Source organism: Aquarana catesbeiana, linkage group LG08 (genome assembly GCF_042186555.1).
Source record: "Aquarana catesbeiana isolate 2022-GZ linkage group LG08, ASM4218655v1, whole genome shotgun sequence".
In the NCBI taxonomy this organism is placed as follows: domain Eukaryota; kingdom Metazoa; phylum Chordata; class Amphibia; order Anura; family Ranidae; genus Aquarana; species Aquarana catesbeiana.
The window spans coordinates 3,923,076-4,067,254 of NC_133331.1; the positions used below are offsets into that span (position 1 = coordinate 3,923,076).

At 48.1% G+C, this 144,179-nt stretch overlaps 1 protein-coding gene across 2 annotated transcripts; it reads right to left on the reverse strand.

The window, feature by feature from the left end:
- Window positions 1-34,436: 34,436 nt before the first annotated feature.
- Window positions 34,437-100,879, reverse strand: C1S (complement C1s). Of its 2 annotated transcripts, none has more exons than XM_073595440.1 (11): window positions 100,736-100,879; window positions 85,296-85,503; window positions 82,090-82,264; window positions 72,075-72,200; window positions 68,482-68,681; window positions 66,047-66,197; window positions 56,571-56,692; window positions 56,413-56,485; window positions 54,740-54,859; window positions 41,606-41,680; window positions 34,437-35,343 (listed from the first exon to the last, which is right to left on the reverse strand). In XM_073595440.1, exons 1-11 carry the CDS (start codon window positions 100,744-100,746, stop codon window positions 34,550-34,552), a joined length of 2,055 nt encoding a protein of 684 aa, XP_073451541.1. In that variant the 5' UTR covers window positions 100,747-100,879; the 3' UTR covers window positions 34,437-34,549. The 2 variants fall into 2 exon arrangements, with proteins under 2 accessions (XP_073451541.1, XP_073451540.1); XM_073595439.1 differs by having other exon boundaries at window positions 85,296-85,506.
- Window positions 100,880-144,179: the final 43,300 nt, after the last annotated feature.

Consider the following 144,179-nt stretch of genomic DNA (forward strand, 5'->3'; position numbering starts at 1 on the left):
TGGACTTGGGTCAAAGCCATAACTCCAAGGCCAATAATAAATAACACGTCATCTCCTCCAATTCCGTAGCATGTCTGGTTGACGAATGGCCGTTCAGAAACTAACTGAAAAGCTCGAAATGAAAAGCGCGAATCAACACTCACCAAACTTCTACTAACATGAAATTAGCAGAAGGAGCCCAAAGGGTAGTGCTAAAGAGCAGAAAAACCACGTAGTACGTCAGTATGTTTGTGTTTGTTGGCCAACAATTCCTTGCCATTTGTAATGAAGACAAAATCCAGGCACGCGCCTTCGGACAAAAGTCCGAGGTTTTGTCTGCAGAAAATCCGATCGTGTGAACGAAGCTTAGGAGTAACCGTGAAAACCAGGCTCCTGATTAAACTTTGCCTGTAGTTGATCAGACGGAGTTATGTTGACCTTTCCTAAGAGAAGCACAGATATTTTTTTCACCTATTGGAAATTCCCAGTGTAGGCAGGTACCGATAATACCTTCTACTGTGTCTAAAAAATAGAAGAAAGGTATGATCACTCTTGTACCCCTGTAGGTGGGGTGCAGCGTGGTGCAACGGAAATAATTTAGATGGGTACAATAAAGAGATTGTATGGGCTAATGGGGATGAGGTGATGCTCTGCCGAACTGACGGTGTCTGCAAAAGAGGGCAGAATGCGACCTGGCCGTCTCGTGCCCAATCAGTAAGAGGAATGCTTTCCCTCCTCCTCAGGAACCTTTCCCGACAACTAGTACTGTCCCTGACAGGCAGGTACCTCTCCCTACGCTACCCACTTGCATAAAGCGCGTTAAACCCTGGATCCTTAAATAGGCTCTGCTTGACCCAGGATGGCTGCTAGAGTCAGATGGGATGGCAACATCCAATAGGATAGCTTCCCCAGTGACCCAAGGAAACCATAGTGGAACCTTGTTGTTCCTGAGTTCCTCCTCCAACAACAGTGCCACTGCGGGAGAGCGCCACCTGTCGTGGACAGCGTAGACTGCACCTGCCTACATACCTATGTCGAAACATTACTTGTTCTTAGTGGGACATATACTTATATCTACATTGCCAACCTTAAAGGATTTTTTTTTTCAGGATAAATACATTTTCTGCACATATAGAAAAAAAATACTTGCAGGAATTCCAGTGCCTTGGTAGTTTCATTATGCACTGAAATCTCAAACAATATTTTCAGCTTTCCCAGTTAGCCTCTATGAGCTACACTACCCGTCCTCCCAATGTAATGGAGATAAAGAGAGGAGGAGGCATATGCAGTCCTAATCAGGAGAGCAGACTAAGTTGACATTGTTGCTTTTCCATTGATAGTGTGCGGCGGGTAAGCTGAATGGATCATCCAAGGAATGAAGGAAAGGTAAGCATGTCCTACTGGTGCACAGTAAATAGGTGTAGCTTTAGGCTGGCTATGGCATTTTCTGCTCAGTGCAACACAAACAGTTATTTGACTATTCGTAAAACTAAACGTAATCAGCGTTCAATGATGGCCATACACACATCCATTTTTCCGGCAAACAGTTAGATCTGATTATTTTAATTGGCTAGATGTCTGAAACAATCCTCAAATGCAACACGAACATCAAATGGACTTTTATAATCAAATATTTTTTGGAAAAAATAAATAAAAATCAAGCAATTAAAGGAAAATTTAGCATTCGCACTCATCCTATAGTCCCACATGCATGTCCAAAACTCCATTGTAGCTCCTGGATTTAGGCATCTGGTTGTTCTGTTCACTAAATACCTTTTTTTCGCTCAGCATCCAATTGACATGAATCCAAGCCTGACAAGCAGACCCCTGTTTATATGCCAGGGTTCCTCAACCAGGCCTCTATGGAACCCTAGAGTTCCTTTAGAGTAAGGTTTCTCAACTAGGGTTCCTCCCGAGGTTGTTAGGGGTTCCTTGAGCAATGAGCAGTTTCTGCTTCTCAGATAAGTTCCCACTGACACCATTGATCTTTAAAGCTATCTGTAAGGGGGTAATTCTATCCAAAGACCCAAAGTGTAAGGAGCATTCTTACCACTGACCATCACACTAATGGATCATGAGTTGTAAGTCTCCATCTACGCTACAGGTGCAGGGGTCCATTTCCAGCATCTAAGTTGTTTATTAACTGGGTTTAATATGTTGTAATTCCCACCTAATATGGCTATAGGTCCGTATATTTCAGGGTTTCTCAACTAGGGTTCTTCCAAAGGTTGCGAGGGATTCCTTGAGAAATTACCAATTTTTGCCTCTCAGATAAGTTCCCACTGACACCATTGATCTTTTTAGCTATCTGTAAGGGATTCATTCCTCCCAATAGCCACAAGTGTAAGGAACATTCTTCCCACTGACCATCACAATAATGGATCATGAGTTGTAAATATAGTCATTTTTAACAGAAGGTTCCCTGAGACCGGAAAGTTATTTCAAAGGTTCCTCTGTGTTGAAAAGGTTGAATAAGGCTGATCGCTTCACGCTTTCCTCTGAGCAGCGGGACCATGTCCTCAATTTTGCTCACTACTCTTCAGTGGCCAGCTAAACTCTATGCCGTGTACACACGGGCGGACTTTTCGACCGGACTGGTCCGATGGAACGAATCCGTCTGACAATTCGACCGTGTGTGGGCCCCATCAGCGGACTTTTTCTGTCGAAAATCTGACGGACATTAGATTTGAAACATGCTTCAAATCTTTCCGACGGACTCGAGTCCGGTCGAAAAATCTGCTCGTCTGTATGCTAGTCCAACGGACAAAAACCGACGCGAGGACAGCTATTGGCTATCAACTTTCTTATTTTAGTCCGGTTGTACGAATCCGTCGGACTTTGGTGTGATTGTGTGTAGGCAAGTCCGTTCCTTAGAAAGTCAGTCGAAAGTCCGTCGGACTTTTGTTGCCGAAAAGTCCGCCCGTGTGTACATGGCATTAGGTCCCATCTCTCTTGAAGCAAATCTACCCTAGAGCGGTGAACACCTGCTGGCTTTGCAGAGAGGCCAAGGGTACCATGTTGCATATCTTCTGGTCTTGCGGAAAACTAGAGGAGTTTTGGTCCCAGGTGCAAGGCACTATCAAACAGCTCACTGACTATGACTTGGTCTCTAACCCGGCCAGATATCTTCTCCATTACTCAGATCTCTCAAAACGTAAATAAAAAAATACAATGTTGGTCCACCTTCTAAATGCAGCAAAGGCCTGTATTCGAGCCTGTGGAAGCAGGAATCCCCCCTTCGATCTCGCTGTGGCTCACCGAAGTAGCTGATATTTACGCCATGGAGAGTATTACCGCAATCTTGCGAGGTGAAAAGTAGAGATTTAACAAAAAGTAATTCTACTGGTTCCTTTATACTTACTCTAGGGAATATGGCTCTATGCTAGTAGAGGAGGAGTAGGGATTTCAAACAGTCCCATCGCCTATCCATCCTTCCCCGCCCTCTCTTCTTTTTTTTTTTGCTTCTTCTTTTGTTCCCTTTCCTTTGTATCTGTTTTGTTACTTTGTTGTGTAAGAAAAGTGAAGTCCGGTCAGGATGGTAGACTCTTAAGTGTCTGTTATAACTGGTGTTTCTTGCCATGGAATATGCCTTGTGTGCCCACTAATGATGTGACTTATGTCGCAAGCTTTATCTTTTGGTATGCACTGACTAATGTTCCTCCCATGTCGGTCTGTATACGAAAATTGCTAAAAATCTAGAGTTTAAAAAAAAAAAAAAAAGAGAAAGGCTGATCTATGCAGTTAGCAGTTGCTGTATAAACACTGTTTCTTTCTTGTCTATTGAGGGACATAATAAGTCTTTTACCCTTGGGTTATGCTATTACCTACAGGAGGTTTGAACAATAGCAAACAAAAAAAATACTGTAGGAGTGCCCAGGGTAAACCCTCCTACTACCAGCCGTTGAACTCTTTTATGGAAATTGGAAACCCCCTGACAAGCTGGTTGCTCTTCCTCTCCCGCCCCTCCCTTCCTTCTACATAAGCCAGTTTCACTATCTATCCATAGCTTGATGAAGGAGCGCGGCTACCATAATATCGTAGCCCGTACGCTCAAGAAACGCGTCGCGGCCCTTTGACGTCACAGCCTGTGCGCTTGCCCTCCATCTGCGTTCCAAGCCTCACCTGGATTTCCATCCTCACCGCGGCCGGCATTAGCGGTATACCAGGAGCTACACGCAGACCTGCCAGCACCACTGTGACTCACTGGATGAACTGCCCCATGATGGATCATTCCTCTGGCTTCCTATATGCTTTGTTTACACTACTAAAATGTGAGTTGTTTGCATATTGCTTTTAAAATTAAAAACGGCCTTTTATACTACACCCAGAGGCACCTCCCTTCCTTGTGTTTTTTCTATAGATTCTGGAGCTTGGTTTCAGTTCCCTGGAAGGCAGCCCTGCTTGTGGACTATACATTTATCCCTTTTTTACATAGACTTGTTACATGGACCTTTAATGGACTATTCATGTTGATTTTCCCTTTTACATTGCACATGTATCTTTTAAAATTGTAGTTTCTAAAATCGTTTGCTGCTTATTGTGATGTTGCTTAAGATTTTCCAGTTTTTTTGCGCCTTTTCCTTGTACAGTTTGCTTCTCTGAAACCTATAGTGCTGCATACTGGTCTATAGTCTAACATCACGTACACGCACAGGTCGCAGATAACGTGCGATCTGTCCATACTGTTTACCCACCATGGATATAATTTCCAGTATAGCAAGTCATAAGTATGTAACCCTTGACTCACTATTTTCGAAATTAACGCCTGATGTCCTCTTTTTGGACACAGCTAAACTTCAAGGCAAAGTACGTCAAAACCTCTGTGGTAAATTTAAGCAGCTGGAGAGGTTAATCTGCACCACCAACTTCCAATGGTGGGACAGTTTTTTCCTACAGCAATATATTGATCTAAAAGTTTCCCCCAGAGGTTTAAGAGTGATGAAAGATTGTCCCCCTTTTTTAGGGGAAGAAGGCCCAAAAGAATGGGCTAGTATCGCAGAGTTTTGTACCACCAAGTGGATGGGAACACTTATTTCACACCGAACACACAGATTCCATAAACTAAGTGAGCAAGTTATTTCCAGTATAGAAGACATTTCCAAACTTGCAGCCCATATCCCTTCATCATGGTTAGACATACTGAAAGAAAACACTAAAAGAGATGAGGATAATCTTGTTAACAAAAAAATGAGCAAATTCAAGCGTGACCTAGATGACTATAATCTCAATAGAGTCTTCCTATGGAACAAAAAGAATATCCCACACAAATCTCTTTCTTCTCATGACTCTCATCCCCCTGACCCCGATTGGCATTATCCAGTATCCTCTAGTCACCCCCCTCTTCCCCTCATGAGTATCCGTTTGGATTAGAATAACATCTCTATCTGCCGTAAGCAAGATAATCCCAATTCCAATTCCAGTGCCCGCCAGCTAAGGTCTCCTTATCCACCCCCAAAAAACCCGACTACCCTTGGACCCCACACCAGAAATAATAAATATAATAAAAAGGAAGAGCTTATTGATGCTCTCCATCAGTTCTACAACAGGCTCTCTCATCCATCAACCATTACCCAATCCTCCTCCTCCATCTCAGCCCTTTCAGCTTCGGCTATAGATACTTCCAATGCCATTACTGTTCATTGCAACAACGTAGGTACAGCTGTTCAATCGAAGCCCAATCAACAGACAGCTCTACCAACTGGGATACCCCCATCCTTAAGAGAATCATCCTCTTGTGCTCCATTGTCGGCCACTCCACCCGTTATTATACCATCTAATGTAGATTGCCCTAAACCTTCTCCTTTTTTAGTGCTCAGTCCTCCTCTGGCTCCAGCCTCCCGAAAAAGAAAACTCACAGAAGAGGCTGCAGAGGAGGACGAGCCAAGAAACAACAAGAACACACCCAAATGCCCCAAACTATAAAAATATTTAATTTGTCCTCCTGTACCCTATCCCATGCAGACCTGTCCCTTTTGAGCCGTGGATTAAATTTTGCACCCACAAATAAACCCAATCCCTTTACTCTTTTCAAGGATCTTAATGGCTACATTCGAAACCTCACTTTGAAGAGGCATTTTCATATTCAATCTGAAAAAGAAAAAAAACACCATCAGCTATTGTAACTCTATTCTTCCTACCTCCACCATAACCTCATCCACATCATATTCAGAACTGTCTTTTGATATTGACGACCTTGATGTATCCAATAGTGATGACTTGGTGCTTCGATCACTCTCTCAGCACCTTATGTCATCTCCTCCTATTGTTCATACCACACTCAAGCCTAAATCCATATTTTTTCCTACCCAGTCAAAAGGCCCATATATAGAAGCTTTTTACAGAGTTGTTTTTGCAGATCTCAAGAAACTCTGCGAACCCACCTCTGCTCTAGGGATGAGCTTCGAGTTTGAGTCGAACTCATGTTCGACTCGAACATTGGCTGTTCGCAAGTTCACCGAACAGCGAACAATTTGGGGTGTTCGCGGCAAATTCGAATGCTGCGGAACACCCTTTAAAAGTCTATGGGAGAAATCAAAAGTGCTAATTTTAAAGGCTAATATGCAAGTTATTGTCATAAAAAGTGTTTGGGGACCTGGGTCCTGCCCCAGGGGACATGGATCAATGCAAAAAAAAGTTTTAAAAACGGCCGTTTTTTCAGGAGCAGTGATTTTAATAATGCTTAAAGTCAATCAATAAAAGTGTAATATCCCTTTAAATTTCGTACCTGGGGGGTGTCTATAGTGTGCCTGTAAAGGGGCGCATGTTTCCTGTGTTTAGAACAGTCTGACAGCAAAATGACATTTTGAAGGAAAAAACTCATTTAAAACTACTCGCGGCTATTGCATTGCCGACAATACACATAGAAGTTCATTGATAAAAACGGCATGGGAATTCCCCAAAGGGGAACCCCGAACCAAAATTTTAAAAAAAAAATGACGTGGGAGTCCCCCTAAATTCCATACCAGGCCCTTCAGGTCTGGTATGGATATTAAGGGGAACCCCGGCCAAAATTAAAAAAAAAAAATGACGTGGGGTTCCCCCTAAATTCCATACCAGACCCTTCAGGTCTGGTATGGATTTTAAGGGGAACCCCGCGCCAAAAAAAAAACGGCATGGGGTCCCCCCAAAAATCCATACCAGACCCTTATCCAAGCACGCAACCTGGCAGGCCGCAGGAAAAGAGGGGGGGGCGAGAGTGCGGCCCCCCCCTCCCTCCTGAACCGTACCAGGCCACATGCCCTCAACATTGGGAGGGTGCTTTGGGGTAGCCCCCCAAAACACCTTGTCCCCATGTTGATGAGGACAAGGGCCTCATCCCCACAACCCTGGCCGGTGGTTGTGGGGGTCTGCGGGCGGAGGGCTTATCGGAATCTGGAAGCCCCCTTTAACAAGGTGACCCCCAGATCCCGCCCCCCCCCCTGTGTGAAATGGTAAGGGGGTACATAAGTACCCCTACCATTTCACGAAAAAAGTGTCAAAAATGTTAAAAATGACAAGAGACAGTTTTTGACAATTCCTTTATTTAAATGCTTCTTCTTTCTTCTATCTTCCTTCATCTTCTGGTTCTTCTGGTTCTTCTGGCTCTTCTGGTTCTTCCTTCGGCGTTCTCGTCCAGCATCTCCTCCGCGGCGTCTTCTATCTTCTTCTCCTCGGGCCGCTCCGCACCCATGGCATGGGGGGGAGGCTCCCGCTCTTCTCTTCTTCTTTTCTTCTCTTCTTCTCTTCTTCTTTTCTTCTTTTCTTCTCCGGGCCGCTCCGCAATCCATGCTGGCATGGAGGGAGGCTCCCGCTGTGTGACGGCGCTCCTCGTCTGACAGTTCTTAAATAACGGGGGGGCGGGGCCACCCGGTGACCCCGCCCCCCTCTGACGCACGGTGACTTGACGGGACTTCCCTGTGACGTCACGGGGAATGCCACAGGGAAGTCCCGTCAAGTCACCGTGCGTCACCGTGCCCCGCCCCCCCCGTTATTTAAGAACTGTCAGACGAGGAGCGCCGTCACACAGCGGGAGCCTCCCTCCATGTCAGCATGGATTGCGGAGCGGCCCGGAGAAGAAAATGAAGAAGAGAAGAAGAGAAGAAAAGAAGAAGAGAAGAGCGGGAGCCTCCCCCCCCATGCCATGGGTGCGGAGCGGCCCGAGGAGAAGAAGACAGAAGACGCCGCGGAGGAGATGCTGGACGAGAACGCCGGAGGAAGAACCAGAAGAGCCAGAAGAACCAGAAGAACCAGAAGATGAAGGAAGAAAGAAGAAGCATTTAAATAAAGGAATTGTCAAAAACTGTCTCTTGTCATTTTTAACATTTTTGACACTTTCTTCGTGAAATGGTAGGGGTACTTATGTACCCCCTTACCATTTCACACAGGGGGGGGGCGGGATCTGGGGGTCACCTTGTTAAAGGGGGCTTCCAGATTCCGATAAGCCCCCCGCCCGCAGACCCCCACAACCACCGGCCAGGGTTGTAGGGATGAGGCCCTTGTCCTCATCAACATGGGGACAAGGTGTTTTGGGGGGCTACCCCAAAGCACCCTCCCAATGTTGAGGGCATGTGGCCTGGTACGGTTCAGGAGGGAGGGGGGGCCGCACTCTCGTCCCCCCCTCTTTTCCTGCGGCCTGCCAGGTTGCGTGCTCGGATAAGGGTCTGGTATGGATTTTTGGGGGGACCCCACGCCGTTTTTTTTTTTTTTTTTGGCGCGGGGTTCCCCTTAAAATCCATACCAGACCTGAAGGGTCTGGTATGGAATTTAGGGGGAACCCCACGTCATTTTTTTTTTTTTATTTTGGCCGGGGTTCCCCTTAATATCCATACCAGACCTGAAGGGCCTGGTATGGAATTTAGGAGGACTCCCACGTCATTTTTTTTTTTTAATCTTGGTTCGGGGTTCCTCTTTGGGGAATTCCCATGCCGTTTTTATCAATGAACTTCTATGTGTATTGTCGGCAATGCAATAGCCGCGAGTAGTTTTAAATGAGTTTTTTCCTTCAAAATGTAATTTTGCTGTCAGACTGTTCTAAACACAGGAAACATGCGCCCCTTTACAGGCATACTATAGACACCCCCCAGCTACGAAATTTAAAGGGATATTACACTTTTATTGTTTGACTTTAAGCATTATTAAAATCACTGCTCCTGAAAAAACGGCCGTTTTTAAAACTTTTTTTTGCATTGATCCATGTCCCCTGGGGCAGGACCCAGGTCCCCAAACACTTTTTATGACAATAACTTTAATATACCTGTAAGCCTTTAAAATTAGCACTTTTGATTATTCATGTTCGTGTCCCATAGACTTTAACGGTGTTCGCATGTTCGAACGAACTTTTTTCCTGTTCGCATGTTCTGGTGCGAACCGAACAGGGGGGTGTTCGGCTCATCCCTACTCTGCTCCTAAATCCAATAACTTATCATCCTCAGAGATAAAGGCACTTGACCAATTAATCCACAATGAAGATTTGATTATCAAATCAGCAGATAAAGGGGGCGGTATAGTACTCCAAAATGAATCCAACTATTTGAAGGAGTCATACAGACTATTGTCTGACACCACAACATACGTCAAATTCACCAAGGACCCCACAGCTGATTATGCTGCAGAGGCTGATCTATTGATTTCTGCTGCCCTCCTAGAAGGTATCATCACCAAAACAGAGAGTTCTTTTTTGCATAAGAACTTCTATCAGATACCTTACTTTTACCACCTGCCCAAGATCCATAAAAGCTTACAAGACCCTCCGGGCAGGCCTATCGTTGCAGCGATGGACAGCGTGACGACAGGCTTTAGCCTATATATAGACCAGTTCCTGCAACCTATAGTATCCCAATTGCAATCATACATTCGTGATGGCATCCACCTTTTGGAACTACTGTCACCGTACAAGTGGGAGCCTACTTATGTTTGGCTCTCACTCGACGTGTGTTCACTATATACCTCCATACCTCACCATTTTGGCCTTATGGCTTTAGAACAGTTTTTGTCTTCTGACCCTCTTATCCATATGCGCCAGGCAAAGTTCATCGTGGAAGCCACCAGATTTTGCCTGACGCACAATTACTTCTCGTTCAACAACGAGTATTACCAACAAATACAGGGAACAGCTATGGGGGCAAATTTTGCCCCCTCATATGCTAACTTGGCCATGGGTTTATGGGAAAACAACTTTATTCACCAAAACAATCCCTTTGCAGCCAATATAATATTCTTTGGGAGATACATTGATGACCTGATAATTATCTGGGATGGAGACACCAAGCTGATTACTAATTTTGTCCAACATTGTAATAACAACCCGTATGGGTTGTCTTTTACGTCAACCACAGATCCCACCACAATAGCCTTCTTGGATCTTGAATTAGGACATGAAGGTCCCAATATCATTACCAGAAATTACATCAAGCCTACAGCGGGGAATTCCTTTTTACACTTCGAGAGCCGCCACCTTCCAAAATGGATCACGAACATTCCAAAAGGACAGTTTTGCCGTCTTCGGCAGAATTGTAGCAAAGATTGTGATTATGCCGAACGCAGCAAAACTTTAAAAAGAAAATTCCTTGAAAAGAAGTATCCAGAAACCCTAGTTGAGGAGGCCTACAACCATTATTTGCATGGGAAGCCTCCTAAAACCAATCAACCTCCACATGACTGTTCAAGCAGGTTTATAACTACCTTTCATCATAAATATAAACACATGGAAAAAATTTTGGAAAAACACTGGGGGATCTTATGTCAAGATCCCCACCTAAAAACCTCTCTCCCTGTTCGCCCAAAAGTTATCTACCGTAGGGCTCCGAATCTAAAAACTAAGATTGCACCAAGCAAACTAAAATCCACCCTAGTCACAGAACCAGGACCCACCCTGATCCCCCTGGTGGGCATGTACCAATGCCGTAAGGCGTTATGTAAAACTTGCAGGTTTGTCCAACATGGACAGAAGTTCTTTACCACCAAGGGCAAGACCTATAGTCTTAAGGAATTCTTCAACTGCTCGTGGGACTTTGTCATCTATGGCCTAACTTGTCCTTGTGGCCTAATCTATGTAGGCCGAACAATTAGGACCCTTAGACAAAGATTCGGCGAGCACAGAAGACTAATCGAAGGGGGCACTGACCCCCATAGTGTCCCAAGGCATTTCGCTATGGCCCACCAGAGCTCCACGGTGGGCCTTAAAGTTTGGGTCATCGAACAGATTCCCAGATCCCTCTCGGCCGCAGAAAGATTCAAGAAACTCTGCGCCCGCGAGACCTATTGGATTTACACCTTAGATGTACTCTTGCCTCGGGGTATAAATGAGAGCATTGAGATTGCCACGATATTATAAATAAACTTATTCTTTAGCATATTTTTATATTGCACTATGATTCTGAGAATACCTCTAAATAATCGCCCTAATCCAATAAATATTCTCCAAATAAACATTTAAACAAATACTTGCTTTTCCAAATTAAGAATGCTCACTCCCCTTTTCTAAATAATGATTGTTCATTTTAATAGGTTTTTAAATAATGATTGTTTATTATCATCATTATTTATCTCATATTTTTATTTTTATTTTTTATTATTTATTTATTTATTTATTTATTTTTTATATTTTATTTATTATTATTATTTTCTATTTTCTATTATCATTATTATCACTATTATTTTTATTTTTATTTTTGCTGACCATATTTATATAGATATCCCAAACAATAGCCTTCTTCCCGTCATAATACCTTTTAAGAGATTTCTGTAAAATAACATTTCAGTCCTGATCTAGTGTCCATTGTTTTTAGATGTTTTTAGATGAAATCACATTTGTTCCTTAACATGTTAATTCCGGCCCCTCCTCCCCCCTCCTCTCTTCCTCCACCGCCCCTCCCTTCCTTCTACATAAGCCAGTTTCACTATCTATCCATAACTTGATGAAGGAGCGCGGCTACCATAATATCGTAGCCCGTACGCTCAAGAAACGCGTCGCGGCCCTTTGATATCACAGCCTGTGCGCTTGCCCTCCATCTGCGTTCCAAGCCTCACCTGGATTTCCATCATCACCGCGGCCGGCATTAGCGGTATACCAGGAGCTACACGCAGACCTGCCAGCACCACTGTGACTCACTGGATGAACTGCCCCATGATGGATCATTCCTCTGGCTTCCTATATGCTTTGTTTACACTACTAAAATGTGAGTTGTTTGCATATTGCTTTTAAAATTAAAAACGGCCTTTTATACTACACCCAGAGGCGCCTCCCTTCCTTGTGTTTTTTCTATAGATTCTGGAGCTTGGTTTCAGTTCCCTGGAAGGCAGCCCTGCTTGTGGACTATACATTTATCCCTTTTTTACATAGACTTGTTACATGGACCTTTAATGGACTATTCATGTTGATTTTCCCTTTTACATTGCACATGTATCTTTTAAAATTGTAGTCTCTAAAATCGTTTGCTGCTTATTGTGATGTTGCTAAATATTTTCCAGTTTTTTTGCGCCTTTTCCTTGTACACTACAAGCTGGTTGCTCCTCCTTATGCTTACAAGCCTTACAACGTTTTAGGGAGGTTTTAGCACAAACCTGGTCTACCCCCACTGTGAACCCGACAGTGTCCTATCTTAACAAAGCAACTACCATACTGGTGGAGGATGCACCTGTCTTTAAGAACACAACATATAAGAGGTTGGAAGCCCTCACCAGAGCTCTGTTGCTGATGGACCCTGTTCTTCAACATATCTTGGCTTTGACACGGTTTGGTACTTTACTGTGCCAAAACATGGCCGACCGGACAAAATGTCTTAAAGAATATCTCACCACTGCTACAGTTGAGCCCTTCATTAAAAAATGCATAGAGCAAATGGCTGTAGCTTTAAACTTCAGTTGTGATGGCCTGCTGGAGGCTTCCTGGCTTATTTTCTGTGTAGATCCCCTCTCAGTACTTATGTGTAGGATTCTTTAGGTAACATTCTGGACTGTGGAACCTACATCCAAGAAGCATCTGATAAGCATGATCTTTGAGGGACAAGGTCTCTTCAGATCTTATTATTATCAAGAATGCTACTGGTGGCAAGAGCACCCATCTTCCTCAACAACAGAAGCCTGAGGAACAGACTGTAAAGTCTTCTATCTCTTCATCTGTTAAGAAATGTCTCTCATGTTTCTCCACTACTGCACCCTTAACGTCAAGACTTTCAAATCTTTGCTCCCATCCCTTTCTTATGTTCTGGGGCTCAAAGTCCGCCAAATCCTCACACAAGTCTTCCTCTGCATATAGATGTACCCTCATTTTCCAAAGTGGGGGGAATAATTGTTATCCTTTGTAAACGCTTAGACAGCTTACATCCCAGACGCTTAGGTGCAGGAGGTGGTATCCCGAGGCTACAAACTAGAATTTCTCCCCTGTCCCCTCCTCAGTTTCTCACCTCCAAGCTTCCTGTGTCACTGCAGATTATCAGCTCTCCATGGAGTAGGTCTTCTGGACCAGGGTGTCATTTCCACAATTTCTGTGGCAGAACGGCTGCAAGGATTTTTCTCCAACCTGTTCACCCTTCCCAAACCCACAAGGGGCATCCACCTCATCTTGAATCTCAAACCTCTGAATGGCCTCATTTGAGCTCAAGAATTCTACATGGAATCCACAAAGTTTGTCATCGTCTCCATTCACCAGGAAGGCCTTCTGGCCTTTGTGGATATTAAGAGCACGTATCCACCTATCCGCATTTGCTCAACGCATCAGCATTTCCAATGGTTTGCTGTTTTGCATTACCAGTTTGTGGCCCTGCCTTTCGACCCGTCGTCTGCACCCCTAGTGTTCACCAAGGTGTTGGCCCCAGTATTAGCCCTACTATTCTTTTGTGACATCCCATTTGTGGGATACTTAGTTGACAAAGGCTCTGTCAGACAAAGTGGCTTTGACTGTAATCAGTACTGGAACAGACTCCTCATATGAAATATTTGGGTGTACTCCTGAACACTGCCTAGGCTAGAGTGTTTCTTCCACAGGAGAAACTTCAGCTTATATTCAAGCTTTCTATTCCAGGAGTTGTCAGACTCATCCCTTTTGCATGAATATCTTGGGCATGATTGTGGCCTCCTTCAAGGCATTCCCATTTGCTCATTTTCACTGCAGTCCTCTACAATGTAGCATTCTATTGCCGTGAGACAAGTCAATCAAGTCCCTGGATAGAATGATTTGTTTGGTACAGAGGACCAGGTTGTCCCTGGCTCGTGAATTCAGCTCTGAAATCAGGGAGGTCCTTCATTACTATCTTCTGTTCTCACTATATATGCCAGCCTGCTGGGCTCTATTCAGTTCAGGGACAACACCACAGTGGTGGCATTCCCCAACCATCAGGGAGCAATCAGAAGTCTCAATGGTAAAAGAGGTAGATTTGATCCTGTCCTGGGCAGAACTTTTTGTTCCTGTTTGTCATGTATATCCCAGGCATAGACACTTAGTAGGCAAAGTTTTTCAGTTGACAGAGCCTGGACCCAGGGGAGTGGTCCCCATGCCCATAGGTGTCCCATTGCCTGTGTTGCAGGTAGGGAAAATTGGATGTGGACCCCCTGGCCACCAGGTTTAAAAATAAACTGGACAGGTTTGTTTTCCAGGTACAATGATCATCCAGTAGATGCTTTGGTTGTTCCATGGGATCAGTGCACCCTGATCTATGCCTTTCCTCACCTGAAGCTTTTTTCTCATCTGTTTCACAGGATCAAGGTAAGGGCATTCCAGTGGTCCTCATTGCTCTGGACTGTCCAAGGTGCTATGCTGAACAGGTAAGACTCCTGGCAGATGCTTGTGGGCTCCACGAGATATCAGAATCTCGCGTCTTAAGGACCAGTTTACCAACCTGTCTCACGGTTGCTGGTCTTAATGGCTATTGATGCCCTAGGTTTGAAATACAAGAGCATCTCAGAATCTGTGATTTCTTTAATGCTAAAGGCTAGCAAGGATAATTCCCACAAGGCCTATTCTCTGACATCGAAGGTATAATTCACTTGGTGTAAGTCTCAGCGTTTCTACCCTAGACCAGAGTTTGTCTCTCAGCATTATCAAGGGCAAGTCTGCCTCTTCTATTTTATTTCATAGTTCTGTCCTGTTCAAGCACATTCTGCTAGATCCATGAGTGCTTCTTGAGCAGCTGTTTCCCAGATTTGAAAGGCTGCCATCTGGTCTTCTATTCACACATTTTTTAAAGAGGAGCTTCAGCCAGCAGCTATAAATACTGGACATATATAAGGACACTTACCTGCCCCTGAATCCAGTGATGTCCTCACTCAAGCCGATTCTTCAAACGGTTTGGGGTGCAGGTGCTGGCATCTTCACTAAGGGAAACCGGCAGTGAAGTCGTGCGGCTTCACAGCCGGCTTCCAATGCACATGCGTGAGCAGCACTGTTCTTTGTGATTGGTCCCACAATCTTCTGGGACCTGTGATGCATTTTAGAAGGCTGTGAGGGAAGGAGGGGGTCCAAACTTCCGCTCAGATCGTCACAAAAGCAGCAATCTGACTCTCAAAATCAGGTACCCACCACCCCCCCCCTCCAAGAAAAAATGATGTGCCAAATGTGAAGGAGAAGGGGAGGAGGAGTTGGAAGAGTGGAACTTCCCCTTTTTGGTGAAGTTCTGCTTTAGGTTCTACCAGGAGAACATTGTGGCCTCATCTACAGCCGGCCTTGAGTGTAAGGTTCTTCAAATGTTTTTTTGAGTTGCAGGCAGTCCCAAGTTTTGTTTTTTCTTGGGCCCTTTGCAGTGTTGCCAACCGCCCGTATTTTTACGGGCAGCCCGTAAAAACGAGCACTTTTTTCCCCGCCCGTAAATGTCCGTAGTAGCGGGAATGTGCCAGTAAAAAATAGCCGTGATCGGTCCGGCTTGGAACTGCGCATGCGCAGTTCCGGAGCTTGCCGAGCAGATCCTCTATTCGGCCGGCGGGGGGGCGGATCTCACGGAGGCTGAGCGGCGCTGGCGCGCTTTACTGGTGGCAAGGCGAGTGATGTATTAGCACATCCCGCCACCAGGCGCGCCAACATTTAAAATCTGTAACACTAATCTGGAGCACTGGACTGGAGCAGCAGGTCTCGGAGGCTGAGCAGCACGCGCCGGCGGAATGGAGGGGAGCCCTGTATCCAGGACCAGGCAATCCAGAGTCTACGGGAACCGGGGGGGAGTCTGGGACAGAGTGACAGCCCAGCCGACGGTGACAGAAGGTGATGGTGGCAGAGGGGGATGGACTGGAGCAGGTCGTGTTGGTGGCAGAGGGGGGTGGAGGCAGAGGGGGGTGGAGGCAGTCTGGCAGAGGGGGATGGTGGCAGAGGGGGGTGGAGGCAGGGTATGATGGTGGCAGAGGGGGATTGTGGCAGAGGGTGATGGTGGCAGAGGGGGATGATGGCAGAGGGGGATGGAAGCAGAGGGGGATGGAGGCAGGGTGTGATGGAGGCAGTCTGGCAGAGGGGGGATGGTGTCAGGGGGTGATGGTGGCAGAGGGGGATGGAGGCAGGGTGTGATGGTGGCAGAGGGGGGGGTGAGACATGGTATGATGGTGGCAGAGGGGGTCGGTGGCAGAAGGGGATGGTGGCAGAGGGGGATGGACTGGAGCAGGTGGTGTTGGTGGCAGAGGGGGATGGAGGCAGTCTGGCAGAGGGGGATTGTGGCAGGGAGTGATGGTGGCAGGGGGGGGGGTGGAGACATGGTATGATGGTGGCAGAGGGGGTCGGTGGCAGAAGGGGATGGTGGCAGAGGGGGATGGACTGGAGCAGGTGGTGTTGGTGGCAGAGGGGGATGGAGGCAGAGGGGGATGGAAGCAGAGGGGGATGGAGGCAGGGTGTGATGGAGGCAGTCTGTCAGAGGGGGGATGGTGTCAGGGGGTAATGGTGGCAGAGGGGGATGGAGGCAGGGTGTGATGGTGGCAGAGGGGGGGGGGTGGAGACATGGTATGATGGTGGCAGAAGGGGATGGTGGCAGAGGGGGATGGACTGGAGCAGGTGGTGTTGGTGGCAGAGGGGGATGGAGGCAGGGAGTGATGGTGGCAGAGGGGGGGGGTGGAGACATGGTATGATGGTGGCAGAGGGGAGCGGTGGCAGAGGGGGATGGACTGGAGCAGGTGGTGTTGGTGGTAGAGGGGGATGGACTGGAGCAGGTGGTGTTGGTGGCACAGGGGGGTGGAGGCAGTCTGGCAGGGGGTGATGGTGGCAGAGGGGGGTGGAGGCAGGATATGATGGTGGCAGAGGGGGATTGTGGCAGGGGGTGATGGTGGCAGGTGGTGATGGTGGCAGAGGGAGATAGTGGCAGAGGGGGATGGAGGCAGGGTGTGATGGAGGCAGAGGGGGGTGGAGACATGGTATGATGGTGGCAGAGGGGTCGGTGGCAGAAGGGGATGGTGGCAGAGGGGGGGTGGACTGGAGCAGGTGGTGTTGGTGGCAAAGGGGGATGGAGGCAGTCTGGCAGGGGGTGTTGGAGGCAGGGAGTAATGGTGACAGGTGATGGAGGCAGGAGGTGATTGGACTAGATAATTCCTTATGTCGAAAATAACAAAAATATGTTTTTTTACCTTAATATCTACCTTAAATCACATTGCTATTTGCCTAGCATACCTGTTTGTAGCCTAAATACTGAAATTTACACCTAAAAATGTAATTTTGGAAATTTTGTGAAATGCCAGTAAAAACTTGGTGGTGCCAGTAAATTTTGGGGGTTGTGCCAGTAAATTTCAATCTGGTAGGTTGGCGACACTGGCCCTTTGGCATTTGGTTGCTGTGTTTCCCACCTCTCAGTTTGACTGCCTTTGGATGGCCTGAAAGTGAAAGACTTCCTGGACTCCTTGACAGAAGAAAAAGAAAATACGATTTTTGTACTCACCGCAAAATTTATTATTTTTTTTAATCCATTGAGGGAAAGAGACCCCACCCTTCACTGCTTTGCTTCAAAAGTGAGGCTTGCTAGTAGTAGGAAGAGTTATCAAGGACTGGCCTACAGGTTTTCTCTCTCGTTTGCCAGTGTCCATTCCCCCCGAAGTCGGCAATATAACTCTAGGTTGAAAAATTTCCTGTGTCCCTCAATGGACCCCAAAAAAAGGATTTACAGTGAGTATAAAAATCCAATTGTTCTTGGAATTGTCTATTGTCAGTGTGGCTCCTCTATACCCCCCATTGATATTCCAACGTGCCAACCTCTCAAAGTTAGATATTACAGGTGAACTGCAGTCAGATACACTATATTACCATAAGTATTGGGACGCCTGCCTTCACACACACATGGACTTTAATGGGATCCCAGTCTTTGTCCAATATTAAGTTGGCCCACCCTTTGCAGCTATAACAGCTTCAACTCTTCTGGGAAGGCCGTCCACAAGGTTTGGGAGGGTGTCTATGGGAATGTTTGACCATTCTTCTAGAAGCCCATTTGTGAGATCAGGCACTGATGTTGGACGAGAAGGCCTGGCTCGCATCCCATTCATCCCAAAAGTGTTCTATCTGGGTTGAGGTTAGGACTCGGTGCAGGACAGTCAAGCTCCTCCACCCCAAACTCGCTCACCCATGGCTTTATGGACCTTGTTATGAGCACTGGTGCGCAGTCATTTTGGAACAGGAAGGGGCCGTCCCCAAACTGTTCCCACCAAGTTGGGAGCATGAAATTGTCCAAAATGTCTTGGTATGCTGATGACTTAAGAGTTCCCTTCACTGGAACTAAGAGGCCAAGCCCAACCCCTGAAAAACACCCCCCACACCATAATCCCCCCTCCACCAAATGACTTGGACCAGTGCACAAAGCAAGGTCCATAAAGACATGGATGAGCGAGTTTGGGGTGGAGGAACTTAATTGGCCTGCACAGAGTCCTGACGGAGTGCAATTAATTGGTATAAGCAATCATAATGTGTAAAAAAATATCTGTTTTAAAGCGGCGGGCCAGCTGAAAAAAAAAAAATTTTAAAGTCAGCAGCTACAAACACTGTAGCTGCTGACTTTTAATAAGCACACTTACCTGTCCAGGGTGCCCGCGATGTCAGCCGCCCCGTCCCTCGGCGCCGCCATTCGAACTAAGGGAAACAGGCAGTGGAGCCTTTCGGCTTTACTGCCCGTTTCCTACTGCGCATGCACGAGACGCGCGGCGCTTTGTGAATGGGGCACGCTGTGTTGTGGGACACACACAGTTCCCAGAACACACCGCGCCCCATTCTCCAGAAGAAAACGCGAGGAGGAGAAGACTGAAGATCACCGCGGTGTAGGAAGTGGCAGATTAGGACGATCTGCCTAGCAACAGCCATTTCTGGTAAGGTAAAACATTTTTTTCTTTTTTCATTTTTTTTCCTCCAGATTTTTAGGAACATTTTGATGTAATTTTTTTTTAGGGTGGCCCTCCACTTTACCAATGTATTGCTCTGATCACAGTGTGTTAAAAATATTTAAAAGAAATGTCGCCACACCAGTTTTATGAGGACGTTGTACTGCACTGGTGAGAGAATGTAAAAAAAAAAAAAAAAATTGTGAAATTGTTTCTTTTTTTTTTTTTCATTTCTTCATTTTCCTAAAATTGTGATAAAAAAATGACAACTTTTAGGCTGCTTTCACACTGGGGCGGTAGGGGGCGTCGGCGGTAAAACAGCGCTATTTTTAGCGCTGTTTTACCGCGGTATTTGGCCGCTAGCGGTGCGGTTTTAACCCCCCCCGCTGGCGACCGAAAAAGGGTTAAAATCACTCGTACAGCGCGGCTATGGCCGCGGTATTGCCGCGGTATAGCCGCGCTGTCCCATTGATTTCAATGGGCAGGAGCGGTTTAGGAGTGAATACACTGCTCCTTCACTGCTCCTTCACTGCTCCAAAGCCCTCGGGCTTTCACACTGAACAAACAGCGGAGGCTGTTTAGGGGCGATTTGCAGGCGCTATTTTTAGCGCAATAACGCATGCAAACCGCCCCAGTGTGAAAGGGGCCTAAAAAACTCGCCATCCCTCTTACTAAACACCTTGGACTGTCTACTTTCCAAAAAGGGGTGATTTGGGGGGGTATGTGTACTGGAGGAGGGGGGGGGTGATTTGGGTGGTATTTGTACTGGGGGGGGTGATTTGGGGGGTATTTGTACTGGGGGGGTGATTTGGGGGGTATTTGTACTGGGGGGGTGATTTGGGGGGTATTTGTACTAGGGGGTGATTTGGGGGTTATTTGTACTGGGGGGGGTGATTTGGGGGGTATTTGTACTGGGGGGGTGATTTGGGGGGTATGTGTACTGGGGAGTGATTTGGGGGGTATTTGTACTGGGGGGATGATTTGGGGGGTATTTGTACTGGGGGGTGATTTGGGGGGTATTTGTACTGGGGGGGTGATTTGGGGGGTATGTGTACTGGGGAGTGATTTGGGGGGTATTTGTACTGGGGGGGTGATTTGGGGGGTGTTTGTACTGGGGAGTGATTTGGGGGGTATTTGTACTGGGGGGATGATTTGAGGGGTATTTGTACTGGGGGGTGATTTGGGGGGTATTTGTACTGGGGGTGATTTGGGGGGTATTTGTACTGGGGGTGATTTGGGGGGTATTTGTACTGGGGGGTGATTTGGGGGGTATTTGTACTGGGGGGTGATTTGGGGGGTATTTGTACTGGGGGTGATTTGGGGGGTATTTGTACTGGGGGGTGATTTGGGGGGTATTTGTACTGGGGGTGATTTGGGGTGTATTTGTACTGGGGGGGTGATTTGGGGGGTATTTGTACTGGGGGGTGATTTGGGGGGTGTTTGTACTGGGGAGTGATTTGGGGGGTATTTGTACTGGGGGGTGATTTGGGGGGTATTTGTACTGGGGGGGTGATTTGGGGGGTATTTGTACTGGGGGGTGATTTGGGGGGTGTTTGTACTGGGGAGTGATTTGGGGGGTATTTGTACTGGGGGGTGATTTGGGGGGTATTTGTACTGGGGGGTGATTTGGGGGGTATTTGTACTGGGGGGGGGGTGATTTGGGGGGTTATTTGTACTGGTGGGGTGATTTGGGGGGTATTTGTACTGGTGGGGTGATTTGGGGGGTATTTGCACTGTCCTGACATTTTCAGGTCTCAAGAAATGAGATCGGCCGTCAGTACATCAGGATTGGTGGATTGATCAGATATATATCCCATAGTGTGTGGACTGTATATCTTTCCTACAGACGAAATAATATTCACTGATTTGGGTTATTTTCACCAAAGAAATGCAGCAGAATATATGTTGCCCTAAATTTATGATGAAAAATTCTTTATTTGCAAAATTTTTTAAAGGAAACAAAGAAAAACTAATTTTTTTCCCACATTTTCGGTCATTTTTTTGTTTATTTACCAAAAAAACAAACAAAAACCCAGTGGTGATTAACCACTTTTGCCGCCATATAACAAAATGACAGCCGCAAAGTGGTTGTTATCCTGTGGACGTCATATGACGTCCAGCAGGATAAGCTGCGATCGCGCACCCCCGGTCCTGGTAAACGGCCTCTGACGTAGGCTCTTTACCATGCGATCAGCTGTGTCCAATCACAGCTGATCACGGTGTAAACAGGAAGAGCCATTTATGTGCTTTTTCTCCACTCGCACTGACAGACGGGCGTAGAGGAGAGCCGATCGACTGCTCTCCTGACAGGGGGGGTCTGTGCTGATAATCAGCACATTGATTATCTGTGTAGACCCATCGAGGATGCCCACTGTAGACCACCAGGTATGCCAATCAGTGCCCATCAGTGATTACCTATCAGTGCCTCCTGATCAGTGCTTCTTATCAGTGCCCCCTTTAAGTGCCCACCAGTGACACCTATGAGTGCCCATCAGTGCTGCCTATGAGTGCCACCTATCAGTGAAGCCTGAGTGCCCATCAGTGAAGCCTATGAGTGCCCATCAGTGCCCCCTTTAAGTGCCCACCAGTGCCACCTATCAGTGCCCATCGGTGTCACCTATTGGTGCCACCTATGAGTGCTCATCAGTGCTCCCTTTAAGTGCCCACCAGTGCCACCTATGAGTGCCCATCAGTGCTGCTTATGAGTGCTCATCAGTGCCACCTATCAGTGCAGCCTCATCAGTGAAGAAGAAAACGTACTTATTTGGAAAGTTTTTTAACAGTAACAAAGAAAACCTTTTTATTTTTCAAAATTTTCGGTCTTTTTTTTATTTGGAGCGCAAAAAATTTAAACCCCAGCGGTGATTAAATACCACCAAAAGGAAACTCTAATTGAGGAAAAAAAATGATAAAAATGTCATATGTGTACAGTGTTGCATGACCGCGCAATTATCATTCGAAGTGTGACAGCGCTGAAAGATGAAAATTGGCCTGGGCAGGAAGGGGGGAAGTGACCGGTTTTGAAGGGGTTAAGCAACAGCACTAGTGTGACGAAACACTAAATGTCACCTGTCTTTTATGGTATATAACATGTCCAATAACCAATCAATGTCAAAACCTGTTAAGGTGACACCTCCATGTTCTCCCTGTGCCTGTGTGGGTTTCCTCTGAGGCCTCCGGTTTCCGCCCACATTTCCCTAGTGTGTGTATAAGATAGGGACCTTAGATTGTAAGCTCTTTGTGGGCAGTAATGTCACCAGCACACAAAATATAATTGGTCATCACCTCACAGTGTTAGGCAGGGCCACTGATAAGACAGTACAGCCAGCCCTCCTGTACTGGGCCCCATCAGTTCAAGGAGGGGCCCGGACACCTGCTGAGCAGGAGGTCTGGCTGTACTGTCTTATTGCAGACACTGATCCTCTTCTGCCTCCCCCTGCAGTGCTTCCAGCTTCTCCTCTCCCTCCTTCTAGCTGTATTGCAGGGGGATTGGTTCTACCACATGCGCCCCTTCCATCTGCCGTCCAGGCCCCCCTTTGGGCCAGTTTTCCCCGCATCGCTCCCGGCTTCCCCTCCTCTTCCTCCCTCTGGCTGCATTGCAGGGGGATTGGTTCTACCACATGCTCCCCTTCCATCTGCCCTCCGGGGCCCCCCTGTGTGACCCCCCCCAGTGATTCCCTCCTCACCCACTGGCAGCTTCTGAATGTTTCAGGATGGAGAGCGTGGGAAGGGGCTGGTAGATATGTCAATTACAGGCCCCTTTTTTTCCCTGAATGAACACAGTGAGTGAGTATTGTGTATGGTCTGCTGAAAAAGGGGATTGGACAGAGTATGGTCAGCTTCAGGAGAATACCAACAAATAAACTGCTTTCATATAGGAAAGAGGAGGGATGGCCAGGATATACACAACCAACAGAAAGGGGTGTGCAGGGATGGATATACAGGTAGGTGAGTAGGTGGATGGATAGATGGGTGGGTGGATAGATAGATAGATGGGTGGGTGGATGGATATATGGGTGGGTGGATGGATGGATTGATGGATGGATGGGTGGGTGGATGGATGGGTGGATGGATGGATGGGTGGATTGATTGATGGGTGGGTGGATGAGTGGGTGGATGGATGAGTGGGTGGGTAGATGGGTGGATGGATTGATGGGTGGATGGATTGATGGGTGGGTGGGTGGATGGATTGATGGGTGGATAGATGGATAGGTGGATGGATGGATGGGTCGGTGGATGGATGAGTGGGTGGGTGGATGGATGGATTGATGGGTGGGTGGATAGATGGATGGGTGGGTGGATGGATGAGTGGGTGGATAGATGGATGGATGGATGGGTGGATGGATGGGTGGGTGGATGGATTGATGGGTAGATGGATGGATAGATGGATGGATAGATGGGTAGATGGATGGATTGATGGGTAGATGGATGGATAGATGGATGGATTGATGGGTAGATGGATGGATAGATGGATGGATTGATGGGTAGATGGATGGATTGCTTGATGGGTAGATGGATGGATAGATGGGTAGATGGATGGATGGATTGATGGGTGGGTGGATGGATAGATTGATGGGTGGATGGATAGGTGGATGGATTGATGGATAGGTGGATGGATAGACGGTTGGATAGATGGATTGATGGGTGGATGGATGGATTGAAGGATGGATGGATTGATGGGTGGATGGATTGAAGGGTGGATGGATTGATGGGTGGGTGGATGGATGGGTAGATGGATGGATTCATGGGTGGATGGATGAATGGATTGATTGATGGGTAGATGGATGGATTGATGGGTAGATGGATGGATTGATGGGTGGGTGGATGGATTGATGGGTGGATGGATTGATGGGTAGATAGATAGATAGATAGATGGATGGATGGGTGGGGGGATGGATTGATGGGTGGATGGATGGGTGGATGGATGGATGGGTGGATGGATGGATGGATGGGTAGATGGGTGGGTGGATGGATTGATGGGTGGATAGATGGATGGGTGGATGGATGGATGCAGCGAGGAAGGAGATATTTAATGATCAGGAGATGGTAGATCTGCCTGTCAGTGTTCTGATCCAGCACAGATCTGTGTACAGTGAAGGAAGCTCATCTTCCCCTCCTGATGTCATCTCCTGTCCTCCCAGCACTATGTCACTATACCATCCTGTATGATCAGATCCCCCCTGCCAGGGAGAAGCTCTGATCTCTGCTCTCAGTAAACGCAGCTGGGTGAGAGGAGAGGAGAGGAGAAGGGAGGAGAGGAGAGGAGAGGGGAGGAGAGGAGAGGAGAGGAGAGGAGAGGAGAGGAGAAGGGAGGAGAGGAGAGGAGAAGGGAGAAGAGGAGAGGAGAGGAGAGGGGAGGGGAGGAGAGCCCAAACAACTAGCATAACATTACCCACTGCGTGCCTGGCTGCCCCTCCCCCTACCTGCCACACATTTAACACCAGCAGCCCCATCCAGATGTACTGTCCGTGGGATTGCGCTTAAAGCTTCTCAACCCTTCACTGTCTCTGCACTCCCCCCTCCTCCCCAGATCCACTACACAGGCAGCTGCTGCGATCACACTTCAGGTCTGAGAGCACAACACAAGTGTGCTCTGCTGTGAAGGAATGTGATGTAAATAATAATAATAATAATCTGAAAATGTCTATTTTCTTATGTGCATACATATTTTTCTCCTTACTCGTTATATAAGTATACAGATTAGCTCTGTTCCTATATTTTCTCAAGATGGCGGGTACCCCCTGCATCCCACACATCAGAAGAACGCGGAACTGAAGATAAAACCAAGGACAGCCAAACCTCGTTATGAAGATTCTCCATCTTCTTTTCTATCTTAACCAATGAGATGTACCTATTAGACTAACATAGCAATGACGTATTTTTGTGTATAAAACATTAGCACCGCCTTGAATAAATTAGAAGTGTAAGAAGTAACGGAGCTGAGCGTGTCTCAGAGTGTTTACTTTTATATGCATGCATATCCACACTTTCCAATTAGAGACAGCAGCAGATAACCTTGGGCTCGATTGGAGCTCTTAATCACTTCCTTAACAGATGGTGCCGAAACCCGGGACCTCAGGCTACAGTCGAAGTCGTACCGCGATAAGCATTTGGGCGTTAACTGATTGATGAGACGGGGGTTTGCGCAGCCCTAACAGTACCGGTAAGTCTTCTTTATATTCTTACCACTGTACGACTTTCTTATCTTTCGGTTGACGGCTGGATTCTGTCGGTATGCTGAGACTGTCTTAGAGGCAGGTATTTCCTCGCCTGAGGTTGTTTTAACGAACCTGCCAATGGGTTTCTGCTGTCTGTATTTGTTCACTGTCTGCCATTCTTTGGGCTACGAAACTCAGCAGTCTAAAAGTGCTACATGTGTGTTCTCATCTCCAGACGAGCTGTCGGCCTCTGGATTGAGATGGGTTATTGTGGCAGTCGGTTATAGGACGGGTTACTCTTTGGTTCGTCGAATCTTTGAGGGTTATCTCAGCTGCTGGCTTTGCAGTCTGAAAGCATTACAGATGTCTCACCCCCAGATGAGCTGTCGGCCTCTGGGAGTAACTGTAATGACGGCCTTTAACTGGGTTTAAGGGGAGTTGTCTGCCCCTGAGGTTATCTTAGCCTGCTGAAATTTTGCAGTTCGAAGAGTGGCAGGTGTAATGTCCTGTCGTGAGTGTATTTGTGGTTTACTGTTTGCTATACACGAGAGGGGTTGGGGACTGGTTAAGGTCGGAGGGGGGGCTACCCGGGTGATCTGTTGGGTCGCGGGCCGTAGCTCCCCATTACCCCTGATGTGTTTGTTCTTGTTCTGAGATTAACCGTACATTACAGGGTTATAGCAGACAGAAGCAGCTAGGAGCGCAGTCTTATGTGCCCACACCCAAGGAATTTGTTGATAAAGAACACTGAGAAAGAATATTAACCCCTTGGTTGTACGTATTCTCCTCTCAAGCCGTTAGCCGAGAAACAGAGAGAGAAAAGAATGTGATAGTGAAGAGGAGATAAGATGTTGAAATAGTTAACAAAGTTGAACGAAGTGGCAAAAGTTATGTTGCTAAAGAAACAGGGAGAAAAATCCTGTGTGATAAAGAAAATTGGATAAAGGAAGTTAAGAAAGATGGCGATTGTATTATGTATGTGTATCACAGAGCTGATGATATGTTGGAACTGGAAACAAAAGGAGGGGAGGGACAGCACTGCCCTCCATCTAACAACCACTCCTTTCTCACCACCCAAGCACAACCCACTGTGACAACTCAGCCCGGCGGCCATCTTAGTGCACCCATGCCTTCACTTTCTACCCAGCTCAGTGCACTTCCTGCCGGCGGCCATCTTGGTACACCCAGTAAGCTTAAACAGCCTGTACCTAGCCCTCCCTGTTTTAAACCAGGATGGTTCATACCACACACCTGTCTTCCCCAATACGGAAGCATCGCATTCCCAGGCCGGATATGTTAATGATGAAGAAGCGTCTGAGTGGGAAGCCCAACAGCAGGCAGCAAGGCCACCCACTGATTTAACCCCCAAGCCGGCTCCAGACTCACAGTTCCGAGAGGATCTCAAACACATGCTGGCAACCGTAAGGAGTAGTGCCCCTTGCCAGCCCCCGCCTCAACAACAGTCTCGGTTACCAGAAGGGGCACCAGTGATGTATGTCGCTTTTACTCCATCACAAGCAGCGGCCTTAGTGACAAGTCTGCCTGACCCAGAGAAGCAGCCAATTCCCTTCTACCACAGGATAGTGCAGATACAAGAAACTTACTCAGCTGCCTGGAGAGACTTGATCAGCCTATGCCAAATCAAAGCAGGACATGTCTTTTGGCCAGTTATGCAGACAGCCTTTCAATGATGCCAGCCTGACAAGTGCCACTTCCTACACCTCAGGCGTGGAGTTCTGTGCACAACTCCACGAGTGGGCAAAGGAGAAGTTGACGGATCAGAAGACCACAATCCAAGATATTACCCAAGATAAAGGGGAGTCTGTGAAGAAGTATCATGCTAAACTCGTACAGGCCTTTGATGATCTGAGTTTCTCCCACTATGAAAAGAGACACACACGTTTCCTGCGTGGGAATGGATGGGGTGCCCCGCTCCAGTCCACTTCCTGATTTGCTTGCCAGATTTGTGGTGTCCTCTACATGTCCCTTGAATCTACTAGGAGCTGATGTGTTGTCCAGACTACAGGCCTCAATCAGGACACGCCTGAAGGGGGGATGAAGTTACATACTCCCCTATCTTTAGAAGACTAATCTGCTTTGTGTTCTCTGCCTCTCCTGATGACACTTAATGAAGCAAAAACTTCAAGTTCAATACTGCAGGAAGTACTTGACAGAATCCCTGCGTGCCTATGGTCCACAGGACCGGAAGACAACGGTCACTTAAAGGTGCCACCAGTTTCAGTCAAGCTAAAAGAGGGCGCTTCATTGCCCCGGAAACCACAATAACCCCAAGAAGAGAACCCCTAAAGAAGAACCAGGTACCTGCTGTGGATGCCTTTGACTGCAAAATACCTCACAGAGGTGGACCTTACAAACGTTTTCTTCAGTGTCCACCCTCACCCCTCCTGCTGGTACCTTTTCGCATTCATCCACGGAAAGAAACGGCAACATACCTAAACAGTTGTGCCACAAGGGGCACAGAACTCTCCAAGCCAGTTTGCAAAAGCTATGGCTATCATCCTTGACACATGACAAGAGGAACAGCCGGAAGTGATTCTCTTCCAACATGTTGATGACCTTCTCCTTTGTGCAGCTAACTTACCCCCTGTTGAAGTCACCTCAAAAAGCCTGTTGTGCTATCTTGCCAACCAGGGGTGCAAAGCCTCAAAGCCCAAATTGCAGTGGTGCTCAACACCTGTCATTTTCCTTGGACACTGTTTGTCCCATGGGACAAGACACCCCACTGAAGACAGGGTGCAAGTAATCTCTGATATCCCACTGCCACAAGGTCAGAAATCCCTTCATGCCTTTCTTGGACTAATTTCCTAGTGCAGAACATGGATTCCAGAAGCCTTCCTACTGATGCTCTGCAATCAGACCCTTCCAGATGTCTCCTGAAGAAATATCTAAAGTTTGAAGCCTTTAAGTGCGCCACCCCCGGCGTTAGGGCTCCCAGACTACGACAAAACGCTCAAGCTCTTTGTATCCGAACGTCTGGGACATGCTGCAGGTGTACTCACCCAATCACACGGCATCAGCCTACGCCCCATAGGATATTATTCCTGTCGGCTGGATGCGGTAGCAAGAGGAGGCCTATTGTGTCTGCGAGCTGGCTTTGCTATACAAGCCTTGCTTGACAAAACTTTGAACTTGGTCCTCGGACACTGCCTCGTTCTGCTTGCTCCCCATGACGTTGTTGCCATATTCAACCAAGATCCAGCCGAAACACTTGTCCACTACCAGACACTTGAGACTCCTGTGTTCCATCCTACTGGACAGCATTACTCTATTAAGTTGTCAAACACTGAACCCTACCACCCTTCTTCCACTTCTCGAGGGGGGAAAGGAGGAGGAGGAGTAGAGTCTTGACTTGTCACCCCATGACCACACAGGACACGCGGTCACAACTGAAAACACTGTTCTACAAGCTGAAGCCTTACCACTGGTGATGTCTGCACAGGAGGCAGAGCTGTAAGCACTTACTACAGCACGTAAATGGGCAGAGGGAAAAAGAGCCAACTAGGGCTGAAACAACTAATCGATTAATCGACAACTAATCGATTATGAAATGAATCGATTACTATTTTCATAATCGATTAATCGGCCAGTAACATAATGGGGTTAAAAAAAAACTAAAACGAGCCCTTTATAGTACAAAAAGAGCAAATAATCGCTACTGTAGATGTTACTTTCACAGTTCTACAATAAAAAAAATGAACCCTTTACAGTAGTGATTATCTGCTTTTTTTTTTTTTTTTTTTTTTGTACTATAAAGGGCTAATTTTAGTTTTTTTTAACCCAATTGGCCAAAAAAATGCAAAAACGTAAATCGCCGCAAAATCACGTGCGCAAAAATCAAAACGCACAGCAAAAAGCACTGCAGAAACAGATTGAAAGCAAACTGCCTAGGTGTCTGGCCACAAGGATCAATTTTCAGACGAGAATATTCAGACGAAAAGTCTTTGTACATTCGCTGAATGAAAGAATGTTGTTTGAAATTTTTACTTGTTTTTAACATTCTGTTTTTAAAATGAATGTAATTTCTGAACGAAAACCACATACACTGTCTGAAAATTCCTTTGACCAAGAAGTTTTCAATTTCCAAATTTTCCCGTCACTGTGGTTGAAAATGAACGTCGACTTGACCCCACTAACGATTAGAAAATAGAACGAACATTCTTAAAATTAAATTTTTTTTGGAGGAAGACATTTGATCTGAGTCTGATAATATTTATCAGATTCACCGTTTAATAGTATGTACAGTATATCTCTTCTCTAACAGTTTATACAGTGTATCTCCTCTAATAGTATATACAGTATATCTCTTCTGTCTGTTATTCTCAGAGTGGATTAGATATTTTGCTCCCTAACCATATAGTTAGTTATTTATATTTACCACTGCATAGAGATATTTAAGAATAAATTGCCTTTTTTTTAAAACTTTACATATTAACTAAATTATACGCCACTTTTTTTTTTTTTAAGGTTATTAACCGATTAATCGATTAATCGAAACAATAATCGGCCAACTAATCGATTATGAAAATAATCGTTAGTTGCAGCCCTAGAGCCAACATTCATATGGACTCAAGATATGCTTTCAGCATTGCCCATGATCATGGTGTTATCTAGGACAGAGGATTCCTGACGGCTGCAGGAACACCTGTGAAAAATTGATGCCTTGCTTCTCCCAACCCAAGTGACTATTATGAGTAAAAGCACACGACAAACTGAACTCAAAGGAAGCTCGAGACAATCATCTAGCCAATTCAGCTGCCAAACAGACAGCTGATGGTCCACGGGAAGTGGACAGCAGGGTGGTAGAAGAAGACCACCCTGTGCTTACCTTACAGACTTTCCCAGTGGACAGAGTTTATCTAAAAGAACTACAGGAAACAACACATCCGGATAAGAAGGAAAGCTGGAAACGGAGAGGAGCAACCCTCGGAAATGGACTATTCGAGTGCAACAAGAAGCCTTGTCTACCCAGGAGTATGTACCCAGCCGTGGTGCAATGGGCACATGGAGCTGCCCACTTGACAAAGACTTTTATGAACTCTCTTATCAACAAGTGTTGCACCAAGAGTTACTCCACTGACCGACAACTTCTGCAGATCATGCATTATCTGCACCAAATGTAACCCAGGATGCACAGGAAAAACATAGAAGAAGCACCTGGCAAAAGCCCTATACCCCATTCCAGAGGATGCAAATTGATCATTCTCAAGTGCCAAGAAGTGGCAGATTCGAATACGCCCTAGTGGAAGTGGTCATGACTGCCAGGACCACAGCTAAGAAACTACTGAGTGAGATAGTATGTAGATTTGAGGTCCCAGAGGTAATATTGAGAGATCAGGGCCCAGCCTTAACACCAACCCTTACTAAAGAGATTTGGGCAGCACTGGGGGTTCAGTTGGCACTACACATCCCATACCACCCTCAAAGTAGCGGGAAGGTAGAAAGGATGAATGGGACACTAAAAACAGGATGTTAAAGATGGCCCAAGAGACTAACATGAGTTGGCCAGACAGTTAGCCCATAGCCCTGTTCAGTGTCAGACACACCCCCGGGGGAAACATGCCCTATCCCCTTATGAAATTTTGTTTGGTTCAGTTCCCAGACTTGGTTGTTACTTTCCACAACAGTTACAGTTGCAGTCTGATGTGTTGACTAATTATGTAACCACATTATCACGAGAATTAACCTGAATGCATGTCCAGGTGTTTTCTTCCATTCCAGATCCTGAATTAGATACAGGAACACACCAACTACTGTCTGGAGATCCTTGAGCCAAGTTATGATGGTCCATTTCAAGTTTTGCTGACCACAGCTACCTCAGTCAAGTTGGCCAGGAAGAACACCTGAATGCACGCTTATCACTGCAGGAGAGCGTGTTTTCGGGTGCTGCATATCCTTTTTCTGTTTGATCTAGGGGGGAGGGGCCCAGGAGGTGGCCATCACAAAAATGATAACATAATTACGTTTTAGTGTAACTCTTCAGGTACACCTGTGACCACCTTTACCTTAGATTACTGTGACATAGTACCTTGTCCGTTTGACCCTTCATGGTGATGCCATTGGTACAGTGATATCCCTGACGGTAAGGACATATATGTATGCCACACAGACAGTTACTGGGGACAGAGTTGTTGTTTCTGTGGGGGCCAGTGGGTTGGAACACAGGGCCAGACTGGGCGACCACAGAGTGTATTAGACAAAAAAGATGAAAATAGAAAGCCCCCATATCCTAACTGAAGATACCCCTGATACATACACTGACCCAGCACACAGTCAGAGGAGGAAGCGAGCAGCTCTCTCCGGAAGCTTTGATCCTCATGTATACATACATGTCATAAGGGTTACAAGGGGGGTCCCTGATGAATTTAAAGCCAGGGATCAGGTAAAAGCTGGTTTTGAGTCTTTGATCCCCATAACAACTGTCAGCAAGAATGTAGATTGGATTAGCTACATGTCATGGTTATGCAATAGAGTTTGTCGATCAGCATACCTGTCTCCATGTGTTCATCTCTAGAGACCAGCTGACCCTCAACTGACTGCTTTTGTAACCTCTCCTCTAAGCATGGCTCCACCCCAGGCCCTATCAGGGAACCCTATATTAACCTGTGCACCGCAAGCCAGCAGTGCTGATCAACCATTGTGTGTACTTGCTGTGTTTCATACATCTGATTCCTGTTACCGACTTTGGCGTGTTCCCGACCATCCCTGTTTGCCTGTGACCCTGAACCTTGGCTTGTCCCTTACTTTCCTTGTTGTTCCAGCCTGTTGCCTCCTTCAGTGATCCAGTAGACCTGCTTCCTGAACCTCCCAGGGTTCAATCCGCAGCAGTCAACCATAGGGTCCACCACCTTGCGGTGCACTCCTGATCCCAACGGTGTGCATCTGTCACCCAGCCTCTAGGTGACCTGACACTACACATATTATAACCAACAGAGATTTGTAAATTACTCTAAAGATGCCCTCCAGGGAATTGCTGACCAGTTAGCCCCCACTTCCTACATGACATTCCAGGACCGGATGGCCTTAGACATGGTGCTAGCTGGGAAAGGAGGTGTTTTGTAAAATCATAGGAAAAAAAACTGGAACCTGTTGTACATACATTCCTGATAATACTGGCCCAAATGGTAAGGTTACTTTAGCTATAAAGAAATTAGAAGATCTGTTATTGGAGTTGAAGAACTCGGGTATCACAGACCCATGGGATCAATACTTTAGCTGGATGAGTGGGTGGCAGAAGGTGCTCGCCCAGATACGGGTAAGGGTATTAATAATCCTGGTTCTTTTAGCCCTGATTGTATGCTGTATTCTACCTTTCGTAAAAAGTTAATGAGCAAGGCTGTAGACAATAGCACACCTACATTTCTCCACCAAGAAGAAGAGGACCCCCTTATGATGGAAGATGACAAACCCTTCACTCCTCTACAGTCACTCCCTGTCCATAATCTCACAATCCTATAGGGTTATAGGGATAAATAGCGCCTGACTGCACCTCTCCAGCTGTATCGAGGAGGGAAGTGAACAGTTGCTGCCCAATTCTATATACAGCCTAAAAGAGTTGCTGAGGAGAAGGGCCAGGCCAAAGTGGGACCTTTAGTATTAGGGACAGAAAAGAGAAAATAGTCATTTTAGGGGGGATTGTGAAGGAATGTGATGTAAATAATAATAATCTGAAAATGTCTATTTTCTTATGTGTATACATATTTTTCTCCTTACTCATTATATAAGTATACAGATTAGCTCTGTTCCTATATTTTTCTCAAAATGGCGGGTACCCCCTACATCCCACACATCAGAAGAACGCGGAACTGAAGATAAAACCAAGGACAGCCAAACCTCGTTATGAAGATTCTCCATCTTCTTTTCTATCTTAACCAATGAGATGTACCTATTAGACTAACATAGCAATGACGTATTTTTGTGTATAAAACATTAGCACCGCCTTGAATAAATTAGAAGTGTAAGAAGTAACGGTGCTGAGCGTGTCTCAGAGTGTTTACTTTTATATGCATGCATATCAACACTTTCCAATTAGAGACAGCAGCAGATAACCTTGGGCTCGATTGGAGCTCTTAATCATTTCCTTAACACTGCTTAATCTTACCTCCTAGCAGCTTCTTCAGTGATTTGCCCCGATCACCGGCTGACTCCTCTGCTCATGTCCCTGATTTGGAGCAATGTCCCTCTGTCCCTCATTCCCCCTCATTTGTCCCTCATTTTGGTCTGATATATATAGATGTATATAAAATGCACTTTTTATCTATCAAAAAGTGTTTTCCAGCGCTAAACCTTTCATCTGATTCCTAAATTGCTGCATTTGTAAATTCCAAAAGCCAATATAAAGGAATAATAGTGGTAAAAAAAAGCACTTGTGGGTTTAACCAATCTTGTTTTTTTTGTACAATTCTCCTTTAAGGGGGAGTGGCAAGGGGTGTGTCCTATGCCCGCATACTTTTGCTGATAGGTGTCCCTCATTCTCATCTCAAAAAGTTGGGAGGTATGCTCGTGTTCCATCAGACCAGCCAGGATGAGTCACTCAAAAAAACGGAAGTGATTGGCGGGTCCGATAACAGCACCGCCCTACTGACCCGCCAATCACTAACCCCCACAGGACACATAATGCCAGAGTGGGAGTGCGGAGAGCGCAGAGCTTTGCGCTCCATGGGCAGTCTAAATGCCAGCTGATAGATTTTCTTGCCCGCAATCACGATTGCCATGACGAAATACTTCCCATAGCACCTCAACGCCCCGCCCCCCCAGCACACACTTAAAGGGGCATTTAAAAAAAAAATGATGAGTAGCTTGGGGGGGGGGGGGGGCAGCGCCTCTGCGCCCCCTATGGACGGGCCACCACTGGTTAAAGGATCCTTGGTGTGCCAACGACAAATCATTTTTTCTTTGGCTCCAGTCTCCAGCTGGCAGTTGCTGCAGCACCTGGTTACTTCTCGCCTTTTACAGGAATATTATAAATCAAATACAAAACACGTACCATATTTAAAGCACTATGTAAATTATCGGTGACATCAATACCTGTAATAAGTAAAATATTTATATATTGATTTTATTGCGATAATATTTTTGGCTTTGTGCTCACATATCCCGTTTCATATTCATCATTTAGACAGGAAATGATGTCACTTCCTGTGCACCATACTATTCTATTTACAAATCTTCAGTGGTTCGGCCTCCTGCTCACCGTCTTCCTTTTCAGTCTTCTCTATTGTCTCTTTGATCCACTCCAGATAATTACTCACTCTGGTGTACATTCCGAATTGGCCACATTCAAGGCCCCAGGAGACAATACCACCAAGATATAATCGATTGTCCTTCACTTCTTCGGACGAATACCTGAACATGAGCGGACCGCCGCTGTCACCCTGACAGCTATCTTTACCATCTCCACCTGCGCAGATCATGTTTTCGGTAAAGACTTGGTTGGTGACTACCGACTTCTTGCAGTCTTCGGTTTTGCGGACAGAAACGGGAGCATACTGCAGCTTGGCGGTTTTCGCTTTCTTGTCGCTTGACCTTCCCCAGCCTGCCACATACCCGACTTCATCTATATCTGGGGAGGAAACTGCTATATTTTTCGGCAGACATACTGGACATATACATGGACCCATTTCAACCCTACGACTCAGCTGGACGAGGGCGATGTCATTGTCATAATTCTGCCTGTTCTCAATATCTCCTGTGATCCATCTGGGGTGGATAATGACCTTCTTGGCCACCAGCTCCACTCCGTTACGGTGAATGACATCACCGGCGCGTATCCTTGGCTGGTCCTGGTCTTGGACCACATGAGCAGCTGTGAGGACCCATTGATCGGATATGAGCGCTCCTCCTCCTAGGTTTCCTGATGGAAAATGGATGACCCATGGGAAGTACCCATTCTCTGCTGGGGAGCCACCATATATTCTGGATTGAGGCTGCAAGGTGGTTTTGCCACAGACTAGGAATAAATGTAGACAGATATTGTTAGTAATAAAAGTGAAAAAAGAAAAAAGAATAAAGTGAGGCATGGTCATTAATGTCATATTTATGACCCTGAGCAGGCGATTACCATTGGTGCAATGCATATAACACAAGGACCTCTAACCAACCAATAACATGGAAGTCAATTACACAATATTGTAAAAAAAGAAAAAAAATTGTGCATAGAGAACAAAATAAGCAGCCAACACGCCACTAAAAATACAGTGCAAAATAGAAATAAAAAACAAAAGTGTGGCGCTAATTGAGCAAGCGAATAGCGTGTGAACCTGGAAGGGTAAAATAGGCAATGCAAAATTGAATGTGAACAAAAACCAAAACATAAAAGTCCAAAGTGAATAATAAACATCTATAGAAGGTCCATTACAGTTCAGAATAAAGTGAAAGGTCTTTCTTGGATAATCCGGGATGAATCTTGAAAATACAGTCAAAATGGCAACCATTCCAAGAGCATCATCCGACATGTTTCGTCCTATTGGACATCATCTTTGGTGTGATGTGCAATAGGACGAAACGTGTCGGGTGATGCTCTTGGAATCGTTGCCTATACTCCATTTTAATTACAAGCTTGTTTTATCGGATTCGCCGTAAGTGTAAACTCCCTTTTTTACCATTAAATGTCAAACAGTGTGCGGATCATTTGTTTTTCATGCATTGATGTGATTCATCCCATGTTTTGGAGTCCATCATGGATATCTGAAAGTCCTCATTCAACTTTGGGTGGAACCCTTCTTACCGTTTTCCAGTGGTGGGAGCTCCTGTTTGAGGTCATTCCCTCAAGAGTGCCCATTTGACCCACGTGCTATACGGTACGTGTGTCCATCGAATCTGGTAAGCGTGAACACTTTACCATTTTGACTGTATTTTTAAGATTCATCCTGGATTATCCAAGAAAGACCTTTCACTTTATTCTGAACTCTAATGGACCTTTCATAGATGTTTAATATTCACTTTGGACTTTTATGTTTTGGTTTTGCATTGCCTATTTTACCCTTCCAGGTTCACGCGCTGTTCACTTGCTTGCTTAGTGCCACACTTTTGTTTTTAATTACACAATATTGTCAAAAGTATTGGGACGCCTGCCTTTACACTCACATGAACGCTAATGGTATCCCACTCTTAGTCCGTAGGGTTCAATATTGAGTTGGCCCACCCTTTGCAGCTATAACAGCTTCAACTCTCTGTCCACAAGGTTTAGGAGTGTGTCTATGGGAATGTTTGACCATTCTTCAAGAAGCGCATTTGTGAGGTCAGGCACTGATGTGGACAAGAAGGCCTGGCTCGCAGTCTCTGCTCTAATTCAACCCAAAGGTGTTCTATGGGGTTGAGGTCAGAACTTGGTGCAGGCCAGTCAAGTTCCTCCACCCCAAACTCGCTCATCCATGTCTTTATGGACCTTGCTTTGTGTACTGGTGGGCAGTCATGTTGGAACAGGAAGAGGCCGTCCCCAAACTGTTCCCACAAAGTTGGGAGTATGAAATTGTCCAAAATGTCTTGGTATGCTGACGCCTTAAGAGTTCCCTTCACTGGAACTAAGGGGCCAAGCCCAACTCCTGAAAAACAACCCCCCCACCATAATCCCCCTCCCCCACACCATAATCACCCCCCCCAAACCATAATCCCCCCTCCACCAAACAATTAGGATCAGTGCACAAAGCAAGGTTCATAAAGACATGGATGAGTGAGTTTGGGGTGGAGGAACTTGACTGGTCCTGACCTCAACCCGTTAGAACAGCTTTGGGATGAATTAGAGCAGAGACTGCGAGCCAGGCCTTCTCGTCCAACATCAGTGCCTGACCTCACAAATGCTCTTCTGGAAGAATGGTCAAACATTCCCATAGACACCCTCCTAAACCTTGTGGACGGCCTTCCCAGAAGAGTTGAAGCTGTTATAGCTGCGGGCCAACTCAATATTGAGCCCTATAGACTAAGACTGGGAATTGGCATGCTGTTAATTGGAAAAAGGCTTTATTCTTTACATTTGAATTCGTTCTCAAAGTATAGTGCATACGTTTTCTTCTTGTATGTCTTTGTTTTCCATTGCTGTTCTCCACACCATAAGTGAGAGTGTATTGCACATTACCAGCAAGTAGAGCTAAAGGCAAAACCTTTTTTCTAAATTTTTGATAGGTGTAGGGTGGCCCATAAGACTCTTTATGTTCCTAAACAGATTGGAGGCTTGGGGGTTCCTCACCTCTTGTGGTAGTATAGGGCGGCCCCAGCTGTACAGATTTACCTCAATAATTACAGACCAGAATGGATCCAGCTGGATTCACAAGCTTGTAGACAGGTGCAGTTTATTTCCTCCACTGTAGGTGACGCTCAGAGTGGCTCTGCATCTGGAGAGGAAGCCTTGAGGAACATGGTTCCTCTGTGGTTTCCTGGGTCACCAGGGAAGCAAATCGGTGGGATGCTGTTGCACCATGTGACTCTGGCAGCCATCTTGGGTCAGACAGAGCCTAGTTCAGGCCCTGGCTCCCAGGCTTGGCATGCATTTGTGAGTTGGTAGAGTAGGGACAGGTACGCCTCCTGTTAGGGACAGTACTAGCATTACGGAAAGGGTTCTGAGGAGGAGGGAAAGCGTAGGGTCGCAACCCTTCTTGACACCTTCTTGATTGGGCATGAGACGGCCAGGCCGCAGACAAATGATCCCACCAGCAGGCTTGGGAAGCAGACCTAGGGGAGCAGATTCCACCTGAGAGCTGGTCCAGTTGGACTACACACCGGAAAACTAAATACAACCCTGGTTGAAGCAAACTATAAAGTTTTGTCCCGTTGGTTTCTAGTCCCCTCCAGGATACCCAAGATTTATCCTGACTCATCTCCTCTCTGTTTTAGGGCCTGCGGGCCGGAGGGCAATATGTTGCATGTCTGGCAAACTTGCCCCAAAGACAGATGATTCTGGACTAGGGTGTTCACTATAGCTCACATGGTGATCAATATGAACGTCCCTAAAATTGCCAAAATTGCATCTTTGAATAAGTTGTTGGAGGACATTCCCAGATACACTCAGAACTACCAGGGTTGCAAAGGTCGCACTTGAGACTGGGCTCTGGCGTTCCGCCACAGTGGGGGCCCAAACAGTGGCCCTCTGCAGGACCGTAATAAAGGATCCCATGATGGGAGAAAAGGGCCCCCGGGATCAGTGGGAAGGGACCCCGGTCGGGGGGACCTTCATTTTCTCTTTCACCGGGGGCTTGACGGCTCTAGTTACGCCCCTGCTATCCTGGATAATGCTACATGAACAAATAGCCAGTCTGCTTAAGGACAAAAAGGCCAGGTTCCAAAAGATTTGGAATCCCTGGCTGTGATATCTACAACCTACTGTGTAGGCTCAGAGAGAGGGAAAGACGGAACCCGAACCGAGGGAAGGCGACTCCTTGCTCTCATTTTCTCTTCTCCCCACTTCATTCTGTTAATTTTCTTACTCTTCTCTCCTTCACTTCTTCACACTGTTTCCTTACATTCTTAATATGCAACTTTTAACACTCCAAACAGAGGCCTATCCGACAGGTGCCTCTTACCTTCATATAAGCCTCATGCTTATAGGTTTGACTAAACTACATACTCGGCAGTTGGATGGTTGCAGAATATAATGGATCCTAATTTATCTGAAGAAGGTCATGGAGTGGCCTAGCCAGTCTCCAGACCTTAATCCTACAGAAAATTTATGGAGGGAGCTGACATTTTGAGTTTCCAAGCGACAGCCAAGAAACCTTAAGGATTTAGAGAAGATCTATAAAGAAGAGTGGCCCAAAATCCCTCCTGAGATGTGTGCAAACCTGATCACCACCTACAAGAAACGTCTGACCTCTGTGATCACCAACAAGGGTTTCTCCACCAACCGCTAAGTCATGTTTTGCTTGGGGATCAAATACTTATTTTACTCACTGAACTGCAACTCCATTTATAACATTTGTATTGTGTGTTTTTTTCAGGATTTCTGGTTGATATTCTGTCTCTATCATATAAAATACACCTATGATAAAAATTATAGACCCTTCATTTCTTTGTAAGGGGGCAAAACTTACACAATCTGCAGGGGAGACAATCAGTATTTTCCCCCCACTGTAAATGGCGAGAATCATTTTGCGAGCCATTGACTCAAAATTGGACTTATGCCGTGTACACACGGGCGGACTTTTTTTCGACCGGATTGGTCCGACGGGACGAATCCATCCGACAATCCGACCGTGTGTGGGCTTCATCGGACTTTTTCGGTTGAAAATCAGACGGACTTTAGATTTGGAACATGTTTCAAATCTTTCCGACGGACTCGAGTCCGGTTGAAAAATCCGCTCGTCTGTATGCTAGTCCGACGGATGAAAACTGACGCTAGGGCAGCTATTGGCTACTGGCTATCAACGTCCTTATCTTAGTCCGGTCGTACGTCATCACGTACGAATCCATCGGACTTTGGTGTGATCGTGTGTAGACAAGTCCGTTCATTCGAAAGTCCATCGAAAGTCTGTCGGACCTTTGATGCCGAAAAGTCCATCCGTGTATACACGGCATTACTCTGCAGTGAATTGGAGTCTGCCAGAACCAAAGACCGGGAGAACCTTGTTAAAGAGGAAGTAAACCCCGATGGGTTTTACTTCCTCTTTTGCTCCCCAAAAGGCCTGCAAAGTAAAAGCATAATGGGCTAGTAAGCATTGCATACTAGACCATTATGTGACACTTACCTGCAAACAAAGCCTGCGCTGTCCCCTGTGCAGGCCGTGTCCATCTTTCGCCCCTCTTCCTTACGGCTCTGTGACTGGGCGGAGTCGCGTGACGTCACTCCCGCGCATGCACGCTGGAGACGTCAGTCACGGCACACACTGGGGGTAAGAAAGGGCACGGTGGTCTGTTTCTTCACAGCACACGCGCCGATGGAGACATCGGCACACTACAGGTGAAATATTTCCTAAACAGCGCACATTTAGGAGATGTTTCCACTACCTATAGGTAAGCCTTATTCTAGGTTTACCTATAGATAAAAGACAAACAAAAGGGGTACGCAACCACTTTAAGGACTCATTTTTAATCCCCTTTATTTTGCTGCTGCTATCTTCCTCTGTGAAAGATTTTCGCACCATTTTTTTTTTTTTATCTTTTCATCCAACTATATTTAAGAATCGTTAAGCTGATGCTCTAAATGCTCTAAGCAAGAGGTTAAAGAATCCTTGCCTCTCTGAAGTGCCTTATTATAAATCAAACTCCGTTACCTCTCTGTCTGCGTTGCAGTAAGTATCACCAACATTCTTTAAAATTAGAATTATTTTCTCAGTGAGTGCAAGGCATTCTGTGATTGGACAAGGAGGAGTAGTGATGTCACAATCTCCGCCTCACCCCATCAGAGAATGCTTTGCATTCAATGAGAAAATGGAAAGAGTTCTTGGAATGGTGCCCGTGCTAAGCAGGCGACCTCCTGTGTTCAGAAAGCAGCAGGACCCAGAAGCAAGTGGAGATCCCTGTAGTAGCGGTGCTTACTTCAGGGATTTTCAGCATCTAGAACAATCCCGCAGGTGTAGTATATACAGTACATAGATACATTGGTCCAACCTGGAACAATGTAACTATGTACAAATATCCATATCTAGCATTTTTTTTTAAATATTTCCATATGTTAGAACTATTTGAAGCATCAGGACCTCATAAATAAAAAATGTTTTGCTTAAAGAGGACCTCTGGCCGACCCCTTCATTTTTTTTAATGACCCTGCTTACCTGAAGGTGGTATCTTGACAGTTTAGAACCTCACCCATCCAGTGGATCCGGCGTTGTCCCACTGTGATCCTCTCACGCCCGGCCACAGCTCTGTCCCACGCCGCCATGTTCTCTCTGAGGTCTCGATGACACGCCGATGGGCCCGCCCCCTCCTCCTTTCCTTGAATGTAAGGTATGCTTCCTGAGATATGTGATGTGCATATCCCGGGAGGCACAACGGGCAGGATGTGTGTCAACCGCCTAAGGGCGAATGATGCGCATGGGGTGGTGGGGGTGGACTTTTTTCCAAAAAAAAAAAAAAAAAGGTAAAAAAAAAAGCCTGATACTTCAGCAGGATGACAGGAGGGGTGGAATGGAAGGAATGTGATGAAGAGGGTGAAGGTCGGCAAATTACATTGGAGTTATGTTACTTTAACAACTTAAATACAAACAATGGTCTCCAGATGACAATTGACAAAAGACATAAAAATGAAAACCACAAAACAATAACCCACATACAAATATATTCACCTGGTTTGCATATAGGGGGGTCATTTTGTCCTTTACTGTTTACCCAGATTCCATCCAAAGAGCAGTGATAGGTATCTGCAAAAAAGAGAAACAAGTATGGATAATGAAAACCCAAGAGAACCTGTCACCTTAATGCCTGAAGCCATGCAAACAACCCATAGTCCTCTAGCCGGAAAGGGAAAAGATGAAAGTGAATTGATCGATTCCATGGTGAAATGACCATAGATATAATTTGGGATTTTCTTGGCGCTACCTAGGATTATCAAGATTAAATAGAACTGTAATGCCGCGTACACACGAGCGGACTTTACGGCAGACTTTTCGAATGAACGGACTTGCCTACACACGATCAACCAAAGTCCGACGGATTCGTACGTGATGATGTACGACCGGACTAAAACAAGGAAGTTCATAGCCAGTAGCCAAAAGCTGCCCTAGTGTCGGTTTTTGTCCGTCGGACTAGCATACAGACGAGCGGACTTTTCGACCGGACTCGAGTCCGTCGAAAAGATTTGAAACATGTTTAATTTCTAGGTCCGTCGAACTTTTGGGGAAAAAAAGTCCGCTGGAGCGCCCACACGATCGAATTGTCCGACAGACTCCGGTCAACAGGACCAAGTATGCCATAAAGTCCGGTCGCGTGTACGCGGCATGACTGTGCATGGTAGAGGAGTGAATATAAATGGATGATATGCAGGGTTTTTTTTGGCTGGAAGATGGAGAAGTCGGTACTCACTTCATTCTGTTGGCTTGTGATTTTACAACGGTGGCCCACCTCTCAGATGGAGCCTCACAGCTCTTCCTGCCATGGGAAATGTAGAAAAGGAGGCTGGCAGCACCAGACTCACAGCAGCTGCTCCTCCAGAAGCCCTCACCACCTGCCAGGACTGAGGACTTCCCCTTGGTAAGTAGTTGTTGCTGTTCCACAGCAGCATCTATTTCTGCCACTCTGTAATGGGAAGGGGCAGGGAAGAGCTCTTTACTTGGGGGGTATTAGGGAGAGAGCTCTGTACTTAGGGGGGTATTGGGGGAGAGCTCTGTACTGAGGGGGGTATTGAAGGAGATCTCTGTATTGAGGGGGGTATTGGGGGAGAGCTTTGTACTGAGGAGGGTATTGGGGAGAGAGCTCTGTACTGAGGGGGGTATTGGGGGAGAGCTCTGTACTGAGGGGGGTATTGGGGGTAGAGCTCTGTACTGAGGGGGGTATTGAAGGAGAGCTCTGTACTGAGGGGGGTATTTGGGGAGAGCTCTGTACTGAGGGGGGTATTGAGGGAGAGCTCTGTACTGAGGGGGGTATTGGGGGTAGAGCTCTGTACCGAGGGGGGTATTGGGGGGAAGGTCTGTACTGAGGGGGGGAATTGGGGGGGAGGTCTGTACTGAGGGGGGTATTGGGGGAGAGCTCTGTACTGAGGGGGATATTGGGGGAGAGCTCTGTACTGAGGGGGGTATTGGGGGAGAGCTCTGTACTGAGGGGGGTATTGGGGGAGAGCTCTGTACTGAGGGGGGTATTGGGGGAGAGCTCTGTACTGAGGGGATATAGCTCTGTACTGAGGGGGGTATTGGGGGAGAGCTCTGTACTGAAGGGGGTATCGGGGGGAGAGCTCTGTACTGAGGGGGTATTGGGGGAGAGCTCTGTACTGAGGGGGGTATTGGGGGTAGAGCTCTTTACTGAGGGGGGTATTGGGGGAGAGCTCTGTACTGAGGGGGGTATTGGGGGAGAGCTCTGTACTGAGGAGGGTATTGAGGGAGAGCTCTGTACTGAGGGGGTATTGGGGAGAGAGCTCTGTACTGCGGGGGTGTATTGAAGGAGAGCTCTGTACTGAGGGGGGTATTGGGAGAGAGCTCTGTACTGAGGGGGGTATTGGGGGAGAGCTCTGTACTGAGGGGGGTATTGGGGGTAGAGCTCTGTACTGAGGGGGGTATTGAAGAAGAGCTCTGTACTGAGGGGGGTATTGGGGGAGAGCTCTGTACTGAGGGGATATAGCTCTGTACTGAGGGGGGTATTGGGGGAGAGCTCTGTACTGAAGGGGGTATCAGGGGGAGAGCTCTGTACTGAGGGGGTATTGGGGGAGAGCTCTGTACTGAGGGGGGTATTGGGGGAGAGCTCTGTACTGAGGGGGGTATTGGGGGTGAGCTCTGTACTGAGGAGGGTATTGAGGGAGAGCTCTGTACTGAGGGGGGTATTGAAGGAGAGCTCTGTACTGAGGGGGGTATTGGGGGTGAGCTCTGTACTGAGGAGGGTATTGAGGGAGAGCTCTGTACTGAGGGGGGTATTGAAGGAGAGCTCTGTACTGAGGGGAGTATTGGGGGAGAGCTCTGTACTGAGGGGGTATTGGGGGACAGTTCTGTACTGAGGGGGTATTGGGGGAGAGCTCTGTACTGAGGGGGGTATTGGGGGAGAGCTCTGTACTGAGGGGGTTATTGAGGGAGAGCTCTGTACTGAGGGGGGTATTGGGGAGAGAGCTCTGTACTGTGGGGGGGGTATTGAAGGTGAGCTCTGTACTGAGGGGGGTATTGGGGAGAGAGCTCTGTACTGCGGGGGGGTATTGAAGGAGAGCTCTGTACTGAGGGGGGTATTGGGGGAGAGCTCTGTACTGAGGGGGGTATTGGGGGAGAGCTCTGTACTGAGGGGGGTATTGAAGGAGAGCTCTGTACTGAGGGGGGTATTGGGGGTAGAGCTCTGTACTGAGGGGGGTATTGAAGGAGAGCTCTGTACTGAGGGGGGTATTGGGGTAGAGCTCTGTACTGAGGGGGGTATTGGGGGAGAGCTCTGTACTGAGGGGGTATTGGGGGAGAGCTCTGTACTGAGGGGGTATTGGGGGAGAGCTCTGTACTGAGGGGGGTATTGGGGGACAGCTCTGTACTGAGGGGGGTATTGAAGGAGAGCTCTGTACTGAGGGGGGTATTGGGGGAGAGCTCTGTACTGAGGGGGGTATTAGGGGAGAGCTCTGTACTGAGGGGGGTATTGGGGGAGAGCTCTGTACTGAAGGGGGTATTGGGGGAGAGCTCTGTACTGAGGGGGTATTGGGGGAGAGCTCTGTACTGAGGGGGGTATTGGGGGTAGAGCTCTGTACTAACAGGGGTATTGGGGGAGAGCTCTGTACTGAGGGGGGTATTGAAGGAGAGCTCTGTACTGAGGGGAGTACTGGGGGAGAGCTCTGTACTGAGGGGGGTATTGAAGGAGAGCTCTGTACTGAGGGGGGTATTGAAGGAGATCTCTGTACTGAGGGGGTATTGGGGGAGAGCTCTGTACTGAGGGGGTATTGGGGGAGAGCTCTGTACTGAGGGGGTATTGGGGGAAAGCTCTGTACTGAGGGGGGTATTGAGGGAGAGCTCTGTACTGAGGGGGGTATTGGGGAGAGAGCTCTGTACTGCGGGGGGTATTGAAGGAGAGCTCTGTACTGAGGGGGGTATTGAAGGAGAGCTCTGTACTGAGGGGGGTATTGGGGGAGAGCTCTGTACTGAGGGGGGTATTGGGGGAGAGCTCTGTACTGAGGGGGGTATTGGGGGAGAGCTCTGTACTGAGGGGGGCATTGAAGGAGAGCTCTGTACTGAGGGGGGTATTGGGGGAGAGCTCTGTACTGAGAGGGGTATTGAAGGAGAGCTCTGTACTGAGGGGGGTATTGGGGGAGAGCTCTGTACTGAGGGGGGTATTGGGGGAGAGCTCTGTACTGAGGGGGTATTGGGGGAGAGCTCTGTACTGAGGGGGGTATTGGGGGAGAGCTCTGTACTGAGGGGGGTATTGGGGAGAGAGCTCTGTACTGCGGGGGGTATTGAAGGAGAGCTCTGTACTGAGGGGGGTATTGGGGAGAGAGCTCTGTACTGAGGGGGGTATTGGGGGAGAGCTCTGTACTGAGGGGGTATTGAGGGATAACTCTGTACTGAGAGGGGTATTGAAGGAGAGCTCTGTACTGAGGGGGGTATTGGGGGAGAGCTCTGTACTGAGGGAGGTATTGAAGGAGAGCTCTGTACTGAGGGGGGTATTGGGGGAGAGCTCTGTACTGAGGGGGGTATTGAGAGAGAGCTCTGTACTGAGGGGGGTATTGGGGGTAGAGCTCTGTACTGAGGGGGGTATTGGGGGAGAGCTCTGTACTGAGGGGGGTATTGGGGGAGAGCTCTGTACTGAGGGGGGTATTGGGGGAGAGCTCTGTACTGAGGGGGGTATTGGGGGAGAACTCTGTACTGAGGGGGGTATTGGGGGAGAACTCTGTACTGAGCGGGGTATTGGGGGAGAGCTCTGTACTGAGGGGGGTATTGGGGGAGAGCTCTGTACTGAGGGGGTATAGCTCTGTACTGAGGGGGGTATTGGGGGAGAGCTCTGTACTGAAGGGGGTATCGGGGGGAGAGCTCTGTACTGAGGGGGTATTGGGTTGAGAGCTCTGTACTGAGGGGGGTATTGGGGTAGAGCTCTGTACTGAGGGGGGTATTGGGGGAGAGCTCTGTACTAACAGGGGTATTGGGGGAGAGCTCTGTACTGAGGGGAGTATTGGGGGAGAGCTCTGTACTGAGGGGGGTATTGGGGGAGAGCTCTGTACTGAGGGGGGTATTGGGGGTGAGCTCTGTACTGAGGGGGGTATTGAGGGAGAGCTCTGTACTGAGGGGGGTATTGAAGGAGAGCTCTGTACTGAGGGGGGTATTGGGGGAGAGCTCTGTACTGAGGGGGGTATTGGGGGAGAGCTCTGTACTGAGGGGGGCATTGAAGGAGAGCTCTGTACTGAGGGGGGTATTGGGGGAGAGCTCTGTACTGAGAGGGGTATTGAAGGAGAGCTCTGTACTGAGGGGGGTATTGGGGGAGAGCTCTGTACTGAGGGGGGTATTGGGGGAGAGCTCTGTACTGAGGGGGTATTGGGGGAGAGCTCTGTACTGAGGGGGGTATTGGGGGAGAGCTCTGTACTGAGGGGGGTATTGGGGAGAGAGCTCTGTACTGCGGGGGGTATTGAAGGAGAGCTCTGTACTGAGGGGGGTATTGGGGAGAGAGCTCTGTACTGAGGGGGGTATTGGGGGAGAGCTCTGTACTGAGGGGGTATTGAGGGATAACTCTGTACTGAGAGGGGTATTGAAGGAGAGCTCTGTACTGAGGGGGGTATTGGGGGAGAGCTCTGTACTGAGGGAGGTATTGAAGGAGAGCTCTGTACTGAGGGGGGTATTGGGGGAGAGCTCTGTACTGAGGGGGGTATTGAGAGAGAGCTCTGTACTGAGGGGGGTATTGGGGGTAGAGCTCTGTACTGAGGGGGGTATTGGGGGAGAGCTCTGTACTGAGGGGGGTATTGGGGGAGAGCTCTGTACTGAGGGGGGTATTGGGGGAGAGCTCTGTACTGAGGGGGGTATTGGGGGAGAACTCTGTACTGAGGGGGGTATTGGGGGAGAACTCTGTACTGAGCGGGGTATTGGGGGAGAGCTCTGTACTGAGGGGGGTATTGGGGGAGAGCTCTGTACTGAGGGGGTATAGCTCTGTACTGAGGGGGGTATTGGGGGAGAGCTCTGTACTGAAGGGGGTATCGGGGGGAGAGCTCTGTACTGAGGGGGTATTGGGTTGAGAGCTCTGTACTGAGGGGGGTATTGGGGTAGAGCTCTGTACTGAGGGGGGTATTGGGGGAGAGCTCTGTACTAACAGGGGTATTGGGGGAGAGCTCTGTACTGAGGGGAGTATTGGGGGAGAGCTCTGTACTGAGGGGGGTATTGGGGGAGAGCTCTGTACTGAGGGGGGTATTGGGGGTGAGCTCTGTACTGAGGGGGGTATTGAGGGAGAGCTCTGTACTGAGGGGGGTATTGAAGGAGAGCTCTGTACTGAGGGGGGTATTGGGGGAGAGCTCTGTACTGAGGGGGGTATTGGGGGAGAGCTCTGTACTGAGGGGGGTATTGGGGGAGAGCTCTGTACTGAGGGGGGTATTGAAGGAGAGCTCTGTACTGAGGGGGGTATTGGGGATATAGCTCTGTACTGAGGGGGGTATTGAAGGAGAGCTCTGTACTGAGGGGGGTATTGGGGGAGAGCTCTGTACTGAGGGGGGTACTGGGGGAGAGCTCTGTACTGAGGGGGGTATAGCTCTGTACTGAGGGGGGTATTGGGGGAGAGCTCTGTACTGAGGGGGGTATAGCTCTGTACTGAGGGGGGTATTGGGGGAGAGCTCTGTACTGAAGGGGGTATCGGGGGGAGAGCTCTGTACTGAGGGGGTATCGGGGGAGAGCTCTGTACTGAGGGGGGTATTGGGGGAGAGCTCTGTACTGAGGGGGGTATTGGGGGAGAGCTCTGTACTGAGGGGGTATTGGGGGAGAGCTCTGTACTGAGGGGGGTATTGGGGGTGAGCTCTGTACTGAGGAGGGTATTGAGGGAGAGCTCTGTACTGAGGGGGGTATTGAAGGAGAGCTCTGTACTGAGGGGGGTATTGAAGGAGAGCTCTGTACTGAGGGGAGTATTGGGGGAGAGCTCTGTACTGAGGGGGTATTGGGGGACAGTTCTGTACTGAGGGGGTATTGGGGGAGAGCTCTGTACTGAGGGGGGTATTGGGGGAGAGCTCTGTACTGAGGGGGTTATTGAGGGAGAGCTCTGTACTGAGGGGGGTATTGGGGAGAGAGCTCTGTACTGTGGGGGGGGTATTGAAGGTGAGTTCTGTACTGAGGGGGGTATTGGGGAGAGAGCTCTGTACTGCGGGGGGGTATTGAAGGAGAGCTCTGTACTGAGGGGGGTATTGGGGGAGAGCTCTGTACTGAGGGGGGTATTGGGGGAGAGCTCTGTACTGAGGGGGGTATTGGGGGAGAGCTCTGTACTGAGGGGGGCATTGAAGGAGAGCTCTGTACTGAGGGGGGTATTGGGGGAGAGCTCTGTACTGAGAGGGGTATTGAAGGAGAGCTCTGTACTGAGGGGGTATTGGGGGAGAGCTCTGTACTGAGGGGGGTATTGGGGGAGAGCCCTGTACTGAGGGGGTATTGGGGGAGAGCTCTGTACTGAGGGGGGTATTGGGGGAGAGCTCTGTACTGAGGGGGGTATTGGGGAGAGAGCTCTGTACTGCGGGGGGTATTGAAGGAGAGCTCTGTACTGAGGGGGGTATTGGGGAGAGAGCTCTGTACTGAGGGGGGTATTGGGGGAGAGCTCTGTACTGAGGGGGTATTGAGGGATAACTCTGTACTGAGAGGGGTATTGAAGGAGAGCTGTGTACTGAGGGTGGTATTGGGGGAGAGCTCTGTACTGAGGGAGGTATTGAAGGAGAGCTCTGTACTGAGGGGGGTATTGGGGGAGAGCTCTGTACTGAGGGGGGTATTGAGAGAGAGCTCTGTACTGAGGGGGGTATTGGGGGTAGAGCTCTGTACTGAGGGGGGTATTGGGGGAGAGCTCTGTACTGAGGGGGGTATTGGGGGAGAGCTCTGTACTGAGGGGGGTATTGGGGGAGAGCTCTGTACTGAGGGGGGTATTGGGGGAGAACTCTGTACTGAGCGGGGTATTGGGGGAGAGCTCTGTACTGAGGGGGGTATTGGGGGAGAGCTCTGTACTGAGGGGGTATAGCTCTGTACTGAGGGGGGTATTGGGGGAGAGCTCTGTACTGAAGGGGGTATCGGGGGGAGAGCTCTGTACTGAGGGGGTATTGGGTTGAGAGCTCTGTACTGAGGGGGGTATTGGGGTAGAGCTCTGTACTGAGGGGGGTATTGGGGGAGAGCTCTGTACTAACAGGGGTATTGGGGGAGAGCTCTGTACTGAGGGGAGTATTGGGGGAGAGCTCTGTACTGAGGGGGGTATTGGGGGAGAGCTCTGTACTGAGGGGGGTATTGGGGGTGAGCTCTGTACTGAGGGGGGTATTGAGGGAGAGCTCTGTACTGAGGGGGGTATTGAAGGAGAGCTCTGTACTGAGGGGGGTATTGGGGGAGAGCTCTGTACTGAGAGGGGTATTGAAGGAGAGCTCTGTACTGAGGGGGGTATTGGGGGAGAGCTCTGTACTGAGGGGGGTATTGGGGGAGAGCTCTGTACTGAGGGGGGTATTGGGGGAGAGCTCTGTACTGAGGGGGGTATTGAAGGAGAGCTCTGTACTGAGGGGGGTATTGGGGATATAGCTCTGTACTGAGGGGGGTATTGAAGGAGAGCTCTGTACTGAGGGGGGTATTGGGGGAGAGCTCTGTACTGAGGGGGGTATTGGGGGAGAGCTCTGTACTGAGGGGGGTATAGCTCTGTACTGAGGGGGGTATTGGGGGAGAGCTCTGTACTGAAGGGGGTATCGGGGGGAGAGCTCTGTACTGAGGGGGTATCGGGGGAGAGCTCTGTACTGAGGGGGTATTGGGGGAGAGCTCTGTACTGAGGGGGGTATTGGGGGAGAGCTCTGTACTGAGGGGGTATTGGGGGAGAGCTCTGTACTGAGGGGGGTATTGGGGGAGAGCTCTGTACTGAGGGGGGTATTGGGGGAGAGCTCTGTACTGAGGGGGTATTGGGGGAGAGCTCTGTACTGAGGGGGGTATTGGGGGAGAGCTCTGTACTGAGGGGGTATTGGGGGAAAGCTCTGTACTGAGGGGGTATTGGGGGATAGCTCTGTACTGAGGGGGGTATTGAGGGAGAGCTCTGTACTGAGGGGGTATTGAGGGAGAGCTCTGTACTGAGGGGGGTATTGAAGGAGAGCTTTGTACTGAGGGGGGTATTGAAGGAGAGCTCTGTACTGAGGGGGGTATTGGGGGAGAGCTCTGTACTGAGGGGGGTATTGAAGGAGAGCTTTGTACTGAGGGGGGTATTGAAGGAGAGCTCTGTACTGAGGGGGGTATTGGGGGAGAGCTCTGTACTAAGGGGGGTATTGAAGGAGATCTCTCTACTGAGGGGGGTATTGAGGAAGAGCTCTGTACTGAAGGGGGTATTGGGGGAGAGCTCTGTACTGCGGGGGGTATTGGGGAGAGAGCTCTGTACTGAGGGGGGTATTGGGGAGAGCTCTGTACTGAGGGGGTATTGAAGGAGAGCTCTGTACTGAGGGGGGTATTGAGGGATAGCTCTGTACTGAGGAGGGGATTGGGGGAGAGCTCTGTACTGAGGGGGTATTGGGGGAGAGCTCTGTACTGAGGGGGGTATTGAGGGATAGCTCTGTACTGAGGGGGGGATTGGGGGAGAGTTCTGTACTGAGGGGGGTATTGAAGGAGAGCTCTGTACTGAGGGGGATATTGAAGGAGAGCTCTGTACTGAGGGGGATATTGAAGGAGAGCTCTGTACTGAGGGGGGTATTGAGGGATAGCTCTGTACTGAGGGGGGGATTGGGGGAGAGCTCTGTACTGAGGGGGTATTGGGGGAGAGCTCTGTACTGAGGGGGGTATTGAGGGAGAGCTCTGTGCTGAGGGGGGTATTGAAGCAGAGCTCTGTACTGAGGGGGGTATTGGGGGAGAGCTCTGTACTGAGGGGGGTATTGAAGGAGAGCTCTGTACTGAGGGGGGTATTGAGGGAGAGCTCTGTACTGAGGGGGGTATTGGGGGAGAGCTCTGTACTGAGGGGGGTATTGGGAGAGAGCTCTGTACTGAGGGGGGTATTGGGGGAGAGCTCTGTACTGAGGGGGGTATTGAAGGAGAGCTCTGTACTGAGGGGGGTATTGGGGGAGAGCTCTGTGCTGAGGGGGGTATTGAAGGAGAGCTCTGTACTGAGGGGGGTATTGGGGGAGAGCTCTGTACTAAGAGGGTATTGAGGGATAGCTCAGTACTGAGAGGGGTATCGAAGGAGAGCTCTGTACTGAGGGGGGTATTGGGGGAGAGCTCTGTACTGAGGGGGGTATTGGGGGTGAGCTCTGTGCTGAGGGGGGTATTGGGGGAGAGCTCTGTACTGAGGGGGTATTGGGGGTAGAGCTCTGTACTGAGGGGGGTATTGAAGGAGAGCTCTGTACTGAGGGGGGTATTGGGGGAGAGCTCTGTGCTGAGGGGGGTATTGAAGGAGAGCTCTGTACTGAGGGGGGTATTGGGGGAGAGCTCTGTACTGAGGGGGTATTGGGGGAGAGCTCTGTGCTGAGGGGGGTATTGGGGGTGAGCTCTGTGCTGAGGGGGGTATTGGGGGAGAGCTCTGTGCTGAGGGGGGTATTGGGGGAGAGCTCTGTACTGAGGGGGTATTGGGGGAGAGCTCTGTGATGAGGGGGGTATTGGGGGTGAGCTCTGTACTGAGGGGGTATTGGGGGAGAGCTCTGTGCTGAGGGGGGTATTGGGGGTGAGCTCTGTACTGAGGGGGGTATTGGGGGAGAGCTCTGTACTGAGGGGGTATTGGGGGAGAGCTCTGTGCTGAGGGGGGTATTGGGGGTGAGCTCTGTACTGAGGGGGGTATTGGGGGTGAGCTCTGTACTGCGGGGGGTATTGGGGGAGAGCTCTGTACTGAAGGGGGTATTGGGGGAGAACTGTGTACTGAGGGGGATATTGGGGGAGAGCTCTGTACTGAGGAGGGTATTGGGGAGAGAGCTCTGTACTGAGGGGGTATTGGGGGAGAGCTCTGTACTGAGGGGAGTATTGGGGGAGAGCTCTGTACTGAGGGGGTATTGGGGGAAAGCTCTGTACTGAGGGGGGTATTGGGGGAGAGCTCTGTACTGAGGGGGTATTGGGGGAGAGCTCTGTACTGAGGGGAGTATTGGGGGAGAGCTCTGTGCTGAGGGGGGTATTGGGGGAGAGCTCTGTACTGAGGGGAGTATTGGGGGAGAGCTCTGTGCTGAGGGGGGTATTGGGGGAGAGCTCTGTACTGAGGGGGGTATTGAAGGAGAGCTCTGTACTGAGGGGGTATTGGGGGAGAGCTCTGTACTGAGGGGGGTATTGGGGGAGAGCTCTGTACTGAGGGGGGTATTGAAGGAGAGCTCTGTACTGAGGGGGTATTGGGGGAGAGCTCTGTACTGAGGGGGGTATTGGGGGAGAGCTCTGTACTGAGGGGGGTATTGGGGGAGAGCTCTGTACTGAGGGGGGTATTGGGGGAGAGCTCTGTACTGAGGGGGGTATTGAAGGAGAGCTCTGTACTGAGGGGGTATTGGGGGAGAGCTCTGTACTGAGGGGGGTATTGGGGGAGAGCTCTGTACTGAGGGGGGTATTGGGGGAGAGCTCTGTACTGAGGGGGGTATTGGGGGAGAGCTCTGTACTGAGGGGGGTATTGGGGGAGAGCTCTGTACTGAGGGGGGTATTGGGGGAGAGCTCTGTACTGAGGGGGGTATTGGGGGAGAGCTCTGTACTGAGGGGAGTATTGGGGGAGAGCTCTGTACTGAGGGGAGTATTGGGGGAGAGCTCTGTACTGAGGGGAGTATTGGGGGAGAGCTCTGTACTGAGGGGGGTATTGGGGGAGAGCTCTGTGCTGAGGGGGGTATTGGGGGAGAGCTCTGTGCTGAGGGGGTATTGGGGGAGAGCTCTGTGCTGAGGGGGGTATTGGGGGAGAGCTCTGTGCTGAGGGGGTATTGGGGGAGAGCTCTGTGCTGAGGGGGTATTGGGGGAGAGCTCTGTGCTGAGGGGGGCAAAAAAAAGCCGCCCCCCCCGTATGACAGAAAGTCCCCCCACCCGATTCCCGGCTCCCGCGGCCTCCCCCCGCACACATGCAGCCCACGGCGGCCGCCTTGCTGTAGCGAGCGGCGCTGCTGTGTATGGGCGTGCTTGGCAGAGGGTGGAGGGGCGTGTGTATGGGCGTGCTTAGCAGAGCTCACGCCCCTCCACCCTCTGACAAGCACGCCCATACACTGCAGCGCCGCTCGCTACAGCAAGGCGGCCGCCGTGGGCTGCATGTGTGCGGGGGGCGGCCGCGGGAGCCGGGAATCAGAAAGACGGGTGGGGGGACTTCCTCTCATGCGGGGGGGCGGCATGTGACTCATGCCCCCATAAGCGGCCGATGACTGGCGGAGGTGGAGCCTTATGCTCCGCCTACCCTCCTCCACACTGCTTGACCCTTCTCCTCGGCACTGGGGCAGGGTCTGGCAGTGACGTCAGGAAGAGAGAGAGAGGCACAAGGGAACCCCAAAGAACAGCAGGTAAAGTTATTGAATAAATCAATTGATGGGCACAGTGACAGCGTTTGATGGGGCACAATGGCTGCGTTTTAAAGGCACAGTGACTGCAATTGATGGGCACAGTGACAGGGTTTGGTGGGGCACAATGGCTGCATTTGATGGCACAGTGGCTGCAAATGATGGGCACAGTGGTTGCATTTGGTGGGCACAGTGGCTACATTTGGTGGGCACAGTGGATGCGTTTGGTGGGCACAGTGGCTGCGTTTGATGGCACAGTGGCTGCAAATGATGGGCACAGTGGCTGCATTTGGTGGGCACAGTGGCTACATTTGGTGGGCACAGTGGCTGCATTTGATGGGGCACAGTGGCTGCGTTTGGTGGGCACAGTGTCTGCGTTTGGTGGGCACAGTGTCTGCGTTTGGTGGGCACAGTGTCTGCGTTTGATGGGGCACAGTGGCTGCAATTGATGGGCACAGTGGTTGCGTTTGGTGGGAATAGTGGCTGCGTTTGATGGAACAGTGGCTGCATTTGATGGGGCACAGTGAGGCTGCAATTGATGTCTTTTTTTTAAAATTTCTTAGTTTGTTTGCACCCCCCCAAAAATTTTGAGCACCAGCCGCCACTGGCATGTGCAAAGTGCTCCATGCATGCTAAAATCAATGCAAACCCTTTAAACAGTCCACATTTAGTTGCAGTCTCCAGGGAGTGGGGAAGGGTACCTGTCAAAAACAGGTACCTGTTCCCCCCTCCCCCCTGAAAGGTGCCAAATGAGCCTAAAAAGAGGAAGGGGTGTGGTTTACAGATGATAGGGTGGGTCTTAAACAGGAAGGGGTGTGGCCTCGGCAGCAAGGGGTGGGTCATATTTAAATTAGGGGGGGTGCATGAGTTTAGTCAGGCCTAGGGCAGCACAAAACCTAAATACACCACTGGGTGCTATGATGCCTTTTTTGGGGGGTTATTCATTGACCGTGCATGAAAACAAATGTTACAAGACTACTATTGGTCTACCATTGCACATTAATGCGCTCATTTTTTTCCCTAAAATTCCTACATATGAACCAGCCCATTGGAAGCAATGGCTCACCTGAATGCATGCATTAAAAAGCAGAGGTATGAGTAGGCCCTTACGGACATTAGAAGAATAGAGGGTCCTTGGTTGGGGCCCAATCATCACCACTGACCTCTAATAATAACATATGGAATACCACAGTTGAATGGTTTCGATTCTCACCTTCACCGAGGAGGGAATAATAATCTGACTTGCAGTTGTATTTGGCTTCTGACTGATACGTTGACGATTCAAACGTCACTTCTCCAAAATCAGTTTCCTCGGGATCTCCACAGTCCACAGCTGGAGAAGAGGAAGACCAAAAATAAGAAATATTACATTCCGGCTTCTCCGAAGGTTGAGGGTGGTCAGGTTCTTGTTCACAACCCTCTGGTCTATGTGCACTGAGCGGTGCATGCTCACCTCAATGTACACTTTAGGCATCAGCCCATGCACAGGCACGGGAGTTACATCATCCCAGCATGGCCAACCAATAAAACCGAAGATCCAGAACCTGGCAGACCTGAGCAAAGATGTCCGCAGGGAGGGAGGGAGCTCATGGACCTCACATCACTGAAGGGCAGGTAAGAATAGTTCTGCTTTAACCCTTTGTCTACCAAGGTACGTCTATAAACATCCCGGTAGCCAAGGGGTTAAAGCAAGTTTAAGGCTGCTGCTCCAGTACTGTGCTTGGTATTGATTTTTTCAGCTGACTCTTGGCTGTCATGTAAAAATGATCCGGGCTGTTTGATCAACTTTATGGTACATTAAGAGGCTTGCCGACCACCCCCCTTTCCCTGCTGGTGCCTCCTGCTGTGGTTTCTGGTCTACCTGAACCCAGGACCCTCTTCTTCCCACTGAGACCAACAATGGGGCACTATTCCTCCCACTGACACCAATGATGGGGCACTATTCCTCCCACTGACACCAATGATGGGGCACTATTCCTCCCACTGACACCAATGATGGGGCACTATTCCTCCCACTGACACCAATGATGGGGCACGATTCCTTCCACTGACACCAATGATGGGACACTATTCCTTCCACTGATGCCAATTATGGGGCACTATTCCTCCTACTGAAACCAATAATGGGGCACTATTCCTCCCACTGAAACCAATGATGGGGCACTACTCCTTCCACTGAAACCAATGATGGGGCACTACTCCTTCCACTGATACCAATGATGGGGCACCACTGATCACAGGCGCTGTGTAATTTATTTACTCCCACTGACCACCAAGCCTGAGGCTTCATGTTTCTTCACTGATGCTTGGACATTTTCTACTCCCACTGGCAACAATCCAGCCCTCCTCTGAAGGTCAGTAATCCCCCGTTTGTTTAGGAAGTTTGGAGACCCCTGGTATAAGAGTCCATGCCCTAGGTCAGTGTTTCTCAACTCCAGTCCTCAAGGCGCACCAACAGGTCATGTTTTCAGGATTCCCACTATTTTGCACAGGTGATTTGATCAGTTTTCACTGCCTTAGCAATTACCATAGCCGTTTCATCTGAGGGAAATCCTGAAAACATGACCTGTTGGTGCGCCTTGAGGACTGGAGTTGAGAAACACTGACCTAGGTAACATTACCCCTAGTGCCCACGGATGCCTAAAATCCAGCGTGCTCTCATATGTAAATATTGACTTCGGCTTGGAAATCCTCACTTGACTTTGCCCTCTGCTACACCTTTCTATTGGCATATCATTGTAATGGGCAACTTCTCTGAGTAAATTGAGTTCCTAGGTGCATGTTAGAGCGACTCTGCTTCCAGAAAAACACGGTCTGGCACTTCTAACGTCAGTTCACTTTAAATATTCCGAGCAATGCAAAAAATCTGATGGGATGAGTGCTTACGTTGGCATTGCAGGTGGGAGTTGCTCCAGGTTCCATCTGCTTGGCATTTGGCCATGAACGACGTAATTTTTTTCTAAAAAAAGAGGAGAGAGGAGAGGATTCATGGTAGGAAGCCATCTATAGCTTTGTTGTCAGCTCTTTCCATGATGGACACTTACGTCTCCTGTCACCATCTCAAATCCTTCCTCGCACCTGACAGTCACCATGTCTTTAAATATATATTTATCGTTCTGAGGTTCCAGAATAGAGTTCTCCGTTACCTGATCGGGGCAAGGAATAGCTGTAGAGTAAAGAGAATAAATAAAAAACAATGATATACCTTTTATTATTATTACATTAAAATAATTTAGGGCCAATTGCTCAGATTCTTGCAGAAGTCCCATGGTGACCCATTCTCTTTATGCCCCCCCTCTACCAATTGGTTAAGCTGCCAATTTAAATAGGATGGGGGTTTGAATGGGTGTCAGCACAGAGGGAGCACCATATTACCCCAATGCTCAATCGGTGTCTCACCCAGTGCTGTATTTTGGCCTAGGCCAACAAGGCCCCCCCCCCCGCACAAAAAAAGCCCCCACTCTGCCTCCCGAGTCAGTCCATTGCTTTGCTGGCCGAGCGTCTCTCACATGGAGCACACACAGCGTGTGCTCACAGTCCCCCCCCCCTCCCCCTCCCCTCTGCATAGACGGAGAGAGAACTTGTCATTTGTGATTCCCGGGGTCAGATTGTGTCTTCAGTGGACAGACTGGAGGGTGAGAATAAAATCCCCATCCTCTTCACTGTCTCTCCTTAAACCTCACACAGGGCTTATCTGTGCTCTGACTTTGTTTCTCTTATCATCTCCCTGTGATCTGAAATACGGATTCTCTGATAATTAACCCTTTGTGTCCTTGCTGTGCTTTACTACTCTGCTTCAATGGACACATGTACACTGCTGCTTACATATATGATTAACTCTTTACAGCTCAATATCTGCAGTCTGGTGATTCTGGAATCAATGGCATTTAACACCATAGTGTCTGCTTGTATATGTGGTTAACCTTTCATAGCTCCTTGTATCTCTAAGCCCCGGTTCACATTGATGCTACTTTGAAATCACACTATTTCACTTGAAGTAGCACGATTTCAAAGTAGCAAGGTCAGTGCGATTTCAGGTGCTACTTGATAGACATTTGTGTGTCTTCATTCACAGATGTCTATTGAAGTCGCACCTGAAATCAGCAAAAGTAGTACAGAAACTACTTTTGCAAATCGGTGCGATGCTGCAAAATCAGTGTCACACCGATTGGAACAGTGCCATTGCCTCCAATAGCCTGCGACTTTTCATGCGATTTGATCTCTCAAATCGCATGACAAATTGCTCCAATGTGAACCAAGGCTTACGCTCAGTTCACATTGGCTTTGATGGGCACTGACGAGGCTGCACTGATGAGGCTGCTTTGATGGGCACTGACGAGGCTGCACTGATGAGCACTAATGAGACAGCTTTGATGGGCACTAATGAGACAGCTTTGATGGGCACTGATGAGGCTGCATTGATGGGCACTGATGAGGCTGCTTTGATGGGCACTGATGAGGCTGCTTTGATGGGCACTGATGAGGCTGCTTTGATGGGCACTGATGAGGCTGCATTGCTGGGCACTGATGAGGCAGCTTTGATGGGCACTGATAAAGCAGCTTTAATGGGCACCGATGAGGTTGCTTTGATAGGCACCGATGAGGCTGCTTTGATGGGCACCGATGAGGCTGCATTGATGGGCACTGATAAAGCAGCTTTAATGGGCACCGATGAGGTTGCTTTGATAGGCACCGATGAGGCTGCTTTGATGGGCACCGATGAGGCTGCATTGATGGGCACTGACGAGGCTGCTTTGATGGGCACCGATGAGGCTGCATTGATGGGCACTGACGAGGCTGCACTTGGTACCCACTTTTAACCACTTCAATACTGGGCACTTTCACCCCCCTCTTTCCCAGACCAATTTTTAGATTTCAGCGCTGAGACATTTTGAATGACAATTGCGCGGTCATGCAACACTGTACTCAAATTACATTTTTATGCTTTTTTTCACACAAATAGAGCTTTCCTTTGGTGGTATTTAATCACTGCTGGGATTTTTATTTTTACCCTACAAATAAAAGACTGAACATTTTTTTAAAAAAAGCATTTTTCTTAGTTTCTGTTATAAAATTTTGCAAATAAGTATTTTCTTTTGATAAATTTTGACCAAAAATGATGCTGCTACATTTCTTTGGTAAAAATAACCCAAATCAGTGTTTATTTGGTGTTGGCAGTGATGGGGGACAGACAGATGTTTTATGGGGACACAGACATGTGTATGGGGACAGGGGTGATTGGTGCACTGTTTGTGGGGTGATCTGTAACAGCTCTCTGTGTAAAATCATCCTCACACAGAGAGCTGTCACAGATCTGCAGTCCCCCCCCCCCCTGCACTGAGCTTGGCGGGGAGAACTGTCACAGAGACATGCGTCTCTCTTTACATTGTGACGGCTGTGATTGGACACAGCCGTCACGTGATCGGGAGGGCCGATCACAGCGCCCATATCCCGATCTCTGCTCAGCTGTATTCTGTGATCATAATGATCACAGGACCAAGCCCCATCGCGCCTTGTGGCCGTGCTGCGAGCACTCGCTCTGAGGAACGTTCCTGAACGTCCACTCAGGACAAGGAAATGACCACCCGGCCGTTTATGTGCAGTGGCCGGGTGGGAGGTGGTTAATGTACAGAGAGAAAGAGGTGGAGCTCTAAAAAGAAAAGGTGGGGCCTAAAGAGGAAAGGGTGTGGTTTACAGATGACAGGGCGGGTCTTAAACAGGAAGGGGCTTGGCATTGACAGGAAAGGGTGGGTCGTATTTAAATTAGGGGGTGCACAAGTTTAGTCAGGCCTAGGGCAGCACAAAACCTAAATACACCTCTGGTCTCACCATCTGTGTCTGTTGATAGGTCACAGTATACAGTCACACGTTTCAGTCACCTTGTGCCGGCAGGATCAGTATCTGCCAACGGGACAAGGGTGGGGGGCAGGTGGGGCGCGTGTGCCCCCGGGCACTGTGGTATCATGCGAGATGGGGGGGCACCACAAGGAAATTAGAGGGGGAGGAGATTTGTGTTGAGAAGGGGAATTTGGGGGGGCAGCATAGGGTAAGAATTGTTCTAGAAGGGCGAATTTGGGGAGTGGTGATTTTGTGTTGGGAAAAGGGATGGGGGAAGAGGATGTGTGTTAGGAAAGGGGATTTGGGGGGGTTTTGTGCTACAAAAGTAATATGGTAGAGGGGAATTTCTTTTGGGGGGGGGGAATTTGTGCCAGTAGGGATGCTTGGGGGGTATTAGGAGGGGAAATTTGTGGGGGGGTATTTGTGCTAGGATAGGGGATTGGAGGAGGAGGGGAATTTGTGTTGAAAGTGGGGGGATTTGGAGTGGGGGAGGGGAATTTGTGCTTAAAGGGGAAATTTGAGGGGTAGAGGATTTGTGCTAGCAGGGGAAAGATTTTTCTTTTTGGGGGGGGGGGGGTTTGCTGGGGGCATATGGAGAGAGAGAGGGTTTGAGCTGTGTGCTTAGGGGATAAGCGTGCAGATTAGTGTTCGATTCCCTTTGCGGTGAGGAAGATTTTTCTATTGAATTTCAAGCATTGCAACAGAGATATACAACTCATCATGTACAAAAGAACACAACAGGAGCAAAAGGTAAAAATATCCGAGGCATATACATAGTAACATTTCCATTGGGTTAAAGAGAATGGTACATACAGTAGCGTTGCTGCCAGCTGTACAGGATTACAAACAGGCCTCAGGGCCAGCAACACAGAGGGTGGGGTAGTAGATATAGGCAGTTGACGAAGATGATGGCCTTGACTAGGTGGAAAAAGAGGGAAACTGGTTAGAACCCAAGAGAATTTCGGGTGAAAGGAGAGGAGGGGAAAAAATAGAAAGCCTCCACCTGAAGGCCTCGGAAGGCAGTAAAGAAGGGGGAGGGGGTAGGAGAAAGGGTTTGTCTAGGAAAGAAGGAGGGATTACAGAGAGAGGTTCCCATGCGATGCAGACCATAGCGCAGCACAGAGACGGGCTGTCCAATCATTTAAATGGAAAATACGGAGCGGTCCAAGTTAAGATGATCATTGTAGGACATCCATGGGTCCCGAATTGTCAAGAATTTTGGGAATCGGTCAGTATTGAGGAAAGCTTTTTGTGGCTCATAGTTTCTATGAGCCGCTGGATGACCTCAGCAAAGTTGACAAACAGTTGGCGCCTTTGCAAGAGTCTATCGGGCTGCACTGTGTGCCCTGAAATTGAATGTCTTGAAGTTGACTACCCTGAAGTTGTGCAAGTAAAGGCTTAAAAAGTTTAATAGGCTCCCCTCATTTTGTTACTACTGGCCAATCCTAGGAACTGGTACCTGGTTCGTCTGGGAAGAATGCGGGGTGAAGTGTCGGGCATGGTAATGTACATGTGCTGGTGAATTTGGCTCCCTCTGCGAGCAGGGACCCACAAAACTGTAAGAGGCCTCCTGGTGGTATCCAGGAATGAAACATTATGCCCACGTTACAATGGACCAGCCTACATATGTAGTTGCCTCAGATTGGTTTGCAACTATATAATCATTTCTTTTCTCTTCCCACATTATACAAATTTAAAAAAACATTCTGGTTGGATATGCACTTTTGATTTTTGATCTACACTATATTGTCAGAAGTATTGGGACGCCTGCCTTTACACGCACATGAACTCTAATGGCATCCCAGTCTTAGTCCGTAGGGTTCAATATTGAGTTGGCCCACCCTTTGCAGCTATAACAGCTTCAACTCTTCTGGAAAGGCTGTCCACAAGGTTTAGGAGTGTCTCTATGGGAATGTTTGACCATTCTTCCAGAAGCACATTTGTGAGGTCAGGCACTGATGTGGACGAGAAGGCCTGGCTCGCAGTCTCCACTCCAATTCATCCCAAAGGTGTTCTATGGGTTTGAGATCAGGACTCTGTGGAGGCCAGTTAAGTTACTCGCTCATCCATGTTTTTATGGACCTTGATTTGTACACTGGTGCGCAGTCATGTTGGAACAGGAAGGGGCTGTGACGGAACCCAGACACCCTGACTGGGTATCTCCGCCAAGTATCTGCTTCCCAAGCTCTGGAACACGTGACCAGTGAATCTGGATATAGTTATCCCAAGAACTAGGCAATACCAGTTTTGGAGAAAACCAGAATAAGTACTGTTTATTTGAACAAGAATACAGGCTTTTGTAAACCCCAGGAAGGCATCCCCCCTCCTGATCATATTACCCTATCAATACAAACTGCACACAGGAATATAAGTACAACAACTGACCTATACTATAAACATTACGTTAATTAGACACCTGGATGACTCAGAGGTTTCATTCCAGGTCAGACTTGCCGACTTCAATCTCAGTACAGACAATACACATTATCATAAGTACAAACACAAAACACTGTTCGGCTCCTACCTACAATAGTCTGAGGAAAAGCTCATACAATGTTTCATCATTCTGATACAGTGGAATTAATACATCATAGATTTCTTGAGGGATATTGTTGATAAATATTACTGTCCCATCTGAAGAAATCCAAATTGCATTCTCAGTGTCCATTAAGTAGTTGTCCATTATTTGCTTGGTCACGCTGTGCCCCTAATAAACACAGGGTAACTTATACATAGGAGGGACATGGGGAGCTGAAATAAAGGTTTACCTGTTCTCTGCAAAAGCCCTTGTCCCAGCTAGGTCTATCACGGCGGCCATCCCCAAAATGTTCCCACAAATTTGGGAGCATGAAATTGTCCAAAATGTCTTGGTATGCTGACGCCTTAAGAGCTTCTTTCACTGGAACTAAGGGGCCAAGCCCAACCCCTAAAAAAACAACCCCACACCATAACCCCCCCCCTCCACCAAAAGATTTGGACCATACAGAACACCTTTGGGATGAATTAGAATGGAGACTGCGAGCCAGGCCTTCTTGTCCAACATCAGTGCCTGACCTCACAAATGCGCTTCTGGAAGAATGGTCAAACGTTCTCAAACTCCTAAACCTTGTGGTCAGCCTTCCCATGTCAATATTGAACCCTACTGGACTGGACTGGACTCCACTAAAGTTCATGTGCGTGTAAAGGCAGGCGTCACAATACTTTTGACAATATAGTGTATGTGGTAAAAAAAAAAAAAATCCACTTATAAATGGTCCATCTCTTATGCAATAGGCCTATTTGCTATTGTGAATGTGTTGGATGATTTCCAGTAGTGCTGGTCATCTTTAGTCATCTCACTAGAGACTGTAAATAAACAAGCTACCCTATCACTAGCTGCACCACCTGCAATGGTTTATGCACTATGTACAGCCTAACTACTACACAGTCCACTGTACTTTGCAATAGTATATGTCTACGCTTTTATATGAAATCCGATGCTTTTATTTATCTATTCATTGGTTAAAGAATGAGGGAAGGATCAGGGTCAGACCTAAAGGCTTGGCAGTTATTGTTGCTTCTAATTGTCAGACAGCAGATAATGTATCTTCTATTCAGGATCAGATGGAGTCCCTAAGCAATTGTCATACAGTGTGTAGATACTCTGTTTCCCTAGTGGTAGGCCTGGGATGCTCTGTAATGCTGAGTTGAAGAAGTGCCTGACCTTTGCATCCTTACTCCACTAGAATGCTTGGATTTTGCTTGGGACTACTGGGACATGTAGTGAGGCTGCAGTCCCAAATGTACTGATTCTCCAAGCAAAGGGTATTCCATAAACAGACAATGGTTGAGGGAAGTGATAGTTGGATACAGTCCCAATACAACCAGAAGAGAAATCAAGTCTCAACATAACTAGAAGGTCAATAGAGGACAAACACGCAGAAAGTCCATAATAGTCCCAATACAACCAAAAGGTCAATAGAGTCCCAACACAACCAGAAGGTCAAGAGTTTCAACACAATCAGAAAGTCAATACAATCTCAATGCAATCAGATGATCAAGAGTCTCAGTACAGCCTGAAGGTCAATAGAGTCTCAACGCAACCAGAATGTCAATAGACAACCAACACACTGAAAGGTCAATATAGCCCCAATACAACCAGATGGCCAACCGAGTCCCAACTCAACCAGAAGGTCAATAGAGTCTCAACACAATCAAAAGATCAACATAACCTCAACGCAATCAGAAGATCAACAGAGTGCCAGAACAACCTGAAGGCCAATAGAGTCTCAACACAACCAAAAGGTCAATAGAGTACCAACACGCAGAAAGGTCAATATAGTCCCAATACATCAGGTAGTCAATAGAGTTCCAACACAACCAGGAGGTCAATAATCTTAATACAATCAGAAGGTAAAACGTTTTAACACAATCAGAAGGTCATTAAAATCTCAATGCAAATAGAAGATCAATAGAGTCGCAGTACAACCTGAAGGTCAATAGAGAACCAACACACAGAAAGGTCAATATAGTCCCAATACATCTAGATGGCCAATACAGTCCCAACACAAGCACAAGGTCAATAAAAGCTTAACACAATCAGAAGATCAGTAGAGTCCCAGTAAAACCTGAAGGCCAATAGAGTTGCAACTCAACCAGATGGTCAAAGGTCTCAATACAACCAGAAGGTCAACAGAGTCTCCACACAACTAGGAGGTCAATAGAATCCCAACACAACCAGGAGGTCAAGAGATCTCAATACAACCAGAAGGTCAATAGAGTCTCCAGACAAGTAGAAGGTCAATGGAATCCTGACACAACTAGGAGGTCAAGAGATCTCAATACAATGGTCAATAGGGTCCGAGCACATCCAGAATGTCAAGAACAGGAGAGAAGCAAATTAGAGAATTAACCAAAGTCTTCCCCCAGCAGGAAAGTGCTGGGGGAAAACAGTTTGTACAAAGCAACAACATACCTTGTGGGGCAAAGAGTTCTTAAATATCCACAGCCAATGCCCATGTACCAACTACAGATGAGGAGAGGATGGGCAGACTAATGCCAGCTAACATGTAAAAGGTTTTAAACTGTAACTGAAACAAAAACGTTAGCTTTTAGTTTTTCATACGGTGTGCAAGGGTTGGAAGGATTGGAGCCACTCTTAAATTTTTATTGCTATCCATTTCTCAATTGGAGGGATTCATCACTGTCACCAGGACAGAAATATATGGAAAATCCAACTGGAAAAGGAAATTAAAAGCAGGAAATTTTCCAATCGGCACCCCTGTTTTGGTAATAGCTGTCAGAAATGAGATGGACCCTCGTTGTGGGCAGATTTCTTTGAAGTTCCTTCTATCTCTATAACAAAAAAATGTACAGGATTTTAACTATTCCGTGCTCTATCCAAAACTGAAGAAAGAGACACTGTCACTTTTCATCCCCCGCCTAGACCCACTGATACTCATCTCTCCAGCAATTCCTCACAGCTCTTTCCTCGGCAGCCAGAACAAAACACCCGGTACTTCTGAAAATGAGGGACCTCCTCTCATAATACAGTATTCGAGACCAGCGGTGAAACACTAGACATGAGCACTGTCAAATGTAAGAGGAGGTGACTTCCCAAAAAATAACACCCTATCATGAATCAATACCTGCACTCCTATATTATAGCTGCATGAGCAGCAGATCAACAGTCCATCTGGATCCACACATAAAAGCCAACCTACATAGAACGGTATGTTGTACAGGGCCATAGGACAAGATTACATCTTATAAATCATGAATAGTAATAATAAGGGGCACAACTGTAAAATTTTAGCTGCTATGCTTTATATACTGGGGCCGCTTTTTAGGTCCACTCTGATATTACTGATGTACAACTATGGGATGCATTTGCAAAATACATTTACAAAACCTGGACCAGTGTTTCTGAACCTGGGTGCTTCAGAACCCTGGGGTGCTATCTGGGTTCTCCCAGTGTGCCGCAAGCACAGGACCCAGTTTGCCCTGGATCAGTGTCATGAGATGTGGGCAGGCAGTTTGCCAGCACCATAACAACCAATGCCGCTCTAGGGCTAGGACGCACAACATTTGTTGCTATGGTGAGGGTGGCCGACTCGCCAACATCATGGTAATGTATGACTCTGATCCAGGGCAGACGACATGCATGGGTGCCCCCCAGCATTCCAGAGAAGATAGTTGTCTGTTTCCTCCAGACCTCCTCCACTTTTCACGCTCTGCTGGGGACAAAATGTAGGGCTCTGATGTCAAGAGGGGATTGTGTGATTGGGTGGATTCTGTGATTGAGGGGGGCTGTGTGATAGGGGGCTCTGTGATGGAGAGAACTTGTGATGATGGGGGACTCTGGTGTGATGGTGAGCCTGTGATGTGATAGGGGCCATCTGACATGATGAGGGCCTCTGATGTGAAGGGAAGTAGTGCTCTGATGTAATGGGGGAACCTCAGACGTGAGGAGGGATGGACTTTGATGTAATGAAGGAACCTCTGATGTGAAGGGGGGCTTCTGAGGTCAAAATAGTTTTATCAAGGTGGTTGTATGCATTTTCCGAGGCTCAGGTTTCCCATTAATAAAAACTAGCAACTGAAACATGATTGATTAATGCAGACAACACAGGCACTTCCTTCAGCTTTTGTTTGTGTACAATATTTACTATTTAGTTACTGTATCAATCCGATATTAACTCACCGTCTTCATAATAGTGTAACTTCCAGCCTTTGTTGTCCCCGCCGCTGTCTGTTTGGAAAATGATATCCACTTCATAGCTCCTTGTCTCAATGAGAGGGGGAGGGGTTTTTTTCCCACAGAAAGGACCAAACGTGTCGCCTTTGGCTTTTATCTGAAAGGGGAAATTGAACATACGCTGCAGGTAAACTTTTATATTTTTAATGTCATGGGACATGACCTGTTTTCCGAGTGGCTGCCCGAAATGGGTGCCCCATTTGGTAATCCCCCTGGACTACCGATATCCTTATTTTCTGATTGACTCTGAAAGTGAAGTTTGAGAAAATAGAGGCCAAGTGTCCCCTGATTCCAGTACCACCCTTCCACCGTGCCCACCATAGGCCCTCCTCTATACAGAAACATAAGACGAAGCTGCACAAAGCTGAATCCTAGACAAGAGGTTGTAAGTCATAGCAAAGGCATGAAACCAGTAGAGAAACTTCCTTTTCAATGGACTTTGCCAATGTCTTCATTATCTTGTGCACAAGACAAGGCTGCTAGAATTGGCCTTTGATGGGAACAAGTGTCAACTTATTGATGCATGTGTCCTTTAAACCTAAGTTTTCCACAGGCTAACCTGCAAGTGTTGTAATTTTAGGAAGCAAACAGTATTAAAAAAAAAAAAAAGAGAGGTGGCCATATTCAGGACATTTCCAAAATGATGCTGAAGTTTATAGTAAAATGTGCCTTCCCCAGGTTATTCTTCCCTCCTCATGTTAATGGAATTATGAAATAAAACCTTTGCATTTTCATTACATGCCTTATGTCATGGCCAGGGGTCAGGCTCGGAGGCCAGTAGCTAAAGCAGTAGAGAGGCTCCCACCCACCAGCTGGATAAGTACACAAGCAGGTCACCCCAGCGGATGACATTGGCTCACCTAAAGTGCAGAGTCTAAGGACTAAGCAATGTTTACCAAAGCTCCCGACAGAGTAGATGGGTTTTGCTGCGTGATAGTACCAGGTTGCGGTCCTCGGGATTGCGTCACGAGGAGGTGAGCAAGCCAGGGTCCAGTAGCAGATATAGCAGGTAGGGATCAAGCAGAAGCGTAGACGAGGAACAAGCCAAGGGTCAGTAACAAGTGGCAGCGAAGATACGGACAGCAGTAGTGACAAGAGCGAGATATCGCCTGGAGAGAGCACAATAATCTGGCAATCAGGGAGTGCACAGGCATGGCTTTAATAGGTAGTTCATGGGGGGATCAAAGTTCAAGACAAACAGGATTCAAGGCAGGATAATTCAAGGATTGTCCAGGGAGTTGTCCAGCATTCCAGTTGGCTCACCTATAACAGACATTGCAAAACACAACAGAGTTTGCAGGTTCAGATCTGGGCCCTTATGCCCTATTTAAACCCAGTAGTGACCCATCACTGGTTCTCTGTACTTCTCTATTAAATTCAGGAATATCAATGGATGGTGGAAGGGGCAGGCAGGGTGCTCTACATAGCTTCCTGAAAAACAGGAACCTGTGGTAACACAGACCATGGGTGATGCTTAGCAGCCATGATTGAAAGAACTGAAATCCAATGAATGAAAGCAGGGGGGGGGTAAGGTTTGTGTCAGGGAGCCGCCGGCGCCAGACCTGGGCGTTTGCATGCGCCTATGCGTCGGCGCGCTCCTGTGCAAGCTCCTCAGCAGAATCCTGATGTTCCCAGGCGTCAGCGCGGCGCTCGGGCGCGCGCGGGTACGCGGCGCTTATGCGCACGCGCAAATGCACGTTCGCGTTAGCGCCGTTTTGGCGCCAAAGGACGCATAAAGGTCCCCCTGTGCCTCTGGCACATTGCTGCTTCGTCTCAGCTCTGTGATCTCTGTAACCTGCATCTGATTGACTGATTGTTCCTGATTGACCCGGCTTGTCTGACCATCCGTCTTGCTCCAATCCGACCCGGCTTGCCTGACTATCCTACTGCTCCTGCCTGATACCGTTGCCGATCTCTGCCTGCCTACTGACTCTGCCTCTGCCTGCCGTTATTGCCTGTGTTTATCTACCTGCTGACCCGGACTGTTTGACCTTGCTTCTGCCTGCTGTTGTTCCTTGCTGTTGCACCTTCAGCTTCAGCTCCAGTACTTCCTGCATCTCCAGCATCCAGCCTGCTGTCTTCAAGTCTTCACAAGATCTGCAGTCCAGCCATCCCGGTGGGATCTCTCCCTCATCTCAGCATCAGAGACTTACCTTCAACAGGCACTCCTACCCCACTGTGCTCCGGAGACCACTGTTCCCATTCCAGTGGCTCCTGAACCAGCGCTGTATGAGAGGTCTTCTCCTACAAGTCAGGCTCTACTACCAGGTACCTAACAGTTTGTGAGGAAAGAGCTGGATGATGTTGGACACTGTACAATTTTGAAGGTATGACTGGAATTATGATGCCTTTTCGGAATAAGTTTCCTCAATGATACTCACTGTCAAACTGTCATAAGAACAGCTCCCATCATTTGCCTCCTCAACATCGAAATCTGTTGGCTGAAACTTAAGGATAACCTGGTACCCGGGCTCGAGCAGCACTTTGTATTCACAGAGAGAGTTCTCAGGGTATGGGGAGGGGTATCCAGGGCTGCTTATCTGGCCTCTTTGTTCTGTATACTGACCCCCGCTACAGTTCACTGCAAAATATGAAAACATTTGGCTTGCATTACACATTAATCAGTGTTTTTCTTTCTTAGATTCCTTTATCACCAAAAAATTAAACAGCACAGTATCAGCCTCCCAATTACAACACCAAGTACCTATCTTGGTGGCCCTAGATATTACAGTAGAGGCATCCCAAAAGAACTAGTTCTCTGATTCTTGGAGAGTAGTCACATGAACCCTAAGGAGCTTAGTAATGAGGTCTCCATAAAATGTCAATCCGGGAGCAGCTTTCCATAGACTCTCCTGGACATTCTTCGGGAATAGTAGACCCCTCTAAAGACGTTCCAGATAGGCAGTCATCTTCTTAGTTCTCCAGGCCTTAACACAGGCTGTCTTAGACTCTTTCAGCCTTGGCTCAGGTGCCTTGTCCTTGGCTTAGGACCTAAGGAACATCCATTTCACACTGACATCCTCTCTAAGCCAAAGCCTGGGTGGGAATGACCCTTCTAGGAGGTTGCTCCAAATATTTGTTCCCTCGTTTTACCTCATATCATTGGAACAAACCCCTCGGTGATTGGCCGAGGCAGATAAATAATCATAACTCAATACTTTATTACGTCTCGCAATAACTATTGGTGACAACTCAACGGTAACAGACAAAAATAAACAATGTCCTAAACTTAGGAGGAACCCAACAAACAAAGAAACAAACAGAGCTTAGGCTGGTTACAGCCCAGCTGCAGGCAACACTTATTTTGGGTTGGGACACTCTAGCCCAGGGCTTCTCAACCAGGAATCCATGGAACCTTAGGGTTCCTCCAGAGCAGGGGGTCTCAAACTGGTGGCTGTCCAGCTGTTGTGAAACTACAAGTTCCATCATGCATCTGCCTGTGGGAGTCATGCTTGTAACTGTCAGCCTAGCAATGCCTCATGGGACTTGTAGTTTCGCAAAAGCCGGAGGGCCGCCAGTTTGAGACCCCTACTCCAGAGGGGTCCTCACAGATAAGTTCCCACTGACACCATTGATCTTGTTAGCTATCTTTAAGGGCGGTAATTTTTCCCAATGACCACAGGTGTAAGGAGCATTCTTCCCACTGACCATCACACTAATATATCATGAATTGTACTGTACATATACAGTAGTGCTTTTTAGCAGGGGTTCCCTCAGGCGGAAAAGTTATTTCAAGGGTTCCTTTGAGTTTTAAAAAAAATTGCCAAAGCCTGACCTAGCCTAAGGCAGGGTCCCTACATTTGCTATTGGAAACAAAGACAATAAGATCGTCAGGTATGTTGATAAAAGAGGCTGAATTAAACCATCCAGTGCCGGATAATGGGCACGTTAGAACCTGAACCTGGTTTTGTTTCACAACACTACGTCTGGGATTACAGAAACGAAACCCATTTTATACTGCAGATATAGCACGGTTAGCCTAACACAGCAATTCCTACCCATGACGAAGTGTTAGCATACAAAAACGGTCAAGTTATTACATGCTCGCCGCTTGGATTTGGATGGATTTTTAATCTTGTTTAAATAAAAGTGACATTTTTTTGGAGATCATAGAGGCAAGATATAAAACAAAGTCATCTTCCAATCTGCCTTTATTGTTTGGTTTAAAGAGCACCTGTCATGGTATATTCATGTGCTTTTGTATATTTCGAATGCATTTGTTCAGTTGGATTGTCGAACATACAGCCGCGGCCAAAAGATTTGAAAACGGTACAAATATTAATTTTCACAAAGTCTGCTGCCTCAGTTTTTATGATGGCAATTTGCATATACTACAGAATGTTATGAAGAGCGATCAGATGAATTGCAATTAATTGCAATTAATCCCATAAAAAAAAAACATTTTCCTTTTCCACTGCATTTGTGAAGAAAGCTTCAGGGCCCCAAGAAAGTCCAGCAAGTGCCAGGATCATCTCCTACAGTTAATTTAGCTGCGGGATCGGGGCACCACCAGTGCAGAGCTTGCACAGGAATGGCAGCAGGCAGGTGTGGGTACATTGGCACGCACAGCGAGGAGAAGACTTTTGGAAGACGGCATGGTGTCAAGAAGGGCAGCAAAGAAGCCACTTCTCTCCAGGAGAAACATCGGGGACAGACTGATATTCTGCAAAAGGTCCAGGGATTGGACTGCTGAGGACTGGAGGAAAGTCATTTTCTCTGCTGAACCCCCTTTCCGATTGTTTGGGGCAAACAGAAAAAAACCTTGTCTGGAGAAGAAAAGGTGAGTGCTACCATCAGTCCCGTGCCATGGATCCTGAGACCATTCATGTGAGGGGTTGCTTCTCAGCCAAGGGAGTGGGGGGGCTCACTCACAATTTTGCCATGAATAAAGAACGGGACAAAAACATCTTTCGAGAGCAACTTCTCCCAACCATCCAAGAACAGTTTGGTGAGGAACAATGCCTTCTCCAGCATGATGGAGCACCTTGCCATAAGGCAAAAGTGATAACTAAGTGGCTTGGGGAACAAAACATGGAAATTTTGGGTCCATGGCCAAGAAACTCCCCAGATCTTAATCCCATTGAGAACCTGTGGTCAATCCTTAAGAGGCAGGTGAACAACCCCCCCCCCCCCCCAAATTCTGGCAAACTCCAAACATTGCGTATGCAAGAATGGGGGGGGGGCGGCGGTCATCAGTCAGGATGTGGCCCAGAAGTTGAGTGACAGCATGCCGGGGGGAATTGCAGCAGTCTTGAAAAAAGAAGGATCAAAACACCAAAAATATTGACTCTTTGCATAAACTTCATGTCATTGTCAGTAAAAGACTTTGACACTTATGAAATGCTTGTAATTATACTTCAGTATCCCATAGTAACATCTGACAAAAACATCTACAAACCCTGAGGCAGCAGACGTTGTGAAAATTAATATTTGTGTACTTCTCAAAACTTTTGGCCATGGCCGTAGAATCACACATACTATATAAAAATTGGAGAGTATAAAAGGTATTGGTGTCACCCATAGCACCCAGTCAAATCCTTCCATTCTGTTGTACATACACTGTATATGTGGACATTTAATACTGTAAATCCAGAGCCTTTATGCAGGGCTGTATTTATCCATCATGATGCCCTCATGGCACACCTAAATATTGATGCCCTATTCTAAAAGCCCCTCCCTTGTGTCATGTGACTATTTAAAAAATATATATAATGTGCTGTTGGAGGAAGCATGGATTCTGCATTATATTTATGACTACTTATCAACTGTACAGACCATCACTGGGGGAGGGGAAATCAGGTACCACCAGTGATCAGGCTCATTCACATTCCAATAAGCAGGTAGGTGAGGTGACACAGGAAGCTGTGACAGTGCAGAGTGGTGTCACCCTCCTGACTAGGCAGTGTGGAAGGGATTTGTGAACCACAAGAGTATTTGTCTATCTAGAGTTTCTCTTTAAGGATGGGGCCTTTACCTCCACAGGTGTGCTGGTCGTCGTGCAGGTCATATTCGGGTGGGCAGGAGCAGAAGTAACCTCCAATGTAATTGTTGCAGAAATGGGAGCAGGGATTAATGGAGCTATCGTCACACTCGTCCACATCTGAGAATAAAAGATAGGGAGAAAAATATAACACAGAATTGTCAGGGCCTGGACTTGAACCTGGCACCTCTGCTATATGTGGTGATGACTCTCGCTGAACTACCTGAGATGCTGGACAGAACCCTGTCTGATCCATTGGACAACAACCTTGCCTTGTGCCTTGACTTCTTCTGAACCTTGAACCCTTTGCTCCCCCCATGAACTTCCTGATTTAAACCATGTCTTTGAACTCCCTGTTTGCCGGATTATTGTGCTTTCTCCAGCCAATAGCTTGGCACTGTCTTCCCTGTTGCCGTCCATATTTTGCTACCACTCGTTATCGACCCTTGGCTTGTTCCTCAACGACTACACTTTTGCCTGATCCCAACCTGCAGCTACTGGTTACCGACCTTTGGCTTATTTATTGACTACGCTTCTGTTTGATCCCTACCTGCTATATCTGCTACTGGACCCCGGCTTGCTCACCTCCTGGTGGGGCAATCCTGAGGACCGTGTCCTTGTACTAACATGCAGAAAAATCCATCTCTACCACCAGGGGCTCTGGTGAATACCAGTTAGTGCTTAGACTCCGCACCTTCGAGTGGGCCCGTGTCATCCGCCAGGGTGACTGCCTGTGTACTTTTCCTGCTGGTTGGTGGTAGTCCGGCTACTGCTATAGCAACTGGTGTTTGAGCCTGACCCCTGATAATGACTCATATACTAGGATTCACCAAAGTTTCCATCCTTCCCAGAGCAGCATGTGGACAGAATGGACCTGCTGTGGTCCTCACCCTGGACATGTGGTACTTTGACCTTCCCTTCTCTCTGCAGCACCCTCTAGCTAGTGTGCTAGGTGTGCATGGTTTAGTTGTTAGTGTAGGTAAATTGGCTTGGCTGAGGGCCAGGCTTGGGTTGTGAATCCGGGCCAGGGTTTAACGACTCAGGGGCTGGGTGACTCATCTGGCAGCTCTCTTTGGCACTTCCCCCTGGTTTGGAAGTTGGTAGAAACTCCCAGAACTGGAGGATGGGAGTAAGGAGGGGCTGCCATGCATTTATTATGAGGTCCTTGACCAATACCAAGCAAACTGGGGCTGATATGGGGCAGGCTACCTCAAAAATAGATAACAAAATGGGAGGGAAGGGAACCAAAGAAATTGTGGTACCAGCAAATACCCACCCCCTGCAGCGTCAGACACCACCTCTAGCACCACCCTGCATACCACCTCGCTGCTGAGGTGGTCTGTGTTTCTCGGCTGGGCCCTTGATATGGGGGATCCAGGAGCCATTGCTATTCAGGCCCCCTTAAATTTTTCACTCTTTGTTATATTGCAGCCATTTGCTAAATCATTTAAATTCATTTTTTTCCTCATTAATGTACACACAGCACCCCATATTGTACACACAGCACCCCATATTGTACACACACCACCCCATATTGTACACACAGCACCCCATATTGTACACACAGCCCCCCATATTGTACACACAGCACCTCATATTGTACACACAGCACTCCATATTGTACACACAGCACCCCATATTGTACACACAGCACCCCATATTGTACACACGGCACCCCATATTGTACACACAGCACCCCATATTGTATACACAGCACCCCATATTGTACACACAGCACCCCATATTGTACACACAGCACCCCATATTGTACACACAGCCCCCCATATTGTACACACAGCACCCCATATTGTACACACAGCCCCCCATATTGCACACACAGCACTCCATATTGTACACACAGCCCCCCATATTGTACACACAGCACCCCATATTGTACACACAGCACTCCATATTGTACACACAGCACCCCATATTGTACACACAGCCCCCCATATTGTACACACAGCACCCCATATTGTACACACAGCCCCCCATATTGTACACACAGCACCCCATATTGTACACACAGCACCCCATATTGTACACACAGCACCCCATATTGTACACACAGCACTCCATATTGTACACACAGCCCCCCATATTGTACACACAGCACCCCATATTGTACACACATCACCCCATATTGTACACACAGCACCCCATATTGTACACACAGCACCTCATATTGTACACACAGAATTGTTGACATTTTTGCAGATTTATTAAAAAAGAAAAACTGAAATATCACATGGTCCTAAGTATTCAGACCCTTTGCTCAGTATTTAGTAGAAGCCCCTTTTGATGAGTCTTTTTGGGAAAGATACAACAAGTTTTTCACACCTGGATTTGGGGATCCTCTGCCATTCCTCCTTGCAGATCCTCTCCAGTTCTGTCAGGTTGGATGGTAAACGTTGGTGGACGGCCATTTTTAGGTCTCTCCAGAGATGCTCAATTGGGTTTAAGTCAGGGCTCTGGCTGGGCCATTCAAGAACAGTCACCAAGTTGTTGTGAAGCCACTCCTTCGTCGTTATTTTAGCTGTGTGCTTAGGGTCATTGTCTTGTTGGAAGGTAAACCTTTGGCCCAGTCTGAGGTTCTGAGCACTCTGGAGGATATCCCTGTACTTGGCCGCATTCATCTTTCCCTTGATTGCAACCAGTCGTCCTGTCCCTGCAGCTGAAAAACACCACCACAGCATGATGCTGCCACCACCATGCTTCACTGTTGGGACTGTTTTGGACAGGTGATGAGCAGTGCCTGGTTTTCTCCACACATACCGCTTAGAATTAAGGCCAAAAAGTTCTATCTTGGTCTCATCAGACCAGAGAATCTTATTTCTCACCATCTTGGAGTCCTTCAGGTGTTTTTTTTAGCAAACTCCATGCGGCTTTCATGTGTCTTGCACTGAGGAGAGGCTTCCGTCTGGCCACTCTGCCATAAAGCCCCGACTGGTGGAGGGTTGCAGTGATGGTTGACTTTCTACAACTTTCTCCCATCTCCCGACTGCATCTCTGGAGCTCAGCCACAGTGATCTTTGGGTTCTTCTTTACCTCTCTCACCAAGGCTCTTCTCCCCCGATAGCTCAGTTTGGCCAGACGGCCAGCTCTAGGAAGGGTTCTGGTCGTCCCAAAAGTCTTCCATTTAAGGATTATGGAGGCCACTGAGCTCTTAGGAACCTTAAGTGCAGCAGTAACCTTGGCCAGATCTGTGCCTTGTCACAATTCTGTCTCTGAGCTCTGTGCCTTGCCACAATTCTGTCTCTGAGCTCTTCAGGCAGTTCCTTTGACCTCATGATTCTCATTTGCTCTGACATGCACTGTGAGCTGTAAGGTCTTATATAGACAAGTGTGTGGTTTTCCTAATCAGGTCTAATCAGTATAATCAAACACAGCTGGACTCAAATGAAGGTGTAGAACCATCTCTGATCAGAAGAAATGGACAGCACCTGAGTTATATATATGAGTGTCACAGCAAAGGGTCTGAATACTTAGGACCATGTGATATTTCAGGTTTTCTTTTTTTAAAAATCTGCAAAAATGTTAACAATTCTGTGTTTTTCTGTCAATATGGGGGGCTGTGTGTACAATATGGGGGGCTGTGTGTACAATATGGGGTGCTGTGTGTACAATATGGGGTGCTGTGTGTACAATATGGAGTGCTGTGTGTACAATATGGGGTGCTGTGTGTACAATATGGGGGGCTGTGTGTACAATATGGGGGGCTGTGTGTACAATATGAGGTGCTGTGTGTACAATATGGGGTGCTGTGTGTACAATATGAGGTGTTGTGTGTACAATATGGGGGGCTGTGTGTATAATATGGGGTGCTATGTGTATAATATGGGGTGCTGTGTGTACAATATGGGGTGCTGTGTGTACAATATGGAGTGCTGTGTGTACAATATGGGGTGCTGTGTGTACAATATGGGGGGCTGTGTGTACAATATGGGGGGCTGTGTGTACAATATGAGGTGCTGTGTGTACAATATGGGGTGCTGTGTGTACAATATGAGGTGCTGTGTGTACAATATGGGGGGCTGTGTGTATAATATGGGGTGCTATGTGTATAATATGGGGTGCTGTGTGTACAATATGGGGTGCTGTGTGTACAATATGGGGTGCTGTGTGTACAATATGAGGTGCTGTGTGTACAATATGGGGGGCTGTGTGTACAATATGGGGTGCTGTGTGTACAATATGGGGTGCTGTGTGTACAATATGGGGGGCTGTGTGTACAATATGGGGGGCTGTGTGTACAATATGGGGTGCTGTGTGTACAATATGAGGTGCTGTGTGTACAATATGGGGGGGCTGTGTGTACAATATGGGGGGCTGTGTGTACAATATGGGGAGCTGTGTGTACAATATGGGGTGCTGTGTGTATTATATGGGGTGCTGTGTGTACAATATGGGGTGCTGTGTGTACAATATGGGGTGCTGTGTGTACAATATGGGGTGATGTGTGTACAATATGGGGCGCTGTGTGTACAATATGGGGAGCTGTGTGTACAATATGGGGGGCTGTGTGTACAATATGGGGAGCTGTGTGTACAATATGGGGAGCTGTGTGTACAATATGGGGTGCTGTGTGTACAATATGGGGAGCTGTGTGTACAATATGGGGGGCTGTGTGTACAATATGGGGAGCTGTGTGTACAATATGGGGAGCTGTGTGTACAATATGGGGAGCTGTGTGTACAATATGGGGGGCTGTGTGTACAATATGGGGAGCTGTGTGTACAATATGGGGGGCTGTGTGTACAATATGGGGAGCTGTGTGTACAATATGGGGGGCTGTGTGTACAATATGGGGTGCTGTGTGTACAATATGGGGGGCTGTGTGTACAATATGGGGGGCTGTGTGTACAATATGGGGTGCTGTGTGTACAATATGGGGTGCTGGGTGTATAATATGGGGGGCTGTGTGTACAATATGGGGTGCTGTGTGTACAATATGGAGTGCTGTGTGTACAATATGGGGGCTGTGTGTACAATATGGGGGGCTGTGTGTACAATATGAGGTGCTGTGTGTACAATATGGGGTGCTGTGTGTACAATATGGGGGGCTGTGTGTATAATATGGGGGGCTGTGTGTACAATATGGGGTGCTGTGTGTACAATATGGAGTGCTGTGTGTACAATATGGGGTGCTGTGTGTACAATATGGGGGGCTGTGTGTACAATATGGGGTGCTGTGTGTACAATATGGGGGGCTGTGTGTACAATATGGGGGGCTGTGTGTATAATATGGGGGGCTGTGTGTACAATATGGGGTGCTGTGTGTACAATATGGAGTGCTGTGTGTACAATATGGGGTGCTGTGTGTACAATATGGGGGGCTGTGTGTACAATATGGGGGGCTGTGTGTACAATATGAGGTGCTGTGTGTACAATATGGGGTGCTGTGTGTACAATATGAGGTGTTGTGTGTACAATATGGGGGGCTGTGTGTATAATATGGGGTGCTATGTGTATAATATGGGGTGCTGTGTGTACAATATGGGGTGCTGTGTGTACAATATGGGGTGCTGTGTGTACAATATGAGGTGCTGTGTGTACAATATGGGGGGCTGTGTGTACAATATGGGGTGCTGTGTGTACAATATGGGGTGCTGTGTGTACAATATGGGGGGCTGTGTGTACAATATGGGGGGCTGTGTGTACAATATGGGGTGCTGTGTGTACAATATGGGGTGCTGTGTGTACAATATGAGGTGCTGTGTGTACAATATGGGGGGCTGTGTGTACAATATGGGGGGGCTGTGTGTACAATATGGGGGGCTGTGTGTACAATATGGGGAGCTGTGTGTACAATATGGGGTGCTGTGTGTATTATATGGGGTGCTGTGTGTACAATATGGGGTGCTGTGTGTACAATATGGGGTGCTGTGTGTACAATATGGGGTGATGTGTGTACAATATGGGGCGCTGTGTGTACAATATGGGGAGCTGTGTGTACAATATGGGGGGCTGTGTGTACAATATGGGGAGCTGTGTGTACAATATGGGGAGCTGTGTGTACAATATGGGGTGCTGTGTGTACAATATGGGGAGCTGTGTGTACAATATGGGGGGCTGTGTGTACAATATGGGGAGCTGTGTGTACAATATGGGGAGCTGTGTGTACAATATGGGGAGCTGTGTGTACAATATGGGGGGCTGTGTGTACAATATGGGGTGCTGTGTGTACAATATGGGGGGCTGTGTGTACAATATGGGGTGATGTGTGTACAATATGGGGGGCTGTGTGTACAATATGAGGTGCTGTGTGTACAATATGGGGTGCTGTGTGTACAATATGGAGTGCTGTGTGTACAATATGGGGTGCTGTGTGTACAATATGGGGTGCTGTGTGTACAATATGAGGTGCTGTGTGTACAATATGGGGTGCTGTGTGTACAATATGAGGTGCTGTGTGTACAATATGGGGTGCTGTGTGTACAATATGGAGTGCTGTGTGTACAATATGGGGTGCTGTGTGTACAATATGGGGTGCTGTGTGTACAATATGAGGTGCTGTGTGTACAATATGGAGTGCTGTGTGTACAATATGGGGTGCTGTGTGTACAATATGAGGTGCTGTGTGTACAATATGAGGCGCTGTGTGTACATCAATGGGGAAAAAAATGAACTTAAATGATTTTAGCAAATGGCTGCAATATAACAAAGAGTGAAAAATTTAAGGGGGTCTGAATACTTTCCGTCCCCACTGTGTATATATTCCTCAACGAATAAAAAGAAAACAAAGTACCGGACTGTTCTCTGACTCTGGAGAGACTGCAAACATTTTTTGTGCCTGGCTGGGCAGGGTGGGGGATCCCAGTTACTTGTGGCCCCTTAAGGGGGTGAGCCAAATCTCTTAAGCAAAGGAAGGGAGAAGGCCACCCTTGGAATGCTATTTCGACAAATTATTCAGCTTTTGTTATGCTGTTCTGTATCTGACCTCCTACTAGGCCAGTTACAGCCAAACTTTTGATGGGACCCAAGGGCGTTCTCTCTCTCTCTCTCTGTGTGACACCGTCCAATGTCAATGGAGACGGGTAATTCATTTATTTACATGAACTATGACTAAATCAGGGATGGGTAGCAGGAGAGCTGTCAGCATAGTCAGTGCACTACTGGGGGCCGCTGCTGTGGATTGAGGTTGTCAGAGAAGAGCAACAGTGCAATGAATTAACTTTAAAATGTACTCAACTGAGTCCGGCGCATGGCGCTCCTCCCCCTGTCACACGGCGTGACGTTTGTGGACCATCCCGCGGCTGGCGTATTTATGGGCGTCCTCCGGGTGGTCCCGGCACTCGAGGCTCCCCACACACTGGACTCCACGTTGTTTGGCTATTCCCTTCACTTGGGTTCCTCATCTTCACGAGATATTATTGCAAGACTTATCACCACCATTCACCATTGTGGCTTTCCACCCTCACTATCCATGGCTTCACCCCTTTGTCACTACCCCCTTCACCCCACACCATTGGCAACCCTCTGACTGTCCGGTTCCCCCTTAGCACGGGACTTTTGCCTTTCACTCTTAACCCCCTTCCAATCCCCCCCCCACACCTCCTTCCGCTCAATATCCATTACTTCTTCCACAGAAATGCCTCGTGTTCCATGCCTGCCCTGGTTATTGCCCCCACCGCCCCCTCGGGGCTGTCCGCCTCAGCTCCCGGTTGCAGGTGCCCTCGGATTGCTTGCGGTGCTCCACTACCACACCATCAATACACCAAGCCTCAGTAAGTAAGGCCTGGTTATGGAGGTTTCTATACTCTACCCCTAACCTTGTCTTTCCATATATTCTATGTTTCTCCTCCCATTCTTATAATAAGCTATTTACAGATACCACACGTGCTTTCTCCTGACGAGTGGCATTAAAGCCACGAAACGCGTAGAGCTACCGGGTTCTGTGTCTTTACCAATCTTACCCAGATCTTTTCAAGTTACTATGCAGTACTCACCCCCCACAGGTCCAGCAAGGCCATAGGTCCTGCAGGCAAAACTCTTGAATTATTGTTCTATACTACATAGTTACATAGAAGGTGAGGTTGAAAAAAGACACAAGTCCATCAAGTCCAACCCATGTGTGTGATTATATGTCAGTATTACATTGTATATCCCTGTATGTTGTGGTCATTCAGGTGATTATCTAACAGTTTCTTGAAACTATCGATGCCCCCCGTTGCGACCACCGCCTGTGGAAGGGAATTCCACATCCTTGCCGCTCTTACAGTAAAGAACCCTCTACGTAGTTTAAGGTTAAACCTCTTTTCTTCTAATTTTAATGAGTGGCCACAAGTCTTGTTAAACTCCCTTCCGCGAAAAAGTTTTCTCCCTATTGTGGGGTCACCAGTCCGGTATTTGTATATTGGAATCATATCCCCTCTCAAGCGTCTCTTCTCCAGAGAGAATAAGTTCAGAGCTCACAACCTTTCCTCATAACTAAGATCCTCCAGACCCTTTATTAGCTTTGTTGCCCTTCTTTGTACTCGCTCCATTTCCAGTACATCCTTCCTGAGGACTGGTGCCCAGAACTGGACAGCATACTCCAGGTGCGGCCGGACCAGAGTCTTGTAGAGTGGGAGAATTATCGTTTTATCTCTGGAGTTGATCTGGAAGGCCCGTAGACGTGGTGTATCTGGATTTTGCAAAAGCATTTGACACAGTTCCCTATAAACGTTTACTGTACAAAGTAAGGTCCGTTGGCATGGACCATAGGGTGAGTACATGGATTGAAAACTGGCTACAAGGGCGTGTTCAGAGGGTGGTGATAAATGGGGAGTACTCAGAATGGTCAGGGGTGGGTAGTGGGGTTCCCCAGGGTTCTGTGCTGGGACCAATCCTATTTAATTTGTTCATAAACGATCTGGAGGATGGGATAAACAGTTCAATCTCTGTATTTGCAGACGATACTAAGCTAAGCAGAGCAATAACTTTTCCGCAGGATGTGGAAATCTTGCAAAAAGACCTGAACAAATGAATGGGGGAGGGGCGACTACATGGCAAATGAGGTTCAATGTAGAAAAATGTAAAATAATGCATTTGGGTGGGAAAAATCTGAATGCAATCTATAGACTGGGGGGAGCACCTCTGGGGGAATCTAGGATGGAAAAGGACCTGGGGGTCCTAGTAGATGATAGGCTCAGCAATGACATGCAATGCCAAGCTGCTGCTAACAAAGCAAACAGAATATTGGCATTAAAAAGGGGATCAGCTCCAGAGATAAAACAATAATTCTCCCGCTCTACAAGACTCTGGTCCGGCCGCACCTGGAGTATGCTGTCCAGTTCTGAGCACCAGTCCTCAGGAAGGATGTACTGGAAATGGAGCGAGTACAAAGAAGGGCAACAAAGCTAATAAAGGGTCTGGAGGATCTTAGTTATGAGGAAAGGTTGTGAGCTCTAAACTTATTCTCTCTGGAGAAGAGACGCTTGAGAGGGGATATGATTTCAATGTATAAATACCGGACTGGTGACCCTACAATATATAAGTACCGGACTGGTGGCCCCACAATATATAAATACCGGACTGGTGACCCCACAATATACAAATACCGGACTGGTGACCCCACAATATACAAATACCGGACTGGTGACCCCACAATAGGGATAAAACTTTTTAGCGGAGGGGAGTTTAACAAGACTCGTGGCCACTCATTAAAATTAGAAGAAAAGAGGTTTAACCTTAAACTATGTAGAGGGTTCTTTACTGTAAGAGCGGCAAAGATGTGGAATTCCCTTCCACAGGCGGTGGTCTTAGCGGGGGGGCATCGATAGTTTCAAGAAACTATTAGATAAGCACCTGAATGACGCAACATACAGGGATATACAATGTAATACTGACACATAATAACACACATAGGTTGGACTTGTGCCTTTTTTGACCTCACCTTCTATGTAAATGTCTGCATTTAAGCAAAAGTTAAATGGTTCCAGAAATGATTCTCCCATGGTGGCACGTTGGTCACCATATCTTCTACTGGGTAGAGCACAGGTAAGACAAAGACGTGTTACATACATACCGACTGCTATGTAGTAGGCGGAGAATCCTGTGTATTGCTCCTGGTTGGAGAAGTCAGATGTAAAGAGCAGTTTTAGTGTGTTGGAGGGGTAGTAGGCTTCTTTTATGGGGTGTCCTGGGACTCCACCCAAATTGCGTCCACATAACGTGTCCTGCACGGCACCTCCGATTACTACCTGGACCAGAAAGAGACCCGTTACACCAATGATACAGGTAAACCTAAACACTCCTCGAAATTACCACTTGTATGAAGATAAACACATCCACAGACAAAGAAAGAGAGAGAGAGGGGGAACATCCACCAACAGAACATCTGTGTACCCCAAATACCCTACGGGAGCTTCTCATAGTCCTCCTATCTGCTTGAAGGGCAAAACTAGTTTTGCTACAGAATTTAACATATTTATTATTATTAATAATATGTAGTAATTCATATATTTAAAACACAAACTATTTTCATACAAAAGAGAACATTTTTCCATTTAGGGTAAAATACCGAGCTCAGTGGGTAGCCTATCTCCTTACTCAATAACCTCCATATTCATTTGGTGGAGCCCAGGGAACCACCTGGTACTTCCAGGATTTGGAAGCATGTATGTTTCCCTTCTTCCTCCCACAATGATATGCGGATGCCTAAGCAGCCTATCATCACATGGGGGCGATGGGACAGGAGCGGGATGTATAATTATCCCTGTGTAATTATAGTGTCCCATCGTTGGTAAGCGTTTGACCCAAAGCCACCAAAGAAGTTCCATAAGCACTTTGAAGGGTGTTCTATGAGGTGACAAATGAAAGGCAGCGAGGGAGCAGCCAAGCCATACAGTAAACCACATTTTCAAAAAATGTTGCCAAAATTTGGGTGAAATTTCCTATTTTTCCCTTAGCGGGTTCCTTGTTAGCACTGCAGCATTGAGGTGACAAATGGGAGGCAGTGAGGGAACATCTATACAGTAAACTGAATTGTAAAAAATATTGTCAAAATTTGGTGAAGGTTCATAATCTTTTTCTGTTAACAGGTTCCTTGTTAGTCCATGATTGAGGTGACAAATGGAAGGCAGTGAGGGAGCAGCCATACAGAAAATCTCATATTAAAAAAAAAATTTGGGCAAAATTTGGTAGATTTCGGTGAAGTCTCGTCATCTTTTTCTGTTAGCAGGTTCCTTGTTTGCACATGTGCACTACAGAAGAGCCTCATTGGCTCCTAGTGCCCCCCCCCCTCTCCCTATTTGAGGGCTGCTGATTATAGGAGGAAGATATACAAACAGGTTCAGGTACTTATACTAGCTTCATTCAAAGGATGCATGCAATGGTTTTATATTGAACACATAACTACATATTTTCATATCTGCCTCAAGTTTTATTTTAAGGCAAGCGGTGAACACTTTGTTTTCTGGATAGTTGTTGTGTTAAAACCAAGGGTCTCTAAACTTTCTAAACAAAGGGCCAGTCCTTACTGTCCTTCAGATTGGTAATAGAAAATGTTCTGGTGTCCAGTGGGAGTAAACAATCTTTGGTATCTGTGGAAGGAATAGTGTCCCATCATTGCTATCAGTGGGAGGAATAGTGCCCCATCATTGGTGTCAGTGGGAGGAATAGTGTCCCATCATTGCTATCAGTGGGAGGAATAGTGTCCCATCATTGGTATCAGTGGGAGGAATAGTGTCCCATCATTGGTATCAGTGGGAGGAATAGTGTCCATCATTGGTATCAGTGGGAGGAATAGTGTCCCATCATTGGTATCAGTGGGAGGAATAGTGCCCCATCATTGGTGTCAGTGGGAGGAATAGTGCCCCATTATTGGTATCAGTGGGAGGAATAGTGTCCCATCATTGGTATCAGTGGGAGGAATAGTGTCCCATCATTGGTATCAGTGGGAGGAATAGTGTCCCATCATTGGTATCAGTGGGAGGAATAGTGCCCCATCATTGGTGTCAGTGGGAGGAATAGTGCCCCATTATTGGTATCAGTGGGAGGAATAGTGTCCCATCATTGGTGTCAGTGGGAGGAATAGTGTCCCATCATTGGTATCAGTGGGAGGAATAGTGCCCCATCATTGGTGTCAGTGGGAGGAATAGTGCCCCATTGTTGGTGTCAGTGGGAGGAATAGTGTCCCATCATTGGTATCAGTGGGAGGAATAGTGTCCCATCATTGGTATCAGTGGGAGGAATAGTGCCCCATCATTGGTATCAGTGGGAGGAATAGTGTCCCATCATTGGTATCAGTGGGAGGAATAGTGCCCCATCATTGGTGTCAGTGGGAGGAATAGTGTCCCATCACTGGTATCAGTGGGAGGAATAGTGCCCCATCATTGGTGTCAGTGGGAGGAATAGTGTCCCATCACTGGTATCAGTGGGAGGAATAGTGTCCCATCATTGGTATCAGTGGGAGGAATAGTGCCCCATCACTGGTATCAGTGGGAGGAATAGTGCCCCATCATTGGTGTCAGTGAGCGGAATAGTGCCCCATTGTTGGTGTCAGTGGATGGAATAGGGCCCCATCATTGGTGTCAGTGAGAGGAATAGTGCCCCATCATTGGTATCAGTGGGAGGAATAGTGCCCCATCATTGGTGTCAGTGGGAGGAATAGTGCCCCATCATTGGTGTCAGTGAGAGGAATAGTGTCCCATCATTGGTATCAGTGAGAGGAATAGTGCCCCATCATTGGTATCAGTGGGAGGAATAGTGCCCCATCATTGGTGTCAGTGGGAGGAATAGTGCCCCATCATTGGTGTCAGTGAGAGGAATAGTGTCCCATCATTGGTATCAGTGAGAGGAATAGTGTCCCATCATTGGTGTCAGTGGGGGGAATAGTGCCCCATCATTGGTATCAGTGGGAGGAATAGTGTCCCATCATTGGTATCAGTGGGAGGAATAGTGCCCCATCATTGGTGTCAGTGGGAGGAATAGTGCCCCATCATTGGTATCAGTGGGAGGAATAGTGTCCCATCACTGGTATCAGTGGGAGGAATAGTGCCCCATTGTTGGTATCAGTGGGAGGAATAGTGCCCCATCATTGGTATCAGTGGGAGGAATAGTGCCCCATTGTTGGTATCAGTGGGAGGAATAGGGCCCCAAGCGCAGCATAAGGCAAGCATAGGGCTGCAGTTTGGAGACCTCTGTGCTAAACTATGTTACTTCCTGTCTGGAGTTCCTCTTTAAATCTGTAGGCCTAGAAATGGCGTGCAATGAGCGCAGTACCGTGTTTACCTTCAGGGAGTCGTACTCGCAGCCACCGGAGGGCTCGATGTCCAGGTGAATGAAGTACAGTCGGATGCCGTAGCCCTCAGGCACTTGCACATCCCAGGATTCCTTGGCGTTATCGTGGTAACCTTGGGGGTAATTGGGAGACGTGATCTCCCCAAACATAGGGGGTGAATCCGCACTCACACACCCCAGGAGAGCGAGAAGCAGCCACCTGCTAAAATAAAAATAAAATCAGTCTGAATTATCAAAGGATCTGAAATGAAAACTGTCTACATTGCTTTACAGCCATCAGTTGCAAGTCAAGCGTTCATTCCTCCCCAACCAATTCTGCAGTGCAGACCGAAGTCTCGTTAGTTGGTCAGTGTCCAATCAAAACTGATTTTTTAAAGTTTTAGATTGAGTGGGGGAAAAGCTAAAACCTCTGTCAGGTTACTACGATCCGAGTCTCCAGGAGAGATTTCCCAATTCTTCCTGGTGACAACCAGATAGGAAGTGAAATCTTCAGTACCACCACAAACAGAATTATATATATATATATACAGTATCTCACAAAGGTAAGTACACCCCTCACATTTGTGTAAATCTTTTTTTCTATCTTTTCATGTGACAACACTGAAGAAATGACACTTGTCTACAATGTAAAGTAGTGAGTGTACAGCTTGTATAACAGTGTAAATTTGCTGTCCCCTCAAAATAACTCAACACACAGCCATTAATGTCTAAACCGCTGGCAACAAAAGTCAGTACACCCCTAAGTGAAAATCTCCAAATTGGGCCCAAAGTGTCAATATTTTGTGTGGCCACCATTATTTTCCAGCACTGCCTTAACCCTCTTGGGCATGGAGGTCACCAGAGCTTCACAGGTTGTCACTGGAGTCCTCTTCCCCGCCTCCATGATGACATCACGGAGCTGGTGGATGTTAGAGACCTTGCGCTCCTCCACCTTCCGTTTGAGGATGTCCCACAGATGATCAATAGGGTTTAGGTCTGGAGACATGCTTGGCCAGTCCATCACCTTTACCCTCAGATTCTTTAGCCAGACAGTGGTGGTCTTGGAGGTGTGTTTGGGGTGGTTATCATGTTGGAATACTGCCCTGCGGTCCAGTCTCTGAAGGGAGGGGATCATGCTCTGCTTCACTATATCACAGTACATGTTGGCATTCATGGTCCCCTCAATGATCTGTAGCCCCCCAGTGCCAGCAGCACTCATGCAGCCCCAGACCATGACACTCCCACCACCATGCTTGACTGTAGACAAGACACACTTGTCTTTGTCCTCCTCACCTGGTTGCCCCCACACACGCTTGTCACCATCTGAACCAAATAAGATTATCTTGGTCTCATCAGACCACAGGACATGGTTCCAGTAATCCATGTCCTTAGTCTGCTTGTCTTCAGCAAACTGTTTGTGGACTTTCTTGTGCATCATCTTTAGAAGAGGGTTCCTTCTGGGATGACTGCCATGCAGACCAATTTGATGCAGTGTGCGGCGTATGGTCTGAGCACTGACAGGCTGACCCCCCACCCCTACAACCTCTGCAGCAATGCTGGCAGCACTCATACGTCTATTTCCCAAAGACAACCTCTGGATATGACGCTGAGCACGTGACCTCAACTTATTTGGTGGACCATGGCGAGGCCTGTTCTGAGGGGAACCTGTCCTGTTATACCGCTGTATGGTCTTGGCCACCGTGCTGCAGCTCAGTTTCAGGGTCTTGGCAATCTTCTTATAGCCTAGGCCACTGATGGCGAAGCTTGGCACCCCAGATGTTTTGAAACTACATTTCCCATGATGCTCAACTACACTGCAGAGTGCATGAGCATCATGGGAAATGTAGTTCCAAAATATCTGGGGTGCCAAGGTTTGCCATTACTGGCCTAGGCCATCTTTATGTAGAGCAACATTTCTTTTTTTTTTTCAGATCCTCAGAGAGTTCTTTGCCATGAGGTGCCATGTTGTACTTCCAGTGACCAGTATGAGAGAGTGAGAGCGATAACACCAAATTTAACACACCTGCTCCCCATTCACACCTGAGACCTTGTAACACTAACAAGTCACATGACACCGGGGAGGGAAAATGGCTAATTGGGCCCAATTTGGAGATTTTCACTTAGGGGTGTACTGACTTTTGTTGCCAGCGGTTTAGACATTAATGGCTGTGTGTTGAGTTATTTTGAGGGGACAGTAAATTTACACTGTTATACAAGCTGTACACTCACTACTTTACATTGTAGACAAGTGTCATTTCTTCAGTGTTGTCACATGAAAAGATAGAAGAAAAGATTTACATAAATGTGAGGGGTGTACTTACCTTTGTGAGATACTGTATATATATATATATTTTTTTTAAGTACAGTAGGGTAAACCTAGAACCCCACCCAGCTTGTTTGGCTGTCTGTAATTCTGTTGCAGATTTCTCTCACTTGCTTTCTGGTAAGACCGTTGTCACCAGTGTAGCCCCGTCTGGCAGCCCCTTTAAGCCACCCACCAGAACATCACATTATACGGCAGTTCATTGCTCCCAACCTGCCGGTGATGTGCAGGGAGAGGAGAGCAAAAGGAAGATGTGAATTGGCTGCAGCCACAGCCAAGGACTGGAACCTGCTCCTAGCAAAGAGGATTCTGATTGGCCACTGACATGGCCAGGACCTGAGGACTACCGGAGAACCTGGAAAAATGAGAGTGCTGCAGGAAGTCTGGTGGAGAGACAGCCTGGAGCGTCAGCTCAGGAGTGACTCCGGGTAGAGGGTTGCTAGTGAATAGAAGCCTAGGGACAGTGCTTGGGGCCTCTGTAGCTGCTGTGTATTGTCTGGGACCCCAGGGACAGTGCTTGGGCCTTCTGTAGCTGCTGTGTATTGGCTGGGACCCCAGGGACAGTGCTTGGGCCTTCTGTAGCTGCTGTGTATTGGCTGGGACCCCAGGGACAGTGCTTGGGCCTTCTGTAGCTGCTGTGTATTGGCTGGGACCCCAGGGACATGGTTTGGGGCTTCTGTAGCTGCTGTGTATTGGCTGGGACAGGGACAGTGCTTGGGGCTTCTGTAGCTGCTGTGTATTGGCTGGGACCCCAGGGACAGTGCTTGGGGCCTCTGTAGCTGCTGTGTATTGGCTGGGACCCCAGGGACAGTGCTTGGGGCTTCTGTAGCTGCTGTGTATTGGCTGGGACCACAGGGACAGTGCTTGGGGCCTCTGTAGCTGCTGTGTATTGGCTGGGACCACAGGGACAGGGCTTGGGCCTTCTGTAGCTGCTGTGTATTGGCTGGGACCACAGGGACAGGGCTTGGGCCTTCTGTAGCTGCTGTGTATTGGCTGGGACCCCAGGGACAGTGCTTGGGGCTTCTGTAGCTGCTGTGTATTGGCTGGGACCCCAGGGACAGTGCTTGGGCCTTCTGTAGCTGCTGTGTATTGGCTGGGACCCCAGGGACAGTGCTTGGGGCTTCTGTAGCTGCTGTGTATTGGCTGGGACAGGGACAGTGGTTGGGCTAGGAAAATGTTTGCCCTGTGCTTAGCAGAGGGAGCTGCACATATATGGGAGAGAACTGTTGTGTGCCCTATCTGGACAGGGTGTGCTGAGAGCCTATGGGCACGTGCTGCTGCTGCTGTGGTGCTGAGGATCAAGCTGCAGGGAAGAAGCTGCCGGGGCTGTGCAGAGCTAGGAGCCAAGGGCTGAGCTGTGTTCTGCAGAGAGCTACGGTGGGCAAAACAGGTCAGAGTCAGAAGAAGGGGGGCAGCAAAGAAGGGCAGGTTTGAGAGGGAGTCCCAAAGCCTGGTGGGGCTGCCTTTCACCTGACCTCACCCAGAAGCTGTGGCCTATCTGCAATCCACAACCTTCTTGCACATAAGAGCAGCCAGATAGGAAAAATCCAGATGGCCGGTGTAAGCCTTGGGCTGGTGAGAGGCCTATGGGCCACCCCTGTATGTTAGCTGATTGTGATTGTTATTTTGTGCTACTAGGAGTGGAGTTCTGCTAAAAGAGGGGATTGGATTGTTGTATTCTCCGTGGATTACAAATCTCACAGGCTTCGAAGTGAATGCTCCACTGAGAGAGTTAAAGGGCTCCACCGCCAAAAGGAGAAGCTAAATCCTCCACTGGCCACCGGCTTAGACAAGGACTGAAATTCATATCATTTATAGGGGTTGGCTTAACACATGGCGCTACTACCCGGTAATCAGGGAATTTAAAGGAGTTGGCTCAACACATGGTGGTGCTCCGAGAATTTAAATGAGTTGGCTCAACACGTGGCACCATGGAGAGAATTATAAGTTTGCTCGAGCCATGGTGCCATTCAAAGAATTTAAATGAGTTCACTCAATACATTTAATACACAGTACCCGAGAAGAACTAGGATTCGTTCTTGGCTATTCTCCTATATACTGTGCTGTTACCTGAGAATACTTGTGTCCACGTTGTATAACGTGCTGTCATGGTCTTCATTACTTTTGCTTAACCCAAACTCTCCCGACTTTTGCCTGTTTCAGTAAAGCCAGGGGTCCTTATCCTCACCCACTCTATCCAAAATGAAACGTTTTCTCTGGACACAGACATACCAATAGAGACATATAGACCACCTTTAATATAGACATACTGGCATCCCTTATAGACATATAGGATATCCTTATTAATAGACATATAGGCTGTCCTTATTATAGACTTACCGGCAGCCCATATTACAGACATATAGGTTGATTGATTATAGACATCCTTATTACAGACATATAGGCGGCCCTTATAGACATACCAGCAGCCCTTACAAAAAGCAAAAGTGCCACGTAAACTGCAGTTATCCTTACCAGCCAATCAGACTTCAGCTTTTTAAAAATAAAGCGGTAGGTGGCGCTGCCAAGAGACTAAGTAATATTATAACCAAAGCAACCTTGAAAAAGTACTAAAGTGCACGTGGAAGTGCAAACTGTTACCAAAACTGCAAATGATCCTATCGTGCCAAAAACGTCATCAATAAAATTAAAACGATGAAAATTGTTTTTCAAAACGGCAAATAGTGCTATGTGCCAAAATCTTCATCCATAAACAGAATAAAGTGCTAATAAAAAGAAATGTATATATCATTGGGAGTGCACTAAGAGTTCTCACAGCATTATTCCATCCAATTGCTTAGTTCATGTTCATAGATCAGGTTATTCTAACTAAGCAATTAGTTCGATGGAATAATGCTGTGAGAACTCTTAGTGCACTCCCAATGATCAATTCCCCCCAATCAGCTTTAAATTTGAGCATTTCGGACAACTTATGGGGCTGGCTTAGCGACTCTGCATACTGTATAAAGAGACGTGACGTGTTCCAAGATAGCACAGCTTCTGACGACGTCTGATGACGAAACGCGTATGGCGGAGCTTGGAACGTGATCACCTCACTTCCGGCAACTCCGGTTTCCTGTATCTGGTCTGTGGAGCGCATGCCGTCCCAGATCTGTTGAATTTACTCTGTTCATACTTTTGGCACTAGTGAGTGCCTTTTTTATAAATGAAAAGAAAACTTTTTTTACCAGATTTACACTATGATGTCCCTCCTTTCCATCCATATGCTGATATCCACTGATCTAACACACCGTGGAAGAGGATCCTGCATTGGATACCTGGAACAAAGGGCTGACTTAACTACATAGGTTTTACCCCTGTAGGGGTGCAGTGTGGATCTGGTGAGTGTGGAACATAAGGGGGGCATGAGTGTTGATCACTTTCCGCACAGAAGTTGTGACCAATCTGTCATATATAGTCATCGTGGAATTCGGCACCAGTCACTTTGGAGAGTCACGACGTTTATGGACATTGATTGCACAAGTCACTTTGGATTATTATAGGACATTACATATATTTTGTGTTGCCTGTTATACACATATATTCTCTTATTAGCACTTTATAATCTTGTTTAAGGATGAAGATTTTGCTACACAACATTATTTACATATCATTTTCATAGTTTTACAAGGTAGTATCTGGATGTGATATAGATTGTGGATGTGTGTCTGGAAGTTCTTCACTTTGACCACTAGGGGCACGGACATTTATTTAGTCCAGGGGTAGGCAACTAGTAGCCCTCCAGCTGTTGTGGAACTACATTTCCCATGAGGAATTGCAAAGGCTGGCAGTTACAATTACTCCCAGAGGCATGATGGGACATGTAGTTCTGCAACAGCTGGAGGGCCCCAGGTTGCCTCCCCCTGATCTAGTCCATTTGTCCTCCCGTGGGTCATGTTATTCTAACTAAGCAATCAGCTAGATGGAATAATGCTGTGAGAATGCTTAGTGCACTCCCAATGTCTTCAGTCGTTCTTTGTTTGTGGCTCTTTCTGCCTTTAGTTTTGCCTTCAGCAAGTGAAATGCTCAATTGGGTGGAGATCAGGTGATTGACTCAGGCATTGCAGAATATTCCACTTCTTTTCCTTCAGAAGCTCCTGTGTTGCTTTTGCAGTATGTTTTGGATCATTGTCCGTCTGTACTGTGAAGCGCCGTCCAATCAACTTTGCTGCATTTGGTTAAATCTGGGCTGACAGTACAGTGCCTTGAAAAAGTATTCATACCCCTTGAAATTCTCCACATTTTGTCATTTTACAACCAAAAACGTTAACGTAATTTGTTGGGATTTTATGTGATAGACCAACACAAAGTGGCACATAATTGTGAAGTGGAAGGAAAATGATAAATGTTTTTCAAAATGATTTACAAATAAATACAGGCACACCCCGCTTTATGTACACTCGCAAGTACGAACATTCCCGCGCAGCCACAGTATGGCCTGGAGGAGGCGGAGCTGCTGCCCGGAGTTGTCGCCAGGGAAGAGGCCTCAAGTGAAAAGGCAAAGTTCCCGCCAGCCAGCCCAGAGTTGCCGTCTGTCCAGCCAAAAACCTGCCTAAATGTAAGTGGATTACTGTACAATACTATAAACTTCGCTCCCTGACCCCCCCCCCCCTCACTACAGCCCCTGTATGCCTGTAAATGACTATTGCAATGCAGTACATGCATTAAGAAGTAAAAAAAAGGTATTGCTTCACTTTAAGTACATTTTCGTTTTACATACATGTTCTGGTCCCATTGTGTACTCAAAAGTGGGGTATGCCTGTATGTGAAAAGTGTGGCGTACATTTATATAGCGCCCCCCGGAGTCAATACTTTGTAGAACCCCCTTTCTCTACAAGTCTTTTTGGGGATGTCTCTACCAGCTTTGCACATCTAGAGAGGGACATTTTTGCCCATTCTTCTTTGTTAGGCTTGATTCACACCTATGCATTTTTAGTGCTTTTTGCATTTTGCAGATTTGCACTACAGAACTTGTTCCATTGGAAACCATGTTGAATGGACTGTAGTGCAAACCTGTAAAATGCAAAAAGCACTAAAAATGCATAGGTGTGAATCAGGCCTAAAATATCTCAAGCTCTGTCAGATTGGATGGAGAGCGTCTGTGAACAGCAATTTTCAAGTTTTGCCACAGATTCTCGATGTGATTTAGGTCTGGACTGTGACTGGGCCATTCTAACACATGAATATGCTTTGATCTAAACCATTCCATTGTAGCTCTGGCTGGATGTTTCGGGTCGTTGTCCTGCTGGAAGGTGAACCTCCGCCCCAGTCTCAAGTCTTTTGCAGACTCTAACAGGTTTTCTTCTAAGATTGTCCTGTATTTGTCTCCATCCATCTTCCCATCAACTCTGACCAGCTTCCCTGTCCCTGCTGAAGAAAAGCATCCCCACCACATGATGCTGCCACCACCATGGATGGTGTGTTCAGGGTGATGTGCAGTGTTAGTTTTCCCCCCACACATAGCGTTTTGCTTTTAGGCCATAAAGTTGAATTTTGGTCTCCTCTGACCAGATCACCTTCTTCCACATGTTTGCTGTGTCCTCCACATGGCTTCTCACAAACTACAAACAGGACTTCTTATGACTTTCTTTCACCAATGTCTTTCTTCTTGTCACTCTTCCATAAAGGGCAGATTTGTGGAGAACACGACTAATAGTTGTCCTGTGGACAGATTCTCCCACCTGAGCTGTGGATCTCTGCAGCTCCTCCAGAGTTACCATGGACCTCTTGGCTCTTCTCTGATGAATGTTCTCCTTGCCTGGCCGGTCAGTTTAGGTGGACGGCCATGTCTTGGTAGGTTTGCAGTTGTGCCATACTCTTTCCATTTTCCGATGATGGATTGAACAGAGCTCTGTGAGATGTTCAAAGCTTGGGAGATTTTTTTATAACCTAAACCTGCTTTATACTTCTCCACAACTTTATCCCTGACCTGTCTGGTGTGTTCCTTGGCCTTCATGATGCTGTATGTTCACTAAGGTTCTCTAACAAACCTCTGAGGGCTTCACAGAACAGCTAAATTTATACTGAGATTAAGCCTAGGTTCACACTGACAGCGTGATTGAAATCAGCTGAACTCATAGCTTCATGTCAGTTCGACTTCAGGAGCGATTTCAGAGACATCTGTGCGGGTTTCTGCATAGATGTCTATACAAATCGCACCTCAAAGCCACCAAAAGTAGTACAGGAACTACTTTTGGGAATCGGTGTGGCGCCGCAAAGTCGGCATCGAACTGATTCGGACGGTGTCATTGCCGGCAATAGCCGCCGATTTGGCATGCGATTCGACATGCCAAATAGAATCAATGTGAACCTAGGCTAAATGACACACAGGTGGACTCTATTTACTAATATGGTGACTTCTGAAGGCAATTGGTTCCACTAGATTTTAGTTAGGGGGTATCAGAGTAAAGGGGCCGTATACAAATGCCCCCCCCCCCCCCACTTTTCACATATTTATTTGTATCATTTTCCTTCCACTTCACAATTATGTGCCACTTTGTGTTGGTCTATCACATAAAATTTCAAGGGGTATGAATACTTTTTCAAGGCACTTTATATCTCTGCAGAATCCGGCTGCTTCTGTCACATCATCAATAACACCAATGACCCAGCACCACTGGAAGCCATGCATGCCCATGGGAAAAGAAGAAACGGCTGCACACCGGCAATATCGATCCAATGTAGATTTTTTTGAACAAACTGGTACTCATGACTGCCAACCAAGACAAGAACAATGGAGAGTTGACGCGTTTCACACTGCAATAGTGCTTCTTCAATAGTGCTTCACACTATTGCAGTGTGAAAGGCGTCACCTCTCCGATGTTCTTGTCTTGGTTGGCAGTCATGAGTACAAGTTTGTTCAAATAAATCTACGTTGGATCGATATTGCCCGGGTGCAGCCGTTTCTTCTTTTCCTATTACGGTACTTTCGGTGGCGAGCCGTGGCTTGCACCCAGCATTTCTGGATCTATTTAATTGGGATCACCTGGAGTGACGTTACCTTCTTGGATTAGCCATGCATGCCCATGTCATCACACTGCATGTTCCACCATCTGACCACCGGTGACGTTGTGTGCTTTGGATCATGAGCTGTTTCAAGCCTTCTCCACACTTTTTTCTTCCCGTCATTTTGGTACAGATTAATCTTAGTTTCATCCGTCCAAAGAATGCTTTTCCAGAACTACTCTGGCTTTTTTAAATGTTCTTTGTCAAAGTCTAATCTGGCTTTTCTATTATTCAGGCTTATGAATGGTTTGCACCTTGTGGTGAACCCTCTGTATTTGCTCTCGTGAAGTCTTCTCTTGATTGTAGACTTTGACAATGATACGCCCACCTCCTGGAGAGTGTCCTTTACTTGTCTCCACCTCCTGGAGAGTGTCCTTCACTTGTCTCCACCTCCTGGAGAGTGTCCTTTACTTTTCTCCACCTCCTGGAGAGTGTCCTTTACTTGTCTCCACCTCCTGGAGAGTGTCCTTCACTTGTCTCCACCTCCTGGAGAGTGTCCTCCACTTGTCTGGATGTTGTGAATGGGTTTTTCTTTAGCATAGAGAGGATCCTATGATCATCCACCACTGTTGTCTTCCGTGGACGTCCAGGCCTTTTTATGTTGCTGAGCTCACCAGTGCGTTCTTCTTTCCTCAGAATGTACCAAACTGTTGATTTGGCCACTCCTAATGTTGCTGCTATCTCTCTGATGGATTTGTTTTGTTTTTTGAAGCCTTACGATGGCCAGTTTCACTTGCATGGACAGCTCCTTCGAACGCATGATGTAGGTTCACAGCAATAGATTCCAAATGCAAATAAAACACTTAGAATCAACTCCAGACCTTTTACCTGCCTAAATGATGAAGAAATAACGAAGGAGTAGCCCACACCAGACCATGAAACAGCTTTTGATTCAATTTTCCAATTACTTTTGGTCCCTTGAAAAAAAGGGGGTGGCTATTCTTAAGAGCTGTAATTCCTAAACCCTTCCTCCGATTTGGATGTACATACCCTCAAATTAAACTTTAGAGTGTGCACTTTCACCCCATATCCATTATATAACGATAGCTAGAATATGTTTTGGTAAACACCTGAAAAAAACATATATATGGTCCTCACTGTACGTTATTCCAGAACAAAGTAACATGTTTGAACTGTAGGGGTGATGGGCTGCCTGGGACATGACAGAGATCACTGTTCCCGATCACTGAGAACAGCAGATCTCTGAGACGTCCCCCCCTCAGAACGGGGATCCGCCTTGTTTACAATGGCAGATCCCTGTTCTGCCTCTGTATACAGTGATCGCGGGCGGCTGGTGGACATCGAGTCCGCTCGACCCGCTCCTGCAATCTCACATGCACAGACCGACGTACTGGTGCGGTGACCCATAGCAGTAAATGTACGTGAGCTGGTCGGCAAGTGGTTAAAGTCTTGTTTCTTTTCTTTCAAAATAACAATCATGTTATCCTTACCTCCTCTATGTAATGGTTTTGCACAGAGAAGCCACGATCCTCCTCTTCTCGGGTCCCTCGCCGGCACTCCTGGCCCCTCCCTCCTGCCGAGTGCCCCCACAGCAAGCAGCTTGCTATGGGGGCACCAGTGCCGAGCTGCAGCACTGTGTGTCCATTCAGACACGGAGCCACGGCTCAGCCCCGCCCCCTCTCTCCTGATTGGCTAACTGACTTTGATTGACAGCAGCAGGAACCAATGGCACCGCTGCTGTGTCTCAGCCAATCAGGAGGGGAGTCCCAGACAGCCGAGGCACTCGTGCACATCGCTGGATCTAGATGGGGTAAGTATTAGGGGGGGTCTGCTGCACACAGAAGGCTTTTTGATCTTAATGCATAGAATGCACCTTCTGCCTTTACAATCACTTTAAGACAGCCTACGGCACTTTGCACCCAATCGTTGCTCCTCGCCTCCCTTAACACGCAACCTCAGTGGTTAGCATTGCAGCTTTTACTGCTTTCCTTGTCTGAATGTACCAGCACCAGTGAAGTATCTACCACGAGACAAAAAAGGCGTTTGCCTTGGGTGGCATTTTTCAGGGGACGGTTCATGATAGGCAGCTGCAGGAATCACCCTAGTATCGTATTTTTAGAGCTGGCGGTCGGCTCTCTTGTAATAGTAAATCGCAATAGGAGTGGCTGACTAGCTGCTTGATTGTTATTACAAGCAGCGGGAGGGGATGTACCCCCCCCCCCCGCCCTCCTCCCACAGCTCTCTTGGGTTCTCCCGTCCCACTGGACCAGACCTGAGTGACCAGCCACCGCATCTGCCGGCTTGCCAGACAGCCAAGCAAAGCAGGGATGAGCTGTTCACACCAGACACCCAGAAGCAAAGATATGACATCACTTTTCAGTTTACTCTGAAACCATTCGCGCCATTTTTATAAAAAAAAACGCCGATCTTGGTGTTTTGAGTGTTTTAAAGTGCAAAGGAGAGATTTAGGGGTCTTTTAGACCTCAGGTCCCTCCATAAAGAGTACCTGTCACCGCTTATTAGTCACAAAGGATGTTCACATTCCTTGTTACATAGTTACATAGTAGGTGTGGTTGAAAAAAAGACACAAGTCCATCAAGTCCAACCTATGTGTGTGATTATATGTCAGTATTACATTACATATCCCTGTATGTTGTGGTCATTCAGGTGATTATCTAATGCCGCGTACACACGGTCGGACTTTTCGTCTACAAAAGTCCGACAGCCTGTCCGACATACTTCCGACGTACCTTCGGCGGACTTGCAGCAGACTTTCTTACGAACGGACTTGCCTACACACGACCACACAAAAGTCCGACGGATTCGTACGTGATGACGCACACCGGACTAAAATAAGGAAGTTCATAGCCAGTAGCCAATAGCTGCCCTAGCATGGGTTTTTGTCCGTCGGACTAGCACACAGACGAGCGGATTTCGGGGTCCGTCGTAGTTACGACGTAAAGATTTGAAGCATGTTTCAAATCTAAAGTCCGTCGGATTTGAGGCTAAAAAAGTCAGTTGAAAGTCCGGAGAAGCCCACACACGATCGGATTACCAGCCAGCTTTAGTCCGTCAGCGTCCGTTGGACTTTTGTAGACGAAAAGTCCGACCGTGTGTACGCGGCATAATAGTTTCTTGAAGCTATCAATGCTCCCCGCTGAGACCACCGCCTGTGGAAGGGAATTCCACATCCTTGCCACTCTTACAGTAAAGAACCCTCTACGTAGTTTAAGGTTAAACCTCTTTTCTTCTAATTTGAATGAGTGTCCACGGGTCTTGTTAAACTCCCTTACGCAAAAAAGTTTTATCCCTATTGTGGGGTCACCAGTCTGGTATTTATATATTGTGGGGTCACCAGTCCGGTATTTATATATTGTGGGGTCACCAGTCCGGTATTTATATATTGTGGGGTCACCAGTCCGGTATTTATACAATGAAATCATATCCCCTCTCAAGCGTCTCTTCTCCAGAGAGAATAAGTTCAGAGCTCACAACCTTTCCTCATAACTAAGATCCTCCAGACCCTTTATTAGCTTTGTTGCCCTTCTTTGTAGTCGCTCCATTTCCAGTACATCCTTCCTGAGGACTGGTGCCCAGAACTGGACAGCATACTCCAGGTGCGGCCGGACCAGAGTCTTGTAGAGCGGGAGAATTATCGTTTTATCTCTGGAGTTGATCCCCTTTTTTTGATGCATGCCTAGTGACAGCAATAAAAGTGATAAAAAAAAAAAAAAATTAAAGGAGAAGTTTGGCTGGACTTCTCCTACGGATCCCAGGAGTGTAGTTCGTTCTGCACTCCTGTGACCCGTTTTCAGCAGACTGCGGGCTGAAGCCCGCTGTTGGCTGACGTCTCAGAGCCGATCTAGAGTTGGGCAAGATCATGACAACTAAGTTGAAATTTTAACGGGCCCTCCCATCCGTCTGCATGTCTGGACTGGCACCCGGCTCAGCCTCTCCGCCTGACAGCCCAGCCCTCCAGTGAGTGGGGGGGGGGGAGCAGAGATCCGGAGACTGACGGTCACCTCACCAGCTCTGTGCTCAGGGAGCTCTGTAAACCGAGCGATCAGTGGTGTTTGATTGCTCAGTTCTCAGTGTTAGACCATGGCGGGGGACAGATGCAGTATCCACCTAGGTAAGGCTACTTTCACACCAGGGCAGCACTGCATTAGCGCTCATTTTAGCGACGCTTTACCGTTGTTTTAGCATCGCTTTTTGGCCGCTAGCGGGGCTCTTTTAACCCCCGCTAGTGGCAGAGGAAAGGGTTAAAACTGCCCATGTTGCGGTGCTTTGGAAGCGCTTTTCAGGCGCTTCGGAAGCGCTGCCCATGCACTCCAATGGGCAGGGGCGGTTTAGGAGAGGTGTATACACACCGCCCCAAAGATGCTGCTTGCAGGACTTTTTGTGATGTCCCGCAACTGCCCCGCCCCCGTGTGAGAGCACTCGGTGGCATGGGAGGCGGTTTTAAGGTGCTTTACAGGCGCTAATTTTAGCGCTAAAAGACCTGAAAAACGTCTTCAGTTTAAAAGTAGCCCAAGTATATTTCTGAAAAAATATACAAACCCATACTTGTTTTGTAAAGCAACAGTGTAAAAAAAATGAAATAAAAATTATAATAATAATAATAAAAAAAAAAAGAAAGTGCCCCATCCTCCCGTGTTTGCACGCAAAGGCGAAAGCGCATGCCGGTCTCTCACGCACGCAAACAGCGATTCGAGCACCAGACCTCCTCTGTAGATATAAAGTGATAACCTATAAAGGCTTTTAAATTGCCGCCTATAGATAGTAAAATTTACATTGTTTGTCGCTGTTGCACGGGTGTGCGCAATTTTAACCACTTGCCGCCCGCCATATAGCAATATGATGTCGCCAGGATATCAAGCTGCTGCATGCCACCGGGGGGGGGGGGGGGCGCGCATCGCGGAAATCGTTTTTGCGGCGTGTCAGTCTGATACACCGCAACTCCGATCTAGGTAAAGAGCCTCTGATGGAGACTCTTTACCACATGATCAGCCGTGTCCAATCACGATCACGATGTAAACAGGAAGAGCCGTTGATCGGCTTTTCCTCACTCGGGTCTGACAGGCGCGAGTAGAGGAGAGCCGATCGGCTGCTCTCCTGACGGGGGGGGGTCTGTGCTGATTGATTATCAGCGCAGGCACCCCCACCCCCCCCCCCACCCCGGTGGGCCACGCTGGACCACCAGGGATGCCACCACTAGTCACCACCAGGTATGCCACCCATGGCCACCAGGGATGCCAATCAGTGCTCACAATGGATACCAATCAGTGCCCACAATGGATGCCAATCAGTGCCCACAATGGATGCCAATCAGTGCCCACAATGGATGCCAATCAGTGCCCACAATGGATGCCAATCAGTGCCCACAACGGATGCCAATCAGTGCCCACAACAGATACCAATCAGTGCCCACAATGGATGCCAATCAGTGCCCACAATGGATGCCAATCAGTGCCCACAATGGATGCCAATCAGTGCCCACAATGGATGCCTGCCAATCAGTGATGCCCATCAGTACCATCCATTAGTGTACATCAGTGCCACTTATCAGTGCCCATCAATGCCCATCTGTGCCACCTATCAGTGCCGCCAATCAGTGCCACCCATCAGTGCCGCATATTAGTGCCTATCATCAGTGCCGCCTTATCAGTGCAGCCTCATCAGTGAAGGAGAAAACTTACTTATTTACAAATTTTTATAACAGAAACAAAAAAAAATCTAAATTTTCGGTCTTTTTTTTATTTGTTTAGCAAAAAATAAAAATCCCAGAGGTGATGAAATACCACCAAAAGAAATCTCTATTTGTGGGAAGAAAATGATAACAATGTAGTTTGGGTACAGTGTTCTATGACCGTGTAATTGTCATTCAAAGTGTGACAGCGCTGAAAGCTGAACATTGTCCTGGGCAGGAAGGTGTATAAGTGCCCCCTGTATTGAAGGGGTTAAAGCGGCTGGGGTGGGACAAATTTAGATAGGGGGGGGGGGGGCGATTTTAGTCTTGCCTAGGCTCAGCACAAAACCAAATTCCACCACTGACCAGCACCCTATAAAATAAGAGACCCAAAGTGCAATCCCGTGGATTGCTAGCTCTGTGGGCTAACAAGTGCAGCACACTTCTGAGGGTTAGAAGAGACAGAGTACTCACCTTGTACCCATCGCTGAGCCCCGCTGTGTCACCACAAAGCCAATTTTCGAAGGCTGAGAGAAGGGAAAATTCTGCAGGAAAATTTGGATCTAACTTTATGAAGTTGTGATTGTCTCCCTCACATACTCACATACTCTGGACCCCCCCCCCCCCACCCCCCCACCCCCCCTCCTCCTAACGGGAGTGCAGAACCAGGGACTTTTGTTCTGTCCATGTTCTGAACTTTGGAGTCCCCCAGCGGCCAACATCGGTTATTTGCTCTCCTGTATAACAAACCAGAGGAGGGATGGGGGGGGGGGGGGGGGGGGGAGGGGCTCATGATGACTTAGGGCTCTGGGGGAATTTCCCAATTTTTAAAAACAAGAAATAAAGAAAACGAGGGATCCAGATGTGAAGAAGAGGGTGGGGTGGGGGGGTGGGGGGTCAGCCGGCCTGAGCATGCCGAGGGGGGAAAAAACAAAAAACTGGTCAAATCTAACCAGCCAATGGGATTCCATATGGAAATGTCCGGGATTTCACAAGACTTGGGAAGAATTTGGTTGAAAGCAGCTGATTTCCAATAAATGAGTACGGAGGAGGAGGAGGGGGGGGGGGTATGAGAGCCAATGACCCGCACAATCAAATCTGTCCTATCTTTAAATACATAAACATGTGGCCCGATTCCAGAACACGGCAGGGAGGGAGAAAAGCCAACGTGATGGAACTTGTTAAATAAAAAAGAAAACGTCTGCAAGGCGAAGCGTATTTCACGGGGGGGGGGGATGGGGTGAGACTTCGAAAAGCCATAAAAAAAAAGTTTTTCAGTTTTATCTTAAAGCTGAACTCCGGGAATGAGACGAAATCCTCCGTTTCAGTGCCCCCCCCCCCCCCCCTCCGGCACTGCAGTGGTTAAATTCTCATTTAGTCAATGCGGTGCAGGGGTAAGGTGTATTCCTAATCTCAATGGCCGCATTCCTCCTTCCTCAATTCATCCCTCCCCCCCCCCCCCCCCCCCACCCACCCCCGCAGCATCCTTCCTGAACAGCTTTGGGCTTCAAAGGGTTTAAATGCTGGTTTAGTCCGCGGGTGCAGGGATAAGGTGTATTACTGATCTCAATGTGGGGCTCCAGCAGGCTTCCTCAAGTCATGTGACTGCCCCCCCCCCCCACCGCAGCGTCCCCTCTAAGAAGCTTTTGGATGCAAGGGTTAAATCCTTAGTAGGGGGCAAGGGTTCTAGCAGGCTTCCTCAATCCATGCAACCAGTCACCGGTAGCGTCCCCTTTAAGCAGTGTCTGTCTGCAAGGGTTAAATGCTCATTTAGTCTATGGGGTGCGGGGGTAAGGGGTATTATTGTCTTTCCCTGGCTCTTGTAGGCTTCCTTAACCAGTGCCACCGATATCCCACAGTGTCCTCTCTAAGCCGTTTCAAACTACAAGTGTTAAAATGCTTATTTAGCCCAGGGGCGCAGGGGTAAGATGTATTACTTGCCTCATTCCTGGACCCCTGCAGGCATCCTCAGTTCATACAACTGGTCCTCCACAGCACCCGCTCTAAGCAGATATAGGCTGCATTCTCAGTGATGTCACCACTCTCTAGTGAATGGATAGGTTGCATTCACAGTGATGTCACCGCTCTCTAGTGATTGGATAGGCTGCATTCTCAGTGATGTCACCGCTCTCTAGTGATTGGATAGGCTGCATTCTCAGTGATGTCACCGCTCTCTAGTGATTGGATAGGCTGCATTCTCAGTGATGTCATCGCTCTCTAGTGATTGGATAGGCTGCATTCTCAGTGATGTCATCGCTCTCTAGTGATTGGATAGGCTGCATTCTCAGTGATGTCATCGCTCTCTAGTGATTGGATAGGCTGCATTCTCAGTGATGTCACCGCTCTCTAGTGATTGGATAGGCTGCATTCTCAGTGATGTCATCGCTCTCTAGTGATTGGATAGGCTGCATTCTCAGTGATGTCATCTCTCTCTAGTGAATGGATAGGCTGCATTCTCAGTGATGTCACCGCTCTCTAGTGATTGGATAGGCTGCATTCTCAGTGATGTCACCGATCTCTAGTGATTGGATAGGCTGCATGCTCAGTGATGTCACTGCTCTCTAGTGAATGGATAGGCTGCATTCACAGTGATGTCACCGCTCTCTAGTGATTGGATAGGCTGCATTCACAGTGATGTCACCGCTCTCTAGTGATTGGATAGGCTGCATTCTCAGTGATGTCATCGCTCTCTAGTGATTGGATAGGCTGCATTCTCAGTGATGTCATCTCTCTCTAGTGAATGGATAGGCTGCATTCTCAGTGATGTCACCGCTCTCTAGTGATTGGATAGGCTGCATTCACAGTGATGTCACCGCTCTCTAGTGATTGGATAGGCTGCATTCACAGTGATGTCACCACTCTCTAGTGATTGGGTAGGCTGCATTCACAGTGATGTCACCGCTCTCTAGTGATTGGATAGGCTGCATTCACAGTGATGTCACTGCTCTCTAGTGATTGGATAGGCTGCATTCACAGTGATGTCATCGCTCTCTAGTAATTGGATAGGCTGCATTCTCAGTGATGTCATCGCTCTCTAGTGAATGGATAGGCTGCATTCTCAGTGATGTCACTGCTCTCTAGTGATTGGATAGGCTGCATTCTCAGTGATGTCACCGCTCTCTAGTGATTGGATAGGCTGCATTCTCAGCGATGTCACTGCTCTCTAGTGAATGGATAGGCTGCATTCTCAGTGATGTCACCGATCTCTAGTGATTGGATAGGCTGCATTCTCAGTGATGTCACCGATCTCTAGTGATTGGATAGGCTGCATGCTCAGTGATGTCACTGCTCTCTAGTGAATGGATAGGCTGCATTCTTAGTTATGCTGCCAGTATTTAAGAGAATATGAATGTTGTACTGTGGCGGTTAGTACTCAAAATTTTTGGGGGGAGCAAACAAACTGAAAAAATTCTGAAAAATACTGAAAAAAAAACATCATATGCAGCCACTGTGCCAAACCCCCAGCCCCCCTTCTCGCTGTCTGACCAGCATTTACCCCATCTTTGGGCGTGTCAAGCAGTGGGTTACGGCGGTTACGGCTCCTGTGTCCTCCATGCTCCGTTCCCGTGCGTCTCTTCTTCCCTTCTGCTAGGCATCCATTAGGATCGCCTGTGCCTTCAGACAATCAGGTGACCGATATTAGACCCGCGCTTCCTGATTGGCGGAGAGACGGTTCAGTGTTAGAAAAGCAAGTATTAATTTGCTTTTCTAACACACCTGGGTGGGCTCCGAGCGCAATGCTCTGCGCCACGAGTCCACCTTTTTTTGAAGCCTATTAGAGCCTATGGCTATAATCAGGTGCTTAAAAAAAATAATAAAAACACCCCCGCCGATGTAATTCAGGCGCCTGGCATCCGAAAAGGGGCCGAACGCCTGACTAGGGGGTGGCCATGGATAGAATCATGCAATGCATGAATCTATCCATTATGCATAGAGGGGGCGGCGCCTGTGCACCCGGTGTGGTAGCTGGGGAGGTGAAGTGTTGTATTCTTAGTAATATTCAATATATGCAACACATGTAAGACATTTCCCCAAGTGATGAGTTTCCGCACCTTCCCGTTTTGTGGATATGCTGTTTTTGCATCATGTAGTGCCATCTTGAGGCCAAGGTGGAAACTGCAGGTAACTCTATTAAAAAAATATAAATTGAAAAAAAAATAAAAATGAAAAAGCATGCGGGTCCCCTTCCTTCACTACTCTAAATTACTAACCCAGAACAAGTATACACGTAAGCAATAAATATATTTTCAATTATTCCAACTCACCGCTTTAATAAAAAATCTCCTTATTGTAGAGATTTCCCATCACTTCCTGTCCATAAAAGACCAATGTTGGGGGGATTCTGTAAAAAAAAAAAAAAAAAAAAAGGCACTTTTTGCATAATAATCAGGCCCAAATTATTCCAGAATGTGTTTTATTAGGAATGCTAAACCACAGAGATGATAAAAAGGGAACGATGGACAACATGGATTCATTGCACCAATAAAGTGATGAGATTTACAAAAAACAACCTGCGTTCTGCCCCTTCATACAGCAAAGGGGGGACACACACAAAAAAAAATTATATATATTTTTTTATTAAGGTTGAACTCTAGAGAAGGGGTCTCCAAACTACGGCCCACCCAGCCTGCAACGCTTTTAAGAATTAAGGTTAACAATGGCTGCCTCTGCATCATCCCCCCCCCCCCCAACCTGTACCCGGACTCTGTAAGGAGGGACTCTACTGGGGACCCTAATGTAAAGGTGGGACTCCAATCAAGGGGGGGACCCCTTGTAAGAGGGGGGGGACCCTGATGTAAGGGGGACTATGATGGGGACCTTGATGTGAGGAGGGGATCCCTATGTAAGGGGAGGCTCAGAGAGGGGCGGATTTTAATGGTCACTTTGATATAAGGGGTGACTCTAATGGGGACATCGATGTACGGGGGGTGGGGACTGTATTGAGAACTCTAAAGTAAGGGAGGGGCTCTGCTATAGATTCTGATGTAAAGGGGACGCTTTTAGGGACGATGATGTAGAAGGCAATCTAATGGGGACCCTGATGTAAGGGAAGGCAGGAGAGAGAGAGAGAGAGAGAGAGAGAGAGAGAGAGATTATCTATCTATCTTATCTATCTATCTACCTTGGATTACGAGCATAATAGTTCCAGAAGAATGCTTGTAATCCAAAGCACTCGTATAACAAAGCGAGCTTCCCCATAGAAGTCGACGGAAACTCAGATTATTCATTCCACAATGACCTATATTGTATGCAGTACCGAATGTGTCCAGAGGTGGGCACCAGAGACACTCGGCATCCGCTCGGATGCACTCGGAAGCACTCAGAGAGGCTTGGAAACACTTGGGAAACAAGTGTTTCCGAGTGCATCCGAGCGGCTCCGAGTGTCACCTGCGCCCCCCCCCCCCCCCCGCACCTCTGGCCAAATGCGGTACTGCACGCCGCAGAGTCTTGAATCCCGCTCGTTATTCGAGACAACGCTTGCAAACCAAGTCAGGATTTAAAAAAAATAAAAGCTTGTATTGTGAAACGCTCCTTAACCGCGTTACTCGCAATCTGATGTATTACTCTGTGTGTGTGTATATATATATATATATATATATATATATATATATATATATATATATATATATATATACATACACACACACAATACATGTTATATACTTAGTTATTATTATTTTTTATTTTTTTTGCCCTTGGCTGAGTGCTCACATGATGGCCTTACAGCCTAGGCCAGTGATTGGTGAACCTCGGCACCCCAGATGTTTTGGAACTACATTTCCCATGATGCTACACTACACTGCAGAGTGCAAGAGCATCATGGGAAATGTAGTTCCAAAACATCCGGGGTGCCGAGGTTCACCATCACTGTTCTAGGCTGACCTGAATTTCCAAACAAAAAAATCAGCATGAGGGACTTAAACTTTCAGTTCGGTGTGATGTGTCCCTTGTGCCGATTCTTCTCCTTTCAGTAGAATTCTTGCTCTGCCCTACCCAGCCGACTTCTGGGTTCAATACCGAACCTGGTTCAGGACAAGGGTAATCTCATCCCTGCTCGGTACAATAGTGATACATTCTATAAATGATTTATTTCTGCCCACAAAATGGCCTAAACCACTTGACACCCGGCCCTAATTCTGACACCTCTCACATTTACAGTATGTAAAAATGTACATTTTTTTGATAGAAAATGACTTAGAACCCCAAATATTATTATTTATTTTTTTGCAGAGGCCCTAGAGAATAAAATGGTGGGCGGTGCAATTTTTTTTTATGTCATGCGATATTTGCGCAGCGGTTTTTCAAATGTGTTACCTATGAAATGGAAACATATTGTAGAGTAGAGGTAGTGAGACAGTCAGCAGTAAATGGCTTCAAACATGCTTGGGAAGAACATCGATCTCTAGTCAGGCAACAAGGTTGACCGCTTGCCGACCGCCCGTCGTCGTTTGACGGCGGCAGAACGGCTCCCTATACCCGCCGTAGCTGTACGTTGTAAACATACAACAAGAAGCTGCAGTCCCACCACAAGTTACAGGAGTTAAGTGCTTCGCTCTTCTGCCTGGCAGCACCGGTGTCGTCGCTTCAATTCCCAACCACAGCGCCCCCTGCCTGGAGTTTGCATGTTCTCCCTGCGCCTGCGTGGGTTTCCTCCCACACTACAAAGACATGCTGGGGGGTAGATTGGCCCTAGTATGTGTATGAATGTGAGTTAGGGAGATTAGATTGTAAGCTCCTTGGGGGACTGATCATTATCACATGGCCTACCTGTTGGATTGGCTCTGCAGACTCCTCCCCTCCCCAGATACCTGCAGCTTTCCTGCCAATCCCCTGGACAGGTTAGTTGGTGGCAGAGGGTCCTCTGGGCTTGTACGGCCCTCTGTGGAGACCCCAATTACACAGCGAGACCCTTTATCTCCATAGCAGCAGTGAGACCCCCATAACCCAGAAATTGTGGGGAGCCCCCCTCTAAGAATATGTGCCCCTCCCCCCCCTTGGGAAGGTTTGTGGTCTTAGGAAGGTCCAGTATTCATTGATCAGAGCCATAGACATTCCCTGTCTGCTCACATTCACAGCACATTTTACATCTCTTCATACTCCGGAGTAAAGGAGACAAAGAACTTTCCTCCAACATTTCCATCCAAAGAAAACACTTTACACCTGTCTGCCCGCTTCTAAAAATACCTTTTTGTATGGTGGTCACCGATAAAGAATGGAAATATGGCGGAACACGGCGTGCCGCGGTGACAACTTTCCACCATATCAGTCTCCGGTCACATCTGCGCGTTCCGGTAATGCGCACAGAAATGCACGTTTCCACGCAATCCCGGAACACGCAACAAATATGTGCCTCACGCTTGTAATGCCATTTATTGTAAATGTCCCCCCAAAACGTGAGACCCCAATACAAGAAATGTGGCAAAATGCGTAGGAAATAAAACAAAGCAGAACGCGTCAGAAGCTACTTTGTCAGGCTTGTGGGATATAGGGCAACGCACTGAAATCAATGGGGGGGCGCTATGCTTGTTGGGGGTTTGCCATCCAGGTGTATGTCAGAGGTGTGACTGGGACCTTCATCATTTCTCAAACTATGGAATGCTGGGAAATCTCCACCAGTGACTGAGCGCTCACCCCTCCCCCACCCCACCCCCCCATATTTTGTGCTGCCCTAGGCCTAACTAAACTCATGCACCCCCTAATTAAAATATGGGCCATCCCTTCCTGTCAAGGCCACACCCCTTCCTGTTTAAGACATGCCCTATATATAAACCACACCCCTTCCTATTTAGGCTCCACCTTTTCCTTTTAGAGCCCCACCTCTTCTGCTCTGTACATTAAAAGTGGGTACCAAGTGGCCTTGTCAATGCCCATCAGTGCCGCCTATCAGTGCCCATCAGAGCAGCCTCATCAGGGGCAACCAGTGCAGCCTATTAGTGCCCATCAGTGTGGCTTTATCAGGGACAACAAGTGCAGCCTAATAGTGCAGCCCATATCAGTGTCCATCATATCAGTGCAGCCCATATCAGTGCTGCCCATATCAGTGCTGTCCATATCAGTGGGCATCAGTATAATAACTTCAATATTGAGCACTTGACACACGCACATTAGTAATGGTAACCTTCTGTCCTGGCCGCTGGCTGGGGATTCCCCTCATGGTCCTCTCTCTCTCCTCCTATCGCCCCGGGCTGGGGAGAAGATTCAGTGAAGTGAGCCATGCGGAGAAGAGTGGGTGGAGCATTGGGCTCCGCCTCCGCCAGTCAGCCGGCCTGGCCAATGATGGCTGCTAATAGGGGGGGAAAGTCATCGTCGCTGCCGCTTCACCCCCTCCCCGCCGGACAAGCACGCTCCATATACTGAGCACAAGTGCCGCGCTACAGCAAGGCGGCCGCCAGGGCTGTATTTGTGCGGGAGGCGGCCGCGGGAACCGGGACTTGGGAAAACGGGACGGAGGGGGGGCTTTTTTGCATGCAGGGGGTCGGCTTTTTTGCCGCCCCCCGCAAAGTGTCGGCCTAGGCCAAGAAACAGCACTAGCCCCATGTGTAATATAAAATCTGAATTAGGGGATTGGCGCTGTTCACTAGTATGAGATAAAGAGATCCACTATAAACAAACTGCTACTCCCAGGAAAACATTTTACCCCAATTATAAATGAATGAAAAATGTAGCACAGTATAAATGCTGTTAGAAAAATAAAAATAAGTGCTAGGAATGGTCACCAAAATGTGCAGACTACCCAAAGTAAAAAAGAATATAATACATAAAAGATATGTAAAAAATGGAACTCCAAACAATGAGTGATCGGTCAAGTGTGTGTAGAAAGTGGTTGTCAGAGTCCACTGAGAATGAATGATGTTTATGCAATAAAAAGTGCGATAAAAAATATAAGTGAGTTATACCTAAGAGTGGGGGCAAACACACTGTTGCCCACTATAAATAAGTGTGTATACTGGTGTAGCCAAATATTAAAAAATTATATTGTTTGGAAAAAATGTGTTGAAAAAAAGTGAAAAAACACAAAACAAAAATAAAAAACAAAAAAAATAGGAAAAAAACAAAGTCCAGGTAACCACAAAATTGTTATCAAAAAGCAACACAAAAACTACAAGTGCCGTAAATATTAGTTCTGTCGTTCAGTAAAACAGTTCTAGTGCAACAGGCTAGTGCATCTTCAGAGGTTACAGGTAAGTCCGTCCCAATAGTTGTATACTGTCCAGGGTGGAGTCCCCTCTAGTGCCCCCACTCACCAGAGTGCCCAACCCCTGCAGGGGTAATGAGCATGTAGATCCAAATCTGATGATCCAATCGGTCGGTGTCCCCCTCACCACCTTTTATCACTTGTGTCACCAGATCGTTCTCAGAGGACATCCATCCGGAACAGTTATCATGTGCAGGGAGAAGAGAAGAGCCTCATAGTGTAATTCCGAAAGTAAATTTATTAAACTTAAGCTCACAACAGGAATAAATAAAATCCGAAGATTAAAACAAATAGAAACAAATGGCACTCTGCCGGCTGACTCCACGTGAGAAGCCGCAGACAGAGCAGTGTGAGCGGCGTGCGTTCCACAGCCGTCTGCCGATGCCGGAAGTGCAGGACAACAACGAAAGGATAAAAAGACGTATGCGTACCAAGAGACCACGCCTTACGCGTTTCGTCATCAAGACGTCATCTGAGGCGCGGCCATCTTGGTACACCATACGTCTATAAATACTGCACGGAGGCGCCACGGAAACCAATCGAAAAAAGCGGTGTATGACGAGCACATCCGCCCTGTTAATAAAAAAAAAAAAAAAAAAAAAAAAAAATGGGAGGATTCGATGTAGTGCAAAATGGGGGATATGCTGTCGGACACCCCCTAGTGGGAGTTCAAGCAATAGATAATAGGTTCCAGGTAAAGTGAGAAAGAGCGCCTCCGTGTGTACCAATAACTTAATGCCACCATTTTAACAAAACAATTCATACTACAATGAAATAGATATCTAATATATAGTACAGAAATCCATGTAGCAGAAGGGAAATGAAAAAAGGAAGGGCCTTATCGATACAAACAATATAATGTCATATACACCAGATCATATATAATGCCATAATGTAAAGACTGGCCTATTAATGAGATGCCTGTATATAAATACTCATGAGTAAATACATATATAAATATTCATAAAAAACACATATAAATGGTCATCAAAAACTATCTTAAACATTTTTTCAGAAAATTCTCTCAAAAGATTCTTTGATACAAAAAGATTATTCTAAATATCCCTAGTTCCACAATAAGTTAGACAATTAAGTAGATTATAAAAATAAAAAGGCCGAATAAAACAAGAATAAAAATAGAAAGTTAAAAACGGATACCATATAAGATAAAAATCCAAAAAAATTTTTTAAGATAAAAAACCGGAGAGAATATGGTCGAAAATGATTGTAATATTTCTAATGTGAGGCCTGGGACATGCCCTATGGAAAGTGTGCAACCAGGCTCCGGATACCAAGGGATGTGCCCTTAGATCCAAGTCTGGGATCATATATACAGCAACATTACCATCCACATCCAAAAACATATTTAGTGTATGAGTAAAGGAAAGGTACTATAGCTTAAAAAATATATGAATGGGATACACCATAGAGTAAAATTTAGTTAGGAAGGGGGAACATAGGTGCCCAAAGTACACTAGCTATCCCACGTGACATATATTGTACTATAATAAGAACCAGAAGGGGGGAATATAGTCATGGACCCTATATAATTATATACATGTCATACTGTATGCCGTAAACGGAGGGGATGAAGTGGAGTCCCTATGTGCGTATGGATATTAAAAATTAGATAAAAAACAGTTAAGATCGATGTCCACATTAAGTCCTCTAGGGACCAGACTGTCCAAACGGTATATCCATCTAGTTTCGTTTTGGGATATCAATACCTTCTTACTCCCCCCCCTCCAATTATCCTTGATCGTGTCTATACCGTAAAACACCAAACCCGATGGATCTCTATGATGGAACTCGTCAAAGTGCCTGGAAAGGTTATGCTTAGGAAACCCCTTTCTTATATTAGTAATGTGCTCCCTAATACGCACACGTAGGGGTCTCGTGGTCCTGCCCACATATTGTTTCCGACAGGGACACTCAATGACGTAGGTCACATGGGTGGTGTTACACGTGATCAATTCTCTAATGTCAAACTCTGTACCTTTTCTAGAAAAGAAAGAGGACCTTTTCTTCGGTTGCTTTTTGCTAACCCGACATCCCAGACAATTCTGGCATCTATAAAAGCCTTTAAGGCCTGAGAACAGCTTAATGTTTTTTGGAGGGTCTATAACATTATGTACCAATTGGTTCCTGAGGGTAGGGGCCCTTCTGTAAATAAACCGTGGTTTTCTGGTAAGAATGTTCCCCAGCGTTCTGTCAGATTTTAAAATGGGCCAGTATTTCCTCACTATATGTTCTATATTCCTGTATTGAGTGTTAAAACCCGTGATAAAAGCTATGTCCCCTGGCGAGTCCCTTTGCGTGTTGTTTCCCTTAGTGACTAAGAGGGAATCCCGGTCCAGATTCATTATCTCATTTTTCAGTTGCCGTAGGGAATCGATATGGTAACCCTTATCAGTGAATTTTTTAATCAACATATCAGATTGTTCACAATAATCCTCAACATTCCGACAATTCCTCCTTATTCTCAACAGCTGTCCCTTAGGGATGTTATCTTTCCATTTGGGGTGGTGACAGCTGGAGATGGGTATATACCCATTACGATCGGTGGTTTTGAAGTATGTTTTCGTGAACAATTCATCCCCTTCCTTAAAAATTTGAAGGTCCAGATAATCAATCGTGTAAAAGTCCGATTTTCCAGTAAGCGAGATGCCAAAAGTGTTCTGATTAAGTTCATCAAGAAATTTTTGAAATGTGTCCGGGTTGCCTTCCCATAGAATGATGACATCATCGATGTAGCGGCGGTAAAATTTAATTTCTGGTCTCGAAATCCCATATATGTATGGGATTTCGAGACCAGAAATTAAATTTTACCGCCGCTACATCGATGATGTCATCATTCTATGGGAAGGCAACCCGGACACATTTCAAAAATTTCTTGATGAACTTAATCAGAACACTTTTGGCATCTCGCTTACTGGAAAATCGGACTTTTACACGATTGATTATCTGGACCTTCAAATTTTTAAGGAAGGGGATGAATTGTTCACGAAAACATACTTCAAAACCACCGATCGTAATGGGTATATACCCATCTCCAGCTGTCACCACCCCAAATGGAAAGATAACATCCCTAAGGGACAGCTGTTGAGAATAAGGAGGAATTGTCGGAATGTTGAGGATTATTGTGAACAATCTGATATGTTGATTAAAAAATTCACTGATAAGGGTTACCATATCGATTCCCTACGGCAACTGAAAAATGAGATAATGAATCTGGACCGGGATTCCCTCTTAGTCACTAAGGGAAACAACACGCAAAGGGACTCGCCAGGGGACATAGCTTTTATCACGGGTTTTAACACTCAATACAGGAATATAGAACATATAGTGAGGAAATACTGGCCCATTTTAAAATCTGACAGAACGCTGGGGAACATTCTTACCAGAAAACCACGGTTTATTTACAGAAGGGCCCCTACCCTCAGGAACCAATTGGTACATAATGTTATAGACCCTCCAAAAAACATTAAGCTGTTCTCAGGCCTTAAAGGCTTTTATAGATGCCAGAATTGTCTGGGATGTCGGGTTAGCAAAAAGCAACCGAAGAAAAGGTCCTCTTTCTTTTCTAGAAAAGGTACAGAGTTTGACATTAGAGAATTGATCACGTGTAACACCACCCATGTGACCTACGTCATTGAGTGTCCCTGTCGGAAACAATATGTGGGCAGGACCACGAGACCCCTACGTGTGCGTATTAGGGAGCACATTACTAATATAAGAAAGGGGTTTCCTAAGCATAACCTTTCCAGGCACTTTGACGAGTTCCATCATAGAGATCCATCGGGTTTGGTGTTTTACGGTATAGACACGATCAAGGATAATTGGAGGGGGGGGAGTAAGAAGGTATTGATATCCCAAAACGAAACTAGATGGATATACCGTTTGGACAGTCTGGTCCCTAGAGGACTTAATGTGGACATCGATCTTAACTGTTTTTTATCTAATTTTTAATATCCATACGCACATAGGGACTCCACTTCATCCCCTCCGTTTACGGCATACAGTATGACATGTATATAATTATATAGGGTCCATGACTATATTCCCCCCTTCTGGTTCTTATTATAGTACAATATATGTCACGTGGGATAGCTAGTGTACTTTGGGCACCTATGTTCCCCCTTCCTAACTAAATTTTACTCTATGGTGTATCCCATTCATATATTTTTTAAGCTATAGTACCTTTCCTTTACTCATACACTAAATATGTTTTTGGATGTGGATGGTAATGTTGCTGTATATATGATCCCAGACTTGGATCTAAGGGCACATCCCTTGGTATCCGGAGCCTGGTTGCACACTTTCCATAGGGCATGTCCCAGGCCTCACATTAGAAATATTACAATCATTTTCGACCATATTCTCTCCGGTTTTTTATCTTAAAAAATTTTTTTGGATTTTTATCTTATATGGTATCCGTTTTTAACTTTCTATTTTTATTCTTGTTTTATTCGGCCTTTTTATTTTTATAATCTACTTAATTGTCTAACTTATTGTGGAACTAGGGATATTTAGAATAATCTTTTTGTATCAAAGAATCTTTTGAGAGAATTTTCTGAAAAAATGTTTAAGATAGTTTTTGATGACCATTTATATGTGTTTTTTATGAATATTTATATATGTATTTACTCATGAGTATTTATATACAGGCATCTCATTAATAGGCCAGTCTTTACATTATGGCATTATATATGATCTGGTGTATATGACATTATATTGTTTGTATCGATAAGGCCCTTCCTTTTTTCATTTCCCTTCTGCTACATGGATTTCTGTACTATATATTAGATATCTATTTCATTGTAGTATGAATTGTTTTGTTAAAATGGTGGCATTAAGTTATTGGTACACACGGAGGCGCTCTTTCTCACTTTACCTGGAACCTATTATCTATTGCTTGAACTCCCACTAGGGGGTGTCCGACAGCATATCCCCCATTTTGCACTACATCGAATCCTCCCATTTTTTTTTTATTAACAGGGCGGATGTGCTCGTCATACACCGCTTTTTTCGATTGGTTTCCGTGGCGCCTCCGTGCAGTATTTATAGACGTATGGTGTACCAAGATGGCCGCGCCTCAGATGACGTCTTGATGACGAAACGCGTAAGGCGTGGTCTCTTGGTACGCATACGTCTTTTTATCCTTTCGTTGTTGTCCTGCACTTCCGGCATCGGCAGACGGCTGTGGAACGCACGCCGCTTTTTTTTTTTTTTTTTTTTTTTTTTTATTAACAGGGCGGATGTGCTCGTCATACACCGCTTTTTTCGATTGGTTTCCGTGGCGCCTCCGTGCAGTATTTATAGACGTATGGTGTACCAAGATGGCCGCGCCTCAGATGACGTCTTGATGACGAAACGCGTAAGGCGTGGTCTCTTGGTACGCATACGTCTTTTTATCCTTTCGTTGTTGTCCTGCACTTCCGGCATCGGCAGACGGCTGTGGAACGCACGCCGCTCACACTGCTCTGTCTGCGGCTTCTCACGTGGAGTCAGCCGGCAGAGTGCCATTTGTTTCTATTTGTTTTAATCTTCGGATTTTATTTATTCCTGTTGTGAGCTTAAGTTTAATAAATTTACTTTCGGAATTACACTATGAGGCTCTTCTCTTCTCCCTGCACATGATAACTGTTCCGGATGGATGTCCTCTGAGAACGATCTGGTGACACAAGTGATAAAAGGTGGTGAGGGGGACACCGACCGATTGGATCATCAGATTTGGATCTACATGCTCATTACCCCTGCAGGGGTTGGGCATTCTGGTGAGTGGGGGCACTAGAGGGGACTCCACCCTGGACAGTATACAACTATTGGGACGGACTTACCTGTAACCTCTGAAGATGCACTAGCCTGTTGCACTAGAACTGTTTTACTGAACGACAGAACTAATATTTACGGCACTTGTAGTTTTTGTGTTGCTTTTTGATAACAATTTTGTGGTTACCTGGACTTTGTTTTTTTCCTATTTTTTTTGTTTTTTATTTTTGTTTTGTGTTTTTTCACTTTTTTTCAACACATTTTTTCCAAACAATATAATTTTTTAATATTTGGCTACACCAGTATACACACTTATTTATAGTGGGCAACAGTGTGTTTGCCCCCACTCTTAGGTATAACTCACTTATATTTTTTATCGCACTTTTTATTGCATAAACATCATTCATTCTCAGTGGACTCTGACAACCACTTTCTACACACACTTGACCGATCACTCATTGTTTGGAGTTCCATTTTTTACATATCTTTTATGTATTATATTCTTTTTACTTTGGGTAGTCTGCACATTTTGGTGACCATTCCTAGCACTTATTTTTATTTTTCTAACAGCATTTATACTGTGCTACATTTTTCATTCATTTATAATTGGGGTAAAATGTTTTCCTGGGAGTAGCAGTTTGTTTATAGTGGATCTCTTTATCTCATACTAGTGAACAGCGCCAATCCCCTAATTCAGATTTTATAACTACTGGATCGCACCTTTGGGGCTTTCTTTATCTGGGGGGCTGCAGTTCAGTCACAAGCCCGTCCTAAGCGCAGAACACCACCATATACGTTTCCCATGTGTAATATACTGCACCCTCTTTTATACCGAGTCCCCACCATCCCCCGCATACCAGATAAAAGATAAAATAGAAATAAAGACAAACATTTCTTTTCATTTACAATGGAGTAAGGGGGGACTATAACCCCCGTCAGGTTTTATTTGTCATCTGTGTCCCCATTGGGGGGATTTCCCTTGACTTCCTTTCCCATAGACAAAACAGGAAATTAGAGAAATCCTCCCAAAGTGACATCATCCCTGGGTGTCACCAGAACTAGTGTCCCCATTGGAAGATTTCCCCTCTAATTCCTGTTCTGGTGACAACCCAAAATCTGGGACTTTCTTTTACTTTTGTTGGTAAATAGAGAGAATGAAGCTCCCTAAGACAGCAATAAAAACCTGACAGGGGTTCTAATTCCTCTCCACTCCATCCAACGCTAACAATAAAAACATTTTCCTTTATTTAAAATATAAAATATGGGGGTAAGATAAAAAAAAAAAATGATTCGGCAGTGAAAGTGGCAGTTAAAATGTGTGTGTGTAGGGGGAGGGAATGGGAGGGGTTACTTGGTTTGACAGTTAAAGGGTTGAAACAAATGAACAATATAGTTTGGTAGTGAAAGGGTTAAAAACTAAAAGAATTTGGCAGTTGAAGAGAATGAATCTTCCTAAAGGGGGCGCAGACAGCAATAAAAACCTGACAGGGGCTCTAATCCCTCTCCACTCCATCCAACACTAACCATAAACAAGTTTTCCTTTAGTGATAATTTTACATATGGGCAAGAAATGTGAAAAACACATTTTGGTTTTGTCGGTAAAAGGGTTAAAAATGGGGGGAGAGGAGGGTATAAAAATGATGTAATCGGCTGAGTCTCTATAGACAGACACAGGGCCGTGATCTCTCAGAAGCTCAGAGATCACTGACCAGTGAAGAGACGCTTCTTATCTCTCCTGAGATATTTCTTGCGATTTTATTGGATTTGATTTCGTTTGATTCAATTTCATTGCAATTTCTATTGTCATACATTTAAAGCGAGTTTCTTTATTCCTAATAATGAACCGATTTAAATGTAATCGGCTTCTTTCTCTGAAAAACACCAAAGAGAAAGCCAGCAAAGGAGGGGCAATGGTAGGAGGTATCAGTGACCAGCCTGCAGATACCCCAACCAAAAAGCCCCCCAAAATGAAGAAGTTTCTGCGCGGCTGTTTCAGAGCCATTGTTGGATGTTTCGGTTCCGGCTGTAAAGCCAATAGACATCACCGAGATACAGACACCGAGATTGGTAAGTGTTATGGATAGTGATAGATACAAAAAGTACTCTGGATAAGTCACCTACACTCATCGATCAAATTATTGATTATTTGTTTTAATAGAATTATAGAACAGGAGATATTAAAGTGATTGATAAACCACAATCTGATCTTTATATCTCCTCTGTCAGATAAAAATCTGCATCCTCGTGCCTGTGCGTTATTTATAAATAAAACGGTTTCTACTTGTATTAAAGAGGAAGGAATCCCATCGATTTAACACTTTCCAAAAACATTTCTATTCCTGGCATGTCGGGAATGCTAACTGTCACATTGGTTGTGCTCTCAACCAAACTGTCAAACCATCCAATGGCTGCTGTCATTATGGATCACATGTGCAGCAATATGGCAGTTGATGATTAAACAGAGGCCAAGATGACATAACACATATACATAGTTGCCAACATTAAAAAAATTCAAAAGAATTCCAGCTTTATATTGCTGTGCAGTGCAGTGCTCTGTCTGCACCCCAAAGCAATTAAATAGACCCTTTATGCCCCTCCCCCCTGCTGAACAAATGGGGCCCCAGTAAGTTGCTGTAAAGCACCTCCCACAGACAGTATCTATTTCATCATTCGCTGGAATTCTGCCTTAGACCCCGCCCACACTTGGCGATTTGGAATGGTCGGCAGAAGTGCTGTGATTCTGCCTGCGATTCGAAAACATGCAAAAAGAATTCGGATTACATTATTCTTAATGTTACCCCAAACATGGCAAGATCTTATCACCATTGTCACATGACAGAAACACATGGCAATCGATCCAAAACTTGCAGGGTACTATTCCTTCACTTTGGGGTGTGGCGGACTAATCGGCAATGCAGCAGTTTCCGGTCCCGACCTCCTCTATATCAATCCACCGCAACAATTCGAGGGATTACAATAAAAGAGCCTGGGTGTTTATTAATAAGAAACAGAATCCCTGCAGATTACTCCCCCGCACCCGGAAGTGAAGAATCAGACCCCTTTCTGACTCATTCATTTTAGAGGGTCGGCATAACTGCCAGGCAACCAGAATTTTTATATGAAGGCCACCATTACTCATCCCTGTCATATCGGGTTTATTGTCCCTGGCACTGGAATTTTCAACTTTTCTCTCTATAATTTGATGTTGTATAAAAAAATATATGAAATATAGATGAAGGTGCTAAATCTGTTTCTTCTTTTTTATTGCAGATGTACGCGGTATTTACTGCAGACACAGCTCACAGGGCAGGACTACCCCAGTGAGCGAGACAGAATATTAAAGCTACATTGAGAATCCATCAGCATGTGACGTTCACAAGGAGTCTCCACCAGCATTTGACGTTCACACGGAGACACCACCAGCATGTGACGTTCACACAGGGCATGATATGAATGTAACAACACAGGTTGCTACACTGGTGGTGGTTGCCACTACAGCAACCAAAGAGTCTTCCTGTCAGTCCTCCCAGGAATCCGGTACATCTGTACCAACACAGGACGACACTACACTGGTGGCGGCAGCCACTGCAGTAACTGGAGGGTCTTCTAATCAGTCCTCCCAGGTGTGTGATATGGCTGTAACACAGGTCCCTACACTGGCCACTACAGCAACCGAAGAGTCTTCCCATCAGCCCTCTATTTCTATTTCTACAGCTTCTGAATCACCAACTATCAATGTAGCTGGACAAACAAGACAATTGGCTGTTCCTAGAAGAAGACTCAAAAAAAAGTCTGAGGAACCCTCCCAGGGACCAGGTACGACTGTACCAACACAGGTCACTACACTGGTGGCGTCTGCCACTCCAGTAACCCGAGGGTCTTCCCATCAGCCCTCCATTTTCGGACCTTCTGAATCACCAACTATTAATGTAGCTGGAAAGACAAGACAATTGGCTGTTCCTAGAAGAAGACTTAATAAAAAGTCTGAGGAACCCTCCCAGGGACCAGGTACAGCTGTACCAACACAGGTCCCTACACTGGTGGCGGCTGCCACTCCAGTAACTGGAGGGACTTCCCATGAGTACTTGATTTCCCTTTGTGCAGCTTTTGAATCACTATCAATATAGTTGGACACGCAGTACAATTGGCTGTTCCTAGAAGAAGACTCAACAAAAAGTCTGAGGAACCCTCCCAGGGACCAGGTACGACAGTACCAACACAAGTCCCTACACTGGTGGCGTCTGCCACTCCAGTAACCGGAGGGTCTTCCCATCAGCCCTCCATTTTCAGAGCTTCTGAATCACCAACTATTAATGTACCTGGAAAGACAAGACAATTGGCTGTTCCTAGAAGAAGACTCAACAAAAAGTCTGAGGAACCCTCCCAGGGACCAGGTACGACAGTACCAACACAGGTTCCTACACAGGTGGTGGCTGCCACTCCAGTTACTGGAGGGACTTCCCATCAGTACTCTATTTCCCTTTCTGCAGCTTCTGTAGAAGCTTTAAGGTTAAGCTTTTAGGGTTATCAAATATATCACATTTTAACGGGAAAGGTAGGACAAGGGGAGAGGGGAGTATGGAAGAGGGAGGGAGGGAGGAAAAGACAGGGGGAGTTGGGGAAAAGGAAGGGGTGTGGGGGTTCCCCCCAACCCTCACCCCCCTACTTTCCTCCAACCTCTCCCCCCCCCCCCCTTTCCTGCCTCTCCCATACTCCCCCTCCCCTTTGTTCTACCTTTCCCTTTAGAATGAGATATTTTTAATCGACCTTAAAGCTTAATATCTACATTTGGACAAGCAAGACAATTGGCTGTTCCTAGAAGAACACTCAACAAAAAGTCTGAGGAACCCTCCCAGGGATCAGGTACGACTGTACAAACACAGGTCCCTACACTGGTGGCGTCTGCCACTCCAGTAACCGGAGGGTCTTCCCATCAGCTCTTCATTTTCGGAGCTTCTGAATCACCAACTATTAATGTAGCTGTAAAGACAAGACAATTGGCTGTTCCTAGAAGAAGACTCAACAAAAAGTCTGAGGAACCCTCCCAGGGACCAGGTACGACAGTACCAACACAGGTTCCTACACTGGTGGCGGCTGCCACTCCAGTTACTGGAGGGACTTCCCATCAGCCCTTTATTTCCCTTTCTGCAGCTTCTGTAGAAGCTTTAAGGTTAAGCTTTTAGGTTAATCAAATATATCAAATTCTAACAGGAAAGGTAGAACAAGGGGAGAGGGGAGTATGGAAGAGGGAGAAAGGGAGGAAAAGACAGGGGGAGTTGGGGGAAAGGAAGGGGTGTGGGGGTTCCCCCCAACCTGCACCCCTCTTCTTTCCTCCAACCTCTCTCCCCCCCTCCTTTCCTCCCTCTCTCCCTCTTCCATACTCCCCCTCCCCTTTGTTCTACCTTTCCCTTTAGAATGAGATATTTTTAATCAACCTTAAAGCCTAATATCTACATTTGGACAAGCAAGACAATTGGCTGTTCCTAGAAGAAGACTCAACAAAAAGTCTGAGGAACCCTCCCAGGGACCAGGTACGACTGTACCAACACAGGTCCCTACACTGGTGGCGTCTGCCACTCCAGTTACCGGAGGGTCTTCCCATCAGCCCTCCATTTTAGAGCTTCTGAATCACCAACTATTAATGTAGCTGGAAAGACAAGACAATTGGCTGTTCCTAGAAGAAGGCTTAATAAAAAGTCTGAGGAACCCTCCCAGGGACCAGGTACAGCTGTACCAACACAGGTTCCTACACTGGTGGCGTCTGCAACTCCAGTAACCGGAGGGTCTTCCCATCAGCCCTCCATTTTCGTTTTTGGAGCTTCTAAATTGCCAACTATTAATGTAGCTGGACAGACAAGACAATTGGCTGTTCCTAGAAGAAGACTCAACAAAAAGTCTGAGGAACCCTCCCAGGGACCAGGTACGACTGTACCAACACTGGTTCCTACACTGGTGGCGTCTGCCACTCCAGTAACCGGAGGGTCTTCCCATCAGCCCTCCATTTTCGGAGCTTCTGAATCACCAACTATTAATGTAGCTGGACAGACAAGACAATAGGCTGTTCCTAGAAGAAGACTCAACAAAAAGTCTGAGGAACCCTCCCAGGGACCAGGTACGACTGTACCAACACAGGTCCCTACACTGGTGGCGTCTGCCACTCCAGTAACCGGAGGGTCTTCCCATCAGCCCTCCATTTTCGGACCTTCTGAATCACCAACTATTAATGTAGCTGGAAAGACAAGACAATTGGCTGTTCCTAGAAGAAGACTTAATAAAAAGTCTGAGGAACCCTCCCAGGGACCAGGTACAGCTGTACCAACACAGGTCCGTACACTGGTGGCGGCTGCCACTCCAGTAACTGGAGGGACGTCCCATGAGTACTTGATTTCCCTTTGTGCAGCTTTTGAATCACTATCAATATAGTTGGACACGCAGTACAATTGGCTGTTCCTAGAAGAAGGCTTAATAAAAAGTCTGAGGAACCCTCCCAGGGACCAGGTACAGCTGTACCAACACAGGTTCCTACACTGGTGGCGTCTGCAACTCCAGTAACCGGAGGGTCTTCCCATCAGCCCTCCATTTTCGTTTTTGGAGCTTCTAAATTGCCAACTATTAATGTAGCTGGACAGACAAGACAATTGGCTGTTCCTAGAAGAAGACTCAACAAAAAGTCTGAGGAACCCTCCCAGGGACCAGGTACGACTGTACCAACACTGGTTCCTACACTGGTGGCGTCTGCCACTCCAGTAACCGGAGGGTCTTCCCATCAGCCCTCCATTTTCGGAGCTTCTGAATCACCAACTATTAATGTAGCTGGACAGACAAGACAATAGGCTGTTCCTAGAAGAAGACTCAACAAAAAGTCTGAGGAACCCTCCCAGGGACCAGGTACGACTGTACCAACACAGGTCCCTACACTGGTGGCGTCTGCCACTCCAGTAACCGGAGGGTCTTCCCATCAGCCCTCCATTTTCGGACCTTCTGAATCACCAACTATTAATGTAGCTGGAAAGACAAGACAAGACAATTGGCTGTTCCTAGAAGAAGACTTAATAAAAAGTCTGAGGAACCCTCCCAGGGACCAGGTACAGCTGTACCAACACAGGTCCGTACACTGGTGGCGGCTGCCACTCCAGTAACTGGAGGGACGTCCCATGAGTACTTGATTTCCCTTTGTGCAGCTTTTGAATCACTATCAATATAGTTGGACACGCAGTACAATTGGCTGTTCCTAGAAGAAGACTCAACAAAAAGTCTGAGGAACCCTCCCAGGGACCAGGTACGACAGTACCAACACAGGTCCCTACACTGGTGGCGTCTGCCACTCCAGTAACCGGAGGGACTTCCCATCAGCCCTCCATTTTCAGAGCTTCTGAATCACCAACTATTAATGTAGCTGGAAAGACAAGACAATTGGCTGTTCCTAGAAGAAGACTCAACAAAAAGTCTGAGGAACCCTCCCAGGGACCAGGTACGACAGTACCAACACAGGTTCCTACACAGGTGGTGGCTGCCACTCCAGTTACTGGAGGGACTTCCCATCAGCCCTCCATTTTCGGACCTTCTGAATCACCAACTATTAATGTAGCTGGAAAGACAAGACAATTGGCTGTTCCTAGAAGAAGACTTAATAAAAAGTCTGAGGAACCCTCCCAGGGACCAGGTACAGCTGTACCAACACAGGTCCGTACACTGGTGGCGGCTGCCACTCCAGTAACTGGAGGGACGTCCCATGAGTACTTGATTTCCCTTTGTGCAGCTTTTGAATCAATATAGTTGGACACGCAGTACAATTGGCTGTTCCTAGAAGAAGACTCAACAAAAAGTCTGAGGAACCCTCCCAGGGACCAGGTACGACAGTACCAACACAGGTTCCTACACTGGTGGCGGCTGCCACTCCAATTACTGGAGGGACTTCCCATCAGCCCTCTATTTCCCTTTCTGCAGCTTATGCAGAAGCTTTAAGGTTAAGCTTTAAAGGTTAATCAAATATATCACATTCTAACGGGAAAGGTAGAACAAGGGGAGAGGGGAGTATAGAAGAGGGAGGAAAAGACAGGGGGAGTTGGGGGAAAGGAAGGGGTGTGGAGGTTCCCCCCAACCCTCACCCCCCTACTTTCCTCCAACCTCTCCCCCCCCTCCTTTCCTCCCTCTCTCCCTCTTCCATACTTCCCCTCCCCTTTGTTCTACCTTTCCCTTTAGAATGAGATATTTTTAATCACCCTTAAAGCTTAATATCTACATTTGGACAAGCAAGACAATTGGCTGTTCCTAGAAGAAGACTCAACAAAAAGTCTGAGGAACCCTCCCAGGGACCAGGTACGACTGTACCAACACAGGTCCCTACACTGGTGGCGTCTGCCACTCCAGTAACCGGAGGGTCTTCCCATCAGCCCTTAATTTTCGGAGCTTCTGAATCACCAACTATTAATGTAGCTGGAAAGACAAGACAATTGACTGTTCCTAGAAGAAGACTCAACAAAAAGTCTGAGGAACCCTCCCAGGGACCAGATACGACAGTACCAACACAGGTTCCTACACTGGTGGCGGCTGCCACTCCAGTTACTGGAGGGACTTCCCATCAGCCCTCTATTTCCCTTTCTGCAGCTTATGTAGAAGCTTTAAGGTTAATCAAATATATCACATTCTAACGGGAAAGGTAGAACAAGGGGAGAGGGGAGTATGGAAGAGGGAGAGAGGGAGGAAAAGACAGGGGGAGTTGGGGAAAAGGAAGGGGTGTGGGGGTTCCCCCCAACCCTCACCCCCCTACTTTCCTCCAACCTCTCTCCCCCCCCTCCTTTCCTGCCTCTCCCATACTTCCCCTCCCCTTTGTTCTACCTTTCCCTTTAGAATGAGATATTTTTAATCAACCTTAAAGCTTAATATATACATTTGGACAAGCAAGACAATTGGCTGTTCCTAGAAGAAGACTCAACAAAAAGTCTGAGGAACCCTCCCAGGGACTAGGTACGACTGTACCAACACAGGTCCCTACACTGGTGGCGTCTGCCACTCCAGTAACCGGAGGGTCTTCCCATCAGCCCTCCATTTTCGGAGCTTCTGAATCACCAACTATTAATGTAGCTGGAAAGACAAGACAATTGGCTGTTCCTAGAAGAAGACTCAACAAAAAGTCTGAGGAACCCTCCCAGGGACCAGGTACGACAGTACCAACACAGGTTCCCACACTGGTGGCGGGTGCCACTCCAGTTCGTGGAGGGACTTCCCATCAGCCCTTTATCTTCCTTTCTGCAGCTTCTGTAGAAGCTTTAAGGTTAAGCTTTAAGGTTAATCAAATATATCAAATTCTAACAGGAAAGGTAGAACAAGGGGAGAGGGGAGTATGGAAGAGGGAGAGAGGGAGGAAAAGACAGGGGGAGTTGGGGTAAAGGAAGGGGTGTGGGGTTCCCCCCAACCTGCACCCCTCTTCTTTCCTCCAACCTCCCCCCCCCCCTCCTTTCCTCCCTCTCTCCCTCTTCCATACTCCCCCTCCCCTTTGTTCTACCTTTCCCTTTAGAATGAGATCTTTTTAATCAACCTTAAAGCCTAATATCTACATTTGGACAAGCAAGACAATTGGCTGTTCCTAGAAGAAGACTCAACAAAAAGTCTGAGGAACCCTCCCAGGGACCAGGTACGACTGTACCAACACAGGTCCCTACACTGGTGGCGTCTGCCACTCCAGTAACCGGAGGGTCTTCCCATCAGCCCTCCATTTACGGAGCTTCTGAATCACCAACTATTAATGTAGCTGGAAAGACAAGACAATTGGCAGGTCCTAGAAGAAGACTCAACAAAAAGTCTGGGGAACCCTCCCAGGGACCAGGTACAGCTGTACCAACACAGGTCCCTACATTGGTGGCGGCTGCCACTCCAGTAATCGGAGGGTCCTCCCAACAGCCCTCTATTTCCCATTCTGCAGCTTCTGCAGAAGCTTTAAGATTAAGCTTTAGGGTTAATCAAAAATATCACATTCTAAAGGGAAAGGTAGAACAAGGGGGAGGTGGAGAATGGAAGAGGGAGAGAGGGAGGACAAGAGGGGGAGGGGAGGTTGGGGGAAAGGAAGGTGTGTAGGGGTTCCCCCCAACCCTCACCCCCTTTTTCCATCACCCCCCCCCCTCCTTTCCTCCCTCTCTCCCTCTTCCATACTCCCCCTCCCCCTTGTTCTACCTTTCCCTTTAGAATGTGATATTTTTGATTAACCTTAAAGCTTAATATCTACATTTGGACAAGCAAGACAATTGGCTGTTCCTAGAAGAAGAAGACTTAATAAAAAGTCTGAGGAACCCTCCCAGGTACCAGGTACAGCTGTACCAACACAGGTTCCTACACTGGTGGCATCTGCCACTCCAGTAACAGGAGGGTCTTCCCATCAGCCCTCCATTTTCGTTTTTGGAGCTTCTGAATTGCCAACTATTAATGGACAGACAAGACAATTGGCTGTTCCTAGAATAAGACTCAACAAAAAGTCTGAGGAACCCTCCCAGGGACCAGGTATGACTGTACCAACACAGGTCACCACACTGGTGGCGTCTGCCACTCCAGTAACCGGAGGGTCTTCCAATCAGGACTCCATTTTCGGAGCTTCTGAATCACCATTTATTAATGTAGCTGGAAAGACAAGACAATTGGCTGTTCCTAGAAGAAGACTTAATAAAAAGTTGCAGAAACTCTCCCAGGGAACAGGTACAGCTGTAATAACACAGGTTCCTACACTGGTGGCGGCTGCCACTCCAGTAACTGGAGGGACTTCCCATCAACCCTCTATTTCCCTTTCTGCAGCAGCTTTAAGGTTAATTAAAAATATCACATTGTAAAGGGAAAGGTAGAACAAGGGGGATGGGGAGTATGGAAGAGGGAGAGAGGGAGGAAAAGAAAGGAGGGAAGGAGGGGGAGGGGAGGTTGAGGGAAATAAAGTGGTGTGGGGGTTCCCCCCAACCTTCATCACCCTTCTTTCCTCCAACCTCCCCTCCCCCCCTCCTTTCCTCCCGCTCTACCTCTTCCATACTCCCCATACCCCTTGTACTGCCTTTCCCTTTAGAATGTGATATTTTTGATTAACCTTAAAGCTTAATGTCTACATTTGGCAACTCTTAGATATGAGGCAGTTTTTGGAAGACTTGGTTAGGTTCCCCCCAGGCCTAGCAGACTGTTTACCACCAACATCTCAGGCACTTTTTTTTACAAGTGATTATGTTTGATTGATGTATTGTCGATCTACATTAAGTATTTTATTATCTTGTGAAGTTTGGAGGCCGGTAGGCTTTTGAGGCCTGTGTTGGACTGGCTATTTGGGGAGGTTGGAGGCCGGTATGTTTTTGAGGCGTGTGTTGGACCCGCTCAGCGGGGGCGGGCCTTAGAGAACAGAGGCCGCATACAGGCAGCACAGAGGCTTAGGGGTTAGCCTTGCAGCACTGGGGTCCATGGTTCAAATCCTGACCGGGACACTATCTGCATGGAGTTTGCATGTTCTCCCTGTGCTTGCGTGGGTTTCCTCCGGGTACTCCGGTTTCCTCCCACACTACGAAGACATGCTACCTTGCGTTGGTGGTGCAGTGGTGAGCATAGCTGCCTTCCCAGCAGCTGACCCGGGTTCGATTCCCAGCCAACGCCATCTCCAATACTTGGAGTCCTCAGAGAGAAAAGCGCTATACAAGGGTGGAATGAAGAATGAAGTGAATGTGTGGAGGAAGAAAATGTTCCCCCAGAATCTATAGAAGGTGAACCCAGCAACTGATAGAAGACGCTTAGGCTGCGATCACACCTAGGCCTTCCGGATCGCGGGCGGAATTACTGCGATTCCAGATTGTGATCCAGTTACTTTTAATGGCACCCCAATCACGGGACAATATTGTCACCTGACAAATCACACAAAAAAAAAATCGCTGGGACGCCTTTTTCCCAAAAGCCGTCCTGTAACTTGTCAGGCAACAATCGTGGCAAAATCACACCTCGATTGGGATGATATTGAAAGTAAAGGGGATCGCAAGCGTGTGCTGCGTTTTGCACCGATTCGGGAATCCAGAACACCTAGGTGTGACCAAATCCTCGACGTGTCCATCATACGACAAGGACTTCCTGCACAAACGTCCCCCCAACATGAATAATACACCCATACCCCCCCAACATGAATAATACACCCATACTCCCCCCATCAGGAATATTACACCCATACCCACCCAACATGAATAATACACCCATACTCCCCCCAACATGAATATTACACCCATACCCCCCCAACATGAATATTACACCGACACCCCCCCAGCAGGAAAATTACACACATACCCCCCAGCAGGAATATTACACACATACCCCCCAGCAGGAATATTACACTAACACCCCCCATCCTGACACTGACATCCCCCCAGGAATATTACACCGACACCCCCCATCCTGACACTGACATCCCCCCAGGAATATTACACCGACACCCCCCATCCTGACACTGACATCCCCCCAGGAATATTACACCAACACCCCCCATCCTGACACTGACATCCCCCCAGGAATATTACACCGACACCCCCCATACTGACATCCCCCCAGGAATATTACACCGACACCCCCCATCCTGACACTGACATCCCCCCAGGAATATTACACCGACACCCCCCATACTGACATCCCCCCAGGAATATTACACCGACACCCCCCATCCAGACACTGACATCCCCCCAGGAATATTACACCGACACCCCCCATCCTGACACTGACATCCCCCCAGGAATATTACACCGACACCCCCCATCCTGACACTGACATCCCCCCAGGAATATTACACCGACACCCCCCATCCTGACACTGACATCCCCCCAGGAATATTACACCGACACCCCCCATCCTGACACTGACATCCCCCCAGGAATATTACACTGACACCCCCCATCCTGACACTGACATCCCCCCAGGAATATTACACCGACACCCCCCATCCTGACACTGACATCCCCCCAGGAATATTACACTGACACCCCCCATCCTGACACTGACATCCCCCCAGGAATATTACACCGACACCCCCCATCCTGACACTGACATCCCCCCAGGAATATTACACCGACACCCCCCATCCTGACACCCCCCAGGAATATTACACCGACACCCCCCATCCTGACACCCCCCAGGAATATTACACCGACACCCCCCATCCTGACACTGACATCCCCCCAGGAATATTACACCGACACCCCCCATCCTGACACCGACATCCCCCCAGGAATATTACACCGACACCCCCCATCCTGACACCCCCCATCCAGACACTGACATCCCCCCAGGAATATTACACCGACACCCCCCATCCTGTCACTGACACCCCCCCAGGAATATTACACCGACACCCCCCATCCTGACACCCCCCATCCAGACACTGACATCCCCCCAGGAATATTACACCGACACCCCCCATCCTGACACTGACATCCCCCCAGGAATATTACACCGACACCCCCCATCCTGTCACTGACACCCCCCCAGGAATATTACACCGACACCCCCATCCTGACACTGACATCCCCCAGGAATATTACACCGACACCCCCCATCCTGTCACTGACACCCCCCCAGGAATATTACACCAACACCCCCCATCCTGTCACTGACATCCCCCCAGGAATATTACACCGACACCCCCCATCCTGACACTGACATCCCCCCAGGAATATTACACCCCTCCATCCTGACACTGACATCCCCCCAGGAATATTACACCGACACCCCCCATCCTGTCACTGACACCCCCCCAGGAATATTACACCGACACCCCCCATCCTGTCACTGACATCCCCCCAGGAATATTACACAGACACCCCCCATCCTGTCACTGACACCCCCCCAGGAATATTACACCGACACCCCCCACACTGACACTGACACCCCCCCAGGAATATTACACCGACACCCCCCATCCTGTCACTGACATCCCCCCAGGAATATTACACAGACACCCCCCATCCTGTCACTGACACCCCCCCAGGAATATTACACCGACACCCCCCATCCTGACACTGACATCCCCCCAGGAATATTACACCGACACCCCCCATCCTGACACTGACATCCCCCCAGGAATATTACACCGACACCCCCCATCCTGACACTGACATCCCCCCAGGAATATTACACCGACACCCCCCATCCTGACACTGACATCCCCCCAGGAATATTACACAGACACCCCCCATCCTGTCACTGACACCCCCCCAGGAATATTACACCGACACCCCCCATCCTGACACTGACATCCCCCCAGGAATATTACACCGACACCCCCCATCCTGACACTGACATCCCCCCAGGAATATTACACCGACACCCCCCCATCCTGACACTGACGTCCCCCCAGGAATATTACACCGACACCCCCCATCCTGACACTGACATCCCCCCAGGAATATTACACCGACACCCCCCATCCTGACACTGACGTCCCCCCAGGAATATTACACCGACACCTCCCATCCTGACACTGACATCTCCTCAGGAATATTACACCGACACCCCCCATCCTGACACTGACATCTCCTCAGGAATATTACACCGACACCCCCCATCCTGACACTGACATCTCCCCAGGAATATTACACCGACACCCCCCATCCTGACACTGACATCTCCCCAGGAATATTACACCGACACCCCCCATCCTGACACTGACGTCCCCCCAGGAATATTACACCGACACCCCCCATCCTGACACTGACATCCCCCCAGGAATATTACACCGACACCCCCCATCCTGACACTGACACCCCCCCAGGAATATTACACCGACACCCCCCATCCTGACACTGACATCTCCCCAGGAATATTACACCGACACCCCCCATCCTGACACTGACGTCCCCCCAGGAATATTACACCGACACCCCCCATCCTGACACTGACATCCCCCCAGGAATATTACACCGACACCCCCCATCCTGACACTGACATCCCCCCAGGAATATTACACCGACACCCCCCATCCTGACACTGACATCCCCCCAGGAATATTACACTGACACCCCCCATCCTGACACTGACATCCCCCCAGGAATATTACACCGACACCCCCCATCCTGACACTGACATCCCCCCAGGAATATTACACCGACACCCCCCATCCTGACACCCCCCAGGAATATTACACCGACACCCCCCATCCTGACACCCCCCAGGAATATTACACCGACACCCCCCATCCTGACACTGACATCCCCCCAGGAATATTACACCGACACCCCCCATCCTGACACCGACATCCCCCCAGGAATATTACACCGACACCCCCCATCCTGACACCCCCCATCCAGACACTGACATCCCCCCAGGAATATTACACCGACACCCCCCATCCTGTCACTGACACCCCCCCAGGAATATTACACCGACACCCCCCATCCTGACACCCCCCATCCAGACACTGACATCCCCCCAGGAATATTACACCGACACCCCCCATCCTGACACTGACATCCCCCCAGGAATATTACACCGACACCCCCCATCCTGTCACTGACACCCCCCCAGGAATATTACACCGACACCCCCATCCTGACACTGACATCCCCCAGGAATATTACACCGACACCCCCCATCCTGTCACTGACACCCCCCCAGGAATATTACAACAACACCCCCCATCCTGTCACTGACATCCCCCCAGGAATATTACACCGACACCCCCCATCCTGACACTGACATCCCCCCAGGAATATTACACCGACACCCCCCATCCTGACACTGACATCCCCCCAGGAATATTACACCGACACCCCCCATCCTGACACTGACATCCCCCCAGGAATATTACACCGACACCCCCCCATCCTGACACTGACATCTCCCCAGGAATATTACACCGACACCCCTCCATCCTGACACTGACATCCCCCCAGGAATATTACACCGACACCCCCCATCCTGTCACTGACACCCCCCCAGGAATATTACACCGACACCCCCCATCCTGTCACTGACATCCCCCCAGGAATATTACACAGACACCCCCCATCCTGTCACTGACACCCCCCCAGGAATATTACACCGACACCCCCCATCCTGACACTGACATCCCCCCAGGAATATTACACCGACACCCCCCATCCTGACACTGACATCCCCCCAGGAATATTACACCGACACCCCCCATCCTGACACTGACATCCCCCCAGGAATATTACACCGACACCCCCCACACTGACACTGACACCCCCCCAGGAATATTACACCGACACCCCCCATCCTGTCACTGACATCCCCCCAGGAATATTACACAGACACCCCCCATCCTGTCACTGACACCCCCCCAGGAATATTACACCGACACCCCCCATCCTGACACTGACATCCCCCCAGGAATATTACACCGACACCCCCCATCCTGACACTGACATCCCCCCAGGAATATTACACCGACACCCCCCATCCTGACACTGACATCCCCCCAGGAATATTACACCGACACCCCCCATCCTGACACTGACATCCCCCCAGGAATATTACACCGACACCCCCCCATCCTGACACTGACGTCCCCCCAGGAATATTACACCGACACCCCCCATCCTGACACTGACATCCCCCCAGGAATATTACACCGACACCCCCCATCCTGACACTGACGTCCCCCCAGGAATATTACACCGACACCTCCCATCCTGACACTGACATCTCCTCAGGAATATTACACCGACACCCCCCATCCTGACACTGACATCTCCCCAGGAATATTACACCGACACCCCCCATCCTGACACTGACATCTCCCCAGGAATATTACACCGACACCCCCCATCCTGACACTGACATCTCCCCAGGAATATTACACCGACACCCCCCATCCTGACACTGACATCTCCCCAGGAATATTACACCGACACCCCCCATCCTGACACTGACATCCCCCCAGGAATATTACACAGACACCCCCCATCCTGACACTGACATCTCCCCAGGAATATTACACCGACACCCCCCATCCTGACACTGACATCTCCCCAGGAATATTACACCGACACCCCCCATCCTGACACTGACGTCCCCCCAGGAATATTACACCGACACCCCCCATCCTGACACTGACACCCCCCCAGCAGGAATATTACACCGACACCCCCCATCCTGACACTGACATCTCCCCAGGAATATTACACCGACACCCCCCATCCTGACACTGACGTCCCCCCAGGAATATTACACCGACACCCCCCATCCTGACACTGACATCCCCCCAGGAATATTACACCGACACCCCCCATCCTGTCACTGACACCCCCCCAGGAATATTACACCGACACCCCCCATCCTGACACTGACATCCCCCCAGGAATATTACACCGACACCCCCCATCCTGACACTGACATCCCCCAGGAATATTACACCGACACCCCCCATCCTGACACTGACATCCCCCCAGGAATATTACACCGACACCCCCCATCCTGACACTGACATCCCCCCAGGAATATTACACCGACACCCCCCATCCTGACACTGACATCTCCTCAGGAATATTACACCGACACCCCCCATCCTGACACTGACATCCCCCCAGGAATATTACACCGACACCCCCCATCCTGACACTGACATCCCCCAGGAATATTACACCGACACCCCCCATCCTGACACTGACATCCCCCAGGAATATTACACCGACACCCCCCATCCTGACACTGACATCTCCTCAGGAATATTACACCAACACCCCCCATCCTGACACTGACATCCCCCAGGAATATTACACCGACACCCCCCATCCTGACATCCCCCCAGGAATATTACACCGACACCCCCCATCCTGACACTGACATCCCCCAGGAATATTACACCGACACCCCCCATCCTGACACTGACATCCCCCCAGGAATATTACACCGACACCCCCCATCCTGACACTGACATCTCCCCAGGAATATTACACCGACACCCCCCATCCTGACACTGACACCCCCCAGGAATATTACACCGACACCCCCCATCCTGACACTGACATCTCCTCAGGAATATTACACCGACACCCCCCATCCTGACACTGACATCCCCCCAGGAATATTACACCGACACCCCCCATCCTGACACTGACATCTCCCCAGGAATATTACACCGACACCCCCCATCCTGACACTGACACCCCCCAGGAATATTACACCGACACCCCCCATCCTGACACTGACATCTCCCCAGGAATATTACACCGACACCCCCCATCCTGACACTGACGTCCCCCCAGGAATATTACACCGACACCCCCCATCCTGACACTGACATCTCCCCAGGAATATTACACCGACACCCCCCATCCTGACACTGACACCCCCCCAGCAGGAATATTACACCGACACCCCCCACACTGACATCCCCCCAGGAATATTACACCGACACCCCCCATCCTGACACTGACATCCCCCCAGGAATATTACACCGACACCCCCCACACTGACACTGACATCCCCCCAGGAATATTACACCGACACCCCCCACACTGACACTGACATCCCCCCAGGAATATTACACCGACACCCCCCACACTGACACTGACATCCCCCCAGGAATATTACACCGACACCCCCCATCCTGACACTGACATCCCCCCAGGAATATTACACCGACACCCCCATCCTGACACTGACACCCCCCAGGAATATTACACCAACACCCCCCATCCTGACACTGACACCCCCCAGGAATATTACACCGACACCCCCCATCCTGACACTGACGTCCCCCCAGGAATATTACACCGACACCCCCCATCCTGACACTGACACCCCCCAGGAATATTACACCGACACCCCCCACACTGACACTGACATCCCCCCAGGAATATTACACCGACACCCCCCACACTGACACTGACATCTCCCCAGGAATATTACACCGACACCCCCCATCCTGACACTGACACCCCCCAGGAATATTACACCGACACCCCCCATCCTGACACTGACATCTCCCCAGGAATATTACACCGACACCCCCCATCCTGACACTGACACCCCCCCAGCAGGAATATTACACCGACACCCCCCACACTGACATCCCCCCAGGAATATTACACCGACACCCCCCACACTGACACTGACATCCCCCCAGGAATATTACACCGACACCCCCCATCCTGACACTGACATCCCCCCAGGAATATTACACCGACACCCCCCACACTGACACTGACGTCCCCCCAGGAATATTACACCGACACCCCCCATCCTGACACTGACACCCCCCAGGAATATTACACCGACACCCCCCACACTGACACTGACATCCCCCCAGGAATATTACACCGACACCCCCCACACTGACACTGACATCCCCCCAGGAATATTACACCGACACCCCCCATCCTGACACTGACATCCCCCCAGGAATATTACACCGACACCCCCCATCCTGACACTGATACCCCCCCAGGAATATTACACCGACACCCCCATCCTGACACTGACACCCCCCAGGAATATTACACCGACACCCCCCATCCTGACACTGACATCCCCCCCAGGAATATTACACCGACACCCCCCATCCTGACACTGACGTCCCCCCAGGAATATTACACCGACACCCCCATCCTGACACCCCCCCAGGAATATTACACCGACACCCCCCATCCTGACACTGACATCCCCCCAGGAATATTACACCGACACCCCCCATACTGACACTGACATCCCCCCAGGAGGAATATTACACCAACACCCCCCATCCTGACACTGACATCCCCCCAGGAATATTACACCGACACCCCCCATCCTGACACTGACATCCCCCCAGGAATATTACACCGACACCCCCCATCCTGACACTGACATCCCCCCAGGAATATTACACCGACACCCCCCATCCTGACACTGACGTCCCCCCAGGAATATTACACCGACACCCCCCATCCTGACACTGACACCCCCCAGGAATATTACACCGACACCCCCCACACTGACACTGACATCCACCCAGGAATATTACACCGACACCCCCCACACTGACACTGACATCCCCCCAGGAATATTACACCGACACCCCCCATCCTGACACTGACATCCCCCCAGGAATATTACACCGACACCCCCCATCCTGACACTGATACCCCCCCAGGAATATTACACCGACACCCCCATCCTGACACTGACACCCCCCAGGAATATTACACCGACACCCCCCATCCTGACACTGACATCCCCCCCAGGAATATTACACCGACACCCCCCATCCTGACACTGACGTCCCCCCAGGAATATTACACCGACACCCCCATCCTGACACCCCCCCAGGAATATTACACCGACACCCCCCATCCTGACACTGACATCCCCCCAGGAATATTACACCGACACCCCCCATACTGACACTGACATCCCCCCAGGAGGAATATTACACCAACACCCCCCATCCTGACACTGACATCTCCTCAGGAATATTACACCGACACCCCCCATCCTGACACTGACATCCCCCCAGGAATATTACACCGACACCCCCCATCCTGACACTGACATCCCCCCAGGAATATTACACCGACACCCCCCATACTGACACTGACATCCCCCCAGGAATATTACACCGACACCCCCCATCCTGACACTGACATCCCCCCAGGAATATTACACCGACACCCCCCATACTGACATCCCCCAGGAATATTACACCGACACCCCCCATCCTGACACTGACATCCCCCCAGGAATATTACACCGACACCCCCCCATCCTGACACTGACATCCCCCCAGGAATATTACACCAACACCCCCCATCCTGACACTGACATCCCCCCAGGAATATTACACCGACACCCCCCATCCTGACACTGACACCCCCCAGGAATATTACACCGACACCCCCCATCCTGACACTGACATCCCCCCAGGAATATTACACCGACACCCCCCATCCTGACACTGACATCCCCCCAGGAATATTACACCGACACCCCCCATCCTGACACTGACATCCCCCCAGGAATATTACACCGACACCCCCCATCCTGACACTGACATCCCCCCAGGAATATTACACCGACACCCCCCATCCTGACACTGACGTCCCCCCAGGAATATTACACCGACACCCCCATCCTGACACTGACATCTCCTCAGGAATATTACACCAACACCCCCCATCCTGACACTGACACCCCCCCAGGAATATTACACCAACACCCCCCATCCTGACACTGACGTCCCCCCAGGAATATTACACCAACACCCCCCATCCTGACACTGACATCCCCCCAGGAATATTACACCAACACCCCCCATCCTGACACTGACACCCCCCAGGAATATTACACAGACACCCCCCATCCTGTCACTGACACCCCCCCAGGAATATTACACCGACACCCCCCACACTGACGTCCCCTCAGGAATATTACACCGACACCCCCCATCCTGACACTGACGTCCCCCCAGGAATATTACACCGACACCCCCATCCTGACACTGACACCCCCCCAGGAATATTACACCGACACCCCCCCATCCTGACACTGACATCCCCCCAGGAATATTACACAGACACCCCCCATCCTGTCACTGACACCCCCCCAGGAATATTACACCGACACCCCCCACACTGACGTCCCCTCAGGAATATTACACCAACACCCCCCATCCTGACACTGACATCCCCCCAGGAGGAATATTACACCAACACCCCCCATCCTGACACTGACGTCCCCCCAGGAATATTACACCGACACCCCCATCCTGACACTGACACCCCCCAGGAATATTACACCGACACCCCCCATCCTGACGTCCCCCCAGGAATATTACACCGACACCCCCATCCTGACACTGACACCCCCCAGGAATATTACACCGACACCCCCCATCCTGACACTGACGTCCCCCCAGGAATATTACACCGACACCCCCCATCCTGACACTGACGTCCCCCCAGGAATATTACACCGACACCCCCCATCCTGACACTGACAGCCCCCAGGAATATTACACCGACACCCCCCATCCTGACACTGACGTCCCCCCAGGAATATTACACCGACACCCCCCATCCTGACACTGACGTCCCCCCAGGAATATTACACCGACACCCCCCATCCTGACACTGACGTCCCCCCAGGAATATTACACCGACACCCCCCCATCCTGACACTGACATCCCCCCAGGAATATTACACCGACACCCCCCATCCTGACACTGACGTCCCCCCAGGAATATTACACCGACACCCCCCATCCTGACACTGACGTCCCCCCAGGAATATTACACCGACACCCCCATCCTGACACTGACATCCCCCCAGGAATATTACACCGACACCCCCCATCCTGACACTGACACCCCCCAGGAATATTACACCGACACCCCCCATCCTGACACTAACACCCCCCAGGAATATTACACCGACACCCCCCATCCTGACACCCCCCAGGAATATTACACCGACACCCCCCATCCTGACACTAACACCCCCCAGGAATATTACACCGACACCCCCCATCCTGACACCCCCCAGGAATATTACACCGACACCCCCCATCCTGACACTGACATCCCCCCAGGAATATTACACCGACACCCCCCATCCTGACACTGACATCCCCCCAGGAATATTACACCGACACCCCCCATCCTGACACTGACATCCCCCCAGGAATATTACACCGACACCCCCCATCCTGACACTGACATCCCCCCAGGAATATTACACCGACACCCCCCATCCTGACACTGACATCCCCCCAGGAATATTACACCGACACCCCCCATCCTGACACTGACACCCCCCAGGAATATTACACCGACACCCCCCATCCTGACACTGACATCCCCCAGGAATATTACACCGACACCCCCCATCCTGACACTGACATCCCCCAGGAATATTACACCGACACCCCCCATCCTGACACCCCCCATCCTGACACCCCCCAGGAATATTACACCGACACCCCCCATCCTGACACCCCCCAGGAATATTACACCGACACCCCCCATCCTGACACCCCCCATCCTGACACCCCCCAGGAATATTACACCGACACCCCCCATCCTGACACTGACACCCCCCAGGAATATTACACTGACACCCCCCCATCCTGACACTGACATCCCCCCAGGAATATAACACCGACACCCCCCATCCTGACACTGACATCCCCCCAGGAATATTACACCGACACCCCCCATCCTGACACTGACATCCCCCCAGGAATATTACACCGACACCCCCCATCCTGACACTGACGTCCCCTCAGGAATATTACACCGACACCCCCACATCCTGACACTGACATCCCCCCAGGAATATTACACCGACACCCCCCATCCTGACACTGACATCCCCCCAGGAATATTACACCGACACCCCCACATCCTGACACTGACATCCCCCCAGGAATATTACACCGACACCCCCCATCCTGACACTGACATCCCCCCAGGAATATTACACCGACACCCCCCATCCTGACACTGACGTCCCCCCAGCAGGAATAAGAAAATAAGGATGATCCTCAGCTCCATCTAGTGGTCATAATGCAGTACATGTATGACAGGAAGCTACACAGACCAATAGGGTGGTTAGAGGGTTGGAAAGGGGAGGCCACGACGTGTCCATGCCCAGTAAGTGCCAAAATATTTCCTCTGCTCGGGGGTCCACACTTAAGGCAAGGTGATTTCCATTCTAGCAGCAGCTTTGATAGAAAATAAAGTGTGTGGCTGTGGTGAAGCAGGGGCTGTTATCTGCTAGTACTTACCCTTGGAGGATCTTCGGCAGGCTTTGGCACACAGCTCTCTTTGTTGCTCCACTTCATCTTTCTCTTGATATTCACTTAACAAGGAGCTGAGGTATTCTTCCTGTGACAAGAAGAAGGGAAGACGTAAGAGTCCCTATCCTGGACAAGAAGAGCTCAGCAATCAAGGCTTCATAGCAGGACTCCAGGCAGACCTTAAAGTGGACCTCTCAGCAACTTTACAAGTCTGCATGAAGATATAGAATAGACCGTATTATATATATATATATATATATATATTTAGATTTTGTGCTGCCCTAGGCCTGACTGAGCTTGCGCCGCCCCTAATTTAAATATGACCCACCCCTTCCTGTCAAGGCGACACCCCTTCCTTTTTAAGATCCGCCCTGTCATCTTCATTGGAGGAGGACAGAGGGACGCCGCGGGAAGAGGACAGAGGGACACCACAGGAGGAGGACAGAGAGGGATGCGGCATCTTTTTATTTGGGGGGTAAGGAGATATGTGCTGGGTGCTTTGGGAGGGGAGGATCAGACCCCCCCCCCCACTAGCACATATCCTCTCCCCTCCCAAAGCACCCAGCACATATCTCCTTACCCCCCCCCTCCCCTCATCCATGTGTGCATCTTTTATCTGCCCCCCTTCCCGGTTACTGTGTCCCCCTCCACTATAAACTATACACAGACCTCAGAACAGCAGCGTGGCTCTTGCACTGAAGTCGTGTCCCTCCTCTGTGGCTCCTTCTCCTCCTGGCTGTGTACACTAGAACATTGGAGCCGAGAAGGAGGAGGAGCCGAGGAGTGTGTGTGGCTGACAGTGGGGAGAGAGGTGGCGGCTGCTACAGAAAGCCGATCGCCGCTTTTGGGACCCCAGGTGGCAGATGTCCTGGGTGCCCACGCTAGCGCATTCTGGCTGCCAGTTACCGAAGCTCAGTGCCGGAACTTGTTGTGGGCTCCGGGAAAGTGGCGTCACTAGGTTTGATGTCACCTGGAACTGTAAAAATTGTGTCATCCCCCTTAATTATTTGACTGGGGGCCCAGCGTTGGAGCTCATTGTGGCGGTTAACAAGGCCTAGAGAATATCAGGTTAGGCACTTCCTAATGGCTCAGTCCCTGGGAACAGTAATGGATAATGACCAACAGGCTCTCTTACCAGACCCGGTGAAAACGCAACAGTGATCCCTCCGGCTGGACGTTCGCTCACTCTGGGTTGCCCAGGCTGACTCTAGCCAGTAGTGTAGCATGTCGGTACCCTGGCAGTGGCTTTATCTTTCTCCCCCTCCGGTGTTGCGGGTACAGCGTGGCTCTCTGGTGGTGTGGGTACAGCGTGGCTCTCTGGTGGTGCGAGTACAGCATGGCTCTCTGGTGGTGCGGGTACAGCGTGGCTCTCTGGTGGTGCGAGTACAGCATGGCTCTCTGGTGGTGTGGGTACAGCGTGGCTCTCTGGTGGTGCGGGTACAGCGTGGCTCTCTGGTGGTGCGAGTACAGCGTGGCTCTCTGGTGGTGTGGGTACAGTGTGGCTCTCTGGTGGTGCGGGTACAGCGTGGCTCTCTGGTGGGGCGGGTACAGCGTGGCTCTCTGGTGGGGCGGGTACAGCGTGGCTCTCTGGTGGTGCGGGTACAGCGTGGCTCTCTGGTGGGGCGGGTACAGCATGGCTCTCTGGTGGTGTGGGTACAGTGTGGCTCTCTGGTGGTGTGGGTACAGTGTGGCTCTCTGGTGGGGCGGGTACAGCGTGGCTCTCTGGTGGTGCGGGTACAGCGTGGCTCTCTGGTGGTGCGGGTACAGCGTGGCTCTCTGGTGGTGCGGGTACAGCGTGGCTCTCTGGTGGTGCGGGTACAGCGTGGCTCTCTGTCTGGCTTCCCCCAGCACAGTACTCTCTTTTTCTCCTCTATCACCCCCCTCAGTAGAGTGCATGCATGCTGGGGGCTGTAGCATGATGTCTGTGGACACACTGGGGCCGTCACTCTTCAGGAATTACTTTTCCCATGATGCCCCCCGGAGTCTTCTGATTGGCCCTCTGCTGTGGCCAATTATGGGGTGAGAAACAGCGGTCAGGAAGCTGGGCGGCGGCGCGGTGAAACCAATTAGAGCCGCTCTCTCTCTTCTCTCTTCGGCTGACAGAAAGAGGAGGGGGGGCGAGCGGGGGAGATACACAGACAACCCACATCTCTCCTCTCCCTGTCACAGCGCTGCTGCTCAATTTACCAGAGAACTCCCCCGCTCGCCCCCCTCCCCTTTCTGTCAGCCGAAGGGAGAAGAGAGAGAGAGCGGCTCTAATTGGTTTCACCGCGCCGCCGCCCAGCTTCCTGACCGCTGTTTTCCTCCCCATGATTGGCCACAGCAGAGGGCCAATCAGAGACAGAATCACAGCTTTACAGCTCTTACCTAAACTGCTTTCTGGCCCCCTCCGCACCCGTGACGCCACTGCACTCCTAAGCTGTACTCCCCTGATAGTTGCCCTGCTGTGCGGGAGTCGAGAAGAGGGCGCCACTGCCGTTTTCGGGGGGGGGCGCCCCCCCGCAAAGTGCCGCTCTAGGCCTTGTTGGCCTAGGCCAAAACACAGCACTGTATATATATATAGATATATATATAGGACAGTGGTTATATAGTATATACAGAGAGTATACAAGTCACATCTCTATATCTAGGTATATACGGGGGATATAGTATATAGATATATATAGGACATATAATCCCCTCCCCCAACTATATACTATCTATACACTCCCCTCCCCCACCTATATACTATCTATATACTCCCCTCCCCCAACTATATACTATCTATACACTCCCCTCCCCACCTATATACTATCTATATACTCCCCTCCCCCACCTATATACTATCTATATACTCCCCACCTATATACTATCTGTATACTCCAATGCCTGCCTATATACTATCTTTATACCCCACCTATATACTATCTATATACTCCCTTCCCCCAACTATATACTATCTATATACTCCCCAGCTATATACTATCTATATACTCCCCCCCCCACTATATACCACACAGCTCTTCCTGCAGGGCATACAGGAGAGTTAGTGTGTGTGTGATATAGATAATATATACACACACCAGAAATCTCGCTGTGGTAAGAGAGGTATAGAGCCAACCCTGTCCTGGGCAGACGTTCATGTTCCAGGATTGTCCACCATTTATCTGCACCTATTGGTGTCCCCGGACCTAGAGGTGTCCCCGAGGTGTCCCAGGACCTAGAGGTGTCCCCGGACCTAGAGGTGTCCTAGAGGTGTCCCCGGACCTAGAGGTGTCCCCGGACCTAGAGGTGTCCCCGAGGTGTCCCAGGACCTAGAGGTGTCCCAGGACCTAGCGGTGTCCCCGGACCTAGAGGTGTCCCCGAGGTGTCCCAGGACCTAGAGGTGTCCCCAGGCCTAGAGGTGTCCCAGGACCTAGAGGTGTCCCAGAGGTGTTTCCCTGGACCTAGAGGTGTCCCCAGACCTAGAGGTGTCCCCGAGGTGTCCACGGACATAGAGGTGTCCTCGGACCTAGAGGTGCCTCAGGACCTAGAGGTGTCCCCTGACCTAGAGGTGTCCCTGGACCTAGAGGTGTCCCCGGAAGAGGAGGAGGATGGATTAGACCTCCTAACCTCACAGTTCAACTTACTATACAGGTTTATCTCCAATTCCAAGTATGGATTAGTAGAGTAGAGTGCATGCTCTGGTGGTTCCCTGGGATCAGTATACCCACATCTATGCCTTTCCTCCTTGAGACTCGTTCCTAGTCTGCATTGCAGGAAGGGGAGGGAGGATATTCCGGTGATCCTCATTGTTGTAGTACTCTGACCTGAAAAGGAGGACACTGTGATTTGGTCAGATTGTCTGGGTCTTCTTTCTTACTGACCAATTTTTGTATCCTGCTTCAGGATTGCTGGATTCAATGGCATGGGGTTGGGGTAACCATAATTCTAAGCCCAATTCCTGAGGGACATTTCTGAATTCTTCATTCCCTGATGCTGAAAGCCAGGAATTCTCCTTCTCACTATGACTATCACCATACATGGAAGGATTGACGTGAGGTAAATTCTCCATGGGAAGGATCTTTACCTCCTTTACAGATGAGTTTGGACCAGCATTTGGCCCTCGCTTCTCGGCCTTTTGGCTAAGATCAAGTGTAGTATCGACTTTAGCCCTTAGGGGTGTCTCTGCTTCACAGCTAGGACGTTGAGAACCACTTGTATCTATCCAAGCTAATTGGTCCTTGTGGGGTACCCTCTGCTCGGCCTGGTAGGATCGTTGATTAAATTCAGCTTCACCTACTTGCTGCTATTGGGTTAGAGGCTTAGCCCCCACAGGGAACGAGATTGCGGTCTTCCCTCCTCCCCCACTCCGCATTACTACCTCCGGGCAGTAGATGCTAAAGCCTTTTTAAAGGCTACGAAAAAGAGCGAAGACGTCGAGGAACCAGAAGGAAGCCGCCTAAGAAACATCTGAAGCGACATCCAAATCCTTGACGATGGGGAAGAGCGAAAAGAAGACCAGAAAAGAGAAGAAGAACCCCGTTCCAGCCACTTCCTCCAGGCCCGGGAATGCCGCTGCCTCAACCCCCGCCCCTACCCCGGCCGGCACCAGCCGACCAGGACCAGCCAAGCCAGACCAGCCTGCAGACGGGCTCCCAGCTTTGGAGCCATGGATGAAGCAGACGGTCGTGCTGCAGCTGAAGGAGGTGGACGGAAGAGTCCCCGACATGACCCCGGAGATCTTTGGAAAGAAGATGATCCTGGAACAGGGGTTCAGCAAAGCGGAGACGCTTTCGGTGCAGGCCTTCACAAGAGGTATATTCTTTATAACTTTTGTGTCGTTCCAGGTCTGCAGAAGGTACTGGGAGATGGTGAAGACCAGTGGCCCTGAATCCCCTTTCCGGAAGTTCACTGCGAACTGCCCCATAACTCGGGACAAAAAGCGGGTGACAGTGGCCATGAGGAACCCCCATACCAGTGGAAAGGACATAGCCACCTACCTCCAGAGGTTCTGCACCGTGGTGAAGGACCCGATCCAAATCTTCGATGCGAACGGCTTCTGGATAGGTAAGTGGTCTGTGCTCTGCAAACTGAGGAAAGACCCTTCGGGGGACATCCAGCACCTGCAGCCTTTCTTCTCCCTGGGATCCTCCGCAGGAATCCTCTTCTACCCCGGCATACCCTACAACTGTAACAAGTGCGGGCAGCCGGGACACATAGGGAAGGATTGTACAGAACTTGCTTGCAAGTTCTGTAGGGTG

What these genes read in the sequence shown, in the direction of transcription:
- C1S (XM_073595439.1), bottom strand. An exon ending in CTCCCACCTGCAATGCCAAC is followed by an intron (nt 54,860 to 56,412) that starts GTAAGCACTCAT and finishes CCTCTTCTCCAG; the next exon opens with CTGTGGACTGTGGAGATCCC. An exon ending in TTATTCCCTCCTCGGTGAAG is followed by an intron (nt 41,681 to 54,739) that starts GTGAGAATCGAA and finishes TCTTTTTTGCAG; the next exon opens with ATACCTATCACTGCTCTTTG.